Genomic DNA, 139,851 nt, shown 5'->3' on the forward strand with positions numbered 1-139,851 from the left:
CTGGAATAGTCTCAGGAACAATCAGCAAGTGTGTAGGCAGTATTCATACCTAACGCAAACCTGGTGTTCCAAGGTCCATGCTTTCATGATCCCAGTCATACTCCCTTCTGGGTCTGGCCTTGGGGTCTGTAACAAGGCTATTATTCTAAGAAAAACATGATGAAAAAAATGTTTTTCATCGTTGTTGACATATCATCAACACAGTTTCTTGATATATGCTGTTTTTCCAGGTGCTATTTCTATGAAATTTCTCAAGGCTATGAAAGTACATTATTAGAAATTCCCACTGCAAGAGAGTATTTTGGTCAGGCTGGGACCATGTAGCTGATATCCAGAGGAGCCTTGTGGTTGACTAGCTGTGCCATGCCTGAGTAGGTTGGGCACATTAAGGGGTGAAATATCAGAAAACCCACCAAGTTGCATAATGAAGCCTCGTGTTCCAGTCCTGCCTAGTTCCTGTGACTGGTCTTGACCCCAGAAGCGAAACAAAGAGATGCCAATGATTGTTTTTTGTCCAAAGTCACAGTAATAGAATGCCAACTGAAAACTGTCGCTTTCCCTCTGATTCTATAAGAATGAAGTCACTAGCGGGAATTCCATGGTGGTCTAGTGGTTAGGACTTGGTGCTTTTAGTGCGGGAGCCCTGGTTTGATCCCTGGTCGAGGAAGATCCCACAAGCTACATTGTGTCACCAAAAAAAAAGAATAAAGTCACCTGCCACTGCAGTGACTTCAACACACCCTGGAAGGAGTTCAGGATAGCGATCAGGAATGAGGCACTCTGTGCACAGAGAAAAACTTGCAGAACAGGTCTTCCAAGGGTTAGATTTTTCAGGAGATTTTCTGAGTCTAATTTCTGGCATCTTCTCATATTTAGAAAAGCACTAAATTACTAAGAGAAACATCTGCTCCTTGAGACTAACAAAAACCTTCTACCAAAATGTATGCTTTACTGCACTTAACCCCCTTCACTAAAATCATAAATCTACTCACCTCCTCCCCTATTTGAGAGCAATTCCTCAGAGCTGTCTGAGAGACTGTCTCCTGAGCTATAGTCCTCATTTGGTCCCAAACAAAAATTAAACCACAACTCTTACATTGTGCTTCTCTTTTTTTAGTCAACAAGACAACATTTTAGAAGATGATAAGCCAAACTTCTTACAATGATTCTCTGTGGGGTCTAGGATTAGAAATAGATTCACTTTCTGTAATGTTAATGTTATTTACAAGGGACTTCCCTGGCAGTCCAGTGGTTAAAACTGCAATGGTTAAGACTTCCCTGCAGGGTCCACAGGTTCAATCCCTGGTCTGAGAGCTAAGATCCCACATCCCGTGGGGTGGCAAAAAAAAAAAAAAAAAAAATTTACAATATCAGGACAATTTCTGTTTAATCAGAAATGATGTTGTCAAGGCTTGTATGTGTATGTATGTGCTCTGTGTCTCAGGTGTGTACAACTCTTTGCAATCTTATGGACTATAGCCTCCCAGGCTCCTCTGCCCATGGAATTTTCCAGGCAAGAATACTGGAACAGTTTACCATTTCCTACTTTAGCGGAGCTTCCGGACCCGGGGATTGAACCCGAGTCTCTTATGTCTCCTGCACTGATAGTTCCCTGTGCCAACTGGGAAACCCTATCTTCAAGGCTTTTATTTCTTTTAATATTCACTTCTGTACTTGGCTGCTCTTGGTCTTAGTTTTGGCATGCAGGATCTTTAGTTGCAGCATGTGAAATCTAGTTCTCTGACCAGGAATCAAACCCAGGTCCCCTGCATTTGAAAACATGGAGTCTTAGCTACTAGACAACCAGAGAAGTCCCACAAGGCTTATTTTACACTTTTTTAATTGAATTATAGTTGATTTACAGTGTTGTGTTAATTCCCACTCAAAAATTCTATGTTTAAACACAAATAACCATCCATAGGTGAATGGATAACAAATTACTGTCTCTAGTCATATGATGGAATACTACTCAGGAAGAAATGTTTTTTACTTTTTTTTTTTTTTCTGTTTGTTTGTTTTTTAGGGGGCAATTTGTTCATGTTTGGGATTTTGGTGGGGGTTTTTTTGTTTGTTTTTGCCAAACTGCACTGCTTCCTGGATGTTATTTCTCCCACCAGGGATGGAAGCTGGGCCTCCTGTGGTGGAAGCGAGGGTTCCTAATCACCTGATCACCCGGGAATTACTTTGAACAAATTTTTGATCCTTGAAACAAAAAGATCCTGATAAATCTCAAAATTTTTAGGCTGGGTAAAAGGAACAAGACCTCTCCTCCCAAATACACACACACACACACACACACACACACACACACACACACCATATGATTCTATTTCCACAAAATCTTTGGAAAAGCAAAATAATTTCTAGTGACAGAAAGGAGATCAGTGGTTGCCTAGAGGCTGTGCTCTGCAACAAGAGAAGCCAGCCCAATGAGAAGCCCAGGCACCACAACTAGAAAGTACCTCCTGCAAAGCCACAACTAAAGAATGCCTGCATGCAGCAACCAAGACCCAGCACAGCCAAAATTAAACAAATGAATAAATAAAATTTAAAAATAAATAAATAAAAGACAGTTGTTGGAGAATGGAGGGAATGAAAAGCGACCACTGAAATGAGAAGCCATCTTGAGACTGAAAAACAAGGCAAGCAGCTTCATATAGTCAATGGATCAATTTATTAGAGGGTAACTTGCTCATGGGTTTCGCAGGTGGTGCTAGCAGTAAAGAACCTGTCTGCCAATGCAAGAGACATAAGAGATGCAGGTTCAATCCCTAGGTAGGGAAGATCCCCTGGAAAAGGGCAGGGCAACCCACTCCAGTATTTATGCCTGGAAAAACCCCATGGACAGAGGAGCCTGGCAGGTTCTGGTTCATAGGGTCTCAAAGAGTCAGACATGACTGAAGCAACTTAACACACTCACAACGTGCTCACAGGGTAGGATCAGGTGTATGACAACTGAGAAGCATTCATGGCCTCACTCCTCACCCCTGAGGGACCTTTGGACAATTTATAGTTAACCTAGGGTCTGGGGGAAGGTGCTGGGAAACAGAATGTACATTACGAAGTCAAGATTTATAAATGAGTAACTAGTCTCATGGGCACTGGGAATACATCAGCAGTGAAAGTTTTCATCACCATTTGGGGACTATCAGAGCATGGAGGTCAACCAATCCTAATGACTGTTAAACAATGTCTCTTAACTACAAAGCCCTTGATGACAGAGAAGTGGGTTACTGTACAGTACATTTCTGCATGGGGTCAGCAGGACAGGAGGAACTGTAAGGGCCCAAGATAGCATCAGTTATGCTAACAGCCATACTACCAATGTCTCCACGTCTGTCACCTTACTATACATGATTCAAGAAGCTCCAGGTACATTTTGTTTTATTTGTATTTTTTAGTGGAGATGTGAAGTAGAAAAGAGTAGCTTTATTGCTTTGCCAGGCAAAGGGGGCCACAGAGGGCTAATGCCCTTAAAACTGTGTGTCCCGATGTGGAAGGGATAGTGAGGCATTTTTATAGTAATGTTTCAAAGAAGAAGGCATGATCAGCTCATGGATATTCTTCTGACTGGTGGGTGGTGAGGTAACCAGGAGTCAACGTCATCAACTTTCTGGTTCCAACCTTCTGGGGTCTCTGTGCTTATGGAGAGCATGCAGTTACTTTCTCCCACCTGGTGGGGGTTTCATTACAGTAAAGCCCCTACATAGGAACCTTCAAGTTGAGAACTTTTGAAGATCCAAACATACATCTGGTTCCGGCCAGAAACCAGAACCTATGCCATCAATATCATGCGTTAATGGAACTGCAGGTTTCCCTGCATCTCCTATTGCTGATGATCCTTCAGCTCTAACTGTCTTCCACCTCCTCTCCCTCCTCCAGTCAGTAACTCTTCTTGGCTGTTCACTAGATGCCAGCCTCTATTTGCCAGCCACTGTACTGTACTCCTGAATTTTCAGTAAATTTTCTTAAATTGAAAAGAGTAGGGAAAACCACTAGACCATTCAGGTATGACCTCAATCAAATCCCTTATGATTATATAGTGGAAGTGAGAAATAGATTCAAGGGATTAGATCTGAGTGCCTGAAGAACTATGGGTGGAGGTTTGTGACATTGTACAGGAGGCCGTGATCAAGACCGTCCCCAAGAAAAAGAAATGCAAAAAGGCAAAATGGTTGCCTGAGGAGGCCTTACAAATAGCTGAGAAAAGAAGAGAAGCAAAAGGCCAAGGAGAAAAGGAAAGACATACCCATTTGAATGCAGAGGTCCAAAGAATAGCAAGGAGAGTAAGCCTTTCTCAGTGAACAATGCAAAGAAATAGAGGAAAAGAACAGAATGGGAAAGACTAGAGATCTCTTCAAGAAGATAAGAGATACCAAGGGAACATATCATGCAAAGATGGGCACAATAAAGGACAGAAATGGTAGGGACCTAACAGAAGCAGAAGATATTAAGAAGAGGTGGCAAGAATACACAGAAGAACTGTACAAAAAAGATCTTCACAACCCAGATAACCACAATGATGTGACCACTCACCTAGAGCCAGACATCCTGGAATGCAAAGTCAAGTGGGCCTTAGGAAGCATCGCTACGAACAATGCTAGTGGAGGTGATGGAATTCCAGTTGAGCTATTTCAAGTCCTAAAAGATGATGCTTTGAAAGTGCTGCACTCAATATGCCAAGAAATTTGGGAAACTCACCAGTGGCCACAGAACTGGAAAAGGTCAGTTTTCATTCCAATCCCAAAGAAGGACAATGCCAAAGAATGTTCAAACTACAGCACAATTGCAGTCATCTCACATGCTAGCAAAGTAATGCTCAAAATTCTCCAAGTGAGGCTTAAATAGTACACGAACTGTGAACTTCCAGATGTTCAAGCTGGATTTAGAAAGGCAGAGATAAAACTGTCAACATCTGCTGAATCATAGAAAAAGCAAAAGAATTCCAGAAAAACATCTACTTCTGCTTTATTGATTACACCAAAGCCTTTGACTGTGTAGATCACAGCAAACTGTGGAAAATTCTTCAAGAGATGGGAATACCAGAACACGTCACCTGCCTCCTGAGAAATCTGTATGCAGTTCAAGGGGCAACTGTTAGAACTGGACATGAAACAACAGACTGGTTCCAAATTGGGAAAGGAGTACGTCAAGGCTGTATATTGTCACCCTGCTTATTTAACTTATATGCAGAGCACATTATGCAAAATGCTGGGCTGGATGAAGCACAAGCTGGAATCAAGATTGCAGGGAGAAATATCAATAACCTCAGATATGTAGATGACATCACTCTTGTGGCAGAAAGTGAAGAGGAACTAAAAAGCCTCTTGATGAAAGTGAAAGAGGAGACTGAAATAGCTGGTTTAAAACTCAGCATTTGGAAAGCTAAGATCATGGCATCCAGTCTCATCACTTCATGGCAAATAGATGGTGAAACAATGGAAACAGTGGCAGACTTTATTTTCTTGGGCTCCAAAATCACTGCAGATGGTGACTGCAGCCATGAAATTAAAAGACGCTTGTTCCTTGAAAGAAAAGCTATGGCCAACCTAGACAGCATATAAATAGCAGAGACATTACTTTGCCAACAAAGGTCCATCTAGTCAAGGCTATGGTTTTTCCAGTCATCATGTATGGATGTGAGAGTTGGACTATAAAGAAAACTTAGCTCCAAAGAATTGATGCTTTTGAACTGTGGTATTGAAGAAGACTCTTGAGAGTCCCTTGGACTGCAAGGAGATCCAACCAGTCCATCCTAAAGGAGATCAGTCCTGAATATTCATTGGAAGAACTGATGCTGCAGCTTAAGCTCTAATACTTTGGCCACCTGATATGAAGAACTGACTCACTGGAAAAGACCCTGAGGCTGGGAAAGATTGAAGGCAGGAGAAGAAGGGGACAACAGAGAATGAGATGGTTGGATGGTATCATCGACTTGAAGGACATGAATTTGAGCAAGTTCCGGGAGATGGTAAAAGACAGGGAAGCCTGGTGTGCTGCAGTCTGTGGGGTTGCAAAGAGTTGGACATGACTGAGTGACTGAACTGAACTGGACTTTCAAGGTACTGTACTATAAGATTTAAAATGTTTTCCATATTTTTGTGTCTTTTTTATGCATTGTGTGAAAATTATTATCAACCTGTTACAGTATAGTACTATACAGTAATTGTATTACTTGAATACCTAGGCTAACAAATTGGACTTATGAACATGCTCTTAGAACAAAACTCATTCATATGTAGGGACTTATAGTATCTAAAAAACAGCTCAAAGATAATGTTATTGCTTGAGGGGAGAACCAGAACTCCTGCCCCAAGGCTTCTCTATGGTCCAGGTACATTTTATTTATATATTTTTGGTTGTGCCGGGTCTTTGTTGCTGCATTCGGGCTTTCTCTAGCTGTGATGATGAGGGGCTACTCTTTGTTGGGGTGCATGGGCTCCTCATTGTCATGGCTTCTCTTGCTCTGGAGCACAGGCTCTAGGCATGCAGGCCTCAGTAGTTGCAGGGCGCAGGCTCAGTAGTTGTGGTGCACAGGTGTAGTTGCTCCATGGCAAGAGGAATCCTCCCGGACCAGGGATCGAACCTGTGTCCCCTGCATTGGCAGGTGGATTCTTATCCACTATGCCACCCAGGAAGCCCCAGATACATTTTAAAACAGAGGACAGCCTCAATCCCCAGCTCCTTATCTAGGAAAAGGCACTGGTTAAAGATGGGGAGATCCCAAGTGGGGAGGAGCTCTTTCTGATGTCCCACAACTCCACCAACCTTCAGAGCTAAACTCGAGGAAGGCACCACTAAGATAGAATGAGTCCCCCACCAGGTGAGCCGGGGAAAAAAAAACACCTCTAACTAGTGGCGTGCTGCAGCCAGTTCATGCCAGTGTAGGGGAGGTGATTGCTAAATTTTCATGAATTTCTTGAGCCAAGTTGTTAAACTGTTGGTATCTTGAAACCAGCCATGGTAGAGAGTTTTACACCACAAAAATCTGCAGGTGCTACAACCACTGCGAATGAGGACTTCCTCCACCACCACCTGCTGACACCAGCCAGTAAACATTTCTGGGCACACCACTGCCTCCAACTCCGTATCTGTTGCTCCATTCCCACTGGAAAAGTAGGAAAGGAGCTGTTCCAGGTTGAATGTCAGTAGGAAACGGCAACACACTCCAGTATTCTTGCCTGGGAAATCCCTCGAACAGAGGAGCCTGGCAGGCTCCAGTTCATGGGGTTGCAGAGTCAGACACGACTTAGTGATTAAACAACAACACTCCATCTCCAGGGAGACCAGCAGAGGCCAGGACAGGGCTTCTGTTGATCTCTCCATCACACCCCCTCTCCCAACAGTATATTCCAGATCTCCAAACACCCTCTACCAAGGTGACAGATCCCTTGGTCATTTCCCTTCCTGAGATGTTCCCAGGGCCCATGCCCCAGCCTGAATCAACCTGGTCCCCTAGATGCCTTGGGCAGGAGCTGCTAGATTTGGTCCCGGTGTGGGACAAGTAGACCCTAACTATGGCCACATCAGGGGAGCAGTCACACCCTGGTCTACATGTGGTCAGATGGGAAGGAATTTTCATTGGCTGCCCCAGCGGGAAAAGAATAAAACATCTGGTTCCTCTCTGATAGGTGAACTTGTAAAAAAGAACCAAGGGTCCCCAGCTCAACCCCCTTTCCTCTCTCCTGGCTCTGCCCACCACAGAGCAGGCACACTGAACTGGCAGGCAGGTGGTGAGCCTGCAAAGCCACACACACCCTCCTAACCCAGCTCCAATCAGAAGTAACACTCATGGATAAACAACACAGTCCTAGGGGCCCACCAGCCTCCTCTGTCCATGGGATTCTCCAGGCAAGAATACTGGAGTGGGTTGCCATGCCCTCCTCCGCAGGATCTTCCCGACCCAGGGATCAAACCCATGTCTCTTATGTCTCTTGGATTGGCAGGTAGATTCTTTACCACTGAGCCACCTGGAAGTCCACTATATTCAATATTCTGGGATAAACCATCATGGAAAAACATATATCAAAGAATATATAGGGATTCCCCTGGTGGTCCAGTGGTTAAGACACCCTGCTTCTGAGTTAAAGCTTACCGCCCTTTAAAAAGGAGTTGAATACTCTTGCTCATGCTTGCCTTAAGCCTTGTGCAACAATGTATCTTGCCTGAGAACTGGCCTTTCTTTAGGTCTGGAACTAATGGCTACACAATGTCTTACTTATGGAAATACTTTTCTTAGACTCTATGAATGATTATAATTGTAACAAATCTTGCCTGGGAACCTGTTTCTCAAGACTTGTAGCCCTGATGACACAGCAACAGCATATCTCGACCAGAGACATTGACGGGGATCATTCCCCCTGGCTAATCTGTGCCAAAGTTATAACATGATGTATGCCTTGGGAAAGGGTATGGTGGAACTTTTACAAACCTTCAGGTATTATTTTTATTTAACTAGCTAGCAGAAGAGTATATATGCCCGGCCCAAACTAGCAAGCCAGGTATTCTCCTGCCCCCTTCTGATGTCTATATCAGAAGCTTTCTCTGTCACTTTCACTTCAAATAAAAATCTACACAAAGCTCTGAGTGACTGAAACTGTCTTTGGAGTTAAATCTTCTCCTTTGGGGACCACAAATCCGGCAACAACATTCACTGTAAGCTTCTTTCACTTCCACTGCAGGGGGCACAGGTTTGATCCCTGGTTGGGAAAATAAGATCACACATGCTGTGTTGTTTAAAAAAACAAAAACAAAAAATGATATGCATATATATATATATATATATATATATATATATATATATATGTATGTATGTATGTATAACCAAGTCATGAGTCACTTTGCTCTATGGCAGAAATGAACACATCGTAAATCAACTCTACTTCAAAAAAAAAACCACCTCATTTCAAGGGTAGGCACTTAGTATCGCTATCTGTCTGCCACCTGTATCTTTCAAGTGGTTCAGACTCAAAAGACAGGAAAACGAATTGCTACTTACTGAACCCCTAAAACCAAAGCCACCTGTGAGGCTCTTCCAACGTCTCCCCATCATGTCTGATTTCACTATTGTTCACCCCTTGTTCCCTTGGCCATTTGGACCTTCTTCCCATCCTCAGAAAATGCCAAGTTCATTATTTCCATCTTAGGTCTTTGCTTTTCTGTTTTTCCTAGGGCTCCCCAGGGCTGGTTCCTCATTGCCTCCCAGGTTTCCCCTCAGAGAAGCCCACCCTGCCCACCCAACCAAACACACGTGCGTCCATCACGTGGCCCTAGTTTATTGGCTCAGAGTCTCTAAAACTATTCCATGCATATGTTCACCTGTTGATCACCCTGCCTTCTTCCTTGTGTGTGTTTCATTCATTGCTGTGGTCCCAGTGCCTAGAATAGTTCCTGCAAAATAGCTTGAGACACATTTGTTGAATAAATAAACCAAACGCTTTAAAAAAAAATTATTTGTCTTTAATAGCAAAATTACACTATGGAAAATTGGGAAAATCCAGAATACAAAATACAGAAAGGACAGCTTCGGATCTTTATTAACATTCTGATCATCAAGCATGAACTGTATCTGCCCTCCTTTCCGTGTCTCCCATGTGCATGTAAGTCTGTCAGTGGCGTGTCAGTGTTATCAGTGGTGTGTCTGCGTGTCAATGACATGTTAGTGTGCAGGTGTGCATGCATAGATAGCCTTTCTAGGCTTCCTAAGGGGTCTCGGCCCCTCAGGTCTCCCTAAGTCCTAATCTGCCCTTCCGCATCGTCCTGTTCCTGAGAACAGCTCTTCATGGAGGACCTTTGGTGGGCCCGGAGGTGGTAAACATTAAGGCTCTGTAACGTAACCATGAGGTAGCTGTGGTCTTCTTCATCTCCAGATGTGAGGATAGGGCCTCCGAGGGGCTGGCTCATGTCACAGAGGCCATACAGCTGGTGAACCACGATTCCAATGACCTGAAGACGCCAAGGCCTGGGTTCTCTATACCTGTGGCCTTCAGGCCTCTCCAACCTGATTACCTGCCTACTGGCAAGGTGCTGCTCAGAGGGTCCAGATCTCATTAATAAAAGCTAAGAGGGGGATCCCTGGGTCAGGGGTACGGGATGCAGTCACATCCACCAGTCCATGGACTCTTTGGGCAAGGCCCTGACAATGACCATACAGTGGGGTAGCCCCTTAGACAGGATCCTCTCCGCCTCCTGACCTTCCCAGCCCAGCCCCTGCAGCTCAAGGACCCTGAGCTTGGGCATGGTGAGGCAGGAGGCGAGGATCTCCTGCGGAGAAGGCATTTCCGGGGTGACAAGTGGCCCCAGCAGGCACAGACTCTCCAGGGCTGGCATGCCCTCCAGGACAGAGAGGCCAGGGGCCGAGAGGCCCCGAACAGTCAGCCGTATCTTCCGCACGTCTCGGAGGTGGCGGCTGATGGCCAGGAGGGTGCTGTCGGCTGAGAGGGTACAGCCCAGCACCTCCAGCCTCTGCAGGTAGTTCAGCTCCTGCAGGCCCATATCCAGCCCGGTCTCAGTCACCCGGTAGGTGCCGCCCAGCACTAGCGAGCGCAGGGCACGGAAACGTGTGAGGCCCTGCAGGTGCTCGTCACGGAAGGCGGGGACGCGGTCCAGCACGATGCACTCGAGCAGGGGCAGCACCGTGGGGTCCTGCTCTTTATGGAGCCAGGCCATGGAGATCTCACAGCTATGCAGCTCCAGGGTCCTCAGGGTGCAGGGCAGGCTGGTGATGGGCACCATGCTCAGGTTGGCCACATGCAGGCAGAGGCGCTTGAGGTTGGGGCACTTCTGACCCAGGGCCCTCATCAGGGCAGGGGACAGCTGGGGAGCCTGGGAGCCTGAGAACAGGTAGCCACCCATCCGCAGGGAATGGAGCCTGGATGCCATGTACCGGCGGAGGAGGTGCCACATGACTTTGGGCCGCATCTGTAAGAGCCAGAGATGGGAGGGTGTCTGGACCAGAGATACGGGGCATCTTCCAGGGACCCCACCCGCCTGGAGACAGAAAAGCCCCGGCTGGGGTTCTGAGGCTTCCTGGGAATTCTGTCCTTCCCTCACCAGCCTCACTCAACCAGATACCTTTCCAGGAGTAACAGGAGGGTTTAACCCCACCATTTTGACCTCTAAGTTTGAACAAAAGCATTGGTGGATAAGAGACCATCATAACATATCTGTCTCTACCAGGACAGTGAGTCTCATTACCTTCTGGAATAAGTAAGTGAAACAACAACAACAAAAAGCCTGTTTCTAAACCTTTCAATTCCTTGCATAATGAAAGTCACTGTGATCTGTATATATATCCTAGGAAAATGTTACTGCTGTCTAATTTATGAAATAATACTACTGATTCCAGGTTTAATAAAACTTTATATTTTTTAAGATTTTTAAAAAAGTGAATCCACCCAGCAATATTTTTATCTCTTTCTTTTTCTTTTTTTGGCCATCCCATGTGGTATGTGGGATCTTAGTTCGCCAACCAGGGCTCAAACCCTCGCTTCCTGCAGTGGAAGCCTGGAGTCTTAACCAGTGAACCACCAAGGAAGTGCCTATCCCATTCTTAATGACCACCTCCTCATAGAAATGAGCAACACAAAATAAAAACTGAAAAAGGTTAAAACTGCCCAGGCCAAATTAGATCTAGGTTAAAAATCATAGCTTAATAATAGTGAAAGCTGCAAAATTTAATCCTGGGAAGTTAGACTTGTAGAAAACCAACTATATACTAACTAGTATTTCATGTATTTTATTATATGTACAGTTTACCTTAAAAAAAAAAAAAGGCAGAAAAAAGAAACTGCATACCATAGAATTTGTTGACTTTTTTTTGGTAAGTATGACTTTTTTATTAGCAAAATCCATGACCAGGCAAGACAATATTCTGCTGTCCCTCAGCTATTCCTTTTCTGTTGGGTTCTTGGTATCCCCAATACTTTTATTCCTAAATTCATGTTTTTCACACTGTCATTGAAATATAGTTGATTTACTGTGTGTTACAATGTTATTAGTTTTGGTGCAGAGCAAAGTGATTCAGTGATTGCTATTTTGGTGTACATATATATATATAAAAGAGTTAATCACTCAGTCACGTCTGACTCTTTGTGACTCCATGGACTGTCACCCACCGGGCTCCTCTGTCCATGGAGTTCTTTAGGTAAGAATACTAGAGTGGGTAGTCATTCCCTTCTCCAGGAGACCTTTCTGACCCAGGGATCAAACCCAGGCCTTCTGAATTTCAGGCAGATTCTTTACCATCTGAGCCACCAGAGAAGCCCATATGTGTATACATATGGATGAATATATATATATATATGCTGGATCTATATATATTTTTTATATTCTGTTCCATTTTAGGTTATTACAAGATATTAGTATTGCTCCTACTGTGCTATACAGTAAGTCCTTGTTGGTTACCTATTTTATATATAGTAGTATGTATATTTTAATCTCAAACTCCTAATTTATCCCTCTCCACTGTTAACTACTCTTGATAGAGGAATCAAATCTTCCTGATCCAATTTAGACCTGCAAATTTGGGCTGAGGAAAGGGACTCACTAGAAACACTTACCACTAAAAGGTAACTCACAAGAGTGGAAGCCACTGTTGGTAAAATATCAAATGGCCACAAAGCCAGAAGTTGAATCATTTTTACTTGTAAAAAGACAAATGAGAAAATCCTTTAAGTTTCATGATATCAAACACTAGCCAGGATGTGGAGAAGCAGTTCTTGGGTCCTGCTGGTGGGACTTGGTCTGGCTACTTTGAAATGCAATCTGATTTTTAGTGAAATTTAAAATATGAACACCCACTGGCACCTGTTTTGTTTTTAAAAATACGGGAACAGCTACTGCCTTTTTGGGAAAGAACAAGGTGACTTGGGTGACAGAAGCAGGGAGAGACCTTAATTTCCAATGTTTATAATTTTGTATATTTTCAATCCTGTGCATTTATCTTTGGCCCCTCCCCCACTTATGTTTTTTAAACAAATTCTTTAGTTGGTTTAAATGAACACACTGCCTAACCTAGTAATACCTGTTTTGTGGAATTTACCTTACAGAAACGTTGGTTTCTGACATCGTGGTTTTAACAGCAAAAATGTCCAGTGATAACAGCCATGTAGATAGCAACTAAGAACAAAGAGGATTCAGAGATTCAAACATGGGTAACTCCTCAAGACATGCAGGAAGGAGTGGCAAAATGATACCTTCAAGGTTAAAGAAAAAAGAAACAATACTATGTACTTTTGTTGTTTAGCTGCTAAGTCATGTCTGACTCTTTTGTGACCCCATAGACTGTAGCCCAACAGGCTCCTCAGTCCAAAGGATTCTCCAGGCAGGAATGGCAGAGTAGGTTGCCATTTCCTTCTCCAGGGGATCTTCCTGACCCAGGGATTGAACTGGCATCTCTTATGTCTCCTGCACTGGCAGGCAGATTCTTTACCACTAGCCCCACCTGGGAAGACTATTATATATATATATTATAATTTATATGGGTACAATTATTTCAATCATAATGGTTAACTTGTATTGAGTAACTATTGTTTGCTGGATGCAGCGCTGAGCATTGAACTAGAACGCTCACACAGTACCTGGCTGCAAAGCAGGTCTCCGTCCCCACCCCCACACCCCCACCTGGAAAAATGCATTGGCCGAATCTTGCTGCAAGAGTACAACTATGATTCAACACAGCCTGACCCCAAAGGCCAATCCTGCTCTTGTAACCACTGCCCTTTCCTTCCCTATAAAGCCCTAAGGGTCCAAAAGCATAGAAAATGCTATAGAAGGAAATTCCACACATAATAGTGGTTATTCTGGGGAAGGGTAGAGATACCAGGGGATGACTGTCAAAGGCTCTTGCTTCATTTGTGACAATATTTCAATGTTTTTTTGGCTTGGTTTGGTTTTAATTTAGATATAATTAACATATAACACTATATGAGTTTCAGGCATACATGCGACATAATGAACCAATGCTTGTATGTATTATGACACGATCATCACAATAAGTCTAGTTAATATCTGTCACCATACATAGGTATACTACTTCCACATTTTTGTAAGAATTATTCATGATGTGTGATTTTAAAAAATAAAACCTCAAAAAGAGAAATGTAAAACAAATGTCCTAGTTAATCTCTATTATGGGTACTAAAGTGTTTTAGAAGTGGACTCATCTGCAACTGATTTTGAAGCATACTTAAAAAATAAAATGGGAAAACAAAATAAACATTTGAAAAATAAAATAAAAGCTTGATGGAAAGAGGGATGGATGGATGAAGAGATGATAAAACAAATGTATTAAGTATTAGTGGTGGGCAACTCTATGTTCTCTGTACTGTTCTTTTAACTACTATATACGTTTGAAAGTTTTCGTAATAAAATAGTCTGGTGGCTTGGAGATAAAGAATCCGCCTGTCAATGCACTAGGTCGGGAAGATCCCCCAGAGGAGGAAATGGCAACCCACTCCAGTATTCTTGCCTAGGAAATCCCATGGACAGAGGAGCCTGGCGGGCTATAATCCATGGGGTTGCAAAAAGTTGGACACGACTGAGTGACCAACACCAACCTAACACCAACAGGTGATTCATATGCACAATAAAGTTTGAGACAGTCTTATAAAGCTGTTTGTGATAGTAGAAAGTTGGAAATAATCTAACCATCTGTCAACAGGAAAAAAGAGAAACAAACTGTAGTATATTCATTTAACAGCAATTAAAAGGAATGAATTAGATTTACAAGTACTAATTAGAGTAAATCTCAAAAGTGATGTGTGAATAAAGTTGCTAATGGGTGGATATATTAATATAAGTAAAATAGCATTTAATTATCTAAAGAGTAGTTTTATCTCAATTTTAGAAACACATTAACAATACTGTATATTGCTGATAAGCACATACATAGGCAGTAAATGAAAACATGAAGGGATACAAATCCACTTTATAGTCATGGTTGTCTCTGAGGAGGGTTTCAAAAGTGCAAGAAACATATGTGCAAATGTTGTATGCATATGTTTGAATAGAAACATTTGTATGTGTATTTCACAAGATCTGCAGTGAATAAAGCCAAAGGTTTAAAAAGATTAAATCTAGGTGGTGAGTACATAGTTTCAGATATTATCCTCTATACATTTCTATATCTATCTGAAATAGTTCATAATAAAAAGAAAAATGCAAAGGGTCAACTCATTGGAAAAGGCCTGATGCTGGGAAAGATTGAAGGCAAAAGGAGAAGGGGCAGCAGAGGATGAGGCGGTTAGAGAGCATCACTAACTCAGTGGACTCCGGGAAACAGTGAAGGACAGGGGAGCCTGGTGTGCTGTAGTTCATAGGGTTGCAAAGAGTTGGGCAAAGGGTTGCAAAGAGTTGGGCAACTTAGCGACTGAACAACAACAAAGAAAAATAAATAAAGCACAAATGGGAGAAAGTTCAAATGATTTGGTTGACTACTCAGGAGATTAATTCTAGAACTAAGTCGACTATAGAAAATTTCTCCATGAAAACTCATCAATAAGCTCTTTTCCTGCAAGACCTTAGTTATACCCATTTTGGAGATGGGGAAGCTGAGGCCTGGAAGTCACTGCAGAGCAAGTAAGGGACGCGGGCGGGACGCACCCGGGAGAGCCTCGCTCGAAACACAGGGTTGGAGGCGTGGTCCTCGAAGTCTGACCAACCCGACCTCGGCCCAGGCCTGCCCGGCCAGACCCGCATACCGTGTAGAGCGTCAGGTCGACGTGTCGCCACAGCCACCGGTCGTCCACCAGCTTCTTCCAGTGGTGACAGACCCTGGGGGAGGGGACCCGCCGTTAGAACGACCCCGGCCCCGCGAGGATCAGATGTGCGTCTCCTAGTGCGCCCCCCGCCTGGCCCTTCCCTCCCGCAGGGGGCGGCCGCACCTGGAGATTCGGATCCGATCCCGGACCTGGAGGTAAGAGAAGATCTCCAGCAGGACGGAGTCGGGCAAGTCGGCAAAAGTCGCCATGATCCCGTTGACACGCACTTCCGCTTCCGACTAAAGGAACTCGGGGACTCGCCCTGTGGGGGCCCTAAGAAGCGGGGGAAAGAGAGGGTGCGGACAGGGAGGTGGTCGGAGTTTCCGGTAGCTGGCGGAGTTTCGGCTTTGCTCTTGAGGGGACGTGGCTGGACCTGGCAGCCAGACCAGCACGGTATCAGAACTCCGCACAGGGGATGGGGCTAGGGACTGGGACCAAGCCCGGAAGGCGTGGCTAAGGCGATTACGAAGTCAAGGGCGGGGTTAAGGTGGGAACACGACCCGGGGGCGGGGCCGGAGAGGAGGGCCAAACAAAAAAGGCGTGGCTCGGGCGACATGGAGGCCTGGGGCGGGGCTAAGGGCGAGAACGAGACTGGGGGCGTGGCTGGGGGTTAGGACCGAGCTCCTAATACCGATGCCGAGCCCTAAAGGGCGGGATTGAGGGCGGGACCAAAAGCGGAGCTCTAGGCAGAGAGGGAAGTCCCTATTTTTTTACTTAATAGTGCTTTTTTGTCCATGAGAATAAATTTGTAGAAGTGAAATAGCTTGTTAAAAGACACTGAATTTTTTACTTTCACTGATGGCGCCAAATTGTTCTCCACAGAGCCTGAATTGACACTTCCTCCACATATATAACACTCATTTTTAAAGTTGCCAAGTCATCAGGGCAGTGAAATTTATTGAAACACTCCTGTATTGATGAGCATTCAGGTTGCTTCCAGGTAAGCTAAACAATACTGGAGCTAAACATTCTTTTATATACATATATTAGTTCAGTTCAGTTCAGTCGTGTCTGATTCTTTGGGAATCCATGGACGGCAGCACACCAGGCTTTCCTGTTCACCAACTCCCAGAGTTTGCTCAAACTCATGTACATCGAGTTGGTGATGCCATCTAACCATCTCATCCCTCTGTCGTCCCTTTCTCCTCCTGCCTTCAATCTTTCCTAGCATAAGGTCTTTTCCAATGAGTCAGTTCTTTGCATCAGGTGGCCAAAGTATATATACATATATATGTAACATACACTAATATCCCACAAGCTGTACAGCACGGCAAGACAAACAAAATCCCCAACAAACAAAAAACCATGTATTGCCATTATAGGCTCTTGAAAGTGTGATTTGGCAAAAGCTATTCAAAATTATAAGCAGAACACTCTCGTTGAATTTTTGTCATACTTTTTGAGAAAAGAACTACATAATTGGAGAATAAGACCTGCACTGTAATAACTGTTTATCTGATGACTTTCCAATTAATTCATTTAAAAAACATTCAGTTCAGTTCAGTTCAGTCGCTCAGTCGTGTCCGACTCTTTGCGACCCCATGAATTGCAGCACACCAGGCCTCCTTGTCCATCACCAATGCCCGGAGTTCACCCAAACTCATGTGCATTGAGTCGGTGTTGCCATCCAGCCATCTCATCCTCTGTCGTCCCTTTCTCCTCCCGCCCCTAATCCCTCCCAGCATCAGGGTCTTTTCCAATGAGTCAACTCTTCGCATGAGGCATGTCCTTTGACACATCAATCCAATTCCTGGTTTATCATATAGAAATAGATTGTATTTATAATAGAATCATAGAAAGTATATATTACATATATATGTGTATATATATATATATTATATATATAATAGCTTTTACTTAATCACACTCCCAAGAGCCTATAATGGAAATACATGGTTTTTGTTTGTTTGTTGGGGGCTTTGTTGTTTCGCCATGCTATGCAGCTTGTGGGATCTTAGTTCCCTAAGCAGGGACTGAAGCCAGACCACTGCAGCAAAAGCACTGAGTCCTAACCACTGGACCACCAGGGAATCCCCTGGCAAAATATGTTTTTAATACATGCACACACAGAAGGAATTGTGTATGAAATGCAAAACTGGGACTTCCCTGGTCGTCCAATGGTTGACGTGGTGGTCCACTGGACTCTGGTAGTCCAGGGGTTTCTGGTTTCCTCATCTTAATAGGTGACTACCACAGTGTTTTACTTTTTATGTATTTATTTATGGATAAGTGAAAGCAATATAGGTTTTTTAAGCTTTATTCAGATATAGTTGATACACAGTTGCAGAAATTTAACACATTCATCTAAAAGAGTTTGCTTTTAAAAATTTTCTTTTGGCCAGCTGTAGAGTGCACGTGGGATCTTAATTCCCCCACCAGGGATCGTGCAAACATCATGTTGCTTGCTAGGGCCTCAAGCCCAGATTTTTCTGATGCCAGAATATGGGCCTCTATCTCAGTGCTCTCTGGCTGCGATTCTCTCTAGAAAGTCCATGGCATCATGAAGGGGCAATGCCTCTGTCAGTTACACAGGTTTCCTAAGAACAATCTCCTCCCCATCAAGCGAACAGGAGTGGAAGGATGGGCACCCCCACGCAGAAGCTCTTTCCTCTGGGTCAGAAATTTAGGTAATAAGGGGCAGAGGGGCCCTGCCCAGCTTGCACCTTGAGTTGTGACTCAGAACTCTCCTTCCTGGGAAGCACCTAGCTCCTCCCAGTAGCAGATGACAGCAGATCCTTTTGAGGCCCAGATGGGAGATTGGGGCTGTCCTGGCCCCCAGTGGGCAGGTACTGACTCTCTTCATGAGAATTTCTGAATGACATTTATCAGGAAATAGAGAGAAGTCTCTAATGTGAGTCTGGAGAAGGCAATGGCACCCCACTCCAGTACTCTTGCCTGGAAAATCCCATGGACGGAGGAGCCTGGTAGGCTGCAGTCCATGGGGTCGCTAAGAGTTGGACACGACTGAGTGAATTCACTTTCACTTTTCACTTTCATGCATTGGAGAAGGAAATGGCAACCGACTCCATTGTTCTTGCCTGGAGAATCCCAGGGACAGGGGAGCCTGGTGGGCTGCCGTCTATGGGGTTGCACGAAGCGGGACACGACTGAAGTGACTTAGCAGCAACAGCAGCTCTAATGTGAATTGTCCAGCCTCCTGAGGCCTCTCCATACCCCACCCAGCTCTGGAGGAGAGAGTCCTTGCAGCAGTGGCAGCCTAGTCCTGGGACTTCCCATGGCCCATTCCCTCCACTTCCTCAGGATGCCTTAGCCCAGCTGGGACTAGCAGACCCCCATTAGCTCCCCAAGCTCCCAACAATCCCAGGCTTTATTTCCCTCCCCTTTCAGCAGCACTCTTCACCTCTTTTCAATCTCTCCCAGCCCATAAGCTCAGCAACACAATCCTGTGTTTTAGCTATCTCTTTTTTAATTAAAAGAATTTTTTTTAATTTGTGGGGTTTCTTTTGAGGAAAGGGTTGGTTTTTTTTTTTTTCCTGTGTTGCATGGCTTTCAGGATCTTAGTTCTGCAGCCAAGGACAAAACCCAGGCCCTAGGAAGTCAGAGTAGAGTCCTAACCACTGGACCACCAGGGAATTGCCTAGCTACCTTTGAATCAAACATAAAAAATGAGTGAGAACTTCTTCTTCTTTTTTTTTTTTTAATAACACTTACTTCCCTGGTGGTCCAATAGTTAAGACTTCATGCTTCTACTGCATCGGGCATGGGTTCAGTCCCTGGTCAGGATGCTAAGAATGCTGTTTGGTAAGGCAAAAAAAAAACCCAAAATTTCTTTTGGGACTTCCCTGGAGGTCTAGTGGTTAAGAACCTGCCTTGCAATGCAGGGGATGAGGGTTCAATCCCTGGTTGGGGAACAAAGATCCCACATATGGCAACTAGGACCCAATGCAGCCAAATCAACCAATAAATATTTTTTTTAAATTTATTTTCCCCCTCATTATAAGAGTAACATATGTTCATTGTAGATAACTGGGAAAACACCAAAAGCACCAAAAAGAGGAATATGGACTCAGCAATTCCGCTGTCTAGTGGTCAACACCATCAACACCTGGTGTGACTTAGTTTTTCTATGTGAATGCAAAGATGTGCTCTTTCTAAACTTCCCCAGGCACATGAGTCCCTTCAAGCTTACCGCTTACCTTCCATCTCCCTTCTTGCCCCATCTATTCTTCTGGATGAGGAAAAGGAGAATCAGAGAGGGGAAGTGTTGAAATCATGTGTGTGCGTGCTAAGTTGCTTCAGTCATGTCTGACTCTTTGCAACTCCATGGACTGTAGCCCACCAGGCTCCTCTGTCCATGGGATTCTCCAAGCAAGAATACTGGAGTGGGGACATGGTTCAATCCCTGGTCAGGGAACCAGATCCCACATGCCACAACTAAGGGTTTGCATGACACGTGCTGCCAAGTAAATAACTAAAAATAAATATTAATTAAAACAATTTTTTTAAGAAAGTTTACAGAAATACACTGAAAAAGGCTTCACCTCAGGAGAGAGAATGAGGCCAGGAGTGTGGTCTTACTTTTGGCTTGTACTTTTCCTTCTCCAGGGGATCTTCCCGACCCAGGCAGGTGGGTTCTTTACCACTAGCGCCATCTGGAAGCCCGTTGAGACCATGCAGCTTCATATTAAGGACTGAGACTGAGGTTTTGATTCATCATCTGGATCTGTGTCTCCAATCTGAATAAACTTTCCATTAAGATTCCCTGCCCTCTGAAGCCCACTTAGTGGGATTCTGCAGAGGTTGGAGAAATAACAAATTTCTGCCCTGAGGCAGAAAAAAAGAAAAAGTCCTGAGGCAGGAAGGCCCCTGAGACTAGTGTTTGAGATAGCACTTCTTGAGCCAGTTCCTTAAGTCAGGGCAGCCCCAACAGGGTCGCAGAGTATCCATCCTTTCCCCAGGAAGGTATCTCAGGTCTTCTGCCTAATCTCACACCCTATTTTGAGAAGGTGGATTGGGTGAATCAGAAGTTGCCGGCCCCTTTTCAGAGTGAATCGTTTTACGCTCGTCAAACTAGGAGAATTCTGTCTGCTGAGAAGAAACTGTTCAATAGTGAGTTCTACAGGCAGGTTGGATTTAGGAAGGGGTGTTCCCTGTCCCACCAGCTCTGGGGAACCATATCAGTCCCGGGGCTGCTCTGGGGCTGAAAAGCAAGGTTGGGATCTGGTACACAGCGCCCTCTGTAGGGCAGGAGCGACCTTCCTTGAAGTCAAAGACCCGGGAACTCTTGCACGTGTGCTGGTTTCCAGCTTCCTCATCAGTGCTGCATTCTGGTAAGTGCTGAACTTCATTCTGGAGTGCTGGTAAGTGCTGGTACCCAGGCCAGAATCAGAAGACTCCTTCACTTACGGATTGTAGCCAGCAACCCAGATATCCCTGGGGACAGGCGAGATAGCCAGAGGGGAGGGATTAGCAAAACGCTTCCGGGGTCCAGCCCTGAATGAAGGCAGGGGGACGGATAGCACAACTGCAGGACTTGATCCAGGCTCCCCGTAGCCCTGAAGCTTCTGTTAGAGGCTTCGTTGGGCTCAGGAACAGGAGGTCAACCCTGTTCTCTCGGGATGTGCCTGGGCGTCCCTACCAGATGCTACACTAGAGGGTGTCTCGGCACAACGAAGGGCCTTCAACCAAGGGCCTCCAAAAGGCTGGGCGCCGGTCCAAGACCTCTGACACTCCACTCCTCTCCCCAGCCGGGACCTTCACTCGGCCCAACGCTCCGTCCACAGGTGTCCCCCTGCCCAGGCTTGGAAGCCCAAAACCGCTCCTGGGAACTGCAAACCCACATCCTAACCTGGGATAAGCACTCCGCGGCGTGTTGACAGGCACCGGGGGGAGGGGTGGAGCTTCCGGCTGCGCACTTCCGCTTCCTGTTTTAGCGTAGGTTCTTAGTGTCTTCTCTGGCCTAGGCTTAGCAGTCGTGCGAGGAGGTTGTGGCGTCTGCTGCTTCCAGGCGATTTGAGGTGAGGGGGCCAGGTAGAGGAGTCCGGAGTCCGGGAAAGGTGAGGGGACCCGGCCTTCGAGGATCCGCCGGCCTGCGAGAGGCTCGGCTCGGTCTTCAGGCTACCTGGAGTGGGTCGGGGCCTGGGCGGGTTACTGGAGGGGAGGAGCGCGGCTGCCCGGCGTCCGCGGTAGCCCTGGGGTCCGAAGTCCTGGGACACGGAACTTGGAGCCTGGAGAGACTCCGATCTGGGGGAGTGATGGGGACGGGGAGTGATGGGGACGTGAACGTTAAGTCTCAGTAACCGGGGGTCTTGCGATCTAGGGGACCCCTGAAGTCCCGACTCAGTTGCCTCCCAGTCCCCGCCTTGTGTTGCCCCAGCCAGGATGATCGAGGTTGTTTGCAACGACCGTCTGGGGAAGAAAGTGCGCGTGAAGTGCAAGTATCCACTGGCGACCAAGTGGCTGTGGCTTCCGGGGGGTGCTTGGCATGAGGCAGGCAAGTCAGTCTTTGTTTTATAGTGATTGTAGTTAAACCCGGGGGTTGGGGCGGGAATGGGGAGAGTCCCCTTTCCATTTTCCTTAACTCCTTTGCGTCCAGTACGGATGACACCATCGGGGACCTGAAGAAGCTGATCGCAGCCCAAACTGGCACCCGTTGGAACAAGATCGTATTGAAGAAGTGGTGAGTACAGGGGTAGAACTAGGGGCTGGACAGGAGCAGGCCAGAAAGGTTTGGTTGGGGGAGGGCTGCAGCCAGCCCTTTGTTTAGGCAGAACTTTTTTAGCTGGTCTCGGGGGTGAAGAGCCTCCTTAGACTTTTTTCTAAAAAGTTTTTATCCCACAGGTACACGATTTTTAAGGACCACGTGTCTCTTGGGGACTGTATCCTTTTTTGACTTTTTGAGGAAGGATCTACATACCCAGACTTGGTTCTCTGTGTTCAATACTCAGGTCTGTATGAGGTTATGCACATAAGCTATTTAACTTAGAATGTGGCACATAGTAAGTATTTAGAGTGGGAGCCATCTAATTATTTTGTTGGGGGAGGAGGGTGGTTGGTGAAATATTTTGACTTGGCTTGTAAGACTTTGACACTTTCTGGTCAAAATATTTATTACTAAGCTCCACCTGAGTGGGGACAGGAGACCAGGGTGGAACGAGATTCCAGGATGTCTGTTGTGCAGAAGGAACATGAACTTTTTACAAAGTTTGGCTTCTTTCCAAATCAAAATGATCCAGTCCCAAATGTGCAGTCGTGAGAGATGGGGATGGGGATGGAGCCCACCATAAGGATTCCTTAACACCTTCACTTCAGATGAAATCCACGATGGGATGAACCTGGAGCTTTATTACCAATAGAGCAGAATTCCTTCTTCCTGCCCTTCCCCCTCCTCCCACCCTCACTCCCCACACTAATATGGATGCTTGTTTTTGGAAACTCTCGTTAATAAAAACTTAGAGGCTGCTTTGTTGTCATCTTTGAGTGAGAGTTATCTCTTGAGGGGAGGGTTGGTATCTGGTTGTCACTGTATTCTCAGTACCCACTCAGCTACTCAGTAAGACTTCAAGATTGGATCAAGGAGGGAGCCAGTAGACTGGGAACCTGAGTGAAAGACCAGAGCTCTGGGGCTAGCCATGTGTCCCTGGGCCTCCCTGGTGGCTCAGACAGTAAAGAATCCGCCTGCTGTGCGGGAGACCTGGGTTTGATCCCCTGGAGAAGAGAATGGCAATCCACTCCTGTATTCTTGCCTGGAGAATTCCATGAACAGAGGAGCCGGGCAGGCTACAGTCCATGGGGTCACAAAGAGTTGGACACAACTGAGTGACTAACACTTTTCTGAAGGTCAAAAGATCCTGGGATTATTGTCATCAATAGACCAAGGATCCTCTGGGCAAGGACCTTAGTAGAATTAATAATTAGGAATACAGGTTTAGATTCAGACAGACTAGGGGTGGAACCCTAGCCCTACCACCAACTGTGACCCTGGGTAGTTACTTAATCTCCCTTAACCTTCATTTCCTTATCCAATCTGGAACTGATTGTGTTTACTTCATTGGTATGTTGTGAAGTAGAGATGAGATAAGCATGATTAAGCAGCCATAGTTCTTGACACCTATGAAATGCTAGTGGACAGAGTAAAACAGTGTGACCTAGGCTATTCAGCCCTTGCTGATCCTCCGTTTCTTCCGCTAAAAAGGGGCACCATGATGACACTCATATCTCCATGAGATAATAAGATAATGCAGTTAAAACAGCAGGATGCCTCGTGCTATATCCATCCCTGGCCTTCTTCCTTCAGGTATGAGTAGACAGGACATCAAAGACTCCATTTCTATTCCCTTGGCCACAGCTCCTGAGGTCAGCCTTGACCTCGTCCTTACCCAGAGCCACATTCTGGAGCTGCTTTTGAGAGTTTCACCTAGAACCTTGCACCAACCCTTCTCTCTCTGTGTATTGACCTGGTAGGTCCTTCTCAGGACATGACCATGTTCAAGTCCACTGCTCCTCCTCTTCCCCCCCAGCCTTATGCTTTCTTTTTGCCATCAAGCTTCTTGGCACGAAGTCTTGCAGACTGCCTGGGATGCTGGCCTATAGTCCACTAAAGCTGGTCTCTCCTTGGTCTCTGCTGGCCTACTTTTTACCTGCCCCCTTGGCTTCCCTACTGTCCTAGGATTCCCTTTCTTGCTGACAAATCAGAAATATCTGTCTTCTGGTACCCCTGCTCTTTTAGCTCAGTCTCCTCCTTATCTGTCTGCTTAGAAAATAAACCCCCTCCCCCCATTCTTTTTTAAATTTCATGACAGCCTTGACATGCTAAAGTCCTTGTTTTCAAATCAGCATAGAAAGTACAAGCTAAAAGTAAGACCATACTCCTGGCCCCATTCTCTCTCCTGAGGTGAAGCCTTTTTCAGTGTATTTCTGTAAACTTCCATTAAAAAAATTGTTTTAATTAATATTTATTTTTAGTTATTTACTTGGCAGCACGTGTCATGCAAACCCTTAGTTGTGGCATGTGGGATCTGGTTCCCTGATCAGGGGTTGAACCAGGTCCCCATGCATTGGAAGCATGGAGTCTTAGCCACTGGACCCCCAGGAAGTCCGCAATTTAATTTTTTAAAAAATTACTATGCTAATATCTGCTTGTAAAAAAAAATCCGCACGTTTTGCGAAAAATTAAGTTTCTTACTTTTATAACACCCCTACTGACAGTGGCAATAATTAACATTCGAGTGAATCCAGAAATTTTCTGAAATACAATTGGAAAAATTACACATTCTGTAATATTTGTATACCATTCAGTAGTTTTTTTTTATGCTTTTCATTTTTCTATATTAATGATTTTTTGGTCTCATTCTTTTTAATTGGCATTTTTATTGAAATTTTTTTTTTTGGCCTTTTTTTACATAAAAGGGCAATATGGAGGAGGGATTTTTGTGGTGATGGAATTGCCACTTCTGGAATTATGGTGATGGATGCAGGACTCTGCATTTGTCAACCAGGATATAGAAAGATCAAATGCAGCCAGTCAAACAGATCCATATGTATAAGTGAATTACAAGACCTCACTGAAGGAGGTGGGGGAGAAAGGAGCTGATCTAAATAATTTTCTAAAACGTATTTTGATGTGATATTATAAGGCTAAAGACAAAAAGAATTACACACAAACATTGTACTGTAGCTGGTAAGTATGTTCCTCACAGCAGAATGATTTTGCAGTTTCGAAACCAGTCTTACTAATATACATCTGTACACAGAGTTGGATACGTATATTGCAGATAATTATAGCCAGGTGTCTTGCTGCTGGAGAAAGAAGTTACTGTGAAAGAGGGTGAATAGAAGCCCATGGGACTGATTAGAGTTGGAGGCATCAATATGAACTCATGATTTTCATTTAAAGCATTTACAAACATACATAGAAATACAGATATGTGCATATGTACATACATTTCCTTGTTTATCCATTTAGAGGGACCAGAAGCAGTGATACCCCAGTATCAATAGTTCCAGATCTTGGTTTCTTTATATATATAATTTTACTTTTCATTTATTTTGGCTGTGCTGGGTCTTCATTGCTGCTCAGGCTTTTCTCTAGTTGTGGTGGGGGGCTACTTTTCATTGCAGTGCACGGGTTTCTCATTGCAGTGGTTTCTCTTGTTGCAGAGCACAGGCTCTAGGACACAGGCTTCAGTAGTTGCAGCTTGAGGGCTCAGTAGTTGCAGCTCCTGAGATCTAGACACAGGCTCAGTAGTTGAGGTGCACAGGCTTAGTTGCTCCACGGCATGTGGGATCTTACTGGGCCAGGGGTCAAGCCCATGTCTTCTGCTTTGGCAGGTGGATTCTATACCACTGGACCTTCAAGGAAGCCCCAGATCTTGGTTTCTAAACAATATTCTCCAATAAAAGGAACCAGGGTTTCTGGGAGAAGTGATTGATTCCTGAGCTGGAGCAGGGAAAATGCAAGCTCAGGGTGGAGCATCTTGAGGTAAGAAGTACTCAAAAAAGATGGAAGCATGTTGAAAGAGCACAGAGACCAACCTGTGAAAAAGCTCTCAGTGGCCAAATGTAGAAAAACTTGAGCAACAAAAGAATAACATTGGACTATAACCCGAAGAATAAAATAAATATACTCAAGCCCATGTTCATAGAAATAAATAGCTAAAAGTGTAAATGAGTGGGGAAGAAGGGACAACCCTTCATTACAAGTAGATTTCAATTAATTGTAGAAGGAAAGAAGAAAATAAGAACTCACCAATGCTTTTTCAAAAAAAATCACCAATCTTTGCATCACCATAGTAATAATTGCTGTAGGCAAGATGCTCTAATAGATGTTAAAATTGGGGGGTGAAAGTTTAAGTAGAAGGATATTTGCACAGACTCAAAAGTATCTTCCAAAAGTATTTACTTATTACAAAAGGGAAAATAGTTCAGATACTGTCTTAACCAAGTGATGAAAAATACCACAAGTGTGGGAGGTGATCTCTAAGATGGCCCCTAATGAGCTGGGACCACACTTATACTACTGTGTAATCCCCTCCTCTTAGGCCAGACCTGACTTCTAACAATATAGCAAAAATGATGGGATATCCTTTCTCAGATTAGGTTGTGAAACGTTCCATCTTGCCCTGCTCATTGATGAAAGCCAGGCAGATACCATGTTGTGAGCTGCCTTGTTGACCCCCAGCCAATAGCCAGTGAGGAACTGTGGTCCTCAATTCCATATTCTGTTAGCAACTAAATCCTACCAGCAACCAAATGAGGGTGCTTGGAAGCAGATCCTGCCCAGTCAAGTTTTGGGATAAGACTATAGCCGCTCCTGCTGACACCAGCTAAACTACTCCATTCCTGACCCATGGAAACTGAGATGGCAAATGTTAATTCACTAGATTGTAGGCTAACATGTCAAACAGCAATAGACACCCTAATACAACCACTAATACACTGCAGCGTCATTAATTGCCTGGCACAATGCACTGAGAAGGGCATATCATCTTTGTGGTGTCCTTTCCAATGATGTATGTGTTAGTGGTGCTTAGTTGCTCAGTTGTGTCTGACTCTTTGTGATCCCATGGACTGTAGCCAACCAAGCACCTCTGTCCATGGGGATTCTCCAGGCAAGAATACTGGAATGGGTTGCCATGCCCTCTGCCAGGGGATCTTCCCAACCCAGGGATCAAACCCAGGTCTCCCACGTTGCAGGTGGATTCTTTACCATTTCAGCTACCAGGGAAGTCCAAACCTCAATAAATCATGAGAAAATATTGGACAGACATCATCATGTCCAAACATCAGAATGAAAGCCATTGTACTTTTCAAAAGTATCGAGATCATGAAAGACAGGGAAAGACCTAGAAATGGTCACATCCTGGAGGAGGATATTACTAGGGAAACAGGAAATTCTTTTATTTAAAATATAGTTTAGTTAATTGTATTGGACCAATATTGATTTCTTAGTTTTCATCATCATTCTGTGGCAGAAATTCTCAGTTTTAGCACTGTTAACATTTGGGGGAATAATTATTTGTTGTGGAGGCTGTACATTGCAGGATGTTCAGTAACATCCTCAGCCTCCACCCACTAAATGCAAGTAGCATCTCTCTCCTTTTGTGACAACCAAAAATGTCTTAAACTTGCCATATGTCCCCTGGGGAACAATATCACCCCTGGTTGACAACCTCTATTCTGTTATGTAAAATGCTAATATAAGGGATGGTTGGGTAAAGGACTTTGAGAACTATACTACTTTTGCAGTCCAGCCCTAAATCTAAAATTATCTTTAAAAAAAGATTATGGTTATTATTATGCTAATACATGCTTGTTAAAAAAGTCAGAATGTTATAACTTAAGTTCCTCATTTCTTCCTTCACCTGCATCACCAACCAGTATGTCATTAACATATTTGGATAAATCCAGAAATTTTCAGTGATACACAACTATTTTTATACAGTTTGAGTTAATTATAATACTCTAATAATATACAAAGTTAATTTTTGTTGATCTTTTTGGTTTTATTATACTTTCTTTTTTTTAATATATATTGATTTGGCTGCACTGGGTCTTTGTTGCTGTATGTAGGATCTAGTTCCCTGACCAGGGATTGAACCTAGGCCTCCTACTTAGGGAATACAAAGGCTTAGCCACTGGACCACCAGGGAAGTCTCTTATTATGCTTTCATACATACTATAATTGCTATGCTGTACTATGTTTTGTTTTGTTTTTTTTTCACCCAGCAATACCTACCCTTGCTATGGACCAGACACTGTTTTTGAATGCTTGCTATAGATGAACTCATTTAATCTTTACATCAAGGATATTCATGAGACATGTTTTTTCCTTACTCTCATTTTGCAGATGGAGAAGCTGAAGTAGAGAGGTTAAGTAATTTGTTAAGGTCACAGCAAGTGGTAGAGCCAGGCTTTGAACTCAAAGCAATCTGGTTCCTGAGTGCTTTTAACTTTCAGCTGCATCCTGCCTCTAATTTGTCCTAGACATGTTTCCCTGTGTTTCATGTCACTGCGCCTCATTCTTTTTAACAGTTACATAAGGTTGTATGCTATATTGTTCAGTTGTTAAGTTGTGTCCAACTCTTTGCAATCCCATGGACTGCAGCACACCAGGGTTCCCTGTCCTTCACCATCTCCTGGAGTTTGTTTAAACTCATGTCCATGGAGCCAGTGATGCCATCCCACCATCTCATCTTCTGTCACCTTCTTCTTCTGCCCTCAATCTTTCCCACCATCAGGGTCTCTCCCAGTGAGTTGGCTCTTCACATCAGGTGGTCAAAGTGATGGCATCAGGTGGAACTTCACTTCAGCATCAGTCCTTCCAATGAATATTCAGGACTGATTTCCTTTAGGATGGACTGGTTGGATCTCCTTGCAATCCAAGGGACTCTTGAGTGTTCCCCAGAACCACAATTCAAAAGCATCAGTTCTTTGGCGCTCAGCCTTCCTTATTGTCCAACTCTCAACATCCATACATGACTACTGGAGAAACTGTAGCTTTGACTATACAGACCTTTGTTGGCTTAGTGATGTCTCTACCCTGTCTAGGTTTGTCATAGCTTTCCTTTCAAGGAGCAAGTGTCTTTTAATTTCATCACTGCACTCACCATTCACAGTGATTTTGGAGCCCTGGAAAATAAAATCTGTCACCGTTTCCACTTTCCCCTTATCTATTTGCCATGAAGTGATGGGGCCAGATGCCATGATCTTAGTTTTTTTAATGTTGCATTTTAAACTAGCTTTTTCACTCTCCTCCTCCTATAGATGAACTTTAGTTGAACTCTTCCCTGTTGGTGTCCCGATTCCCACGTAAATCTACAGCCCTAGGTCTCCAACCACCTCTTCAATGTCCGTTTAGTGCCACAGCCTTCATTTTAAATTGACTTATTCAACTGATATTTCAATAAAAAATAAATTTAAAAAGCAACTTGATTCAAGCTGAGCTATTATCCTCCCACCCGCGCTTCCACCCACTAATTTCCACCCACAAAGCCACCGTGTCCTCATCTGAATGGCAATGCCAACACCCACGAGTCACCCAGGACAGAGGCAGAAGCCAAACTGGGAGGGAATTAGTTAAGTAAAGTAGATTTCAAAGGAAATGGAAGGTGTTTGGGTCAGTAAAATAGGGAAAGAATTTTGCACAAAAAATTAAAAGGAGGTGGGCTAGTTTTGGACATCTTGGGGAAACAAGTGGAACGAGGGAGAACGGAGGAGCCAAATATAGGCTTCTGGATTCTTAGCTGCTCATCACCAAGGTAACTGCGTTGCGATGGCAACAGCAAAGGCAGCACCGCCTTTTTCAAGAACTTCCTTCGCTGCGGTTACCTCCACACAGGCCAGACACTTCCGCATGGGCGGCTTCAGCCCGCGGGCTATGGTTTAGGAAGGCGGGAATTGCTGCAGTAGTAGCCAATCGGATGGGCTCTGTGGCGAAGGACGCAAAGGAGGGGTCGGAACTTTTGGAAGCTCAGCAGAGGGCGTTGATAAGGCGAGTTCGCGTCCCTTTCCCACCATTTAGCGGCCGAGGAAAGGAAGAGGGCGGGACCTGGGAGAGGCCGACCGGGGGCGGGGCCCAGATTAAAGGTGGGAGGCTCCGCCCACCCCCGCTTTTGCTCAATAGGAAGCCAGAGAGTCAGTCCGGACAGTTAGGGTGCCCAATGAGTGCTGTCGCCAGGACCCCGTGCGGGGCGGGCTCAGCCAATCGGCAGCAGCAATGGGCGGACGCGGGCGGCAGAGGCGGTGCGGCGGAGGCGGAGCGGCCTCTGCGGCAGGAGGGAAGATGGCGGACGAGGAGAAGCTGCCGCCCGGCTGGGAGAAGCGTATGAGCCGCAGCTCAGGTGCCGCGGGGGTCGGGGCTGGGACGGGGCCGCGAGGGCCCGCAGAAGCAGGGCTCGAGCTTGTCCCTCGAGCGCGGCAGCGCCGCTCGGTTCCCGTGGGGTCCTGGCTCCTTCGCGTCGTCCCCGGGTAACGGCCCCGGCCCACCCTGTTGGGGCTGCGAGCCTGAGGAGAGGGGAATCCCGAGGAAACTGAGGCAAGGGGCGTGGCCGGGGAGTTCCAGGGTGCTCCCGGGGTGGCAGGGGGATGGTGATCCCGCGGCACTCCCTCAGGCGATGGCCCTGGCCCTGCCGATCTGACTGACATTTTCGTTCGGCCTAATGCACCAGAAGTCCTGAGGGAACGTCTGTGCAACCCGCAGGTCCCAGGGTGGGGACCCCTTGGGGAGGACACCCCAACATCATGCTCAGGGCGGGGCCCTAGGGTGGTGTTCGGCCTCGGATATACAACCTCCTTCTGCTAATACGCTCGCTACCATCCACACCATATTCTGAGTTTGCGATATCCGGCCGGTGGTATTCTGCCTGAGAACTGCCCTTGTGCTCCGGAACCCGACTTAAGACTTTTCCCCAATAATAATGTCAAGAATAGGGAACGTTTATCTCAGGACCAAGCATAGTTCCAAGCATTTTGGGTGTTTGCTTTCTCTAAATGGCCATAATTTTGGGAGAGAGGTAATTGTTACCCCCGTTTTGCAGATCAGGAAACTCGAGGCCAGAAAACGCAAGGAACCCGCCCAAGGTCATTGATTTCAGGGGGTGGGGGTTGGGTTCGGACCCAGTCATTCTGACTCCAGAGCCCCCTACCCTTCTTGCTGCAAACTACCAAGATGCAGGTTCCAGTATTTCACACTTCTTTCTCCATAGAGCCTAGCAGTCATTGTCGCAGTAATAATTTGATTTTTTGAACATCAGGAGCACTTTGCATACAGCACCATCCACTCTCCACATTAACCCTGTGGAGGTTTGATGTCCTTATTCTCTCACCCCCACTTTTCAAATGAGAAAACTGAGGTTCAGGGAGATGGAACCCATTGCCAGTGTTTTTGAGGCAGTCAGTGGCTCAGCTCTCACCAGCCCCCCACCCCACCCTGCAGCCTTGACCCATGGATGTGACCTACAATGTAAAGCCAATGCTCTGCCCAATTTGGGGCTCCCACTCCAGCCATTTCTACCCAGTTCAGTCCTGACAGTGTTCCCTGAGGGTGACATCCAGCCCTTCACGGTGTTCGGACAAGTCCTCCGTGTAACCCCGGGCAGACTCTGCTCCAGGAATGACACCCTATCTCTACTGGGTCCTACTTCAAGCTTCTTGTTGGCAGCCCTCACTCCATGCTCTTTAGTATCTGGATAACATCTGACCCCAGTAATGCTGGACCCCACTTCTGTAACTGGGTAGGGGAAAAGGACAAAGCTTTTGTGTGTGACACACGTGGGTACAGTTTATGCAGCAGAATAAACACCCCTTGCTTTGTTTTGGAGGTACTAGTAGCTGACCAGATGCCTCACAGTAACATGTGCATGCTCCAGTCGTGTCCTACTCTTTGTGACCCCATGGACTATCCCACCAGGCTCCTCTGTCCATGGGATTTCCCAGGCAAGAATACTGGAGTGAGTTGCCATTTCCTCTTCCAGAGTATCTTCCAACCCAGGGATCAAACCCAAGATTTTTTTGCTTCCTGCATTAGCAGGCAGATTCTTTACCTCTGTGCCACCTGGGAAGCCCATGGTTTGACCAGAGATGTATTAGTATGTCTTTTGTTACCCAAATGTTACTGACTGGAGTGTCTCAACATTCATTTATAATCGCCAGCCACAGGCGTTAGTTTTTGCAAAAATCCCCCAGTCGATAATGTGTTAATATATGTCAAGTGCTATCCTAAACTCGTTACAGATGTGAACTCATACAGTCCTTCCAAAAACCATTCAGGCAAGTACTGTTATTTCCATTTTACAAGTGAGAAAACTGAGGCCCGGAGAAGGGAGTCATACAGGGAGTGTGTGGCAGATTTGAACAGGGAGTCTGGCTGCTGAGTGCATGCTTTGAACCTCTCTTCCTCATCTTGGATTATTTTCCCCCCTTGAAGTTATTAATGACCAAAGTTATTATGTGGTCGTACTTGCTTGTTTATTGTCTGTCTGCCTCTCACCTAGAGGGTTAGCTCCCTAAGTCCTGGTGACACTGGTGGACAGCAGTGGGCTGGCTGAATGAAGGCATCTTGTTGGCCAGTTCCATATCATGGCTTGATGGTGGTATGCACTGAGCAGGTCCCAGCTGAATTCTGTACCCCACCCCCCCTTCTAGGCCGGGTGTACTACTTCAATCACATCACTAATGCCAGCCAGTGGGAGCGGCCAAGTGGCAACAGCAGTGGCAGCAGCAAAAATGGACAAGGGGAGCCCACCAGGGTCCGCTGCTCACACCTGCTGGTCAAGCACAGCCAGTCACGGCGACCCTCATCCTGGCGGCAGGAGAAGATCACCCGAACCAAGGAGGAGGCCCTGGAGCTGATCAATGGTGAGCTGGGGTTGGAGACCAGGCCTGGGGGAAGGGGGCAGTCCCTCTCCCCAAGGGCAGTGCAAGCTTTACAGAAATCACATGAGATGCTCCACCCCAGCCAGCTTAGCTGTCAGCTGTGGCCTTGGCCGACCTATAAGTGCCTGTTGGTGGCATGAGCCTGGCTTCCATGGCTGCCTCTCATTTTCCTCCCCAGCTGGTGTGTGAGAGTGGGCCAAGGTTGGTGGAGAGGACCCAGCCTTGTGGCTGCCAGACCTGGGTTCACATGGTCACTATGCCCCTAGGAGCTCCTTGACCCTGAGAGATTCACGTCACTTCCTTGAGACTTGGTTTTCACCTCTGTCAAATGGACGTCGTCATCTCCTTGCCTTCATGGGCCATTGTGAAAGCTCAGTGAGATGAAATGGTGTAATGGATGGCACACAGTTGTGTGTGGGTCGTCATTCAGTGGGAGCTATCCTGGAGAGTAGTGTTATCAAGCAGGGTCCTGGGGCACGTATGTGGATGGGTCAGGAGGGAGGTTGGAAAGGTAGCAGTGTTAGAACTAGACAACAGAGTCAGTGAATTAATTTGGCTCTGAGCAGGCTGTTCGACGCTAAGTTCTGTGTTTGCTCCACAGTCTAGAGCAGCAGTTGGTAGGCAGACTTTTTCTTAAAAGGCCAGATGGTAAATAGTTTAGGTTTTGTGGGCTATACAGTCTCTGTCAGTTCTGCTTGGCAACTCCGTAGCAGCTGCAGGTGATGTGTAAACAAATGGGCGTGGTCATGTGTCAATAAAACTTTATTTACAGAAACAGCAGGATTTGACCCCAGGGCTGTAGTCCTCAGCATCCTGGTCTAGAGCTATCTAGTGTGGCCACTTCTATCTACATGTGGTTATTTTCATGTAAATTAGTTCAGTTTAAGTCATATTAAAGATTGGTTCCTCAGTCACACCAGCTACACTCTTCAGTAGTCCCACTTGGTTATAGGCTGCCATTTTGGACAGCACAACTGGAGAATATTTCCATCCTTGCAGGAAGTTCTGTTGGACAGTGCTGGTCTGGATCACAAGTGTGGTTTCATCATCCACTTAGCCTCTCTCACCAGAGATCCCAGACACCTCCCAGGCCCTCCAACCCCACAGAACCAGTGCCTCACTCCTGCCCAAACAGCCTGAGTGCCTATCCAGTTCTACCAGGTCCTGGCTGTGTGACCTTGAGCAAGCTACTTAACATCTCAGCCTCAGTCTTTTAACTTACAAAGTTAGTGTTAAGATAATAGGACCCACCACATAGGGTGAAGAGAAAAAATCGTTAGTCGCTCAGTTGTGTCCGACTCTTTGTGACCCCGTGGTCTGTAGCCCACCAGGCTCCTCTGTCCATGGATTTCTCCAGGCAGTAATACTGGAGTGGGTTGCCGTTTCCTTCTCCAGGGGATCTTCCTGACCCAGGGATCGAACCCAGGTCTCGTGCATTGCAGGCAGATTCTTTATCTGCTGGTCTCCAGGGAAGCCCTAGTGCAGCAAAGCACGAGTAACAGCCCTTGGCATCTAGTAAGTGTTCTGTAATCGCTGGTGGCCATTATGATGGTGGTTATTAGCACAGGCCTGGCATGGTTAGTCCGTATTAGCTGTTGTTTTGTGCCACATAACTGGCCTGTGGGATTTTACTGACACACACCTACACCCATACCTGTTCACTCCATACAGTCCCCAGCATGATAAGTGGCACCTGTTAGCCACCCACCTCTCAGCCTTGTAGAGTGGAGCCAAGTTTTTGCACAGAATCTTGAAGGCAGATTTAAAGAGCTTCCTTGGACTTCCTTGATGGTCCAGTGGTTAAGAATTCACCTTCTAGTGCGGGAGAGGTGAGTTCCAACCCTGGTCAGGGAATTTAGATCCTATATGCCTTGAGGCAACTTAATCTGCATGCCACAACTAGAGAAGCCTGCATGCTTCAATCCACCACAGCCAAAAAAAAAAAAAAGGAAAAAAAAAAAATAGCTTGCCTCCCGAGCTCCCTAGGACGGGGGCTGGGTCTTTCTCTTTTCCCACTGCACACTGGACACAAAGCCTGGCCCACAGTAGCGCCCACATCTGGGTCTCCTGAACCCAGAGGAAGCAAGAAGGGATCCTGGCAGAGGAAGCGGCGGAAATGAAGGCCTGGGGCTGGGCTGTAGGCAGGACTCAGGGGAAGACTGCAGGGGACTGAAGAGAGATGAAACTTATCTGGGCAGGCCCCAGCCAGGTGGAGAAGGGCCCAAGCTGAGGCCAAAAGTTTGGGTCCTTTTCCAGAGGCTGCAGGAAACACATGGCCACGTGATGCTGGGAGAAGGGCCCTACAGTCTGGCTTTTCAGTAAGAGCTGTGGCTGGAGGGTGACAGGCCAGGAAAGCCGGAAGGCCCAGGCCCAGGCTGGATGGGCCAGCAATGAGCAGTAAGTGTTGAGTGGGGTCTGGCTGCCACTCAGGGGAAGAGGATGTGGCGGGATGCTTAGAAGAAACCACGAGATGACCTCTTGGATGCTTTTAGCTCAAGTGGTCCCAGTTCTGAGGCTTCTGGACCACGTGAGAGTGCACAGGACGTGATGGGCACTTGGAGAGTGAGTGGCAGGAGATGTCGTCACTGGCTGAGGGGACTTGGGAAGAGGCGCAATCTGGGGAGAGTCTCACTAAGTCTGAGGGCTGGAGGAAGGAACTTTGGCGAGGCAACCATGAGAGCATCTGGGTTGAGCAGATAGCAGGCCAGAGACAGAAGCCTGGGGGACAGTCCCAGCCAGAGGTGGCAGGTAGACATGGGGACATCTGAGCATCACTTGAAAGAATAGCTGTTGGGCTGTAGGGCCTGCCTGGGAGTGGTGCCGCCTGTCCCATCTCCGAGGGACAACGACATGTCTAGTGGGGCTGGCAACTGCAGTGGGAGCCCGGGGGTACTGAGGTCAGCTTGGGTCTGGGGAAGGGGTATCCATGGGCCCTGGGGCCTCACCTTAAATCAGTGTACACTCGGAAGTGTTAGCAGGAGTCAAACATGCCTCCCTGTGCCAGGGGCCCTGGTGGAGGCCGTGGGAGGAACTGCAGCTAGAAACAGTGTGACTTGAACTTGGAGTGGGTAGGAGGCAGGGGGAGTAGATTCTAGAGAGCTTGAGTGGGCGGAATCAGGAGGACTGGGTGATAGATGAGAGGGGCAGGGAGCAGGTAAGGTCAGAGGTAGTGTGACCCACCCTGGACTGGCCCATAGGTGGATCTCAGTGCCAGCTGTGTGAAAGTTGCTCAGTTGTGCCCAACTCTTTGTGACCCCATGGACTGTAGTCTGTGGAATTCTCCAGGCCGGCATACTGGAGTGGGTAGCCATTCCGTTCTCCAGGGAATCTTCCCAACCCAGGGATTAAACTCAGGTCTCCCACATTGCAGGCGGATTCTTTACCAGCTGAGCAATCAGGGAAGCCCAAGAATATTGAAATGGGTAGCCTATCCTTTCTCTAGCAGATCTTCCCAACCCAGGAATCAAACCGGGGTCTCCTGCATTGCAGGTGGATTCTTTACCAGCTGAGCCACCAGGGAAGCCAGCTGTGTAGCTTCAAGCAAGTGTCTTCATTCTCAGAGCTTCAGCTGGCCTCATCTGTAGAATGGGCACAGGGTGGCCTGAAGATCCAGGGGCCAGCCGACCGCTGAACGCTTAGCAGAGCAGTGGGCTCAGTGTCATGCTGTCTGCGTGGTAGAGCCTTAACCCCAGTAATGTAGTTGTGTGTGGTGGGGACCAGGGTCAGGACAAGGCCTTTGCCTACCGCAGCCTCTCCTGCTTGCTAATGGTCCATGGGTGGAGCTCTGGGGCAGAACATGGGAGGCCTGGTGGGCTCAGCATGCAGACCCTCCACTGACATTGGCATATGGTCTTAGTGTCCTGAGATGGGCCCCCTCAGGGGTCATTATGAGGGTGCAGTAAGATGGCGCAGACTTTGGTACACTTGGTTACCAGACACCCATGTGCCAGGTCAGCAAGCTCTGGGCACCGGGGCCTGGTTTCCTCTTTCATGAAGAAGGTTGTTTCTCCCCCGTCCCCTCTTCTCATGGGCTTGTTCCAGGTGATGACGAGATCAGCCTTTCGGTGGCGCAGTCTGCCACTGGCAGCCTGGGTCCCTCCGTACCCATTTAGAACCTGTGCTCCTCAGTTGCCTTGAAAACCAGTGTGTTCACATTTTCTGCTGAGGCTTCTTTCTCAGGGCCAGCTCCTCTGCAGCTCTTGGGCTGTGGCCGGAGGCTTGTCAGGGATCTGGGGACTGGCTGCCTGTCGTTGCCTGTGTCCTTGTGTAAGGAAGCCAGGCCACAGAGAAGCCCTCCCTGCCTGTTCCTCCATCCCTACGTGCCCAAGGTCGCAGAGAGGCCCCAGTGTGAGTCCCATCCCCGTACCCCATGCCCAGGGTCTGGAGGGTTAGTGAGCGCCTTCCACCCAGTGTCCCCACTCATGGTGGGCGGCTCCCTTCCAGGCTCCTGGTTTCAGGCTGGGGTCTCTGGTCTCTAGACAGCCCCTCCTGGAATTTGGATTTTTTTAAATATTTAATATTTACTTGGCTGTGCTTGGTCTTAGTTGCAGCATGCGGGATCCTTAGTTACAGCATGCAGACTCTTAGTTGCAGAATGTGGGGTCTGCTTCCACAACCAGGGATCGAATCTGGCCCCCTGCATTGGTAGCACAGCATCCTAGTCACTGGACCACCAGGGTAATCCCTGGAATTTGGGTCTTGAGGAAGGCAGACTTAATTCCATCACCTTTTTCCCTGTCCAGACCCTTTCCCTAGTTTGTCTCTAAACCTCTTTAGAGTCAGAGACCACTCCACTTGTTCACTCACTGTCCCTGGAATCATGGTGTGACTCTGGCCGCTACAACAGAATACTGCAGGCTGGGTGGCTTAGCCACAGACGTTTATTTTTCACAGTTCTAGAGGCTGGAAGTCTAAGATCATAGTGTTGATTGGTTTGGTTTCTTCTGAGGCCTCTCTCCTTGGCTTGCAGATTGCCACCTTCTTTGTGCTCACCCAGCCTTACCTCAGTGCATGTGATGGAGAAAGAGCGAGCTTTTGGGGGACCTTTTTTTTTAATACGTAGTTTTATTTATTCGGTTGCACTGGGTCTCAGTAGTTATAGCAGGCAGGCATGTGGGATCTTTAGCAGTAGCATGTGGGATCTAGTTCCCTGACCAGGGTTTGAACCCAGGGCCCCTGCACTGGGAGCGTGGAATCTTAGCCACTGGACCACCAGGGAAGTCCCTAGCTTTTCACCTTGACTTGTGGCCAGACTCCCAAAGGTCAGTTTTAGAAAGGAGAGCTCAGAAAGGAAGTCTTGTTTCTTTTTAAAAAATCATTTCAGGGACTTGCCCTGTGGTTCAGTGGTTAAGACCCCATGCTTCCAATGCAGGGGACGCAGGTTTGATCCCTGGTCATGAAACTAAGATCCCACATGCCGTGGGGCGTGGCCAAAAAGTAAGAAAAAAAATCAGGGTCCCATCCAAGCAGAATATTTTCTTTCTTTTAAAAAACAAAATGTATTTATGTATTTGGCTGCATCAGGTCATAGTTAAGGCACGTGGGCTCTTCATTGGGTCATATGGGATCTGTCACTGCAGCATGAAGACTCTCTAATTGCAGCTTATGGGCTTAGTTGCTCGGAGGCATGTGGGATCTTAGTTCCCCAACTAAGGATTGAACACATGTCCCCTGCTTTGCAAGGCGGGTTTTTAACCACTGGACCACCAGGGAAGTCCTGTAGCAGAATATATTCTGAGAACTGCTGATCACAGGAAAACGTGAGTGCTATGAATGATGGGGAGAAAAGCTTGGCTTTTATTCAGTTCCTAGGCTGCTGTTGCTTGCGTGCACACACACTGTGTGTCCTTGCCAGGCTGCCTAGTTTCAGGGATCCCTGCAGCTGTGCCCCCAGCCCCAGTGGCTGGAGGATGCTGCAAGGGGTGCTTGAACAAGACTCAGGACTGGGGCTGACTCCCCAAATGCTGGGCCCATGCAGCAGTGCTCCCACGAAGTACCTGGGTGCAGGCAGGTACACTGGGGGGTGCTGCACTCAGGATTCCCTGGCTGGGTTTACTGGAGTCCAGACAGGAGGCGGGGGTGGGGGGGCTGGGGGTAGGGAGTTGGGAAACGTATCTCAGTGTTGCTCAGGTGAGCCTGAGGACATAACCAGAATCCAGGGAGAGGAAGAGATGGAGGGGAATCCTTGTGCCATCCAGTTCAGATCGAGTCACCCGTGGATGTGTCAGGCACAGGGGGTCCACTTGGCAGCCACGGGGGTTATTGGGAGCCCACCCGGCTTTTCGCAGCAGGAGGCACTGCAGGGACTGCCCTGGCGGTTCAGTGCGTAGGACTCCAGGCTTTCACTGCTGAGGGCCTGGCTTTGATCCCTAGTCAGGGAACTAAGATCCCACAAGCTGCAGGGTGCAGCCTCCCCCCACCAACTCCCCCTCCAAAAAGAGCCACCGCAGCATGCAGGCCACAGGGAGCGGGGCTGTGTCACATCTGAGAGCCTGTCTGACCAGGTAGCACAGCGCAGTGACAGCGCCGACCACGAGGTGCAGACGGGCACGCAGGTCAGAAAGAAGCAGGGCAGTCCGAGTGGCAGGGCCCCGCAGAAGGGAGGACAGCATGCTGACAGCGGGTGCCACTTGTCCGGGTGTCTCTCAGTACCTGGCACTGTGCCTCGTGTCCCTGTGACCGGCTGGCAAATGACCGATGGTCGAGGCTCAGAGGCGCAGGGACACAGGGCAGGCAGGGGTCACGGGAACAGCTGTGGAAGCAGCCAAGCAGATCAGATGCCAGGACACGAGTTACTGCCGTGGCCTGTAGTGAGATGGGGGAGTGGGGTGACAGGTGTGCTGCCATAGCGTCCTGGACGGACGGATGGATGACAATGACAGGCTAGACTGGAGCCGGAGATCCGTGGGCCAAGGTGAAGTTCCCACCAGCTCAGCGACAGGCAGATGGTCTGGCTGGGTGTGTGGGTCTCTGAGCACCAAGTGGATTAATCGGCAGCGTCCATGTGGTGCTCAGAAAGGTGCCAGGCGTGTCACAGCCTCATTTAGGTCAGACGGGAGCCATGGGTGGAAGTGTCTCCGTGGTGTTGCCCTCTGCTGGGAGCCCTTTCCCTCAGTCCTCTTCCTTCCCTCCCATCTGCCCGGTCTCCCTGTCCCCCCAGGGAGAATCGGTATCTAGTTTGGGCTGCACAGAGGGTGAATCTGGTGCGCTGCCAACTCACCCCATCAGGGCAGCTGGGAGAAGAGCCGTGTCAGCTGCCCCGGGGGCGCAGTCTGCCGCCTGTCCCTTGCTGAGTCCCGGTCAGGCCGCCTCCAGGGTTCTTCATGACACCCCAGGAAGTGGCCCTGGCCTTCCTCACACTTTGGACAGACAGGACAACCGAGGCCCTCGCGCTGAGGGCTCAGCCATCTCCTGTGGCAGAGCTGGGCTAGTGCTATGGCCTCCTGCCTTTGTCCTAGAAGCCTCTAGAAAATTTTCCTTTTACTGCCCTGGGGCGTCCCAGTGTCCCTTATTTTTATTTTCTTTGCTGTGCTTCTGTGGGATCTTAATTCCCAACCGGGGTCAAACCTGTGCCCCATACGTTGGAAGCCCCGAGTCTTAACTACTGGACCGCAGGGAAGTCCCCCAGTGCTGCTTTGTAACGTCCGTCCTGCCTTCTGTCCTCCCCAGCAGAGCCTGGAGGTAGACTTTCTCTCAGTGTGTGGGGGTAGGTAGAGGCCATGCCATGTTCATTATGTGTTCCTGTGTGAGTAGGGAGGGGGGGTTACAGAGAAGGGGTTGTAGGACTGGGTAGGAGACCAGCTGCTCTTGAGGTCACCACAGGGTCATGGGGTGCATGCCTGTCATGGGTGTGTATGGCTCCGGCTGTGGTTGTACATGCACGCTCATGCACACACGATTGGCAGGGGTTGCGGGCTCCTTTCTGAGTGAAGTGCTGCCCTGCCCAGAACCCTCCGCCCACCCGCCCTGACGAGGACGCCTCCCTTTGTGTCCCCCTTGCAGGCTACATCCAGAAGATTAAGTCTGGAGAGGAGGACTTTGAATCTCTGGCCTCACAGTTCAGCGACTGCAGCTCCGCCAAGGCCAGGGGAGACCTGGGTGCCTTCAGCAGAGGTGCGCAAAAAATGGGCACCTCTGAACCCCAGCAAGACCCTCTGACCCACTGGCACCTGCACCCCACCTAGAGGGATGGCCCGTGTCGCACTGTCCCCTGGGGTCCACCAGGTGGCAGCAGAGTCCCGTCCTCAGGCTGCAGAGTCTTCTCCCCGGTGGTGGCATTTCTCTCCGGGTGGGGCATCCATCTTTGTGTCTCTCTGCTCAGTTGTCCCCATCACAGACCCACCAGGGTGGGTGTTTGCTGCCATTTCCCTCTCTTCCTGTTGAGGTGCAAAGCTGGGGCCCCTAAGAGTCCCAGAGCACATCCCCCAGAATCCTCTGCCCGCCCTCCTGGGTGGAGAAACCAGGAGTGAGGGGAGGAGGGGGTCAGATCAGCAACCCTGCCAAGTTCAGGCCTCTCCACCTGGGACTGTAGGAAGGGAGGAGCAGAGGGAACCAGGCCGCTGCCGCCTCCCCCCTTCATCCTGGGGTCTCTAGAGCATCAAGGAAGGGCCCAAAATAGGCTGAGGGGTGTTTGGGATCCAGCAAGGGGCTGTGGGCCAGGGAGACCAGCTCCTCGGTAAAGCTTCTCTCAGTGCACAGAGGAGACAGCCACTCTGCCTCCTTCTTCATGCTGTCCTCAGCTTCCTGGGGCCTCCCTAATAGCCTTGCCGCCCCCAGCTGCGCCCAGCTCAGGCGCCGTGACAGGGCCGGAAAGTGCATGACGGATGAGTCAGAATGAGGGCCCTGGGGGCGCAGTGGGAGCCCCGTCTGCCCAGTCCCACCTGCAGGTCTGGACCCCACCCGCCATCTCTCCTGCTTCCTCCCCCAGGTCAGATGCAGAAGCCATTTGAAGACGCCTCCTTCGCGCTGCGGACAGGGGAGATGAGCGGGCCCGTGTTCACAGATTCGGGCATCCACATCATCCTTCGCACGGAGTGAGGGGTGTGGATGGCCCAGGCCTGGCCCCCTGGGGGAGACGGGTGGGACGGGGTGGCTGGGCCCGCAGACTCCGCTCCCTGCTGCCGGCCAACCAGTGGGGACCCCTCCCTTCTCCTGTCACACAGTATTTATTGATCCCAGAATGGCTGGGAGGGGGCCCTTCACCACCGGGTGCTCCCTGTCCGCTCCCATTGGGGCTGTCCCTGCTAGACCCCCCTCCCCTTTAGGAATCGACTTCAGAAGGGCACAGGGTGGAGAGGCTCCCTGGGCTCCCAGAGCCAGGGTTGGGGGTGACCTGTCCCAAAGAGAAGGCCTAATTAGCTGAGCTGCCCCTGTGCCACCCCAGGTCCAGGATGGGGTCAGGTGGGCCTTGAGTTGTTGCTGGTTGGGCCGTGTTCCTCTGTTCAGTTGTAAAAAGCAGACGCTCCGCGTGGGGCCCAGGCTGCTGGCTGCTATGGGGCCTCTAAGCAGCCATGCAGCGCCTTCCCCACCCTTGATTAAACCTGGAACCACTGTTCTGCTGTCTGGCATGTCATTACCCACCCCCAGGGCAGCGATCATCTCCCACCACCCCTGGTGTCAGGTGTCCAGGCCATGTTCCCTCCCTGGGAAGCTGCTCCTTTCCCTGGGCCTGGGGTGCTTCATAGCAGCAGCAGACTCAGGGAAGTGGAACAACCGCGGTCCTCAAACTTGGGTGTTCAGGAATGTTCCAGAATGCAAGGGCCCTGACCGCACAGCTCTGGGTTCAGCAGGTCAGGTGGAACAGGAAAATCCTCAGGGAACCAGAGTGAAGTCCCCATTCACCCTTGGTGCTCTCGGTGCCGTGCCCCCCCCAAACACACTCCACTTCAGTTGGAACAAAATACTCCCAACACTCCGATGCCTACTTCCCTGTCACCGTAAGCATTCTGCCAGGACCCAGGCACCTCTGCAGATGCTAATACCATGGCAACGGGGGCCAGTGAGCAGGGCCACTGCCAGATGTCTCTGAGAGCAGGGGTCCTGCCTAGCCTTCCGGTGGCAGGTGGGGGGAGTTCTGTGCTGGAACATGGTAAGGGGAGGGTCACTGAGCAGAAGGAATCCCTGCAGCAGGTGTGGGAGGGGGCAGGACTCTTCAGGTGGAGGCTGGGGGCGTGGCCCATCTGTTCTGCATGACTCCTCACAGCTGCCCCTGGATCCGGGCCTGGGCAGGAGGCTCAGAGGTCAGTCAAGGGGTTCATGGGTGTGTTGGAGAAGGGGTTATGTCCGTTCTGCACCCTACACACACACTTAATGGGGACCAGCCTGGATCTTGGAGTGGTGGGCTAGCAGGGCTTGGGAATCCAATAAAATAAGCCCTGCCTGGCCTGACCCCAAGGAAGAATCCCCCTACCCCCAGAGCTGAGTCTCTTAACACAGGCCTGAGTTGCTCATAAATAGTCACCTGGGCCGACTCCCATCTGGCCAGTTTCTGGAGCAGTTGCTCTCTGCCTGCCAGCACACTTGTCATTAAGAAGGTTTAATGAGCCTCCTCTCAGCTCTGGCTGCTTGGCTGCCCCTCCAGACAGACCCTTCTGCCACCATCTGTGGGGGCCACGAAGCAGGCAGAGGCCCCACTGCCGTTCTCTGGGGCTTGGGGAGTCTTCGCCCCCCTCTCCTGGTCCAGTGGAGCCTCTGGGAAGGATTGGAAATGAGCACTTCGGGGCAGAAAGGTTTGCAGGGTCCTCCTCCAAAGTACCACCTGAGAAGTGGGCCTGTGCCCCTTAACACCAAACGCCCAAGGAAGGTCTCCCTGAGCTCCCAGGCACCTGAGGTGCTGTTGGGGAAGGGAGAGGGTGGGGGTGCACTTTTCTGTGTGGGGCTGGCAGGGAATTTTTTTTATTTTTTGCCTTGCCACCTGGCTTACGGGATCTTAGTTTCCTGAAGCAGGGATGCAACATGTGCCCCCTGTTGTCCTTAGGTGTGTGTCCTGTGTGACCCTGGGGGTCCCCACCTGCCTCCATGGACCTCCCTCTTCCTTGGTCTAGCAGCAGCCAAACCCCAAACACAAAAGAAAGTTGCTCTTAGACAAAGATGCCCTGGAGCCCTCTCAGCATCCATAATGCAGAAGCTGGGGCTTCTGTCACCTGCTCCACACTCCCACCCACCTGCTCCTGCCCAGAATCCAGGCCCTGGATCCCAGGCCCTCAGGATGATGAGAGTATAGCCTACGCCACTGGTCTGGCGCCTCCCCGCTCAAACTACCTTAGGGGCAGTGTGGTCACTTCAGTTCGGGGTGACGTGGGTACTGCCACTGGATGGTCTGCAAAGCTTCCCCTATGAAGCCAGTCACGTCCATCATAGGGGAAGTTGCGATCAGCAGGCAACCTTGGACACAGGCGGATGACATGTGACCCAGGCCGGGGTCAAGGGATGGGGGGTTATTTCTCATATTTTGTTGTTCAGTCGCTCAGTTGTGTCCAACTGTTGGCGACCCCGTGGACCACAGAGCGCCAGGCTTCCCTGTCCTCCACTGTCTCCTGGAGTTTGCTCAAACTCATGTCCACCCATCTCATCCTCTGTTGCCCCCTTTTCCTCTTGCTCTCCATCCTTCCCAGCATCAAGGTGTTTTCCAGTGAGCTGGCTCTTCACATCAGATGGCCAAAGTACTGGAGCTTCAGCTTCAGCATCAGTCCTTCCAATGAATGTTCAGGGTTGTTAGAACAAAAGCCACCAATGCAAAAGTATCAGAGGGTGGGGCCTGCCCCTGTGTTGTGTGTATGAGAGAAGGAGCCGTTCTGATGCCAGGCACCTGTGGGCATCAGATGCCCAATATGATTGGAGGGATGGGGTACAGGTGTTGTAAGGTGGGTGTTTTTGGTGTGTTTTTGTGTTGTTTTTTTTAAAGCAGGTACAGAGCAAAGTGCCTCTCAAAGTGCTTGTCCAGGAAGTGATTCTTTTCATGTCAAACTTGCTAATTTAAATGGAAATTAATTGCTTTTCTTGACGATTTCTTTAAAAATTGGTTTTAAATGCATGCATCAGGCAGTCATATTTATTATTCATTGGTTTCGTTGGCAATACAGCCCCAGTGTCCCGCGTTCTGGGAGATGCCAGCACAGAGCAGAGATGATTTAATCAAGAGAGGCCATTAATTAGAGATGGGGAGACAGGGAGGGAGGCTTCCTCCCACAGGAGCAGGTTTGGCCACCTCTGGCCTCAGCAGGGGGCGGTGGGGTTGGAGGGAGGGGGAGCCTGAGTGGGTGGGGCTGTTCGCATGATGTTTCTGCTAGAGATTTCAGTGGGGTGGGGGCCATGCGTTGGGGCGAAGGTGGGGGTACGGGGTACACTATCTTTGTTTCTGGCCACAGCTCCAGAGGTGACTGTCCTTCCCCCTCACCTTACTGTCGCCTAGGCCACCAATGATCTGGCTAAAATAAAGCCTTCATTGTGTCCTTCCCATTCTGTGACCCCCTTCCATCCCACCTCGGTCACATCAACAAGGCTTCTGAGGACCTGGACTCTGCTGACTTCTTTAATTTCTTCCCAACTTGTTCAACACACCCTTCCTGTCTCTGAGACTTGCTAGCTTTGCCCTTTTCTTTCCCTCCAGGAGCCCCGATCTCCACGTTGGTCCCCGTTGAGGACTATCCCTGCCCAAGCCAGGGCATCAGGTGTGGGTGTGTCCAGTGGGAGACCCCCAGGCACTTTCAGACTGTTGCTACCTTTTTGTTAATAGCGCACTCAGAACTGGTGCAAGTTACACAAAATGGTTTTGAAATTAAAAAGCCAAAAGGGAAAATTCTTTTGTGCCCCACTCTCTCACGGTGGTGTTGGTGTTCAGTCACCCAGTCGTGTCTGACTCTGTGGCCCCATGGCCTGCAGCACGCCAGGCTGCCCTGTCCTCCACTGTCTCCTGGAGTTTGCTCAAACTCATGTCCATCGAGTCGGTGATGCCGCCTAACCATCTCATCCTCTGCTCCACCCCTTTCTCCTTTTGCCTTCAATCCTTCCCAGCACCAGGTTCTTTTCCAGTGAGTCAGTCTTCAGAGCTTCCACTTCAGGAACAGTCTTTCCAATGAATATTCAGGGTTGATTTCCTTTAGGATTGACTGGTTTGATATTCTCTTTTGGCCATACCACGAGGCATGAGAGATCTTAGTTCCCCCACCAAATGACCAGGGATCGAACCCACAGCCCCTGCAGTGGAAAAAGTGGAGTTTTAACCACTGGACCACCAGGGAAGTCCCATCATACCTATATTCTTAAAAGCAGCCAAACTGTTAAAAAAAAAAAAAACATGTTAAAAGTTGCCAGATGGTCACCAGTGATGCACCAGTGTGATCAGTGAGTGAAAGAAAAAAAAAAAAACTGGCAATGGGATTTCCCTGGCAATCCAGTGATTAAGACTTTACCTTCCAGTTCAGGAGGGCAGGTCGGTTCAGGCAGCTAAGATCCCACATACCTCCTGGCCAAAAACCAAAAACATAGAAGCAATACTTGTAACAAATTCAATAAAGACTTTAAAAATGGTCCACATCAAAAAAAAGTCTTAAACTGACAATATTCACGTGAGGCCAGTCTTCTGTATCATGATAGAATTTGCGGTTGTTTGGATCCTGGTGTTTGGATCAACTGAAACAGCTTTGGATTGGGTCTCCTCACCTGGCTTCCCAAAGGGCTAACCCTACCATGACCCCTGCCCTCATCCCTCCCACCCCACCCTCTACCCCCCAACCCCCCCTTCACCCCCACCCTCAGGCTGGGCTTGTGCGTGCATGCATGCCAAGTCCCTTCGGTCATGTCCAACTCTTTGCGACTCTGTGGACTGTAGCGCCCGCCAGGCTCCTCTGTCCATGGGATTCTCCAGGCAAGACTATTGGAGTGAGTTGCCATGCCCTCCTCCAGGGGATCTTCCAGACCCAGGGATCAAACCTGCGTCTCTTAAGTCCCCCGCCTTGGCAGGCAGGTTCTTTACCACTAGCATCACCTGGGAAGCCCCAGACTTGTGCTTACCTGCCCCTATTCACAAAGCTCGTGTCCTTGGACAAGGGAACCCAGCTGGGATGGGCCTCCAGGCTCACCCTCCACTTCACCTCCTCTGCCTCTTCTAGACACACAGAGCAATTAAAGCATCAAATGTCAAAGATCCCATTTATTCCGGCAACCCGGAAAGAAAAAGTGTAAATTAAAAAAAAGAAACAGATCCATGCACTCAACTCCTTGGGTTGGGAGGAAGGGATGTGGGGAGAGGAGAAGAGGGTCTGGGTGGGATGCAAAAAGGGAAGGGAGGGAGGGAAGATAGAGATACATAAGCAGAGAGAGAGAAAGAGACCTGGAGGGTCAGATCAAATGAAAGAGACAGAGGCATCAAAAAAAGAAGAAAGATGTATCAAAATCAGATCATAAAGAAGAGACAATACAGAGAAAACGCACCAGTAGAAATACAGAGGCAGAGAATGAAAGCTGGGTGCAAAGGTGAAGAGAGAAAAAACAGTACCCGGAGGAAGAGAGGGAGGGAAAGAGGGCAGGACAGAGACAGATAAACTCGGAGGGACACAGCGGAGTGGAAAGGGCCCCCGTGGCCCTCGTGTGGCAGCGCGAGGCAGCGCGAGCGACGTCAGCCCCTAGGGGTCCCCGGCGGTGCTGATGACATGGAAGAGGGTGACGTTGTAGAGCACCTGGTGGCCGTTGTTCCAGGTGTAGAGGGCCCGCTCCCGGGGGTTGTAATCCAGCATGGAGATGTGGGAATACTGGTTGTGGAAGGGCACGTCCGTGTACTCATAACTGGACGTGTTGGTGAAGTAGGCAAAGTAGACCTTGGCCCCGGCCAGGTGGGAGTTGGTCACATAGAGCACGCCGCAGATCATGAAGGCCTCGCCGGCACTGCGCTTGGGGTAGCCAGTGTCCCACGAGCGCACGACCTCCAGGGTGTGCGGGTCCAGCCGGCTGACCACGATGTTGCCTGCATTCTGGTTGGTGGTGTACACGGCCCAGAGCCCGCTCTCGTCCACCATGAAGTCCATGTCCGAGAAGCCACCCCAGGAGTAGGGGAAGGTGTTGTTGTAGCCTGCCCCGGGGAGGCTCCGCTGCACCAGCACGGAGCGAGAGCGGAAGTGGTACTTGACCACCACGTTGCTCTGGTACTTGTTGTAGAACAGAGAGCCGTTGTACACCACATGGCCGGTGCCGGCCCACGGCTGGGGCAGCAGGTGCTGGATAAAGTTCTGACCCTTGATGAAGTCTCCCAGAGTGCGGAACTCCAGGACACGCCGGCCCTTGTAATAGCCATCCATGTACCAGACCTGCGAGAGAGCTGTTGGTCACTGGTGGGCCACTGCCGATGACCAGGGGTCTCGACAGGCACACATCAATCACACAGTCATGAGGGGTCAACAGTCTCTTAGTGGTCATTACTCAATCACGGGATGTCTGGTGACCCTCCGGGACCAGGCAACATCCCGGTGACTGGGGTCACTGGGCCAGTGCCATTGGTCTCAGACACTCAGAGGACAGGGCTTGATCCCCAAGAATCAGGGTGACTGCAGTCCCTGGAGACTCGCTGGGCCTAGGAATTGACTGGTCACTGGATATGGGACGGTTAGCAGTCATGACACTGCCCTGGGATGGCAAGAGGTCACTTGAATCTACTGCCTGTGGGTAATCCCAGTAACGATAGGTGACTACCATGTCACCATCATCCTCTCCGTCAACATCACTCACTGTCACCATGGTAACTAGCAATTATGAGTGCTCTTACTAGTGCTGGTTATTGGGCTAAATATCTTAAAAACTGTAAGACTGACGGTATAACCATTTTGAAAATAAGGGAACTCAGGCTCAGCGACATTAAGGAACTTGCCCGAGATTCCCTAGCTAAGAACTGGTGAAAGTGAAGTCGCTCAGTCGTGTCCAACTCTTTGTGACCTTCTGCAGGGGATCTTCCCAATCCAGGGATCAAACCCAGGTCTCCCGCATTGAGGGCAGACGCTTTAACCTCTGAGCCACCAGGGAAGTGGGATACTAATCCAAGTCTGATTCCCAAACCTAAGTTCTTTTTGTTTGTTTGTTTTGCTGTTGATTTTGGTGGTTGTTTTTTGGTTTCAACCACACTTGTGTGGCTTGCTGGATCTTAGTTCCCTGACCAGGGGTCAAAATTGGGCCCCGGCAGTGAAATCACCAAGTCCTAACCACTGGGCAGCCAGGGAATTCCCCTCAAACCCAGGCTCTTAACCTCTTGGTTAAACCACCATGATGCCTCAGGAGCTCAATGATCACGGTGGGGAAGTGGCTGTTACGGGCTTCCCAGGTGGCTCAATGGTAAAGAATGCCAATGCAGGAAACACAGGTTCGATCCTTGGGTGGGGAAGTTCCCCTGGAGAACAAAATGACAACCTACTCCAATATTCTTGCCTGGAAAATCTCATGGAAAGAGGAGCCTGGTGAGCTACAGTCCACGGGATTGCAAAAGAATCAGACACAACTAACTGACTTAACGATCTATGATGGTGGCTGCCCGGTGACCAATATCTGTCACTAGGATAGTCACTGAGCAGTTAATGGATGGTTCCTATGGGCCAGAGGTGACAGGCAATTGTGACCATGGGGGTCGCTGGAAGTTCAAAGGTCATTGAGTGGTGCTCAGAGGTCCTAGTCCTTGGGAAGGCACTGGTCACTGGTGGTTATCTTGAGATCAGTGCTCACTGGGAGCTAGCTGGTCAGTGGTACTAGAAACCATTAGTCTCTATATAGTCACTAGACGTCAGCAGACTTGCAAATTCACAGAGTTGGAAAGTTCTTGGTCACTTGGTGGTCACTAGACAGTCAGGGGGAGGTCAAGGGCCCTGGAGAACCTAGGACAAGATGATCATTGATGTGGAGGCACTGGGCACCTATGGAGCACCACGGGCTACGTCTCCCTGACCCCGGGTTCTGACCCCCGGCGTGAGCACACTCACCCGGCTGTCCGCGCTGGGGGCCATCGTGTCCGTCATCCAGGAGCCAAAGCGGGACCCCATGGCCCGAATGGTGATGGGGTTACTGACCCCGGTCAGCTTCCCACAGCCTGGGAGGCAGCAACAGGGGGAATGAGGGTGGAGGATGGGAAGAGTCCGAGGGACACAGGGCAAGGCTGAGGGGGTGATCAAACTGAAGCGCTGGGACCAGGGGTGAGGGAAGATCCAGAGATCTGGTCCCAAGGTGGAGTTAGCTTGGGGGTGAGTAGGGGTAGGGTCAGGGCCGTTTCCAGTTTGGAGGGTCTATTTTTGGCCTTGGGTAAGAAAGTCAAGGATCAACGTTTGGAAGTTAGAGGTCAAAACCGTGTTCTGAACACACAGAGGGTATTGGGGTTGGAGGTGGAGCGCAGGGGTCAAGGTGAAGCATCAAGGCATACCCAGCTTCTGGGCGCAGGCGTGGAGCCGGGCCTCCAGGGCCATCACTCGCTGCTGCAGGTCCTCATAGCCGTAGGCACCCATCTCCTCCTGGATGCTGGCAAGGCTGCCGGAGAGATTCCTCACCTCCTCTCGCAGGCGCACGATGGTCCGTGTGTCTGCCTTGTACTGCTCCAGGACCGAGCTCAGCGGCAACAGCTCTGTCATCCTGTCCTTCAGCTCCTGCCCCCAAGAGGGAACCCGTGGTGATCCCGACCCCTGACCGGTGACTCAGACCTGGCTCCAACCTTCAACCCACAACTTCACCCATTTTGGGGGGGTATTATTTTTATGGGAATGTAATCACTTTACCATGTTGTGTTAGTGTCTGCCGTACAACAAAGTGAATCAGTCAAATGTACACACATATCCCCTCCCTCTTGAGCCTCCCTCCCACCCACCCCCAATTGCTATTGTCCAGTCGCTCAGTCATGTCCAGCTCTTTGCGACCCCATGGACCGCAGCATGCCAGGCTTCCCTGTCCTTCACTATCTCCCAGAGTTTGCTCAAACTCACGTCCATGGAGTTGGTGCCAGTGATACCACCCCTTATCTTTGATGCACACCTGACTCTTGACATTCAGCCCAATTAGGACCGCAGATCCCAGTCAACCCTCTGTCCTTCCTGGAAGTAATCGGCACCAATCCCAGTTCTTCCTTTGACCTCTGACATGAACCCTGAAGGACGCACCTGGAAGCTCTTGGCTGAGAGGGACCCGTCGGCTGCCCGGAGCCGTGCATCCAGGCTCCGCATGAGGGTCTCCATGCTGCGCACATACTGGAGGTCCCGATACGTCCGCAACTCAAGAACCTCCATAGACTGGGAGACGTTCTGAACCTAGGAAGTAGGAGGGTTAGGGCGAGCCAGACTCCTGTCCCTATCCCCAGGGATGCCACAGACAAGATCTGGTTGGGCCAGAGGCTAAACACCCAACCAACCTTCTTCTCCCGACATCAGCAACCTCCCAAAGGCACGCCCAATCTATCCATCTGGTCTGGCCTCCACCACCTCCCACCTCTCCCTGCCTCCCTGCTCTCCTCGCCTCCACCCTCATTCACAGCAGTCAAGTTGCCACAGCAGCCACACTGAGAAGCATGTGGGATCTTAGTTCCCCAGCCAGGGGGCGAACCCATGCCCCCTACAGTGGGAGCGCAGAGTCTTAACTCTGGACCCATGGGAAAGTCTGGAGAGGGAGTTTTTCAAAAGGAAGATTGAGTCACCTTCTCCTGCAGACCCTGCGAGCTGGTTCTGCCCCTTCGCCTGCCTCCTCTTCATGTTCATCTACTCCAACCACCAGCCCAACTTCACTCTCATAGGCTCAAAGCTCCTTCCCTTCTCAGGGCCTTTGTTGTTGTTCAGTTGCTAAGTCTTTGCGGCCCCATGAACTGTAGCACCCCAGGCTCCTCTATCCGCCGATATCTCCCAGAGTTTGCTCAAACTCATGTCCATTGAGTCGGTCATGCCATCCAATCATCTCATCCTCTGTCACCCCCTTCTCCTCCTGCCTTCAATCTTCCCCAGCATCAGGGTCTTTTCCAGTGAGTTGGCTCTTTGCATCAGGTGGCCAAAGTATTAGAGCTTCAGCTTCAGCATCAGTTCTTCCAATGAATATTCAGGACTGATTTCCATTAGGATGGACTGGTTGGATCTCCTTGCAGTCCAAGGGACTCTCAAGTCTTCTTCAACACCACAGTTCAAAAGCATCAATTCTTCAGCGCTCAGCTTTCTTTATAGTCCAACTCTCACATCTGTCCACGACTGCTGGGCCTTTGCACTTGCTGATCCCTCTATCTGGAGAGCTGTTCCTCTCATCTTCCCACAGCTGGCTCCTCTTCATCCTTCATGTCTCAGCTCCAGCATCACCTCCTCAGAGTCGCCTTCCCCGATCACCCTCCCTCAAGGGGCCACTCACTCTCTCTCCCTTATGTGGCTATTTTTTTCCAGTTGTGACTACTACTGGAACATTCTTATTCATCTGCCTCCTTCAGGTGGGGTCCTCAGAGGCAGACCTGGTGTTTGGTTTGTCCACAGCTGAATTCTCAATAATACTAGATGCTCAGTAAATACGGGTACATGATGGAATGAAACCTCCCTTGCCCTGACCTCTCTGAATCAGCCCGAGGGCCCCCTAGGTCCCACCTCCACCTGGCTAAGGTGAGCTCCTCCCAGTCAAGGTGAACTCAGAGACAACGCTGGATGCTTGTTGAAATACGCAGACATTCTTGAACCATTGTTCATGTGACACTTGGAAGTTCTGAGGAAGCCAACAAACAGCCTGATACCCATCCTGGACATCACAGAACATTTTAATAGTCATTGTCAACAATCAGGGGACACCCCCTGTATGTGTTTAGTGTCTCCTGGTTTACAGTCTACGGGAACTTGAATACAATTTGTATTTTGCTGTTGTGTGAAAACTGTATGAATCTTGTGTGTGTGTGTGTGTGTGTGAAAATCATTCAGTCATGTCTGACTCTTCTGCAACCCCATGAACTGTAACCCACCAGGCTCCTAAGTGTATGGGATTCTCCAGGCAAGAATACTGGAGATTGCCTTCTTCAGGGGATCTTCCCAATCCAAGGATCAAACCTGGGTCTCCTGCATTGCAGGAGATTCTTTACCATCTGAGCCACCAGGGAAGCCCTGTATAAATCTTAATTATGTTAAATTGATTCATAGTGCTTTTCAGGTCTATTATATCCTTCCACTTTTTGTCTATTCATTCTATTTATTTTTGAGACTTTGATATTAAAACTCAAACTAAAAAATTTGTCTGCTTTAAAAAGTTGTAATATATAGTGGAACTATATGTTACTTTGTTCTGTATTTTCCACGTCTCCTGTAAATGTTTTATCATACTTTCAAAACTTAAAAAATAAAAAAGAAAGGAAAAAAAAAACAATCAGGGGACACTACATGGTCATCTTGAACTGTTCTGGTGTCGCAGGCAGACAAGACTTTGGTGCCAACAAGGGTCTCTGTCCTCAGCTTCCTCCTCTACAGGAGGACAGTGGGAGGTGGCTAGTCCCTCTCAACACTGACATCAGAACTGACTCATAAGCAGTTCATCTGGGTAGTGGCAAAAAGCAGCAATCAGCCTGTAAAGGGCACCCAAATATCCTTGGATTGAATTGCTGTTGTTTACTTACTAAGTCGTGTCTGACTCTTTCTGACCCCATGAACTGTAGCCTGCCAGGCTCCTCTGTCTCTGGAATTCTCCAGGCAAGAATACTGGAGTGGGTTGCCATTCCCTTCTCCAGGGGATCTCCCCAAACCAAAGATCGAACTTGAGTCTCCTACATTGGCAAGTGGATTCTTTACCACTGAGCCACCTGGGAAGCCCTTGGATTGAATGGGGACCAGTTTATATCAGTCACAATCAGAAGGGGAAGGAATCTTCACGTATCTTGGGATGGAGGGCGAGACCCTTCTTAGCAGCTGAGTCCTGAGGCTGAGTACACACTGCAGCTGGGGTTCACACACCAGAGATGCAGATGCTGCCACTGGGGTTCACCTTCCCTGTGCCCACACTGTGCTCAGCTTCTCCTCCAAAGAAGCAGCAGAGAGATTTTGACTAAAACACCCGCCCGGAGGGCAGCCAGGTTATCCACCAGCTTTGCAAAATCATGGCTTAGATCCAGTCCCGGCTGACCTGGTGGGAAGCAGAGGAGAGGGTGGGGAAGTGAGAGATTTTCACAGGGGAACCTGGACGGTTCTTACCTTCTCCATCAGCTGCCGCAGCTCCCGGCTCCGGCCGTCTCGGGAGCAGGTGCTTTGCGCAGGGATCACAGCCGTGCAGATGCATTTTCCGTCGGGGGCCTGGGCTGAGGTGTACAGCTGCCAGCCTTCCTCTGGGCTTTGGAAGAGGGTCTGCAGGGAGGTCAGGGTCAGAGAGCGGGAACCCCAAGGGGGATTTGCCCCCTCACCCCCTGGGAGAAAAAGAGGATCCCAGGGAGATGACAGATGCCCTTCCCTGGATGCTTGGAATGTCCCAGACCATGTGCTCTGCGTGCCAGGGTGTGTGATCTAAATCCTTCCTCAGGGAAAGCCCCATTTTACAGGTGACAAGATTGAGGTACGAGGGGTGAAGGAACACAGCAAGGAACTGTGGGATACGAGCCCTTCCACAAGATGAGAATTCATTCTCTCAACACATATTTGCACACGCACACACCACTGTCTCCATAACCACCATTAGAACATAGACCAGGGGACTTCCCTGATGGTCCCGTGGTTAAGAATCCGCCTTTGCAATGCAGGGACTTCGGCTTCAATCCCTGGTTGGGGAACTAAGATCCCACATGCTGCAGAGCAACTAGGCCTATGTGCCATAACTACAGTCTGTATATCAAAATGAAAAGCAACTAAGACCCAAGGCAGCCAAAAAAATGCCCCCCAAACAAAAACCCCTCCACCTGTCATTCCGCCTTCCCCAGCTCCTGCTCCCTAGAAGCCCAAGCAAGGTAATGGCCAAAGGGTGACACAGTCCTCACCAAGACCTTCAAGTCTTTGCCTGGAAGGCATCATTCTCAGACTCCTACACTAAATTTCAAGTTAGATGATGCCACTTAGATAATCCAATTATCAATTATGGCTGTTTCCCAAACCTGGCTTTTTGGAACCCTGGCAAGCTTATCAGGCATGCGAGGAAAAGGGGTGCTCTGTGGTCAAATATGTTTGTGTAAGGCTGAGTGAAATGAGGTTTGTTTTTTTTTTAACGCAGGACTTATCAGAGCCTTTGAAATGCTCATGTGCATCAGGGAACTCAGCCATAATTTCCCAAACTTACTAGAAAATATCTAGTGAGTGCCTACTGTATGCCAGGCGTGGGTCTGCGATAGGGACTAGGAAGAGAGGAGAGATGAAGAAAATGTATCTATTGCTCCCCACGGATGTGGAGGAGGCAGACTTCAAGTATGAAATCCCACTGATGCTTCCAGAACTATGTGCATACACGGTAAGTTGCTTCAGTCATATCTGTTCTTTGCCACCCCATGGATTATAGCCTGCCAGGCTCTTTTGTCCATGGAATTTCCCAGTCAAGAAAATGGCAGTGGTTTGCCACACCCTCCTCCAGGGGGTCTTCCCAACCCAGGGATCAAACCTTGGTTTCCTGAATAGCGGGTGAATTCTTTACTGTCTGAGCCACCAGGGAAGCCCTCTAGAACGATATGCTGCAGTGGATGCTACGAAGAAAGTGCAGAGTGTAACAAGGGGTGTCCCCAGGCTGAGAGTCTCAGAGGAGGTATACCAGGGACGGGACATATAACCTGAACTGGAGGAATGAGTGAGCCAGTAGAAGGGCAGAGAGGAAGAGACATTTTGGGCACCCAAATTCTGACCAATGGGACATCCCTGGTGGTCCAGTGGTTAAGATTTTGCGCTTCCATTGCAAGGGCCTCAGGTTGGATCTCTGGTCAGGAACTAAGATGCCACATGCTGCACCACACAGCACAGCCCACCCTTCCAATTCTAATCAACCTATGGAGGAGTTGGAGAAACATTGCTCAAAAAGCATCAAAGCCTCACTGGATGGAGCATACATCATGCCGCCTTGAGCTTCCCCAGAACATACTTCCAGCCAGTCACAAGTCCCAATCTTTTTTATTTTAATGACAATGGTGTTTTTGCTTAGTTGCTGAGCAACTAAGAGTTGTGTGACTCTTGCGACCCCATGGACTGTAGCCCACCAGGCTCCTCTGTCCATGGAATTTTCCAGGCAAGAATACTGGATTGAGTGGCTTGCCATTTCCATCTCCAGGGGATCTTCCTTATCCAGGGATTGAACCCCCTGTCTCCTGCTTTGGCAGGAGGATTCTTTACCACTGAGTCACCTAGGAAGCCTGCAATTTTAGGGGCCCTAAGAAGGCCTTCATGAGAAGGTGTCATTTAAATAAAGACGTGAAGGATGTGAGGGAGAAGCCTTGGTGATATCAAGGGAAAGACGGTCCAAGCCAATAAAACAGCAAGTGCAAAGGCTCTGAGGCAGGACCAAGCCTGGTGTGTTTGGGAAACGGAGAAGGCTATAGCTAAAACAGAGGGAACAAGGGGAAAAGTGGGAGGGGAAAGATGAGGACAGGGATGGGACAGGACAGCCTGTGCAGTGCTTATGTGCCATGGGGAGGGACACTGATTTTTGGTCTGAGGGAAGTGGGAGCCACGGTGGGTTCTGATCACAGGATAGACAGGACCTGACTCAGGTGCTCACAGGTGCACCCTGGCTGCTGGGGGGCGGGGGAACAGACTGGGGGTGTCAGGGTGGGAGACCAGGGCAGATGGGTGGAAACTGAAGAGATGGGAAGAAACTAGAAGATTCCAGTCCTATTCATAATGCATCCCTACAGACAGGAAGGAAAGTCTAATAAAACCCCAAGTGTTTTACAGAGAAACAAAGCCCCACTACCATGGACTATTTGCACAGCCGCTGCTTATCACCCAGGAGAGGCTGTTTCCATGAGCTGTAGCAGAGATAAAAGCCAGACTATGAATTATGAGCAATCCTAGAGATTCCAGCTATTAGCCCACCTATTTTCTCTCCCACTCAATAGAGTCTTTTTTTTTTAAGCTAATTGGAATGTGAGCAAGTGGTATCATTGTACAGATGAGCTTGACTCCTCCACTAATTTATAAGAAAAGCAAACCATTTATAAATGCCAACTGAAACTATTGTTTAGTCATTCCTTGCACCTTATATACACATTTTGGAGGTTGAGGGAACCCCCACTGTACGAGGTGCTGTGAGAAGACTTTTGAAGAGTCCACTGGACAGTCAATCCTAAAGGAAATCAACACTGAATATTCACTGGAAGGACTGATGCTGAAGCTGAAGCTCCAATACTTTGGCCACCTGATGCAAAGAGCCGGCTCATTGGAAAAGACATTGATGAAAGATTGAGGGCAGGAGGAGAAGGGGGCAACAGAGGATGAGATGGTTGGATGGCATCACTGACTCAATGGACATGCGTTCGAGCAAACTCTGGGAGATGGTGAAGGACAGGGAAGCCAGGCATGCTGCAGTCCATGGGGTCGCAAAGAGTTGGACATGAGTGAGCGACTGAACAACAACAACCACCTCTGTGAGAGTCCATGTCTCCCCCAAGAAGGAATAAAGTCACTTACCTTCCCAGCCTCCCTTTCGAGCAGAAATGGTCCAGGTGGTTTGCAGCCAATTAAGCCGACTGTGCTCTTTTCCCCATGGGGGCCCAGCATGCAAGGGCTGCAAACAGCAGCCCCCTCAGTAGTGTAGATGGCCTGTTGTCTGTACAGGTTGCCCTAAGGGATCTTGGAGACAGTCCTTTCCAGTGGACATTCATGACTGGCATGCTGTCTGCAATCTAGGCTCCAGACAGGTATGCACGGTGCCTTTGGAAAGCCCCAAGGAACAGTGGCCAGGGTCCACACTGGCCAGGTCATAATGTCCATCTGCACCGAGCTGCAGAACAAGAAGTGTGTGACTGAAGCCCTCTGCAGGGCCAAGTTCAAGTTCCCTGGCTGCCAGAAGAGCCACATCCCCAAGAAGTAAGGATTTACTAAGTTTAATGTGGATAAATTTGACATCATGGTGACAAAAACGGGCTCATCCTGGATGGCTGTGGGGTCAAAGACATCCCTAATTGTGGCCCCCTGGACAAATGCTGGGCTCTGCACTCATGAGAGCCTGGGCACTGTCCCCTCCTTACTTATGTGTGGGTGCTAACTTGCTTCAGTCATGTCCAACTCTTTGCAACCCCATGGACTGTAGCCCGCCATGGGATTCTTCAAGCAAGAATACTGGAGTGGGTTGCCATGCCCTTCTCCAGGGAATCTTCCCAGTCCAGGGACTGAACCCAGTACTCCTGCATTGCAGGCAGATTCTTTACCATCTGAGCCACCAGGGAAGCCCACCTGGTCTAAAACAAGAAGGATGGCCCATGGGACTTCCCTGGTGGTCCAGAGGTGTTAAGATTCTGGGCTTCCAATGCAGGGTGTATGGGTTCAATCCCTGGTTGGGGTACTAAGATCCCACATGCTGCATGGGCAATAAGTAAATAAATAAAACAACAACCAAAAAAAAAAAAACAATTTTTTTTTTTTTTAAAGGAGGATTGCTCAACGTTAGAAGAGTGACCCCAGGGCAGAGATAAATTAGGAGGCTGGGATTAACATACACACACTATTATACAAACTGCTGCTGCTGCTGGTACTATATATAAAATAGATAGTCAACAAGGACCTACTATATAGCACAGGGAACTCTACTCAATATTCTGCAATAGCCTATATTGGAGAAGAATCTGAAAAAGAATAGATTATATGTATACGTGGGGTTTCCCAGGTGGCACTAATGGTAAAGACTCTGCCTGCCAATGCAGGAGACACAAGAGACAGGGGTTTGATCCCTGGGTCGGGAAGACCCTCTGGAGTAGGAAATGGCACCCCACTCCAGTATTCTCGCCTGGGAAATTCGATGGACAGAGAAGGCTGGCGAGCTACAGACCATGTTGTCCCGAGGAGCTGGACACGACTGAGTGACTAAGCATGCGCACACATACGTATATGTATAACTGAATCATTTTGCTGAAATTTATACAACATTGTAAATGAACTATACTCCAATATAACATAAAAATTTTAAAAAGAAGAGTGACCCAGGAATGCCTTCCCCCTTGGATCTAAGAGAACGTAGAGCTAGTTTCACCTTTTTTCATGGCAGATATAGTTCTTAACAAAAAAAAAACAGAATCATGAATGTGAGTTCAAACACCTCCATCTGTGCTCCCCTGGCCCTGGTTCCCAAGCAATTTGGACGGAATCCCCTGAAGATTTTTGTTTATGCAGAGACAAAGCAGCCTGGTTCAACATAATTAACATCCCTTTCTTACATTCTGTAGCGTGTCCTTTGAAGCAAACAAGCCATTTTCTCTCAACATATGAAATATTGAATTGTAAAAGAGAAGCAAGATTTAAGTGGCACGGAGAGAAGGCCTTCATGGCTTGCCTAAAGTAATTGTCTGCGTTGGATGTACCTTGCCTGGGGTATTCTCTGCAGCAGCGCAATTAAATGCCTGGGGTTTGGCTGCCAAATCTCTGCATGGCAGAGATTCTGAGTTTCACCCGTGGGGTTCAAGTTCAAAAACACAGTCAAGTTCAGGTCACAGGGAATTGCTGAAATGTCCCGGAAGGCTCAGTATCTGAGTGTCTAAATACCAGTTCCCCAGACTGGGTTGAGGTTGGAACCAAAGTTACAAATTCTTGGAGGTCATAGTCCTAGGAATAGAGAACACCTATAAGTAATGGAAGGGGCTTCCCACGTGGCACTAGTGGTAAAGAACCCGCCTCCCAATGCAGGAGACTTAAGAGATGAGGGTTCAATCCCTAGGTCAAGAAGATCCTCCGGAGTGGGTAGTGGCAACTTACTCCAGTATTCTTGCCTGCAAAATTCCATGGACAGGGGAGCCTGGCAGGGCTGCAGTCCATGGGGCTGCAAAGAGTCAGACACGACTGAGCACATCACTAACAGAAATGTTTGCATCACCAGGTGTGAGAGCCCTCCTGGTACAGACACTTCTGGTCTGGTAGCCCGTCTCACCTCTAACGTGGCAAACGTACTGGAGGAAGCCAGCCACTCTGTCAGTTGAGCGGTTGGTTCCAAGTTTAATATTCTTGCTAATGGGCTCTAAGAGCGTAAGCCAGGCATTCAGCTAGCTCTTCCTCAAATTGTCTTTTCTGCCCAGAATTTTTCAAATGCTTTCACCCAGGCTACTGCCCTAATTAAACAGCTGTCTTGGTAACCAGTCCAGGACTGAGTAAAGACAAGACACGCAGGGAAAGTTTTTCTAGCTGTCAGGTCCAGGATCATCAGCTCGGCCTACAGCTCCATCACCTACATCTTGGTTCAGAAAACAATTCCTGGTTCTTTGGGGAGTAGAGGGATTGCCACAGAATCCTGCGGGGAGGGGCCGCCAACCATTAAGTGCTGGCTATCAGGGGTTTAGCCAACAGGAACAGAGCAAGTGGCTGCCTCTTAATGAGTCAAAGATATTATTGCGTGTGAGGCTGCATAATTTAACCAGGAAGCAGAAATGTCTTGGGGCTCATATATTTATTTGTTCCCCGCCTTGTTCCGGAGAGGACCGCAAGTGGTTTACAAAGATATGTAAAATACCGCACGATAGCTCCAATTAAAGAGGAGAGCAGGAATTAGATATTTCTGGAGGGCAGGCTGTCAATCCAGAGCCAAACCCTTCAGGCTTCTGCATTTTGTATTTAACCCAGTCAATCCCACTCTAAGAATGTAGCCCAGGGAAATGGTGTGGACGAGCACTCGATGGCTATAAGAATGCTCATTAAAATGCCGTCTAAAATTGGACAGGTGGAATTTTTTCCCTCTCCAGCCTTTTGCCAACAGGGAGGCTGATTTAAAAACTCTACAGCGGAACTTCCCTGGTGATCCAGTGGTTAAGAATCCCACTGCCAAGGCAGGGGACACTGGCTCGATGCCTGGTCTGGGAAGATTCCACATGCGGTGGGGCAACTAAGTCCATGTGCTGCAGTTACCGACGCCCTCATGCCTAGAGCCTGTGTTCTGCAACAAGAGATGCCACCACAATGAGAAGCCCGAGCACTGCAGCTAGGGAGTAGCCCCCACTCGCCACAGCTAGAGGAGGCCCATATGCAGCAATGAAGACCCAGTGCACCGAAACTAAGTGAAACAAACTAAGAACTCTACAGGGAGGAATACTGTGTGTGTGTGTGTGTTAGTTGCTCAGTTGTGTCCGACTCTTTGCAACCCTATGGACTATAGCCCACCAGGCTCCTCTGTCTATGAAATTTTTCAGGCAAGAATACTGGAGTGCGTAGCCATTGCCCTCTCCAGGGGATCTTTCCAACCCAGGGATCAAACCTGGGTCTCCTGCATTGCAGGAAGATTCTTTTACCACATGAGCCACCAGGGAAGCCCAGGGGAAATACTATGCACCCATTAAAATTAAGAACAAGCAGGGATTTTTATCACCATCTTTAAATGTATCTTGAAGCAAAAGTTCTCTACAATAAACACGGACTGTTCTCGTGAAGAATTTCTTTTCAGTCCCTTAAAGTTTTGTCTTTGCAAGGGAGAAAGGAAAGAAAGAGAAAAAGTAGAGACACTAGAGCTCGAAGGAAAGCTAAGAAAAACCCAGCCCTTAAAAACCTGAACAACCAGCATATGGTCAGGCCATAAATTTGGCTCCCAGCTCCTTAGCAGCCAACTCAAAAAAGGGAAAGCTGGTCATTTATGCGGCTCCCAGTGTCCTGAAACAAAAGCACGCCAGATGCTCAGGAGAAAACTTAACTATTTTTAGTACCAAGAACAGGCAAGGCTCTCTCCCACGGTCCTCCCCAAAAAAGGAGCCCATGTGATGTCACCAGGATCTTTCCAGACAACATCCTTACGGTAGAAATGAGTCGTTTTCTCTGGACGTTCCTTCTCCCTGCTCAGATGGTGGAAAGGTCAGATGGTCCGAGGGTCAGACTGCCTGGGTTTATGTACTGGCTTGGCCTCTCCCCTGTGGTATGAGTGGGGTCACCTTTATAAGCCTCCATATCCTCATCTGTAAAATGGACATAACTGTACCTACCTCACAGAGTTTCCAGGAAGCTTGAATGAATCAAGACTACATGTGTGAGCAAGGAGAAGAGTCATCAGCATGTATTGACAGTAAGGATTTGCTTTTGTTATTATTATAATCCTCATGACAATCTAATGCCAATCTGGTGACTTCCTAAAGTCAAAATTGTTTGAGCTTGATGTAGGCATGAAACTGAGATAATCGGGAAGAATTGGTGCTGGGACTTCCTTGGTGGTCCTTCCTTGGATTAAGACTTTGCCTTCCAAAGCCGGGGGTGCAGGTTCTATTCCTGGTCAGTGAGCTAAGATCCCATGTCACTCGGCCCAAACAACAAACAAACAAACATAAAACAGAAGCAATATTGTAAAAAATTCAATAAAGACTTTTTTAAAATGGCCCACTTTAAAAAAATCTAAAAGAAAAGCAGGGGAACTTCTCTGGTGGTACAGTGGATAGGAATCTACCTGCCCATGCAGGGGACACTGGTTCAATCCCTGGTGCAGGAAGATCCCACGTGACTAGGAGCAACTAAGCCCATGCACCACAACTACTGAGCCTGAGTGTTGCAACTACTGAAGCTGGAGCGCCTGGAGCCCGTGTGCCACAGTAAGAGAAGCTACCACAATGAGAAGCCTGAGCATCTCAACTATAGAGTAGCCCCTGCTCACCGCAACTACAGGAAGCCCTCTTATAGCAACAAAGACCTAGTGCAGAAAAAAAAGAGTCACTGAAAGTCCATTTGATTTGGGACTGAGAATGCAAGATGAGGAAGACTCACAGACAGCCGGATGGCAGAGAGAGAAAGAAAGAGAGAGCATCAAGTCCTGCCAAAGAGGGACAGAGTTGCTGCTCCGTCTTACTTGCCACGTGACTTGGCTGGCTTCTGGTTCCAGACCATCTCCTTGACATAACTTGGTGGAGAGGAGTCCTGCTTCAGAGTAACAGGCAATCAACAAGGCTCGCAGGACCCTGTTCTCTGTGGCTCATCTTCTAGCCAGTGGTCCCCAACCTTTTTGGTTTCATGGAAGACAATTTTTCCACGGACCAGGCAGAGTGGGAGGGATGGTTTCAGGATGATTCAAATGCACTTCACTTACTAGGCACTTTATTTCTATCATTACATCAGCTCCATCTCAGGTCATCAGGCATTAGATCTCGGAGGTTGGAGACCCCTGCCAGTCATCTTACTCTTCCTGAAACACATCACGCTTTTTCCTCACAACCCATCCACTGGCTGGACCCTCTGCCATCAAAACTCTTGCCCGAGTCATACAGCAAATTCCTATTGGCTATCTATTTTATATATGGTAATGTAAGTTTCCATGTTACCCTTTCCATACATCCTGCTTCAAACCGCAGCTCTGTAACAACCTAGAGGGGTGGGATGGGGAGGGAGGTGGGAGGGAGGTTCAAGAGGGAGGGAATCATACCCTATGGCTGATTCATGTTGATATTTGGCAGAAACCAACACAATTCTGCAAGGCAATTACCCTTCAATTAAAAAATAAATTTAAATTTCTTTTAAAAAAGAACTCTTGCCAGGGAGATCCCTGGCACTCCAGTGGTTAGGACTCTGAGCTTTCACTGCAGGAGGTATGGGTTGGACCACTGGTGGGGGAACTTAGAACCCACATGACACGCAGCACGGCCAAGAAATTGAAAAAGAAAAAAACGATTTTTAATCTTGCCCTATCTCATGGCTAGGCTAACCCTTCCCCATTAGGGCTCAGGCATAAATGTCTCTTCCAAAAGCAGCCTCCACTGTCCCTTCCCCATCCTACCCAACTCTCAGGCATCCTGTGCCTTTTTTTCCCCTAATACTTCTATTTCTTCTTAGTGTATGTCAAGCACTGTTCTAAGCACTCTGCATGCTTTAAGTGATGGAGTTCTCACCACGACACTTAGACAGGACTGTCATTATTCACCTTTGATGAGTTGAGATTCGAACACGACCATCTGTCTCCACAGTCCTCATCACCACACTGCGACTCCCCTGTCCTCCTTCAAGCCCAGATCACAACGGCCACTGGGGGGAACTTCCCTCGTGGTCCAGAGGTTAAGAATCCATCTTGCAATGTGGGGAACTTGGTTTCAATCCCTGGTTAGGGAACTAAGATCCCACATACCACAGGGGAACTAAGACTCAATGAGGCCAAACAAATAAATATAGCGGGGAAAAAAGAAAAACAAAGGAATTAGGGGCTTCCCTGGTGGCTCAGTGGCAAAGAATCCACCTGCCAATGCAGGAAACACAGATTCCATCCCTGATTAGGGATCTTATCACACATGCCACGGAGCAACTAAACTCCTGTGCCACAACTACTGAGCCTGTGCTCTAGAGCCAAGGAGCTGCAATGACTGAAGCTGCTCCGCAACAAGAGAAGTCACTGCAGTGAGAAGCTGCAACTAGAGCTGGCCCAAGCAGCAACGAAGACCCAGCACAGCAAAAAATAAATAAAATCATATCCTTTCAAAATAAAATAATAATTTTTTTAAAAAAAGCAATGGCTATTGGGACCTCTTGGGTGTGACCACTGGCTCAAAGCCTACCTCTGTTCTCAGACAGAAAATATCATGGAGATAGGGAGCTCTGTCTGCTTTGGTCATTGCTGAATCCCCCAGCCCTGGCGTGATCAATACTGAGTAACTAGACGCTGATGGGCTGGTGAGTCAGAGAGCAAACGTCCTCACAGACCCACCATGCATTTCCCCTCTGACACCAAATAGGTTTCCATCTCTTCCAAGGAGGGACTGGCTGAGATCAAACGGCAGATCGGCTGAGGCAGGCACGGAGGCGGCCGTGGCTCCCCTCTGACTCTGGGGATGGCAGCAGGGCCATGATGAATGATCAGGGACATGCTTGTCTGCCTCCTCTCAGCCGTGACGGGTCCTGAGTCCCTCTGGAGGGCTTGAGATAATAGCAGGCTGCCCCTGTCAAACCTAGCGGTATTGGGCAAATCCCCCCTGAGTGATAAGCTTGACAGGCTTTAAAGAAGACATCAGCTCACCCGTGCTGAGATGGAGAACCAGGATCTCCCTCAGTCTGAGCAGCTGGGGCCTGGCTGGTGAGAGCCTGTGGCCGGGGGAGGGGCTGGGATGGCATGTGGGGAGGGGGGCAGCTGTAAATCCATTCATTCATTCTTTTTTTTTTTTTTGCCGCACCACTTAGCTTTCGGGACCTTAGTTCCCCCATCAGGGATGGAATCTTGGCCCTTGACGGTGAAAGTGCCATGTCTCAACCACTGGACCAGCAGGAACTCCCAAATCATTTATTCTTTTTTTAAAATATAATCTTATTTATTTATTTTTGGCTGTGCTGGGTCTTCACTGCTGTGTGGGCTTTTCTATAACTGCAGCAAACAGGGGCTGCTCTCCGTCCGAGGTGCGCGGGCGGCCCTCCGTCTGAGGTGCGCGGGCGGCCCTCCGTCTGAGGTGCGCGGGCGGCTGGCCCTCCGTCTGAGGTGCGCGGGCGGCCCTCCGTCTGAGGTGTGCGGGCGCTCTCTGAGGTGCGCGGGCGGCTGGCTCTCCGTCTGAGGTGCGCGGGCGGCCCTCCGTCTGAGGTGCGCGGGCGGCTGGCCCTCCGTCTGAGGTGCGCGGGCGGCTGGCCCTCCGTCTGAGGTGCGCGGGCGGCTGGCTCTCCGTCTGAGGTGCGCGGGCGGCCGGCTCTCCGTCTGAGGTGCGCGGGCGGCCCTCCGTCTGAGGTGCGCGGGCGGCCCTCCGTCTGAGGTGCGCGGGCGGCTGGCCCTCCGTCTGAGGTGCGCGGGCGGCTGGCTCTCCGTCTGAGGTGCGCGGGCGGCTGGCTCTCCGTCTGAGGTGTGCGGGCGGCTGGCTCTCCGTCTGAGGTGCGCGGGCGGCTGGCTCTCCGTCTGAGGTGTGCGGGCGGCTGGCTCTCCGTCTGAGGTGCGCGGACGGCTGGCTCTCCGTCTGAGGTGTGCGGGCGGCTGGCTCTCCGTCTGAGGTGCGCGGGTGGCTCTCCGTCTGAGGTGTGCGGACGGCTGGCTGTCTGTCTGAGGTGTGCGGACGGCCGGCTCTCTGTCTGAGGTGTGCGGACGGCTGGCTCTTCGTCTGAGATGCGCGGGCGGCCCTCCGTCTGAGGTGTGCGGGCTCCTCGTTGTGGAGGCTTCTCTTCTTGGAAAGCACGGGCTCTAGGGCATGCAGCCTTCAGTGGTTGTGGCTCCCAGGATCTAGAGCACAGGCTCAGTCGTTGTGGCACGCAGACTTCCTTGCTCCAAGGCATGTAGGATCTTCCCAGATCAGGGATCGAACCTGCATCTCCCATACTGGCAGGCGGATTCTTTACCACTGAGCCACCAGGGAAGCCCCTGATTCATTTACTCTTTCATATCCTTCCAATGCAGACTACCCATCTTGCCCTGAGAGGCTATTCAGGCTGGCACACACAACCTCTTCCCCTCTGAAGCCACCCAAGCCATGGCAGAAGACGGCCCCCAGTGCCCCCTGGGCCGCAGTCTACACACATATTCCTGGATCCTAGGCTCTGCCATTACAGTGCCAATGGGGGCCAATAATGAATGGAACAGACTTTCTTGGGAGAGATGAGAAGAGACACAGGTCTCTGACTTTGACTGACTGCCCTCCTTGGGGTCCAGGGAAGGTGTGGAGAGGGCTTGCCTTATGCAAAATTTTACAAACACAGTCCATTCTCTTGGAGTGTGGCCCAGACTATTGGAATCACCTCAAATCCCCATGGATAGCCCCAAGAGTAGGATTTATGGGCAGAGCTCTGCATCCAGGCTACCATACAAGGGCCACTCCAGTCCTCATACCAGCTTGCTTCGATGAGGACAAGTTTTTCTGTCTCCAGCCCTCATGAATACCCCATTTGAGAAGACCCCTCTGGGAGGAAACAGACTTTCACTTGAGTCTCCGGAGTCTTACCATCTTCCTTTCAGATCCCCAGCGCCTCCTGAGCTCTTTATCACCCCAGGGCCTTTGAACATGCTGCTTACCCCAAAGTCATTCTGGTGTGAGGGTTTGCCCCAGGGCAGATGGAATGGAGACAGAAAATAGGCAGATTCTGGTGTTTTACACAAGTCACAGCCTGTGACTTCCCTGGTGGCCCAGTGGTTGAGATTCTGAGCTTCCACTAAAGCGGGCACAGGGTTGATCCCTGGTCTGAGAACCAAGATCCTGCATGCTGCTCGGCAAAGCCAAAAAAATAAAAAATAAAGACAGAGTCCACAGGACTCTGACCACCTCCACGTGGAAACGCCAAGTTAGGTAGTTGGGATGAGGAAGAGAGGGGGTTTGGCTGGAGATACATATTTGCATGTTCTTGGCAGAGATGGGATGGAAAGAGACATCCCTGGTGGTCTAGTGGTTAAGACTCCAAGCTTCCAATGCAGGGGACACAGGTTCAATCCCTAGTCAGGGAACTAAGATCCTGTATGCCAAGCAGCCAAAAAATAAACAAATAAAACTAAACCAATTGCTTGAATTAAGACCCCTGACAGCCCTAAAAGAGTTCTGTTTCTCTTACCAGCCTCTAAGATACCTTAGCTGCTCACTAAATACCTGTGCATGAACAGGCAACTATAGAATTCATCAGTACAGGCTGCTTCAGCCCCAATTCTGATCCACTCCTTCCTGTGTGACCTTGGGCAAGTAACTTAACCTCTCTGTGCCTTCCTTCATCCCTCTGCTTCCTCATCTAAAAGTTGGGATCATAATGGCCAGGCTTCTCAAAATTCTTGTCAAAATGATGAATTGGTACATGTCAAGAGTTAGTCACAGTGTGTGGTACATTGTGAATGTCCAGTCAGTGGGAGTTTTTATATCAGTTCATGGAAAAGACTCTGATGCTGGGAAAGGCTGAGGGCAGGAGGAGAAGGGGGCAACAGAGGATGAGATGGTTGGATGGCATCATTGACCCAATGGACATGAGTTTGAGCAAACTCCGGGAGTGATCAACAGAGAAGCCTGGTGTGCTGCAGTCCATGCTGGGGCTGAAAAGAGTCGCACACGACTGAGGACTGAAAAACAACAAATGAAAACAGCACTGTTCTAGAACTGTCTTATGTCCCCTGCTGACTGTTTAACTTTTTATATATTATTTTATTCAGGCTTCTCAGGTGGCACAAGTGGTTAAAGAACCCACCTGCCAGTGCAGGAGATGTGAGAGATATGGGTTCGAAGCCTGGGTTGGGAAGATCCCCTGGAGGAGGGAATGGCAACCCACTCCAGTATTCTTGCCTGGAGAATTCCTTGGACAGAGGAGCCTGGCAGGCTACAGTTCATGGGGTTGCAGAGTCAGACACAACTGAAGTGATTTAGCACACACTCACGCTGTGAGGCATGTGGACTCCTAGTTCCGTGACCAGAGATCAAACCTTTGCCCTCTGCATTGGAAGAGTGGAGTCTTAACCACTGGATCACCGGGGAAGTCCTTCCTGCTGACTTTTTAAAAATAAACCTTTTATATTGGAAGGATTTTAGATTTACAAAAAAGTTGTAAAGAGAGGGCTTACATACACCCCTCACCCAATTTCCCTTGTTGCTAACCTATAACATATTCATGGGATACTTGTCACAACTAAGAAATCAGTTCAGGTGCATCACTCATTAAACTCCAGACTTTACTAGATTTCTTCAGTTTTTCCAGGGGTACCCTGGTGGCTCAGACAACAAAGAATCTGCCTACGATGCAGGAGACCCAGGTTTGATCCCTGGGTCACGAAGATCCCCTGGAGAAGGAAGCGGCAACCCACTCCAGTATTCTTACCTGGAGAATCCCATGGACAGAGGAGCCTGGCGAGCTACAGTCCACGGGGTCACAAAGAGTGGGACACGACTGAGCACACACACACCAGTTTTTCCACTCATGTCCCTTTTCTGGTCCAGACTCCCATCCAGGATCCCACATTGCATTTAGTTATAGCACTCCCGTAATCTCTGGTCTGTCATAATTTCTCCATCTTTCCTCGATTTTCATGACCTTGGCAGTTTTGACGACTACTGATCAGAGATCCTGTAGCAGGTCCCATTGGCTTTGAAGGGGCAGGAACCAGGTTCTAATTTCTCCCTGAGGCTTCCCTGGCTCCCAGCCTGATGCCTAGAACGCAGTAGCTGCTGCACAGACACTGCCTGAATGAATGAACACATGAATGACAGTCATTTATTTCTTTATCTTCCGCACTCTATGTTCCACAGGCATTCCTGCCAGAGGCTAGATCTAGAAAAGTTCACAGAGAAATAAAAGCTCTTCTCCTTTCAGAAAGGTTCGTTTCTGATCCTTTCTTTGTAGACATCAAGGATTCATTTCTTTAATATTCAGGGGCTTTTGTACCAAAGGGAAGTGACTACGTCTGCATCAGATGTCTCATTTTTAAAGGCAAGTGAGAGAGATCTTTCTAGCAAGACGGGGGTTTCTTCCTTGCCAGTGCTATCATTTGATTTCTCTATTTCTCCCTCCCCAGCCTTCAGGCAGGGGCGGAGTGGAGGGGTGAGGGAACTATGGAATTATCCACATTTTGATGTCCTCTCTGTCATAGCCCAGGGGAGCTTAATTAGAAGAACCTTGCAAAGTTTACCGAGGCTGAAGCAGCCTCAGGACCTGGTGCAAAAAGTGGCATGGCTGGTGATGGAGATCAATTGTTATTGTTGTTTAGTCGCTAAATTGTGTCTAACTCTATTTTGGCCCCATGGACTGCAACCTGCCAGCCTCCTCTGTCCATGGGATTTCCCAGGCAAGAATTCTCGACTGGGTTGTCATTTCCTTCTCCAGGGGATCTTCCTAACCCAGGGATTGAACCTGTCTCCTCCATTGGCAGGTAGATTCTTTACCACCGAGCCACCTGGGAAACCCAGAAATGAATTAGAAGTTTTATTTCCCATCCCTCTGAATGGCCCAATATTTGCCACGGGGACCAAGAGACCTGCCTTTGGGTACACACAGCATGCCCCTTTTTAGTTAGTCAGAAATGGGAATGCCCTTTAGCCAGGCAGGCATTGGGAGTCTGGCTGTTTTTTTATTCCTCAGCTCTGGGAGGCCAAGATGAAGCCAGGGAATGGAAGAAAAATGTACACGTCGAGGTCATCTTGCTCCCCCCAACCAACCCCGCAACCATGGTCCCTGCAGATGAAAGACACTGAGCCAGGTTTAATCTCTTGCCCGAAGTTTGTCAGAAGTAAAAATGAGCCTGGGTGAGCTTTTCCGACACTTCTCCTGACTTACAGGAATTCAATTTCTGGCCTGGGCATAAATTTGCTGCCAACAGCCCCCGCTGTGGGGGATGGGCCCATTGGCTGAGGTTGGATTCCTGAAATCAATGCGGCGGTGCATGGAAAAGGTCGTCATGGGGGAAATTGATCTTCCGTGGCTGGCTCAGGAATTTCACGCTAGGAGCCAGGGACGCCCTGGCACAAAATGAAGGCATTCGCTATGAGGCTCCTGGGCAAGGGATGAAGGGAGGGAGGCCTTGAAGGCTGGACAGTGCAGTCAGGAGGTGACGATCTGCTGGCTAATAACTCACAGGGACAGCCAAGCATCAGCACTGTCTGAAACTGACTTTCAGAGGCTCCATGGGCGCCTCTGGGGGTGGCAAGTTAATTTGGGGTCCAAAGCTTTGATCATTTGGTTACACCTTGGATACATATTCCAGGGTTTCAAAGATGGGCATTGAATTCCCCAGGCCAAGGTGAGGCAACAGAGCATGGTCATTTAGGGTGCCAACTCTGCAGCCAGGTTGCCTGAGTTCCACTCTCAGCTCTGCTATGTGACTTTGGGCAAATGACTTAACCACTCTGGGCCTCCATTTCCCCACTTGTACTACAGCACTAAGAATAGTACTGATGTGGGACTTCCTTGGTGGTCCAGGGATTAAGAATCTACCTGCCAATGCAGGGGACACAGGTTCAATCCCTGGTCCAGGAAGGTTTCACATGCCAAGGGGCAATTACTGAGCCTGCGCTCCACAACAAGAGAAGTCACCACAATGAGAATCCTGAGCACTGCAACTAGAGAAAGCCATCAGGCACAAAGATCCAGCACAGCCACAAACAAAACAAATATATGAATCTGTTTGCCGTGAGGGAGGAGGGGGAGAACTGTTCAGCCCATGACCACGTGTGAGCAGGGAAAAGGTCTGGCCAGGAAGATCGTTGAGGGTGGATCAGCCAGAGTGAGACAGAGAGGCAGAAAAAATCCACCAGCAAGATTCAACTGAGCACATCAGGGGGCTGACTCAGCCCCTGCTTTGGAGTTTTCCAGAGCTTTCAAAGAAATAGATCTCAGAGAAAACAGCCCCAGCCACGAGGCACATCCTCCGCTCAGAAAGGGGAAGAGGCAGTGCTGGCCACCAGGGTCACTGGAGCCCTTTGTTAGCAAGAACGGGCCACTTGAAGGGAAATCGATCCTGGCTAAGCACGAAGCAGCTGCTCCCAGCCAAAGCTGCTATAGAGAGGCCCCTTGCACCCTCTCCTCCAGGGCTGGGACAGGAGCCAGCAGGAGCCCGGGGATTGTTCTGCCAGGTGGCGGGTCTCAGAAGGGCCTTCAATCAGCATGCATTGTGGCCGCTGGCTCCTACATCCGTCCAAAGTGAAGTTTCAGCATCACCTGCACTCACCAGAGATCCGGCCTCATATGGAATGGTTAACATTATCATCAGCCTTGCCAAGTGCCATCCATGTGCATGCATGCATGCTAAGTCGCTTCAGTTGTGTCCACCTCTTTTTGACCATATGGACTGTAGCCTGCCAGGCTCCTCTGGTCATGAGATTCTCCAGGCAAGAATACTGGAGTGGGTGGCCATTTCCTTCCCCATAGCATCTTCCCAACCCAAAATTGAACCCGAGTCTCTTGCATCTCCTCCATTGGCAGGCAGATTCTTTACCACTAGAGTCACCTGGGAGGCATTATGCATGCACATCTATGCCTGAGGAAATTCCCAGAGTCACCTCTTAGCCACGTGACCTTCAGCAAGCAACGTGAACCTCACTGTGCCTCAGTTTCCCATCTTTAAAACAGGGCCAACAGCAGCACCCACTTCTTAGGATTGTAGTGGAGGTGAGTGGCACACAGAGCTTCAAACCATGAGTGATTAGAACTGTGAAAGGAGACTTCCCTGGTGGTCCAGTGGTTAAGAATCTGCATTGCAATGAGGGGGACATGGGTTTGATCCCTGATCTCAGAACTAAGAGCAATTGAGCCCATGCAATTACTGAGTGCACGCATCACAACTAGAGAGTCCATGTGCTACAATGCAAGATCCTGCAACCCAGTGCAGCCAAATTAATTAATTTTAAAAAGACGGGGGCCTCCCCAGGTGGTGAAGTGGTAAAGAATCCACCTGTCAGTGTAGGAGACGCAAGAGACTTGGGTTCGATCCCTTGGTAGGGAAGATCCCCTGAAGTAGGAAATAGCAACCCACTCCAGTATTCTTTCCTGGAAAATTCCCTGGATAGAGGAGCCTGGTGGGCTACAGTCCTTGGGATTGCAAAGAGTCAGACACAACTAAGCATACACATACAAATCCCTTGCCATAAATTAAAGATAATCCTAAAAGTAATCACAGCAAAAACAAAACAATATTAAAAGAAAAACCAGAACTATGGAAGGTCACCCCCTGATAGGGTTGTCCCCTTTCATCTCACAACAGTTGTGGGATGTAGGGGGTGTCCTAAGTCAAAGGTCAGGGAAGAAAGTAGCAGAACCTGACATGCCATCAGTCTGTTGGGAGACAGTAGCCACGCTAGACGGGTCCATGGAGAAAATTTAATATGGGGAATATGGTGCCAAGGACCCAGAAGGCCTGGATGAGGGAAGTGGGGAAGGTAAAGTAATCAGAAGAATAGCGATTGTAATAAGCTGCACGATTAGTAGGGCAAAGGGGGTTACTAGAGCTGGACCCAAGGAGGGGACATGAGATCACTGCCTGCAGCTAAGAAACAGGGACAGTAATCCTCTGATTTCTCTTTTCCTCCCACCTACAACTCCTACCACAGCTTCCCATTGGCCAAACCTAACAGGAAGCCACTGAGCAAGGGAACCTGGGAAATGTAGTTTTCAGGGGTCAATTTCCCTCAGATACCAAGAGCAAGGTAAGGGTACTTAACTCAGGGCCCAGGCTGCCTCTCTCTAAATTCTGCTCTGGTCAACTGTCCCATTTTATGCCTCACAATATAACAAGTCTTTGAAGGAACAGTGATTCTTCTTTAAGGGAGGTAATCAAGAAAGGCTTCCTTGAGGAGGTGACTTTTTAAATTTTTTTATTTTTCTTGTTGAATTTTCCTTTTATTTTATTGGCCGCACCATGCAGCATGTGGGCTCTTAATTCCCCAACCAGGGATCAAATCCACGTCCTTGGCAATGAAAGTACGGAGTCTTAACCACTGGGCCACTGGGAAATTTCCCAAGGAGGTGACTTTTAAACTTAGGTGAATCTTTTTTCTTCAAACTTTAAATTTTTTATTGTGTATTGGGGTATAACTGATTAACAATGTTGTGGTAGTTTCAGGTGAACAGTGAAGGGACTCAGCATATATATACATGTATCCATTCTTCCCTAAACCTCCCATCCAGGCTGGCACATAACACTGAGCAGAGTTCCATGTACTATACAATTGGGTCCTTGTTGGTTATCCATTTTGAATATAGCAGTGGTACATAACCTTCCCAGACTCCCTGACTAGCCAATTCCCCCAGCAACCGTATGTTCATTTTTTTAAGTCTGTGAGTCTCTTTCTGTTTTGTAAGTAAGTTCATTTGTACCATTTCTTTTCAGATTCCACATATAAGAGATGTCACGATATTTCTCCTTTGTCTGAGTTACTTCACTTAGTATGATACTCTCTAGGTCCATCCGTGTTGCTGCAAATGGCATTATTTTATTTTTTTAATGGCTGAGTAATATTCTCTCTATATATATATATACACACACACACACAGACACACCGCCCACACCTTCTTTATCCATTCTGTCCATGGACATTTAGGTTGCTTCTATGTCTTGGCTATTGTAAACAGCTAATGCAGTGAATACTGGGATACATGTATCCTTTCAGATCATGTTTTTCTCTGGAATATGTGCAGGAATGGGATTGCAGGGTCACTGGTAGCTCTATTTTCAGTTTTATAAGGAACCTCCATACTGTTCTCCATAGTGGCTGTACCAATTTACATTCCCACCAACAGGGAAGGAGGGTTCCCCTCTCTCCACACCCTCTCCAGCATTTGTTCTTTATGGATTTTTTTTTGATGATAGCCATTCTGGCTGGTGCGAGGTGATATCTCGTTGTGGTTTTGATTTGCATTTCTCGAATAACCAGCAATGTTGAACATATTGTCATGTGCCGGTTGGCCATCTGCATGTTCTCTTTGGAGAAATGTCTATTCAGATCCTCTGCCCATTTTTTGAGTGGGCTGTTTGTTTTGACGCTGTTAAGCATCATAAGCTGTTTGTAAATTTTGGAGACTAGTCCCTTATCAGCCACGTTAAACCTAGGTGACTCTTAACTATGAGGGAGACCTTCTCAGTCCCCAACTCTGCCTGGCACTTGTCACAGAAGATATCAAACTGTATTTGTTGGCTGGCGTAGTGTATGACCCACTAGGGAAGAAGTGTACAAATACAAGGGCCTTATGTCTTGGTCACTACCATGCTCCCAGTGCCTAGAATAGCACTTGGCACATAGTAGGTACTCAATAACTCTCATAGCTCCGTTCATAAAGAATCTGCCTGCAATGCAGGAGACCCTGGTTTGATTTCTGGGTTGGGAAGATCCCCTAGAGAAGGGATAGGCTACCCACTCCAGTATTCTCGGGCTTCCCTGGTGGCAATCAGCTGGTAAAGAACCCACCTGCAATGCGGGAGACCTGGGTTCGATCCCTGGCTTGGGAAGATCCCCTGCAGATGGAAACGGGCTACCCACTCCAGTATTCTGGCCTGGAGAATTCTTTTTTTTTTCTTATTTCATTATTTTTTATTGAAATATAAATATATATACTTACAATATTACACTCATTTCAAATATACAACATAATGATTAGATGTTTTTATATGTTGTGAAATGACCATCATGATAAACCTGGTTACCATCTGTGCCCATGCAAAGTTATTATAATATTATTGACTATAATGTATTTTACATTCCCATGAAGGAGAATTCCATTGACTGTATAGTCTATGGGGTCACAAAGAGTCAGACACGACTGAGCAACTTTCACTTCACAGGTGCTCAATAAACGTTTGTACAATAATTTTTAAGACCTTGAAGTGGCGCTGCTTGCTCTGTAAATTAAGTAGAAGAGCTGGAATTACAAACCAAATCCTATGGCGCTCTAGAGAGCCTGGTGCTTCTACTCTGCCATCTACCCGCTACCCTAAGACTGTCCAAACTCTCTGCATCCTTCAGGGTTCAGAGTAAACACGCTGGTTGTTTAGACTCAGTCATGTCTGACTTTTTCAGCCCCATGGACTGTAGCCTGCCAGGCTCCTCTGTTCATGGGATTTCCCAGGCAAGAATGCTGGAGTGGTTGCTGTTTCCTTCTCCAGGGGATCTTCCTGACTCAGGGATCGACCCACATCCCCTGCATTGGCAAGCAGATTCTTTACCACCTGGGAAGGCCATCTCTGAAACATTACCGCCCCCCAAAAGCCTCCCCATCTCTGCAGACAGATCAAGGTCCCCTCTGTGTGTGTCTCCAAAGTCCCCACCCCTCCCTTCTTACAAGGTTCTTATATCTCATAGTTTTTCTTGCCCGGGTGAGTGTCTGCATGCCCTTTCACGCTGTGAGCTCTAAAAGGGCAGAACTAGGTGCTCTTTCCCGCTGTGGCCCCTATTCCAGCACATGCTGGACAGATAGACAGGCATCATCAGGACATGAACAAATGAATGCCTCCTACCTACTCTGAGTCCTCCAGGTGACCTCCTCTCTCACCCTCCATACACTGTTCTATTCTCTCAGGGATTTCCTCCCTTCTTCCCATCCCTTCTCAAGTGAAGGCAGGGGTTTCAGGTTTCAAAGGGGTCATGGGGTCTAAGGGCTTCCCAGGTGGTGCTAGTGGTAAAGAACCCACCTGCCAATGCAGGAGATGCCAAAGACACGAGTTCTATCCCTGGGTCAGGAAGATCCCCTGGAGAAGGAAATGGCAACCCACTTCAGTATTCTTGTCTGGATAATCCTATGGACAGAGGAACCTGGCGGGCTACAGTCCTTGGGATTGCAAAGAGTCAGACACGACTGAAGCAACTTAGCACACAGCACACGCACATGGGGTCTAAGGTGGGCTTCCCTGTGGCTCAGATAGTAAAGAATCTGCCTGCAGTGCAAGAAACCTGGGTTCGATCCCACGGTCAGGAAGATCCCCTGGAGAAGGGGATGGCAATCCACTCCAGTATTCCTGCCTGGAGACTGAGCGACTAACACACATGGGGTCTAAGGCAGTTGAATGTGTCTCAGAAGCACAAAGATCCCAGACCATGAAGACCTGAGTTCAGATCCTGGCTCCTCCAGTTTCTAACTATGTGACCTTGGCAAGTGATTCGACTTCTCTGTGCAACCGTTTCTGCATCTGCCAAATGGGCACAATGGCAGTGCCTTCCTCTAGGACCATGGGAGAATGAGGTGAACTATTCAGAACTGCTTCCGGGCTGTATCTCTTCCTCACAGCTCCCTTCTGCAATTCCTAGGCAAGTCTGGGAAGTGGAGGGCTGAGCCTCTGGCAGTTAATGAATCCAGAAAGGATCTCAGCTGTGTCAGGGGAGCCCCAGTGCCAAGTTGGCCTGATTTTCATCCCAAAAGAGCTGAGAACGGGTTCTGGTGTCAGACATCTGCGCTGTGATTGGCATAAATGCCTGGTGTTCCCGTGACCCTCTTTGTTAGAGCCTGGGGGTGTAGATGTTCTTGGGGCTCTGCCCAGATCTCCTTATAATGGGGCACACCCACCCCACAAATGCTGAGAGTGGAAGCTCAGAGCTAGCACTGCTGACCTTCTCTGGAGACCTGCCCTTGGCTTTCGGGAGCTACCACATGCCTGAGATGCCTCAGAGGCTTCCTCCACCCCTAGGTGCAGCCAATGGTTAATTGATGCCAAAGCCCACCCCTCGGCAATGTAATTTACATTCCAGAGCTTCCCCCATCCTTGTGGATCAGGCCAGTGTACCTGAGTCCCCTTTCCTGGTCCCACTTCTCTTTACCCCTCCCCCTACTCACAATTCGTCATGTGCTCCAAATCCCCGTCTTGGGTTCTGCTTCTCACAAACCCAACCTGAGATGGGGAGAAACAATGAGCATTCAACAGGAGAGGGCATTTATGCGAGTGTCCCTTCAAAGCTCATCTTCACACCCAGGCACCAGGTTCTGTCATTTCCACCTACACAGGCCATCCATCAGCTAATCCCGAGAACAGCTCTTGCTTCAAAATGTATCCCCAATTCTGCCCAGTCCACCCAGCCTACAATGTGCAGTCCTTATCACTTTCTAAGGCTTGCTCTGCTGCATTTTATTGCATAAAATGTACTGCCCCTTGACCCTACATTAAAATTTATCTTGTTTCTTGTCTGTCTCCCCTGTGATGCTGTCAGCGTTCCAAGGACAGCATCCAAAAGATGCTTATTGCTTTGTGTGTTGCTGTATCTGCAAGCCAGAACAGGGCCTGGCACCCAGTAGGTGCTCAATAAACATTTCTGGAATTAAAGAATGAATCCTTTAAACGCATTCATTTAGAAACAACTTTAAATGTCTCTCTCTTGCATGTGTGTGTGCTAAGTCGCTTCAGTCATGTCTGACTCTGCGCAACCCTATGGACTGTAGCCCTCCAGGCTCCTCTGTCCATGGGATGCTCCAGGCAAGAATACTGCAGTGGGTTCTCATGCCCTCCTCCAGGGGATCTTCCCAACCCAGGGATCAAACCCACATCTCTGGCATCTCCTACATCGGCAGGCAGGTTCTTTATCACTGGCGCCACCTGGGAAACCCATCTTTTTCTTTTATCTCTCTACACTCAGAATCTATCCGCCTTTTGCTCTCTGGATGGACATCTTAGCGCAGTCACCTCTGCCCTTGTCCCCTGGATCCCACTCTCGCCACCCACAGTGTGTTCCCCGCTGCAGCAGCTAGAGGCCACCTATAGGCATAAGTCAGATCATATTCTCCCTCTGACCAGAAGCCTCTATGACTCCCACCCTCACTTGTAAATAGCAAAGTTCTCCCCCAGCCCACAAGGCCTTGCATAATCTGCCCCTGTCACCCCTCTGCCCTCACCTCCTCTATGCTCCCCTTCATTCACTGTTTCAGCCTCACAGGCCTCCTCACTGTTCCTACGACACCCCAGGCACACTTCTTCTACATCAAGTTTTGCACCCACTAGTCCCCCTGCCTGGAAAATGTCCTTCCATTTCCTTCATTTAACGTCATTTTTTCAAGAGGCCTCCTTGACAGCCCCCCCACCTCGCCCCTGTCAAAACAACGAATGTTTCAGCACCACCCATTTCCTTCTTTGCTTTATCAGCTTCCAACACACTACATCATTTATGCATTAATTTTGTGTGTTATCTTTCTTCTTTTCTGGAATGTCAGGCAGCGGTCTTCACCTGTTTTTGTTCACTGCTGTATCACCAGTGCCTAGAATAGTACCTTGCATACCACAAGTATTCATTGGTTACTTTTAAAAATGTGGATATTTGCAGCCAATTAATCCAACTGTCCTCTTTTCCCCATGGGGGCCTAGTGTTCAATGGCTGCAAACAGCAGCCCCCTTGGTAGTGTAGGCAGCCTGTTGTCTGTACAGATTGCCCTAAGGGACCTTGGAGACAGTCCTCTCCAGTGGACATTCATGAATGGAATGCTAGTCCCAGTCTAGCCTCCAGACAGGTGTGTGAATTGCCCTTGAAAGCCCCAGGGCGCAGTGGCCAGAGTCCACACTGGGCAGGTCAAAATGTCCATCCGAGCCGACCTGCAGAACAAGGAGTGTTTGACTGAGGCCCTCCGCAGGGCCAAGTTCAAGTTCCCTGGCCACCAGAAGATCGACATCTCCAAGAAGTGAGGATTTACTAAGTTTAACATGGATGAACTTGGAAACATGGTGGCAGAAAAGCGGCTCATTCCAGATGGCTGCAGGTCAAATCCACCCTTAATCACGGGCCCCCTGGACAAATGGTGGGCCCTGTGCTCACGAGAGCCTGGGTGCTGTCCCCACCTTACTCATGCGTGTGTGCTAAGTCGCTTCAGTCATGTCCAACTCTTTGCGACCCTATGCCTGTCAGGTTCCTCTGTCCATGGGATTCTCCAGGCAAGAATACTGGAGGAGGTTGCCATGCCCTCCTCCAGGGGATCTTCCTAGCCCAGGGATTGAACCCTCATCTCTTGCGTCTCCTACATTGTAGGCAGATTCTTTACCGCTGAGCCACTGGGGAAGCCCCACTGGTAGCATTAATGCCTTCTTTTTCCACCCACTGCCGGAGGCAGGTCAGGGAGAGGGGACTAAGCAGGGTCAGCCTCATCTCAGGCTGGAACCCAGGTCTCCTGCATTGCAGGTGGATTCTTTACCACTGAGCCACCTACTCATGCCCACCAATAAATCATACTTTCCTATCAAAAAAAAAAAAAATTGCATAGCAGGACTTCTCTGGAGGTCCAGTGGTTAAGACTCTGTGATTCCAATGGAGGGAGCACGGGTTTGATCCCTGCTCAGGGAACTAAGATCCCACATGCCACATGGGACGGCCAAAAAAAAAATTTTGCTCAACACCCTGTGAGGCAGGGACTCTCAGCATCCCCCCAGAGAGATGAGGACACTGAGACACGCCAAGGGATGTGCCATGCTTGGTGGGTCCAAGAGTGGTCCACAGGCATCTCTTTGGGTGTGTGTGTGACTGTATGGGATTCTGAGTTTTGCCTGCTGGTCTGAGCCCAAATGCCTGGATCTGTCTGGACGCCAACACCAGAGGAGGCTGCCTGGACATGTTCAGGCAAATTTTGCATGCGAGTGTCTGTGTGTGGAAGGGAGGCAGCAGACCAGCTCCCAGACAGGTGGGAATGTGTGTGTGCTCAGCTGTGTGGGAAAGTGTGTGTGTGACAGCGCACAGGACGACGAGGATTCATGCATCCACAGCCAAGCTCCGTGTGTGTGCGTGTGTGTGTGTGTGTGTGTGTGTGTGTGTGTGTGAAGGGGGGAGGGACAGCTCTGGGAGGCTTGGATGGGGCTGGAGCTGAAGTCAAAGGAATGTGGTGGGTGAGGGAAGAGCCCCGCCAGTCACAGGCCTGTTATTTATAGACGGATCCTGGTTCATAAATTCCAAATGTTTTTTTTTTTTTTTAATCTCCCTCACTGCCAGGCCCTTATAAATATTCATGAGTTTCCTGCCTCGGAATATTCAGAGGAGGAGTGGGGTGGGCCGTGAGAGGGGAAAGAGAGGGTCCTGGTGGCAACGAGAGGACGCGCAGGTGGAGAGGACTGGGCTCTCTCTGGAACTGCCTTCTCCCCTCAGGGCTCCTCTTCCAATGTAGCCGCTGAGATGAGGAAGGTTCTCGGCCAATACAGAGATCTCTCAATGCCTATTACTATTCTTCCCCAGTGTCTGTGGAAAAATACCGCCCACTTTGGGGGCAGAGAAGGCATGTGTGCTGTTTTCTCAGCTCTGACGATAGCTCCGGCTTGGAAACTTGTTACCCTGGGACCCCCCGGCTCTGAAGGGGGTGGGACACCCCTCAGACATACGATGAGACGAAGGAGCTCTAGAGGCAAACCCCTCCTGTCCCGTCCCATGGAGGGGACTGGGTCCCAAAGACTAGTCTGTAAGGGAAGAAATAAAGTGTGTGTGTGTGTGTGTGAGAGTGTGAGAGAGAGAGACTGTGTGTGTGTGTGTGTGTGTACCTGCATCTGTGAGTATCTCTTCAAATGTGAAACAGACTGCGGCAGCTGGTAGAAGTGTTCACAAATTTTCCAGTTCTCTCTTGGGCTCAGGATAAGACTCTACTTCCCCAGTATGGCCCTGGGACTTCCTTTAGCCGTGTGGGTGGAAGTGACCTCCGGGGAAGAGCTCTAACAGCCAGTGCGTGATCTGCCACATTCTTGCCTCAGTAACTGTGGAAGAGCGTGTGGATGAGAAGCCTCCAGCAGTTGGCCACATGAAGCAGAGACCCCTGCCAACCGGCAAGTAGCATGAGCAACTGCTCATTTGGTTGTGCTAAACCACTGAGATTTGGGGACTGTGTGTTAGGCAGTACAGCCTTGCCTGCGCTGACTGGCACAGAGCCTGAGTGTGTGAGATGGATGAGCAGCACATCTGTGTCCATGTGGCCAAGAACACACGTGAGTGTGTAGCCAAGTCCAGGCCTAAGTGTGCAAGCATCAGCAAGTGTATGGAACTATACACATGAGTGTACAAAACAGGGACTGAGTAAGAGTGTGCAAGGCTCTGTAGGTGGGTAAAAAAAAAACGTGAACATGAATGGCCAGGCACTACACTGCACTGCACAACTCCAGAGGGCACTGTTCTCCGAGAACACATCCCCTAGAGTCGGGGCATTGCTGTAAACATGAAAGTATCATAGGGTGGGAGGCTGGGTCTGAATGCGCTGCCTTGGCTGGCTGGCAGTGTGTTTGTGATTCATTCTGTGCCCGTGTGTGTGTGTGCAAGGATTTATATACGGCTGCTGTATCAATGTGCATATATGTGCAAAGCGTGTGGCTGTGGGTTTGAGGAACATGTATGGGTTTGGATGCTGTGTGTCTGTGTGCTGCTGTGTGAACTGACCCCCTGTGTGATGAGTCTGTGTGAAGTGAAAGCACCGCTCTAGTCTCCATCAGAGCGGTCACAGCCAACACGGAGGGAGGCACGGCCACCTTGGGCATTCCCAAGCTGTCAGCTCTGCTGAACATGTTTCTGGGCTCAAGGGCCTGAGCTGGCTTCAACTTACGCCCTAGGATGACCTGGCACTGGAAAATAAAATTCACGTCCCCTCATTAGTCCTGGGACATGCTATGTCATTTACAGTGGACATTAATCAGCAGTACTCAACTGTTTGAGCAAAGTGGTCCTCAACTTCCCCAAAAGAAGCACATTTTCTTTTTCTATCCTCATAACCTCTTCTCTGGTCTCAGGATATGGGGTCAGCACTGGTCCATCTCAGGGAAGTGAAAGAAGTTAAAGTGTTAAGTTGCTCAGTCGTGTCTGACTCTTTACAACCCCATGGACTGTAGCCTGCTAGGCTCCGCTGTCCATGGGATTCTCCAGGCAAGAGTAGTGGAGTGGGTTGCCATTTCCTTCTCCAGGGGATCTTCCTGACCCAAGGATCAAGCCGGGTCTCCTACATTACAGGAAGATTCTTTACCATCTGAGCCACCAGGGAAGCCCTTGGTCCATCTCAGGACTTAGGTTCAACTCTGGTCCATCTGAGGACCTGGACTTGACCTTGCCTACTATCTCAAGCTTGAACTGTAGCCTCAATTCATCCAGGACTTGGGTTCATTCCTGGGCTCCTAGGTCTCCTAGGACCAGGTTTATCCTTGGTCTATCCCTAGACTGAAGTTCAGTCTTTGCTGATCCAGGGCTTGGGCTTGACCCTAGACTGTCTCAGAGTCAACCGTGGAGTATCTTAAGACCTCATGGATATATCTCTGCAGGGCTTGAATTACTCTCCAGTCTCAGAACCTGAGTTAAGTCTGTTTTGACTCAGAACCCAGCTTTCCCCAGATCTATCTCAGGATCTGAGCCCCCCTTACCCAAGCTCAACTTTCAACAATCGGTGGTAAACCCACAGCTGACATTTCCTCTTTCTGAGCATCTCCTTACTCATGGATCACTTCCCTCAACAAGTGCTTAGGCTTCTTGAATGAATGTCCACTTCAAATGATTGGTGTGTCCCATGATTAATGAGGGTAGGGGGATTTTATCTCTCCAATGCCATTATCTAAAATTCACCAGCATGGATTTTATGGGTCTTTCAAGGATTATTGCAGGGATTTCTTGATAAGCTATTACAAGCAGCATTAATCTTCAAGAGTTGGGGAGTTTACGAGAATCCATCATGAGTCTTAACTCATAAACACTGGAGTTGGACACCCCCTCCCCATCTGATCTCTCTCTAGGCTCAGAGGCCCAATCTGAGGCCAGGAGCTCAGTAGCAGACTTTGAAGAGGGCCTTCTTCATGGGTGTGTACAATGGGAACGAATGCCTACACACTGTCATGGGGCAACTTGAGCTAAACTGGGAGGCTCAAACTATTCTCCATTTTCCTCCAATGTTCCCTGATCTTCCAGGGAAAATAATAGCCATAAAGTGGACCCCCTCTTCTCCCCTGACATATTTCACAAACATCTGCTCCATTCTGGCCCCTCCCTCCTGTTACAATAGAGGAGTTGCCCTTCATTTCAAAGACCATGCAGCTCTTCTTGCTTTGGTCCTCTTCTGCCTTCTTATGTTGCTGTTGCCCAGTCACTAAGTTGTGTCTGACTCTTTGCAGCCCCATGGACTGCAGCATGCCAGGCTTCCCTGTCCTCCACTATCTCCCAGAGTTTCCTCAAACTCATGTCCATTGAATCGGTGAACCAGCTCATCCTCTGTCGTCCCCTTCTCCTCCTGCCCTCAATCTTTCCCAGCAGCAGGGTCTTTTCCAATGAGTCAGCTTTTTGCATCAGATGGCCAAAGTATTGGAGCTTCAGCTTTAGCATCAGTCCTTCCAATGAACATTCAGGGTTGATTTCCCTTAGGATTGACTAGTTTGATCTCTTTGCTGTCCAAGGGACTCTCAAGAGTCTTCTGCCTTCTTGTACGATCTCTTTTATCTGTATTTATCTATTTATCTTATTCAATTTAAACTTTTTATTTTGTACTGGAGTATAGCTGATTAACAATATTATGATGGTCTCAGGTAAACAGCGAAGGGACGCAGCCATACATATACATGCATCCATTCTCCCCAAGCCCCCCTCCCATCCAGGCTGCCACAAAACACTGAGCAGAGTTCCCTGTGCTCTACAGTAGGTCCCTCTTGGTTATCCATTTTAAATATAGCAGTGTGTACATGTCGATCCCTGACTCCCTAACTATCTCTTCCTCCCATTCTTCCCCCCCACCCCCCCGGCAACCATAAGTTCGTTCTCTAAGTCTGTGGATCCGTTTCTGTTTTGTAAGTAAAGAACTTTCTCATTGGTTTTTAAATAAACTCAAGTCTCTCCTATGAAAAAACAAAACGCCTTACTTGACTCCTCCTTCCATCTGTCTTCAGCTCCCCTCCTCCTCTGTTCAGTTGCCTACACTAACTGCCTCCGTTTCCTCACTTCCTGAACTAGCACCTCCACTGCTCCTGTCTAGTTTCTGACCCCATCATACCACCGACACAGATTTTGCCAAGTCCACCCACGGCTTCCATGTTTCTAAACACAGTGGCCATTTTTCAGCCTGCCGTCTCTCTTGACCTCTCATCAGGGTTCAACTCTGTTGACTTTTCTCTCTTTCTTGATATATTTCCTTCCCTGGCTGCCTTCGCACATGTTTGCATGGCTCCTTTCCACCCTAGTGCATCTCCTTTGCAGACTCATCTTCCTCCACCTGGTCATTAAATGGTACTCAAGATCAGGATAAGTCAACCTGGGCATGACAGATATTGTGGCCAGATAACAATTCTGTGCATTGTAGGATGTTCAGCAGTACGTCTGGCTTCTACCCACTAGACACCAGTCGTATCCCCTTTCAGCTGTGACAACATGTCCCCAGACAATGCCAAATATCTCCCTGGGTGCAGAATCACCTCCAAGTTGAGAACTAGTGCTCCAGACTCAGTCTTAGGCTCTCTCGTTCCCTCGATCTTTCTCTGAGGGTGTTTACTCTTACCAAATCTCCTGTTATCACTTGCATGCATGTACATCCTCAGAACTCCAAATACGTATATATATCTGACTCCTTGATGCCCTCACCCTCACCCAAGACCCTTGGACATCTCAAAAGCATCTCAGTCCCAAAAATGCTCAAAATGAAATGCAATCTTCTCTCCTGAACCTAGTTCAGATCCAGATTCCTATGTTAACTTCTCCATCCCCTTCTCTACCCCCAGGCAGTGGTTCAGATGCCCAGGCATTATCCCCACCCCCATTTCTACTCTCTCACTTGGTCTAGTTGACTTTAACTCCTAGATACTTTTACAGCTCATGCAGAGTTCTCCACGCTGTATCATCACTCAATGGTCCAAGCCACCCTCACAATTCAGAAAGTCTGTCTGATCTGTCTTGATCTACCCTTTCTCTTACCAGTGCACTCCACACATGGGAGCCTCAGGAACCTTTTTTTATATATATATTCCTTACTCCATTATGGTTTATTACAGAACACTGAATATAGTTTTCCTGCCCTATACAGTAGGACCTTGTTGTTTATCCCTTCTGTATAAAATAGCTTGCATCTGCTAATCCCAAACTCCCAGTCCATCCTTTTCCGTGCCCCTCCCCTTTGGCAACCACAAGTCTCTTCTCTGTATCTGTGAGTCTGTTTTTGTTTTGAAGATAAATTCATTTGTGTCATATTTTTAGATTCCACATATAAGTGATATCATATGGTATTTGTCTTTCTCTTTATGACTGACTTCACTTACTATGATAATCTCTAGGTCCATCCACATGGCTGCAAATGGCATTATTTCATTCCTTTTTATGGCTGAATAATATTCCATTGCATATATGGACCACATCTTCTTTATGCATTCATCTGTCAGTTAATATTGAGGTTGTTTCCATGTCTTGGCTACTGTATATAGTGCTGCTATGAACACAGAGGTGCATGTATCTTTTTGAATTATAGTTTTGTCTGGATATATGCCCAGGAGTGAGGTTGCTGGATCATATGCTAACTCTATTTTTAGTTTTTTGAGGAACCTCCATACTGTTTTCCACAGTGGCTGTACCAACTGACATTCTCACCAACAGTGTAGGAGGGGAGGGAACTTTTATAATGCATACTGATGATATCATTTTTCCAACCAAAACCTCAGTGGCAGATTTCTTTTATTCTTAGGATACAGATAAAACCCCTTAACACAGTCACGAGGCCCTGCCGGCCTGACCTGTATTTACTTCTCTGCTTTCATGCTACGTTGTCTCTCCCTTCCAAGGCCATCTTTGGTCTGCCATATAGTCTGCCTCATCCCAGAGCCTTTGCATAAGCAGTTCTCTCTGCCTAGAATACCCTTTGCTCTCTGCTTCAGATCTCAGCTCTTACTTCCTCTGACTTTCCAAATTAGATCAAATCCCGTTATTAGACGCTCTTTTGACACCAAGAATCTTTCTTCAAGCTGTTATCACAGCTGCCATTTATATTTATTTGTGAAATTTGGTCATCACCTGTCTTTCTGTTTTGAAGGAGGCTCCATGCACTGCTTGGCTCACCATCTTATCCCCCAAGAAGGGCACATAGTCAGCCCTCAATGGTTATTTGTCGAATAAATTAATGATTGGATAAACGGCCACACTGCTTTCAGGATCAAGTTAGAGTGATGTGCTCTGGCATTTGAGAATCTCCATGACCTCGAGGACTGAGCTCTCAGTCCCGGTAAAGGTCAGAACAGAGACCAAAAGGCACAAGACACAAAGTGGAGAATAATAATTCCGTAGAAGTGGGAAGTCAGAGGCAGGGATGACCAAGAAAAAACAGGCCCTCCAAGGAGCATGGGGGGTAAATCTTGGGGAATGAAATGCCCTTCACAGAACTTAGAAGGGAAATTCAGGCCATTATATCTACTTGATTATTAATGGGCAGGGTGACCCAGCTGGTATTTGGTCTGCTCTATTCACCACCCTCCACACCCCAACCTTTAGAAATGGTTCCTAGGTCTTTGGTTCTCTCCAAACATCACCCCATTTCTCTGTTCCTCACTTTCTCCTCCCCGACGTCAGTTGGATCCATCAGCAAGTCCTGATGGCTCTCCCCTAAGAAACGTGCCAATCTGCCCACTGTTCACTTTTCCAGATGCTTCTTTCCAGCCCAGCCACCTCTGGCTTTTTCTTGGACCATTGCAGTCACCTCCTCCCTGATCTCCCTGCTTCCACGCTCACTCACTGGTATCCTTTCCCCATCACAGAAGTTAGAGGGATCTTTAAGCAATGTGAATCAGATCATGGCTCCCCTCTCCACTGCAACTTATCCAGCAATTTCTCATTGCATTTAGAATAGGAAACTCACTTTGGCCCATGAGGCCCTGCATTAAATGTCCCTTACCAACCTGTAAGACCTTAGTCCTCTCCTCCTCTTGAGTAACCCAGCCCTCTTTCCAGAAGGCATGAAACTCATTCCCATGTCAGAACATTTGCACTGTGGTTCCCCCTCCTAGAATGCTCTTCTCCCGGAATGCTCTTCCCTCTCCCAGAATGCTCCTCTCCCAGTTCCTTCCCTCTCCCAGAATGCTCCTCTCCCAGTTCTCTCCTCTCAGAATGCTCTTCTCCCAGTTCTTCCCCTTTCTCAGAACACTCTTTTGCCAGAATGCTCTTCCTTTTCCAAGAATGGTTTTCCCTTTCTCAGTACTTTCCATGGCTGGCTCCTTCTCGTCTATCAGGTCTCTGTTGACATGTCACCTCTTCAAACTTCTAAGATGAATGAATTCTGAGGATCTAATGTACAGCATGGTGATAATAGTTACCAACACTGTATTATATACTTGAAAGTTGCTAAGAGAGAAATCTTAAATGTTCTCACCTCACACACACAAAAATGGTAATGATGTGAGGTGATAGAGGTGTTAACTAACTGGTGAATATCATTTTGTAAATACACGTGTGTATCAAATCATCTTCTTGTACACCTTAAAGTTACACAATGTTATATGTCCATTATATCTCAATAAAACTGGCAAAGAGTCACCTCCCCAGAGAGCTCTATACTGGTGTCTTGACAAAATGAAGTTCTCTGGTCACTTTCACTTGTTAGTTTCATTACAGTATGTATCTCTCCAACACAAACTTGTTTATATATCTGCTTAGATGGTTGTTGCATCTCCATGTAATATACACATCACAAGACTGAGGTAGACCCATCATATTCACAGTTGCATCTCAGCCCCTACAACAGTGCCTGAGACTCTAGGCATTCAATCAGAGTTTGTAAAGTGAATGCATTCATGAGTGAATGAGTGATGATGTCCAGCACTGCCTCCCTTCCCAGTGACCCTTCCAAGAGAAAACTCCTACTTGTAAATCCCAACTGAGTGGAAGACCTCCAAACCACATATTCCCAGGCACCCAGGGTGTCTGACAAATTGGACAACAAGTGGATTCCTGATACAAGTTGAAAGAGACAAATTCTCTAGTCCAGGGAGATGGAAGTGGAACATGAAGGTCATGGCGATTAAAAGGTATGGGGGCCAGTGAGGCCCTGGAGCTGGAGATGCATGGCGGATCAGGGGCTGCAGAAACCAGAGCCACGACAGGCTGGAGTGAGGAGTGCAGAAATGAAGACTCTTCAGAGTAGAGGGTGGACAGAGAAGAGGGTTTCCTCCTGAATCCATAGGAGCCCCACCTCCGCCACATCCTTCACCCTAGTTTACATCTGCACAGTGCTGTTACCGGCTGATAATCTCTCATTTATTACCAGTCTCTTTTCTTACGTATAATTTTATTTATTTACTTATTTTTATTTTTGGTTGTGCTGGGTCTTCGCTGCTGCACATGCTTTTCTCTAATGACAGCAAGTGGGGGACTACTTTCTAATTGTGGTGCTCAGGCTTCTCACTGTGGTGGTTTCTCTTGTTGCCAAGCACAGACTCTGGGGCACGCAGGCTTCATTAGTCGTGGCTCCCGGGCTCTAGAGCACAGGCTCAACAGTTGTGATGCATGGACTTAGTGGCTAAATGGCATGTGGGATCTTCCTGGACCAGGGATCAAACCCATGTCCCCTGCCTGCATTGGCAGGCAGATTCTTTACCACTGAGTCACCACGGAAGCCCTGTTACTGGTCTCTTTCCACTAAAATATCAGCTCCATGAGAGCAAACACCCTGTTTTTCTTGTCCACCTGGCGCCTAGTAGGTGGAGAATAAATATATGCCAACTGAATTGCTAAATGAGTGAGTGAATGACAGCTTCCCGAGTCCCTGAAGTCCCTGTTATTGGGTTTTCTGAGACTCCCTGTACTCTTTATCAAAAACTCTTACTTCACTGGGCCATATTATGGTTTTTTTTTTAATTCCAAATAGATGCTCCGACATCCCCAGGCAGACAGACAGGAACTGTGATGTTTGGAGGCAAATAAGAATGAAGAGAGATGTCAGGGAAGAGTGCACAGTGGGAGAGGAAACCGTGGCTTTAAAGGACTGACTCTCAGAGCAGGAGAGAAACAGATGAAGCTGGAAGGCTACTGGGACACTATGATGATAATGCCAGGACTGAAATGCAGTGGATAAAGAATCTCTTTGCATTTCAAAAATATTCATAATAGGGGACTTCCCTGGTGGTCCAGTGGCTAAGACTCTGTGCTCCCAATGCAGGGGGCCTGAGTTCCATTCCTGGTCAGGGAACTAGACCCCACATGCCACAACTAAGAGTTGGCATGCTGCAGCTAAAGACCCCTTGTGCTGCCACTAAGACCTGGTACAGCTAAATAAATACATAAATAATTTTTTTAAAAGAATATTCATAATGATGATTCTATTCAGTGTTAGAGATAGTCCCTAACACACACTGAGCTCCACCTGTGCTGGGTGCCACTTTAAGCCATACCTGAGCATGGGTGGCCATAACTGGCCCTGATGGGAGAGGGGTGTCAAACAGGGGAGAATCTCAGCTAAGACAGCCTGAGTGAGGCTGACTCGGGGCTCTGTATTTGCACTTGTGTAACTTGGGTCTTCTCCTCCATGGTTCTCTAAAAAGGGTCTGAAAAGGTCACTCATGCTGGCTTTGAGATCTCATTTTGCCAGGAACCCTGGAGAATTTGGGGGGGGGGGTGGTGTCGGTCATTTGCATCCCAAATAGTGACATGTGGGTACTGGGGTACACAGGGGGCTCTGTGACTGTGGACATCAGTGTTCATCCACAGGCTCCTGTGAGCATCTGCATTCTGGACATACATGGAACATTTGGACACATCTGTGACGAGTCATGTTCATGGCTGCATATGAGCATACATCGAGGGGAATGCTGGTGTGCATCACTGGGCCAGTGCAAATATACATGCCTCTTGCACTGTTGTCCATAGCTGTGAACATTCCCTTTGTTTAGACGTGTTCACAAGAGTCTATTCCCATATGCAATTTGTGAGCCCACAAGTCAGTCTGCATAAGGACTCTTAAATATATATATACATATTATACACACATATGTACATACACATACATATATATGTATATATGGGCTTTCCAGGTGGCTCACTGCTAAAGAATCCACCTGCCAATGCAGGAAGACTCGGGTTCAATCCTTGGGTCGGGAAGATCCCCTGGAGAAGGAAATGGTAACCCACTCCAATATTCTTGCCTGGAGGATCCCATGGACAGAGGAGCCTAGCAGGCTTCAGCCGATGGGGTCACAAAAGAGGTGCCATGACTTAGCAACTAAACAACACAACATATCTTTATATATATCAGGTGTACACTACATACATGTGTATTTATATACCTCTCTCCTTGAGTCCTCAAGTCCATGTTAGCCACGTACATAAATGCACACTGCTTAATCCAGAAACTGCACTGCCACAGTGCCCATCACAGAAGGGAATGCCCCCTTATAAATACCCATGACCCTCTGTGTGCTCATCTGCACAGCCAGGTACGTATCTGTATGTCTAATCAGGAGCCACAAGCATGTTACACATTTGTGTCCATTCAAGAAGATCCCTGCCCTTCCATGTATTCATATAACTCTCCGTGTGCATTTGTGTCCATCTGCCTGTAACAGCGAGTATTTCCACATTCCTCTCAGCAGGAACTGACATCTGTATATGTTCTGTCAGTTGCCCTCTTAGGTCTCCTCAACCAATTCATTAGCATGGCAGTCAGTCCTGAAATATTCCTGCAGAATTTATGCTTTACTAATAAGCCTGGTGTCCTGCTGAGGTCACATGGCACTTTACAAGGGCTAATGGAGCCAGCTTCGGCCAGCAGGGCTGGGGATTCCTGGTCTCCTAGAATAGCCAGAGAATGCGCTCACTGGAATGAGCACATTTCTCTTCCTTCTCACTGCACCAAATGCCCCAGCCAACGCCTGTCTGCAGAACGGAAGTCACATTTCAAGGTATGTTTATCACCCAAATGCTACCCTGGCATCACATTAAGGGGGGCATCATCGTCTTTGTCATTATACTGAAGGCTGCATCGCTGGTGGACGCTATGCTGAGGGCTGCCTCAACAAACTGTGTGCAGTGGGAAGGGACAGGCAGAGGTAAGAAGTAATCCCAAGGGACCTGGTGGGACTAGAGCAATGGAAGAAATGAGGACCCTGGCGCTATGTCCTGGGGGAAGGAAGCTACAGAGGAGCAAACAGGGCATCAAGACTTGGCACTCAGGGACTTCCCTGGTGGTCCAGTGGCTAAGACTCCACGCTCCCAATGCAGGGGCCTTGGGTTTGATCCCTGGTCAGGGAACTAGATCTCACATGCTGCAACTAAGACCCAGTGCAGCTCTGGGGGGACCAGCAGGTCTCCAGCCTCTGCCTGAGTCTATGCACCCGAGGCCACCTTGCTCTTCTGGATGGATGGATAGGGCAGCGGGGAGAAGGCTGTTATAAATTAAACATTGAGACACCATCTGAGCACCAGACTGCCGTCACCTCATTGGCTGGTTCTCTCCCAGGAGGCTGCGGGACCGCAGGGTGGGGGAGAGGGCAGGGGAAGTGGCTCGCTTAATTAATTAGTCCTAATTGAGATATCTTTGTAAATACCCCTTTATGGAAGGACACGATCCCATCATTTCCTGGGAATTTGCCATCTCTATTTGTCCGCAGCCCCTGAGCATCGCAGAAATGACAACAAAAGAAAGAGCAGTCCAAAAGACTGCTGGAGATTTATCCGTGCTTCTGATGATGACAGCAGCACCGAGGGGTTGGGGGAGGAGGCTCAGAGATACACAGAGACCCAGGCGGAGCAGCAGGCAAGGAGAGATGGGGAACTGAAATACTGGGCAGGAGGCGGCAACAAGCAATAGGGAGACCAAGCGACACAGGCAGAGTCAAGAAATCCAGGCTCTGGAATACAGGAAGAGGGAGAGACAGCCAGAGATGGGCGGAGAAACTTCACACCAGGGAAGACCAGAAGTGGGGACAGATGGACCACGGCTGGGCCAACAGACCTTCCTCTGCCTTTTCCCGCCTCGCCCGGTCTCCCCATCTCTCAGGCAAACTACCCACTGCAGCAGCGGCAACCATCAAGCCTGATTCCTCTTTGGCCCTTGCTCCCCTCCCCTTCGCTCTCTCTCCCTCAATCACTCCTGCAATCATCTTCCTTGTTCAAAATGAGCTTCCGCAGCTGTAGCCCAGACAGCTGTTCCATCTTGGAGCCAATGCTGGGTCCTGGTGGCTGGGTCCTAGAGGGACACCCTCCTGGGCAGCAGAGTGGGTGGGGGAGGGTGGTGGAGGGTTCAGGCTCGCCAAGAGCTTGGGCACCCACTCACCCTTCACCCCAGACTCCCATTGAAGTGTGCCTCCCATCCCCAGCATCACCAGGGGTACAGACACTCCCCGCTTGTCCTTCTAGGGCCTTCAAGGGCTGATGCTGGCCTGGCCCATCCCATCCCATTCACTGAATCCTGCCCAACACAGGTTCCAGCTCTGTCCTGTCTCAGGAGCCCTCTCAGGTCTGAGAATTTGAGCCTCAACCCTACCACCTGTCAGGGTCCTGGACTGTGATACAGCAACTATGGCAATAATGGAAACAGAATCCTAGAGAGAGACACAGATAGACAGAGGCTGAGAGACAGATGTGGCTTCCCACGTGGCACAGCAGTGAAGAATCCACCTGCCAATGCAGGAGATGCAAGAAACGAGGGCTCAATCCCTGGGTTGGGAAGATCCCCTGGAGAAAGGAAAGGCCACCCACTCCAGTATTCTTGCCTGGAGAATTTCATGGACAGAGGAGCCTGGTGGGCTAGAGTCCATGGGGCCGCAAAGAGTGGGACACGACTGAGCACACACACATGGCATGGCACAGGAGATAGACATGGAAGAGATATAGTGACAGACACATCAAGAGGCAGAGATGACAGAACAGAGCCAAAGAGACACATACAGACAGAGACACAGAGGAAGGAGGAAGGAGACTCACAGACAGAGAGAGGCGAGAGAGAGATGGAGAGAAGACAGTGGGACAGAGACAAAGAGAGGCAGACATGAGACACAGGCAGACAAACAGATAACCACCAATATCCACTCAACACACACTTTTTGAGGGGACTTCCCTGGTGGCCTAGTGGCTATTATTCCACACTCCCAATGCGAAGGGGCCTGGGCTCGATCGCTGGCCAGGGAACTAGATCCCACACGCTGCAACTAAGAGTTCACAGCTGGCAACTATTAATAAAAGATCCTGCATGCTGCAACTAAGACTCAGTGCAACCAAATAAATACAAATAATAAACAAAGGGAAAAAGCCTCCATTTATTGAATGCCTATTATGTGATGAATCTGCCTGCAATGCAGAAGACCTGGGTTCGATCCCTGGGTTGGGAAGATCCCCTGGAGAAGGGATAGGCTATCCACTCCAGTATTCTGACCTGGAGAATTCCATGGCCTGTACAGTCCATGGGGTTGCAAAGAGTCGGTCACGACTGAGCAACTTTCACTTTTTCACTTTCTATTATGTGATGGCGATACACAGTGAAGACAAAGAGAGAGGAATAAAGTAGCTAATGAGACAAAGATATGAGAGACAGAGAGAGAGACACAGAGAGAGACTTAAAAGACAATGTTTAAAAATAGAGACGCATCAAGGCTGAGACAAGAGAGGACTGAGAACCAGCCTGGTCCCTCAGATCTCTCAGTGGCAACTTCTTCACTCCCACACACAAAGACACCCAACCCCACATCAAACTCTCTCCAAGCGCCTGAACCTCCCCCGGAAGGCTGCTTTTCTTCCTCGCCCAGCTTCGCGGCTGCTCCTCTCTGGAGGTTCACAAAGAGGCGTTAGCCACCCAGGGCCAGAGGTGAGAAGGATGCTGGGGGGAATGCAGACACCAAGAGGCAAAAACCAGAGCTTCCCTCTGGAAGAGAAGGAAGCCTGTTTTAACTGCACTCAAACAGCCCCAAGGTTCAGGCTACCCTCCCTTGGTAGCTGTCCATGGTGCTGTTAGTGGTGCCAATTGGATGGGCAAAAGCAGCATTTCAAGCCATTTCTACGTGTTGCATCAAGCTCGGGTGGTAGTCAGCAGCACCCAACGGCTTGGTCCCTGCCTATCTCACCAGATCATCAAACAGAACACCTGCCATTCCAGCCCAACACCTTTACATCCCCTGTTCTCTTGGCCTCTCTCCCTCCAAGTTACCAGCTCCGTCTTTACCCAGCTCTTACTCATCCTTCATGTCTCAGGGCAAACATCACCTCCTCAGGGAAGGTGACTAGTCCCTCCCAACTTCCTGTCCTCATAGTTCCACATCTTCTCCTTCACAGCCCCCACTAATTTTTAATAATCTAGAAGTGTGCAAATGGCTATTTGCACAATTCCAGGTTAACTGTCTCCCTACGAAGCTTTGTGAGGAAAGAGACCAAGTCTTTCCTGTTCACTGCTGTATCCCCAGCCCCCAGCACAGGACTTGGCACGGAAGAGCTCAGAGATCGCTAGTCGGGGATGATTGCTTTCTGGTTGCAAGATCACTTCATAACTTTTATGTGGGCTGCTGGCAACGTGCCCGTTTGTTGGACATCCATTCAAACAGAGAAGAGTTGAGAAACAAAGACACAAAGGGAAAAAAGGTTTAAGAAACAAATGTTTCTGAGGAATTCTCTAGCAGTCCAGTGGTGAGGACTCTGCACAATCACTGCTGAGGGTGAGGGGTCAATCCCCCATTGGAGAACTAAGATCCTACAAGCCACAGTGCCAAATTAATTAATTAATTAAATAGAAAAGAGAAAGAAACAGGCACTTCTGAGCCACGAGAGAAGATTGAGTTGTTGTTATTCAGTTGCTAAGTCATGTCTGACTCTTTACAACCCCATGGACTCCAGAGTGTCAGGCTTCCCTGTCCTTCACTATCTCCTGGAGTTTGCTCAAACTCATATAGTCACAGAAATACTCAATCAAGGCTCAGAAGTTTCACACAGCAGAAAGAAGGGGCAGTAGTGTCATGGGGCAGAACTGAGACCATTCAAGAAATACCTACTGCCCCAAATGAGACAGTTTCAGTAACAAACAAGAGGGACAAAAGTTTTTGCTTACTATTCTGTTGGTAGAAGACAGTTACCAACATGATTTCAGATCAGGATGAGTACTGGGAAAATAACAGAACAGGCTCAAATAATAAAGTGGGGGCATTTTAGCTGGGGAGGCCAGGGGAGCTCTCTCTGAGGAGATAATGTTTGAGCCTGAATCAGAGGGGTGAGAAGGAGCTGGCTAGAGGAAGGATGTTCCCAGAAGATGGGAACAAGTTCCAGAGGCAGGAACAAGCATGGGATAGCAAAGTGGTCCTTCCTAGATCTGAAACACAGGCAGGTATGGATTTGCGATGATTATAATCGCTAACCTTCACAGGCTCCTTCCATATGCCGGGCACACTGCTAAACACCAACAATATATATATATTGTTGTCCCCATTTTATGGATGAAGAAACTGAGGTTTACTGAATTGGGCCAAGTAAGGAGTTTAGATCTGGTGCAAGTGAGATGGGGAAATTTTTAAATGAGACAAATTTCACACTCCTAGTCTAGAAGGCTATGCTAACAATTAGGCCTCTAGAAAAATGCATTCCTGCTCCGAAGTCCTCCAGGTCCCCCATTCTTTGACACTCAGAACGAGGTAAAGGCAGACTTCCCTGGTGGTGCACGGGGTAAGAATCCGCCTGCCAATGCAGAGGACATGGGTTTGATCCCTGGTCTGGGAGGATTCCACGTGCCACGGAGCAACTAAGCCTATGCACCACAAGAATTGAGTTTTACCTCTAAAGCCCACAAGCCACAACTACTGAGCCCACAAGCTGCATCTGCTGACGCCCATAAGCCTAGAGCCTGTGGTCCCCAAGAGGAGCCCTCACAATGAGAAGCCCTCACATGGCAACATAGAGTAGCCCCCACTCAACACCACTAGCAAAAGCCCTCACCAGCAAGGAAGACCCATGCAACCAAAAATGAAAATAAATACATAAATAAAATTTTTAAAGAATGAAGTATAGGCACCTCAGGGCAAATCCCATCATGACATGGTCCCCCCTGGCCACTTAGGCCACTTTCACACCCTTCCCATCCTGGTACATATTGGTGTTTAATAAATAGCTGTTAAGTGAATAAATGGGATGCCAGGGAGGGTGCTGAGCACAAGAGGGATGGTGACTCAGGTGTTCAGTTTTTCTGAATTGCTTGCATCTCTCTGTCCTCAACAGGATGCTCCTCACCTCCGAGCCTTTGTCCCTGCTGTTCCTCCTGCCTGGAGCCCCCCTGCTCTGCTTTCACCTGGCCAATTCCTTCTCCACTTTAAGACTCAGTTGGACATTACCACCTCCAGGAAAGCTCCATCACACCCCGGCTGATTTCAATGCCCCTCTCCTGTGTCCCCGCAACACTCTAGAAATATCCCTGTCTCCAGGCATACCATGACGTGTCACAAGTACTGTGGATGAGACAGTGATCTGATTGAAGTCAGGGCTTTATTCATCTCTACATTCCACAGTCCAGGACCCTTCCCAGTACAAAACAGGTACTCAAATATTTCCTGACATATTGAGGTGTTTGAACAGAAGCCGTAGTCCACAATTAGGAGCAAGTGAACAGGCAGGTGTGGGTGAAATCCACAATACTTCACCTCCTTGGTTCCTGCCCTGGTCCAGTCCCCGTCATCACTCACCTGGACCAGGGCTGCGGCCTCTTCCCCACAGGGCTCCTGCCCTTACCTCCCACAGTCCATCCATCCTACAGGGGCCAGAGAAAAACTGTGAACACCTAAGTCACCATCCCTCTATGCTCAGCATCCCCCTGGCATCTCATTTATTCATTTAAAAACTGTTCCTTGAACACCAACTGTGTGCCAGCCCCAGTGCTAAGGCACAGGGGCTACAACAGTCAACCAAAATGGATTAAAAAAAAATCTCTGCCCTCAGGGAGCTAGCGTTTCAAGGGGGAGGATCAGACAACAAAATAAATAAATCAACTACACTGTGAGCAACAGAAGGTTAAAAGCGCAATGCTGAGGGCTTCCCAGGTGGTCTAGTGGTTAAGAATCTGCCTGCCAATTCAGGGGACAAGGGTTCGATCCCTGGTCCAGGAAGATCCCACATGCAGTGGAGCAACGAAGCCTCTGTGCTGCAACTACTGAAGCCTGTGTGCCTTGAGCCCGTGCACCACAACAAGAGAAACCACCACAATAAGAATTCCGAGCACTGCAACAAACAGCAGCCCCCTCTTGCTGCAACTAGAGAAAGCCCAAGTGCAGCAATGGAGACCCAGGCACAGCCAAAATTAAATAAATAGTTTTTTTTTTTTAAGTGAAATGCGGAAAAGGAAAGCATGAAAGGAGGACAGATAATGTGCAATAAGTTGCAAGTTAAATATAAAATCCTTGCAAGTCTCTCTCCCACAAACATGAGGTGGCTCCCACCACCTCCCTACCCTCATTTCTTCTTGCTTTCCCCTTCACTCACTCCGCTTCAGCCACACTGGTTTCCTCACCGTCGCTCCAAAACTTCTGACATATTCCCACCTCAGGGCCTTTGCATTTGCTGTTACCTCCACTTACTTCCTTCAGATCTCTGTTCAAATGTCACCTCCTAAGAGACATCTACTCAATCTAAAATACTCTCCCCAAGACTCTCCACTCCCCTTATACTGCTCTATGGTTCTTCACAGCACATTTATCACTCTGTGTGTGTGTGGGGGCGGGGGGGGGTGGTGGTGGTGTGAGCTCAGTCGTTTTAGTTGTGTCCAACTCTTTTTGACCCCACAGACTGTAGCCCACCAGGCTCTTCTCTCCATGATGTTCTCCAGGCAAGAATATGGTTGCCATGCCCTCCTCCAGGAGATCTTCCCAACCCAGGGATTGAACCCTGCATCTCCTGCATTGCAGGCAGATTCTTTACCACTGATTACGGGGGAAGCCCTGTATCACCATGTATATATTATCGATTTATCTGTGCACTTATCTATTTGTCCCCCTTCCTGCCCTAGAATGTCAGTTCCCCCAGGACAAGATATCTGTCTGTTTTGTTCATGGTCATATCCTTGCCACTTGGAAGAGTGCCTGGCACATAATAGGTGCTCAATAAATATTCGTTGAATGAATTAATGAATGGAGAGAATCTCCAAGAGAATTCTTGTTATAGAATAAGAGGAGGAGGGATCAGTAGTATACAGCCAGGTTTAGGGTTGTTCATAAATATTTGGCCACGTCTCTCTGTTCCAGGTCATAGTAGGGCCCCCTGTCTCACCCTCTTTGGGGTTAAGCATGCCATGTGACTTGTGCTGGCCAATGAAATGTGAGCAGAAGTAACATGGGGTTTCCAGGGGAAAGCTTTAGGAGGCAGTGAGTGGGGCTATGCTGTGCCTTGCTCTCCCTGTTTCAGCGATCATGTCACCATAGAGCCTCCTTCATTCCAGGTCCCTGACTACCACCGACAGAGCTCACCAGCCAACACGGATGCATAGTGCAAGCACAAAATAAACCAGTGCAGTGTTAAATCACTGAGTTGTGAGGCCATTTGCTACAGTCCTTCCTTGCCCCAACTGACTGCGTATTAGGGTCCTTTCCCCACTCAAAACCATCGAGAAAAGGATTCCGAACTTTGGTTCTTACTGGGAAGTCCTCAAAAAGCCTCTTGCTGATAGCTGCCAGACGGTCCTTGTTTCTCCCAGGAGGAAAATGGTTCTCCCCTAACAGAATATTCCTCCTTCATCTCTCCTTCCTTCCCTCCATCCCTCAAGCAGGAGGGGATGGACAAGGGCATAACATATAAGATGCAGGTAACTCACTTCAGGCCCTGTAATGATGGCAGCCGCTGGCAATGGGGCTGACAATGCTCAGTCTGGCTCTGAATTTATGACCCCCAGGTGAGACACCATTCCGCTGAAGGCTCCCATCCCACAGGGATGGTTTATGGCTGGGAGTTGGCCAAAGGTAGTAGCAGAGGCAGTTCCCCCTCCCCCTCTCTTCCAGGGACAGTTTGTAACAGCATCTTTCAGTATCTCTTAGAATGCTAAGCTGTTTCTCTGGATCAGATCAGGGAGGTGAAGAATGGCCAGAGGATCCGGGCTCATTCCATCCTCAAAGAGACCCATTTTAAAGGGCCTGCTTCGGGACCGGGAATTCTCACTACCCGGGTTCCTGAACCCCTCAGCTTAACCATGTTGCTACTATGTACCTTCCCACAACTCTTCCCTATTAAACACCTACTCTGCGCCTTCCATTTGTTCCTCAATCCTTATGAAAGTGGATTACTGATTTAGACACTTGACAAATATTTATTCCACGTCTATTATGTGCTTGGCTGTAATGGCAAACAGAGAAGCCTCTCCTTACTGAACCTAGCCATTTGTTTTTATTTGAAGGTGGAATCCTTATGAAGATGCAATTGTTGATTCAGCCACTTGACAAATACTTATTGAAGGCTCACTATACATCAGGTCTTAGGTTTCAATAATGAGTAAAACACAGATGTCCTCATGGATCCTGTGGTTTAGTGGGGACCCTCCTTGACGAATGAGGATATTGGAGCTTAGAGAGATTAAATAATTTTCCCCAAGGTCATAAGACTGGTAACTTGGAGGACCAGAATTCAAACCCAGATTCCTCTGACTCAGAGTCCTGCTGCTGAGCATCTCCTGTGTCAGGCACTGAACTGGGATTTTCAGGCATACACACACTTGACATAAAGAAAGTACTCAACAATTTTACTGAATAAACAAAAGAGTTGGATGGATAGAGAGATGGATGGATGGAAGGATGGATGCATGGAAGAACTGATTAAGAGACAGATAATGAATAATAGGTGAATGGAAAGATAGATGGATGGAGAGGTGGATGGAGAAACAAGTGGAAGGATGAAGAGATGAATGGGTGGGAGGATGGTTGACTGGATGAATGAATGGATGGAGAGGTGAGTGGATAGATGTTTGGGTAGATGAAACAATGAGTATAAAGATAGTTGGATGGATAGATAGATGAAAGGATGAATGGATGAGGACCTGGATGACAGCCCTCTTACCCACAACAGTTCTGTGAGGTAGAAATCATCATTCCCATTTTATAGATGAGGAAACTTCTGCCTACAGTGGTCATGTTGCTGGCCCGGAGTGCAAGTCATAGAGCAAGTTGGGGGAAAGTCTGCATTTCAACCTATGTCTACAGATTCTCAAGACCCTTTCTAGAGCACCCTCATGTCACAGTCTCCTTCTAGGTGCTACCCTGAGTTCTCTGGCATCTCACCCCATAGAGCTCTTCTAGCAAGGCTGAGTGAGACTGAGGGATGGGGATGGGGATCAAGGATGGGAGAACTACCAGCTTTTAGTAGGTAACTTCATGGAAGCATTGGATCAAGGTCCTGTCAGCTACAGATAGGCTGGAGTGGAGACCACGTCAGACCACACACCCCCTCACACTTACAGAAAAATTGACACACACAGGAATCCTCCCACACATAAAACTAGGCACACACACCACTCATAGATAAACACTTGAACATATATGCATGCACTTCTAAAGACAGACACGTCCACATTTATATGCACACGAACATATCTGCAAAGACATATTTACACACACAAAGTCATAATTCAGACATGATGTTACACACTTATGTACACATTCCCCAAACATTACCCATATGCTGTACATGATACGAGCACACATTTACACTGACTCACACTTTTTAGATGGTAAGGGAGTGGAATAATCTGGCTTCTGATTTCAATGAGACGCCATCTCTCCCCGCCCCCAAAAGGCAACAGTAAGAAGTCTGTCTCAGAGTCATGTAGACAGATATATGCACACATGCAATTACATACATGCAAACCCACAGTCAGGGACATACAACTGCAGATACACACTTAGACACATCCACACCCAGACACAGTGAGTACCCAGGGACACACCCACTCAGTCTGGAATGCACCCTTACATACAGGCCGACACATCTATGCCCTCATGCCAGCAAAGCACATGAACTTTCTCAAAACCTCCACTCACACACGCCCCCATACACACACCAAAACCCACACATAGACAGATACACCAGGACATTGCTTGATGTGACTGACACACAGAAAGACATTGTTTCACACACTGACTTCAATTCTGAGAATTCAGAGTGAAAGCCCTCACCTGGGCCAAACCCAGTGACAATTCCTTCCAGGGGCTGATGAAGCCTGAGCACAGGACACAGCACCCCTGCCTCTACTTGCCCACAACCCTTGGGAGCAAAGACCTCTTTCCTTTCAGGGTGGTGGCCACTGGAGGCTCAAGAGGGGAGCTGATGAAGCTGGGGGACCGTCAAGCAGGAGAGGGAGACCCCATGAATTCCAGATCCAGATAATGGGAGGAGTCCCAAAAGCAGACTGAAAAGGGGAAGGGATGAGGGGTATGGGGCATACCTAGAGGAGCCTGAGGGAAATTTGTCCAGGAGCATGTCTCCCCAGGACACCAAGACCACCATCATTAACCCTGAAGGAGCACCCCCACCCCCCGCCCCGACACACACACATCCTGCCCTCTCTCATTGTGCCCCCTCACCCCCAGCCAAATTCCATGACTTGGGAAGCTTGGGAAGGTGATAGAAGAGGATAGGATGGTATGGGGAAGGCAGCAAACCTGGAGTTTCTGGGGGCAGCACAGAGCCCCAGGCCCTGCTCTCTGCAACCCCTCCCGCGGAGTCTGAGACCCCATCTGCCTCCTAGGGTTTCAGCACATGGTGAGACAGGTAATTAGAAGGGAGATGCTGGGGGGTGGGGCGGGGTTGCACAGGGGAGAGGAAAGGAGAGACAGAAAAAAAGAAACACTAAGTCAGAGACAGCTCGACAGAGACTCACAGAGAGGGGAAACAGAGAAACAAACCGGAGGAAAAAGAAATCAAGAAGACAGAGCGAGACAGACAGGGAAACCCACAGAGAGAGACAAAGCTAGAAGAGAGGGAGAGAGACAGACAGACCGATAGGCATACGGGACTACTCAGAGACATCAAGACACAAGCAGGCAGAGACTGTGACAGTGGAGACGCTCTGAGACCCGAGATTTCCCCATTCAGAGGCTGGGTTCCTCCCAGACCCCCGAATCTACCCTCCCTCTTCGCCCCGTTCAGCCCGGACCAGGCTCAATTCCGCAGCCCTTGCTGCCTGCGCCCCGGGGCCGGAGCGAGCCTAGTACCTTGTTGCCACTCGGACACTGCACATTAAGCCTAAGAAACAATCATAACAATAATAAAGGCGCCGCGGAGGTGGTCGGGGGTCCCAGGGCGCCTCCGCCTCGGCGTCCAGCCCCCAGCCCAGGGAGGGCGCCCCTGGGACCGGGCGCGCGGGGAAAGCAGGGGGGCGGGGGCCCCCGGGGGCTGCGGCGGCGGCTCGGGCACCACGCCCCCCCTCGGGAGCGCCCCCTGCGCGGCGGCCACTCACGATTTTCTCGGAGGCGCCCGCGCGGGACACGGTGCCGTTGAGCCCCACGAGCGAGGGCAGCGTCTGCGACATCCAGTTAGTGACCATGGCCATGGTGCTGAGCACGGCCCCGATCTTCAGCAGCGGTACCGACATCGCGCCCCCGCCTCATGCCCCGCGGCCGCCCGCCGCCTGGCGCTCCGTCCCTCGCCGCCCAGTCGCCCCAGGGGACGCGAGCGCGAGCTGGGGGCCGGGCCGGGGCCAGGCCGGCCGGGGGGCTCCGGGACGCGGGCTGCGGCTCTGCGCGCCCGGCGGGGCTCCGCTTATAAAGCGCCGCCTCGGCCCCCCCCGCACCCCCTCCCGCGCCTCCGCGCCGGGCACTTCCAGCCGCCGTGACGTCACGGCTCCGGCCCGGAGCCCGGCAGGGGGCGGGGGGCGCCGGACTACACCCCCCCGGGCCTGGCCACCCCGCTCTGCGCGGGACCCACCCATCCCGCGAGGGGCCCCCCTCCGGCGGCCTCCCCCACCTGCCCCACCCCCACCGCCGCGGCATCCCGGCCCCGCCCCCATTGGTGTCCCCGCCCCCAGCTACCCCCCAACACCCCCAACCCCGGTGAGGTATTCCCGGGCCACTCTCCACGCACAGCCCCTCTCTTAGACCCCCGGGTGCTTGGCCAGCGTCTAAATGGGCACCCGCCCCACCCCGACCATCCAAAGCTGGCAGGGGGCGGGGGAGGGGCGGCCGAAGTCACAAGTCCCTATCCACCTACTGCTAGGACACCGACGCCGGCTCCCTAAAAACTGGGAGACCAGGCATGGGGTGGGTGCACCCTGGCGCGCTCCCTTGAATGGGAAGGCCAAGGGCCTCCTTTTCCTTGGGGAAGGGGCACCCCGGTACCAGGACCATTCTGGAGACCACTTGGTCGTTTTCGGACGAGGGAAGCCTAGAGTGGCGCGTCCGAGACCAATAGATGTGATTACTCGGATGAAGGTGCGGGAATGGGGTCACTTTTGCAGTAGGAGGACCCGCCCCCCAAATGACTCCAAGGGGCGGCATGGCCACCCCCGACGGCTGAGACAGGAACTAGCCTTTTGCAGACAAGACCCAGGCGGGTCTCCACTCACAACTTGAACTTAGGGTGAGGGCGGGGAACTGATGCTTTGGACCCTCCTCCAGACCCCAGGGACCAGCTCCCCGGCCCGCCCCTTCGAAGGAGGGGGGCGTGCAGTGGCCCCCTACTTTCCACCCACGCGCCAGCCGGCGGCGGGGGCGGCCAGGCCGCCAGGAGGAGAGCCCGGCCGGTTTTAATTTCCTCTGTTTTCCCTGCACTCACGCCCCCTCCTGGCGTCCCCGCATCACCTCGCGTGGCCGCCGCCACCGTCGCCTTCAGCCCGCGGCCGCCGCCGTCTGGAGGCGGCGATGACTCAGGCCTTTCCTGGGTAGTGGCCGCTCACCGCCCTCGGGAGTAGCGCTGGGCATGGGGGGTACAGATGGTGGGGGTCTTGAACAATCCTTTTTTTCTGAGCTTAACGATCCGGAGAGGCAGGTTCCGCCCTTATGTGACCTCAAGCAATGACCTCTCTCTGCCTCAGTTTCCTCATCTGCAAAGTGGATGGTTTTAAGGATCCGCAGACCTAACACCTGTAGATGGCTCCCGTGTCCTGACAATCAAGTAAAAGATTTATTGAGCATCTACTGTGTCCCAAGCACCGTGAACAACAGATTTAAAAAGCCCTGCCTTGGTGGAGCTGAACATTCTATAGCCAACAAAGGTCCTTCTAGTCAAAGCTATGTTTTTTTCAGTAGACATGCACACATGTGAGAGCTGGAACATAAAGAAGGCTGAGCGCCAAAGAACTAATGCCTTCGAACTGTGGTGTTGGAGAAGATTCTTGAGAGTCCCTTGGACTGCAAGGAGAGCAAACCAGTCAATTCTAAAGGAAACCAACCCTGAATATTCATTGGAAGGACTGATGTTGAAGCTGAAGCTCCCATACTTTTGGCCACCTGATGTGAAGAGTTGACTCATTGGAAAACACCCTGATGCTGGGAAAGACTGAAGGTAGGAGGAGAAAGGGACAACAGAGGATGAGATGGTCGGATGGCATCACCGACTCAATGGACATGAGTTTGAGCAAGCTCCGGGAGTTGGTGACGGACAGGGAAGCCTGGTGTGCTGCAGTCCATGGGGTCACAAGCAGCCGGACAAGACTGAGCGACTGAACAACAATAGGATCAGAAGACAACACATGGGGATGGAGAGGGAGGGGCATATGGACTAACTAGGGGAGTCAAACTTTAATCGAGGTGGTTGGGAAAAGTGACATTTGAGCAGAGACCTGAAGAAAGTGGAGGGAGCCATTTGGATATCTGAAGGAAGAGCTCCAGGCAGGAAGCATAGCAAGTGCAAAGGCCCTGAGACAGAAGCAAGTGTTCAAGGAACAGGAAAGACGCCAGTGTGCAGGTCGCAGCAGATTAAGCTGGGGAGAGATGGTGCTTGTAAAGCACTTTGCTGCTTGTCTGGGACATCGTGTTTCATAAATAGCTGACATTGTTATTATCTGCAACTGATAATGAGCTTTAGAAAAATGAGATGTCTCTTTGCCTACTTGTACTACAGCTTGCATTTAGGAGTGCTGAACACTTTACAAATACAGTTGCTGTGTACTGGGTGAAATCCCCTGTGAAAAGGACAGCACCTTTCCTATTTACAAGAGAGGAAACCACTCAGAGAGGAGCCAGGAGATAAATTCGAGCCCAGGATTTGAACCTAGGTGGGTGTGATTTCAGATCCCCAAGCCACTGGGCTCCAAGCCCTCCCAGTTTAGAGAATTTGAAACAGGATGATACTCTCACTCACTCACTGTTGGTGATGCAGGAAACTGCACTAGCTCCTTCCAGCCAAACTCCTTCAAAGAGTGGTCTACACTCACAACTATACTTGCCGTCTCTGCTCCCTCACCTCCCATTTCCTGTATGCTTCCCACGGTCCTCTCACTAAAGGACCAGTGGCCCTACAATTTGTTCATCCCACAGGCTTATTTAGTCACTCTCACAGGTAAGCCCTTGTGGATCATTCCCTTCTTGAAAGTCATTTGTCCTTTGAATTCAATGCTGCACCATCACTGTCTCCTGCCTTCTTCCTCAATGTCTCCTGGGGCTTTGTCCTAGGTTCCCAGCCCCTGTCATTCTGCATTCTGTGCCTGAACCATCCAGCACACTCACTCCTAGGGTTAGGGTTGCATTCAGCACACTCCCACCTCAGGACCTTTGCGCTTGCTGTCTTTACTATTAACATAGATATACACGTTGTTTGTTCATTTTTAAATTTTTCACTGTATTTATTTATTTCGGCTGTACCATGATATGTGAAAGCTTCCCTGTTGGCTCAGATGGTAAAGAGTCCGCCTGCAATGTTAAAGACCCAGGTTCGATCCCTGGGTTGGGAAGATCCCCTGAAGAAGGAAATGGCAACCCACTCCAGTATTCTTGCCTGGGAAATCACCATGAACAGAGGTGCCTGGCAGGCTACAGCCCATGGGGTTACAATGAGTTGGACACGACTGAACTACTAACACAGTGGGACAAATGGCATGTGGGACCTTAGTTCCCCAACCAAGGATTGAACCCAGGCTCAATACATTGGAAAACAGAGTTTTATCACCACTGGACCGCCAGGGACGTCCCTAACTTTATTTATTTATTTGGCCATGTCACCGGGCATGAGGGATCTTAGTTTCCTGACCAGTGATTGAATCTACACCCTCTACCATGGAAGCGCAGAGTCATAACCACTGGATGGCCAAGGAAGTCTCTGTGGTTTATTCCTTTATTTCACTTATATTTCTGGGCTATCATTATGTAGGTCAGAGCCATACTCTACCTTTCTCCAGAAAACTACATTTCCCAGGTTCTCTGGCACCCTGGCTTCCTGTTAGTCCCACCCAATGAGAGGCCCTGGAGGGAGACTGGAGAGTGAGGAGGAAGGGAGAGGGCCAGGGTATTTCTTCTTTCTCTCTCTGCTAGGGTGGCAGTGTGTATTCTGACAGTGGCCACACCTTCTCTATGATCCCATGATCCCAGCTCCCACAGCCTCTTCCTCATCACACCCTTCCTTTTGCCTTGTCCCTCCAGTAGCTTTGTGCTGTGGCTTATTCCTGGATTCCCTGATCATTCCATCAGTTTGGCTTCTCAACTCTTCCATTCCGTGACAAACTAATTCTCTATATTATTAATACACTTCCTCTCGCTGAAACACCTAGAGTGGTTTGTTTCCCTGCCTGGACTCTGAGTGATCTGACCACTGTATCCTGAAGACCTCCCCTGCACCGCCCCCCCATCTCCATCAGCACCACCAACACCACTACCACCTCTCCATCCCTTATCCTGCTCGACTTTTCTTTGAACAATATCTATCACCATGTGACATTGTATTGTACTTTTGTTTCTGGTCTGTCTCTTCCACTAGACTTTCAGCTTCACAAGGGCTCCTTCGTGCCTGTGTTCTCCACAGCTGCATTCTTACAGCTTAGGATAGTGCTTGGCATATAACAGTAAGTGCTCAAGGGGCTTCCTGGGTGGCTCAGTAGATAAAGAATCTGCCTGCAATGCAGGAGACACGAGTTCAATCCCTGGGTCAGGAAGATCCCCTGGAGGAAGGGACGGCAACCCACTCCAGTATTCTTGCCTGGGAAATCCCATGGACAGAGGAGCCTGGTGGGCTACAATCCAAACGGTCACAAAAAGTTGGACACAACTGAAGCGATTGAGCACACACGCACGCATGCACAGGCGCTCAAGAAATTACTGAATTGGCTGAATCTACAACCGAGACTCCCAAAGGTATTTCTACAGGCCATATCTCCACCTAGAGCTCAAATTCCTATGCCCATCTCCTCCCTGCACATCTCCACCTGTGTCTTTCACAGGACTAATCACATATGACATCCACCAGGCAAACCTCAATCAAAAAGACAGGCAGAAGCAGGTGCTGGTGATGATGTGAAGAGCCCAAAACCTCTTGCTAGTGGAAATATAAAATGTTGCAGACTTCTCTGAGGGTCCAGTGGGTAAGAATCCACCTGCCAATGCAGCGAACATGGGTTCGATCCCTGATCCGGGAAGATCCTATATGCCGCAGAGCAACTAAACCCATACACCACAACTTGAACCTGCACTCTAGAGTCCCTGCTCCTCAACAAGAGAAGCCACCACAGTGAGAAGCCCCTGTACCACAACGAAGAATAGCTTCTGCTCACTGCAACTAGAGAAAACCCATGCGGAGCAAGGAAGACCCAGTGCAGCGAGCCAAAAATTAATTTAAAAAGTAAAATAAACTGTTGCAACTACTTTGAGAAACAGTTTAGCAGCTTCTTAAAATGTTAAACAGAAATTGACCATAAGACTCAACAATTCCATCCACTCAAGAGAAATGAAAGTATATGTCCATGGAAAGACTTGCACATGAATATTCAAAACAGCATTGTTCACAATGAAACAATTCAAACGCTCATCAACTGGTGAAATGATACACTATGTGGTACTTCCATACACCGTGGTACTTCCATACACCGTGGTACATCCATACAACTGGTGAACACATCCATACCACTGTGGCTCAGTGGTCAAGAATCTGCCTGCCAATGCAAGAGATGTGGCTTCGATCCTTTGATCCAGGAAGTTCCCACGTGTGGCAGAGCGATTCAGGCCGTGCGTCACGACTCCTGCACCTGTGCTCTAGAGCCTCGACTACTGGGCCCACAGGCCCTGAGCACCCTAGAGTCAGCGCTGCACAACAGGAGAAGCCGCTGCAGTGAGAGCCTGAGCAACAAAGGGTAGCCCCCGTTCAATGCAGCTAGAGAAAAGACCTCACAGCACAACCAAAAATAAATAAATGAAATTTAAAAAAGAATAATCAGGAACAAACAACTGATATATGCTTCAACATGGGTGAACCTTACACATATTTTGCTAAGTGAAAGAACCTATATATGGGTGAACCTTAAACATATTTTGCTAAGTGAAAGAAATCAGATACAAAAGGCCACATTTTGTATGATTTCTATTTACACAAAATGTCCAGAAAAGGCGAATACAAAGACAAAGAAATTAGAGCAGTGGTTGTCTGAAATGGGATGGGGTGGGAATGAACTGCAAACAGGCGTGACGGATCTTTTGCACGTGATATAAATGTCCTCAAACTAGATTGGGATGATGTTTGCACAATTCTGAAAATTTACTCAGTCACTGAGTTGCACAGTTAGGTGGATTTAATGGTATACAAAGTGAAAATGAAAGTCGCTCAATCATGTCAGACTCTGCAACCCCATGGACTGTAACCCGCTGGGCTCCTCTGTCCATGGGATTCTCCAGGCAAGAACAGTGGAGTGGGTTGCCATTTCCTTCTCCAGGGGATCTTCCCAACCCAGGGATCGAACCCAGGTCTCCTGCATTGCAGGTGGATTCTTTACTGTCCGAGCCCAGAGAAGACCAATGATATATAAATTATACCTCAAAAAAACTGTTTAAAACGGGGACCATGCCTAAACTTTCCCTGAAAGCTCCCTCCCCCAAGGAACCCTGTACTGACATGAGAATGCAGCTGCTGCTGCTAAGTCACTTCAGTCGTGTCCGACTCTGCGTGACCCCATAGACAGCAGCCCACCAGGCTCCCCCGTCCCTGGGATTCTCCAGGCAAGAACACTGGAGTGGGTTGCCATTGCTTTCTCCAATGCATGAAAGTGAAAAGTGAAAGGGCAGTCACTCAGTTGTGTCTGACTCTTCAAAACCCCATGGACTGCAGCCTACCAGGCTCCTCCGTCCATGGGATTCTCCAGGCAAGAGTACTGGAGTGGGGTGCCATTGCCTTCTCCAGACATGGGAATGAGTTCTTCCTTAATTTTTCTTTTTTTGCAGCATGTGGGGTCTTAGTTCCCCGACCAGGAATTGAACCCACAACCCCTGCAGTAGAAGCATGGAGTCTTACACTGGGCCACCAAGGAAGTCCCTTCCTTAAATTCTACATTCTATATTTCTTGCTTGCCCTACCCTGGTCCTGGCCCAGATGTACCCACAGTTAGAAACTATCGATTATGCCCCTCTTGTGTTCTTTCTCTGTCCTACTCCTCCATTCACATTATCACCAATGCTAGCTGAAATTAATGTAGAAATATCTCCAGAAAGTGTCCCTTTTTCACTGTCACCATCACCACTCTAAACATCGTGTTGGGGAGTGCTACAGATTGAATGTCAGTATCCCCCTACTCCTTCTAAATTCACATGCTGAAAGCTAACCTTCAATGTGATAGTGTCTGGAGGTGAAGCCTTTGGGAGGTGACTAGGTTCTGAGGGTGGAATCCTCATGTACAGGATTAGTGCCCTAATACAGAGACCCCCAGAGAGCTCCCTCTCCTTCCATGTGAGGACACAGTGAGAAGACACCGAGAAGCTGGTCCTCACCAGACACCAAACCTACCAGCACTTTCACTCTGATCCGGGGCTTCCCCAACTCCAGAACTGAATAGAATTCTGTTGTTTATAAGCCACCTGGTCTATGTTATTCTATTACAGCAACCTGAACACACCAGGAGCCATGAGAAATCTTTTTCCCCTGACCTGAAAATTATCAGGAGGAAAAAAGTTTGTAACAGTCAGAAACAGTAACAATAATTGCTAACGTTTATTGAGTACTTATTATGAGAAGGCAGTGGCACCCCACTCCAGTACTGTTGCCTGGAAAATCCCATGGACAGAGAAGCCTGGTAGGCTGCAGTCCATGGGGTTGCGAAGAGTCAGACACAACTGAGTGACTTCATTTTCACTTTTCACTTTCATGCATTGGAGAAGGAAATGGCAACCCACTCCAGTGTTCTTGCCTGGAGGATCCCAGGGACGGGGGAGCCCAGTGGGCTGCCGTCTATGAGGTCGCACAGAGTCAGACACGACTGAAGCGACTTAGCAGCAGCAGCAGCAGAAGCAGAAGCTTTCTTTGGAAGGAAAGCTATGAAAAACCTAGACAGTGTATTAAAAAGCAGAGACATTTTGCCAACAAAGGTTCATACAGTCAAAGCTATGGTTTTTCCAGTAGTCATGTACGTATGTGAGAGTTGGACCGTAAAGGAGGCTGAGCACTGAAGCACTGATGCTTTCGAATTGTGGTGCTGGAGAAAACTTGTGAGAGTCCTTTGGACAGCAAGGAGATCAAATCACTTGTTCCTAAAGGAAATCAACTCTGGATATTCATTGGAAGGACTAATGCTGAACCTCCAGTACTTTGGCCACCTGATGCGAATAGTCAACTCATTGGAAAAGACTCTGATGCTGGGGAAGATTGAAAGCAAAAGGAGATAGGGACAGAAGAAGCTAAGATGGTTAGATAGCATCACCAACCAATGGACATGAATTTGAGCAAACTCTGGGAGATAGTGAAGGACAGGGAAGCCTGGCATGCTGCAGTCCATGGAGGTGCAAAGAGCTGGACACAACTTAGCAAGTGAACAACACCAACATGAGCTAGGCACCATTTGTAGCAATGTACATGTAATCACTCATTTACCCTCAGAAGACCAATATGGAGTAGATAATTTCAATTTTTAAAATGAGGAAATAGTGGCACAAAGATGCTAAGAAATTTTTCCAAGATCCCCTGGAATCTAGCCCAGACTCTGGAGCTAGATTCCTGGATCATTCGGCCCTATTCAAAGGGGAAAGAATAAATGTTGATCTGTACCTCACGTCATATACAAAAACCAATTCCAGGTAGATTTTACATCTAAATGTGAGAGGTAAACAACGTGTATTTTAAGTAAATATAGAAGAACATCTTCATTACTGTGGGGGGGGGGCAAAGATTTCTAAAACAGGACACTAACAAGCACTAACCTTGAAGGAAAAACATTATTATGTAAACTACATTCAGGGACTTCCCTGGTTAGTCCAGTGGTTGAGCATTATCCTTCCAAAGCATGGGATGTGGGTTTGATCCTTCGCAAAGGAACTAAGATCCCACATGCTGTGGGGCAACTAAGCCTGCAAGCTGCAACTAGAGAAGCGGCACAACGAAGACCCAGCCCAGCACAGCCCAAGATAATTAAAGTTCATTTGTTAAAAAAAAAAAAAAAAACCATAGTTAAAAATAAACTACATTCAAATTAAATTCTATTTATCAAAGACATTAAGAGAATGAAAAGACAAGCCACATAGTGGAAGATACTTGCAATCCTATGTCCAACAAAGAACTGATATCCTAATCTTAATTTATATGAGAAACAGAAATACAGATCCAAAATTTGCATGTCTACAAAACACATATTCTTACAGATTAATAAGAAAAAGGCAGACAGCCTAATAGCCAAATGGGCGAAAGACTTGAAAAGGCATTTCACAAAAGGGAATACTCAGGTGGTCAATAAACATGTGAAAAGGTATTTAAATATTATTAGTCATCATGAAATGTAAATTAAACCCAAAATGTGATGCCACTATACACCCATCAGAATGTCTAAAGTGAAACAAAGACAACACCAAGTGCTGGTGATGATGTAGAGCAACTGAAGGCTCGGACGCCACTAGTGGGACAGTAAACTGGTAAATTCTTTGAAGAGTCTTTGAAACTTTCAAAGACTGTTTGGCACTTACCTCCTCAAGTTCAACATATTCCTCCCCTGTGTATGCGTTCAGTTACTAAGTCATATCTGACTCTTTGTGATCCCAGGGACTGTAGACCACCAGGCTCTTCTGTCCATGGAATTCTCCAGGCAAAAATACTGGAGTAGGTTGCCATTTCCTATTCCAGGGATCTTACTGAGATCAAACTAGTGTCTCCTGCATCTCCTGTATTGGCAGGCAGCTTCTTTACCACTGAGCCACCTGGGAAGCCCATATTCCTCCCCTATGACTCAGCAGTCCTTCTAGGTATATATACTTGAGTCTCACTATTTGCGGGTTCCGTGTTGTCAGACTCACCTACTCACTACAATTTATTTGTGACCCCAAAATCAATCCTCCTGGAGCTTTTGTGGTGATCCATGGATGTTCACAGGGTAGCAAAAATACTGAGTCACTGACACACAGGTTCCCAATGGATAGCCAATGCAGCCATGGCCTCTTGTTTCAGTTCTCATCACTGCAAACAACTTTCTTTCTCACAGTCTACTTGATGCTGAAATTTTCACATTCTCATGCACTTTATTGGTGATCTCGCTGTTTTAAGGGACCACGTGCACAGTGCTAAGTTCTGTCTAGTGTCCTAGGCAAAAGAAGGTTGTAAAGTGTCTTCTAGAGAAAATAGGACTCATTGATAAGCTTTGCTCAAGAGTGTCTTTGGGGGACTCAGTTGGTGGTCCAGTGGTTAAGAATTTGCCTTACAATGCAGGGGACGCAGGTTGGAGCCCTGGTTAGGGGAACTAAGATCCCATATGCAGAGGAGTAACTAAGCCTGAGTGTTGCCTGCATGCTCTGGAGCCTGTGCGCCACAACTAGAGAGGCCCCTTGACGCAACGACTGAACCCTAGAGACACAACTAGAGAAAGTCCCTGCACCGCAAGGAAACATCCCGCAAGACACAAGATCCCGCGAGCCACAGCTAAGACCTGATGTAACCAAGTAAATTAATTTAACTAAGGTTTAAAAAAAGAATGCCTTCGGCCATGAGTTTGATGCCAATGAATCAGCAACATATATTAAATAAAGTATTTTTAAACACAAACATTCATAAAAGGGGTTTGCGTATCGTTTCGTAAACAAAAATGGGACCAGAGCCTTGCAGGAATCTAATGCCATGATGACTCAGTATTCACAGCATACAGTCTTCACCTCACTAATTCTTTGTAGAACATAATCCCTTCGAAAAAAGAGAATCTACTGTATATATACACCCAACAGAAATGCAAACAAGCATCACTAAAGGCAGGTATCAGGGTGTTTATTTAAGAATGTTTGTGTCAGCCACAAACTTCACCAACCCAAGTGCCAAGAAACAGTAGAATGGATATATCACACTCGATATATTCACACAATGGAACACCACAAAGCAACAGAAACAAGCAGTCCACCTCAAAACAATAATATGGAGGAATCTGACAAGCACTATGCTCCGCAAAACAAACTAGGCACCCAAAACAATATATTTAGTGACTTCATTAAGCTGAAAAGCAGGTCAAACCAGTGATAGTGAGACTATGCACTGAGTGGATGGGGAAGGTGAAAGCGCAGATGGGAACTAGAAGAGGCACCAGGGGGCTCCGGATTCTTACAAAGTTCTGTTTCTCAACCCAGTACTGGTCCCATTATGTCACTTTAAGACAATTTCTAAAGAGCACTGTTATGATTTGCATACCTCTTTGTAGATATGTTTTATGTCAAAAAGGAAGTTCACTCAAAAATATGAACCAAGATACCAAGCATAAAGAGACTTCCCAGGTTGCTCAGTGGTAGAGAATCTGCCTGCCAATGCGGGAGAGCCGGGTTCAATCCCTGATCTGGCAAGATCCCCTGGAGAAAGAAAAGACAACCCACTCCAGGATTCTTGCCCGGGGAATCCCACGGACGGAGGAGCCTGGCAGGCTACAGGCCAGAGTCCTAAAAGAGTCGGTGATGACTTAGCAACTTAACAACAACAACCAAGTATAAAATGTAAGTGTCATTTCTGTTTGATGTGCAGCAGGTAAAAATGCTAGAATGTCCAGTGGAAAAGCTAGCAAACATAAACCAAGCAAAACTCAGTGTCCTTTGCAAGAAGCCAAGTGGCCTCTGTCAAAGGGACCATGTTGGCTCCCATGATATTTCATTCACACAGAGGAAAGGCATGAATTTCTGTCCACACATACAGAGCTTTGCATCCCTCAGAACACACAAACACACATGGTATTAATCTTCTAGCCTGTGCCTGCCTTGAGCTTTTTTTTTTTTTTTTTTTTTGCTTGATTACAACAGGTGTTTAGAAATGGTGTTGAAACATCTTCTCCCAGGAATTCTCTGTCTTGCCATCTCTGCTTTCCTGCCTGGTTCAGAATTCCAAGAGGAAACTCCAAAGGAGACAGCAGGCCTGGCTGAGGACTTTGGCCACTATGCAATGAGACGCACATTCCCCCTGCCCCCTAAATGTTGGTCCTGCTCTACCCACGGCTGCTGCCAACTTGCCTCTGGTTTTGTTAGCTCTTGTAATAATTCTGTTTTCATACCTTTATTCTCCCTATGCCGGCCTGTCTTCCAAGTTACAACCAGAGGATCTCTCCCTCTTACAAATCCAACCATGTCTCATTCCTGGCTTTAAAACCTTGTATTTAAACAACAAAAAAGCAGACATCCCAATTTTGAAAATGGACAAAGGTCTTGACTAGACATTTCTCCAAAGAAGATATACAGATGGCAAACAACAACAACAACAACAACAACAACAAATAACACATGAAAAAATGCTCAACATCATTAGCTCTTCTTTTTCCAACATCACTTAATGAAACGCAAATTGAGGCCACAATGAAGAACCGCCTTACACACCTTCAGATGAGAGCCCAGGAGCCACAACTATTGAGCTGATGTGCCGGAAGTACTGACGCCCGAGCGCCCTAGAGCCTGGTGTTCTACAACAAGAGAAGCCACTGCAATGAGAAGCCTGCACACCGCAACTCGAGAGGAGCCCCCGTTCATCACAACTATATAAAAGCCTACAAGCAACAAAGACCCAGCACAGCCAAAAATAAATTAATTAATTAAAAATAAATAAAATTTCTTTTTTAAATAGTAACACTTATTTTTTTTTTTAAGAGTAAACCAGCACTGAGAACCTACTGGATTTCCCAGAAGCAACACAAGTCAGTTTCTCTGCACAGACTTCATGGAACTAATTCTGACTCCTCTCTGCTCCTTCTGGTTTCTTCTTGATTTGTGGCTGAGCTCTGAATGGATGAGGGCTTCCCTGGTGGCTCAGATGGTAAAGAATCTGCCTGCAAAGCAAGGGACTTGGGTTTGGTCCAGGGATCAGCAAGATCCCCTGGAGAAGGGAATGGTTACCCATTCCAGTATTCTTGCCTGGGAAATCCCAGAGATAGAGCTACAGTCCCTGGGGTCACAAAGAGTTGAACACAACTGAGCAACTAACACTCTGAATGGATGGGATTGTGAGACAGACCAGGCTTCTGTTCTGGAAGTGAAGATAAGTCAATGTTCTCAGACATGAGTTCCTGGAAAAACGTGAACAAAGTCTCCTGCCCCTGCCACAAAGCCCTTCTCCCCAACACAGCCAGGCTCAACTTGAAAGAAGTTAAATCTTCATCTCACTCCTTGAGAGCTCAGTCACCCAGCCTCGGTGTCTGGTATAAGGCTCGAAACACAGAAGACTCACAATGGATGCTTTCTAAATGAATACATGAATGCATGAATAAATGAAAACAGCCAGTCACTGCTTCCCAGGCACTGGCCACCAAATTCTGAGGACAGAGTCATTGCTTACACCAGCTGCTGAGATCATAAGAAATCTACACATGTCCATGTGGTCAACTTGTATGGACACAGAATCACTGTGCCTATACACCCATAGTGGTGATATGGCACACGTGTGTCCCGGTGCCCAGTTTGACCAATGCCAAGTACATGGCTCCTAAACATACACACATATGCGCATGGACACTATAGACACACTACTGTTGGGGCAGGGTTAGAGTGAAGTGAGTCATACACAAGCAGAGTTTGATCCTGCCTTTATTTAAAACTTTGTTATTTTGTTCATCATGGATTTTTTTTTGCATTGATTTTGATTTTCTTAAAATATTGCATAAAAATATTTATCTTGGGGGCTTCCCAGGTATCCCAGTGGTTAAGAATCTGCCTTGCAATGCAAGGGACACTGGTTCGATCCCTGGTCCAAGATCCCACATGCCACGGAGAGCGTGGACCACAACTACTGAGCCTGTGCTCTGGAGCCCTTGAGCCACAACTACTGAACCCACAGGCTTCAGTTACTGAACCCCGAGCACCCTCGAGCCTGTGCTCCATAACAAGAGAAGCCACCACGATGAGAAGCCCGAGCACCCCAAAGAAGAGTAGACCCCCTCTCGCCTCAGCTAGAGAAAGCCTGCATGTAGCAGTGAAGACCGATCACAGCCAAAAAGTAAAAATAAACCTTTTAAAAAAAATATTGGTTTCTGAAGCTATTGGCACCTCCTTCAATTCTGCACCCAAGGCGAGTGCCTCACCTGCCTCACACCCTGGCCAGGACTGTGATTGACACACACCCCCGCCAAGGGCATCTGCCTGCACCTCCTCACCAGAGTCAACGGGACACACACACAGTCTCTGCACAAACCTCATTCTACCACTAGATGTCGCCCCAGCTCCTTCAGCTTGAGCTCAGCAGCAACCCCTTAGGAAGAAAACGTCCAATTCACTTAATTATCTGGGAGTCCTCGAGATTTCCTTTTACTTCCCTCCACCCGAAACATTTACATTCTCTAATGGAGCCCTGGGGGAACAGCGTCTTAATCCTAAATAGTGGTGCCCTGGAGTGCTAGAATTTTTAGGCACAGATGAAGACGGGTTTTCCTACTGCCTGCGATCCAGGAGCGATGGTTGACTTGAAATTGGTGTGGGATAACCTAAGGGGAGGGTTGTTCCCCTGACCTTCCCTTGGCACAAGAGTCCCACTGTTTGAGAAAGAAAGAGACTCTGTGGGGGGGAGGAGGAGGAGGGACTGATCCATTCATTCGACAGATATTTTCTGAGAGCCTACTGCGTGCCAGGCTCTGCTGTAAACACTGATACAACAGATCACCGGACCCCGATAAGTTGCCCCTCTAGGGGGAGAGAGACAATAATTTGTTGTTTTGTTGTTGTTTAGTCTCTGAGTCATGGCCGACTCTTGTGACCTCATGGACCGTAGCCCGACAGGCTCCTCTGCCCAGGCTCCTCTGCTCCTCTGCCTGGGATTCCCCAAGCAAGAACACTGGAGTGGGTTGCCATTTCCTTCTCCAGGGGATCCTCCCGACCCAGGGACTGAACCCATGTCTTCTGCATGGCAGGCAGATTCTTTACCACGGAGCCACCCAGGAAGCCCAGTAAGTGAATAAACAAATCCTGGAAACGTAGTGACAAAGGCTATCAAGAAAAACAGCACAGAGGCAGAGCTCTCAGAGGAGGTGACATTTAAGCAGAAGGGGAGGGAGGAAGTTGAGTAGCTACCTAGGGGAACAGTGTCCCAGGCAGAGGGAATGACACGTGCCAAGGCCCTGAGGCATGCAGTATGAACTGAGCTATCCCTCCTGTCCCATCCCGCGAGGACCCCAGGAAAGAGGGGACCCCAAAGTCACACAGTACCAGAGATGTAGCTAGATCTTTTCTCTTTTTCTGACTGCTGAGTCTTCATTCCTTCGCTCGGGCTTTCTCTAGTTGCTACAAGTGGAGACTACTCTCTGGTTTTGGTGTAATGGCTGCTCATTACAGTGGCGTCCTTGTTGTAGAGTACAGGCTCTGGGGCACACAGGCTCAGTAGCTGCGGTGCACTGAGGCTTAGCAGCCCTCCATGGCATGTGGCATCTTCCCAGACCAGGGATTGGACCAGTGTCCCCTGCACTGGCAGGTACATTCTTAACCACTAGAATACCTGGGAAGTCCCAACGTAGCTAGATCTGAAACAGGACTTCGCAGTGGTCAGGAAGGGAGCATCTTTCCAACAGGAAAGATGGTGAGCCTTGAAGCTATCAAGCTCTCTGGTAGCTCTAGACCCTGGGATGGATGGACAGCTCCTCTGACATGTATTACTTTCCTGTTCTCAGGGTAAAATCAAGCTCCTATCCACAGCCCACAAGTTTCTACTTGGTCTGGTCCTTTTTTGGCTTCCCTGGCCTCATCTTCCCCTCGGCTCTTCCTTCCCGCACTCCTCTCTAGCCACACCAGCCTTCTTGCTGCTCCTCAAACACTCCAAGCTTGTTCCTACCTCAGGGCCTTTGCACTTGCTGTTCCTGCTTTGAAAGCTTTCCCCCTGGGACACAGAAGGCATCTCTCTCACTTCTCAGGGAGCCTCAAATACCACCTCCTTAGAGACATAGTCTCTATCACACCTGCTAAAACAGCTCCCCACCCCACCCACCACCTCCTTTGTTGTTTAGCCACTAAGTGGTGTCTGACTCTTTTGTGACCCTATGGACTGCAGCCTGTCAGGCTCCTCTGTCCATGGGGTTTTCCAGGCAAGAATACTGGAGTGGGTTGCCATTTCCTTCTCCAGATCTTCCCCACCCGGGGATAGAACCTGCATCTCCTGCTTGGCAGGTGGATTCTTTACCACTAAGCCGCAAGGGAAGCCCTTAACCTCCTTTACCCTGTTTAATCACTCTTCATGCCACTTGTGCTGTATTATATATTGATTTAGTTGTTCACACTGTATTATATATTTATTCGGTTTTTGTCTGTCTCTCCTACTACAAGGTCAACCCCAGGAGGGCAGGGACTTGGTGACTTGGTTCAAGGCTGTATCTCCAGTGCTTCATCATATCCGTTGATTGAATGGACAAAGGCATAATTTCCAGAAAGGACCCCTGGTGGAGCCCAGGGCCCATCAATGAGGGGGAAGGAGGCTCTGGGAAACAATGGAGGAGACTCGGGAGGGGACAGAGTGTCCATTTTCCAGACCTCTCTCTTCGCTGGGGCGCTAGGCTGGGTGGACAAGCTGGGACACACAACACAGAAGCGCCCACTGTAGCTAGTGGTAGGACCCGACCAGCATCACCCCAACTGCTTACCCCCAGCTCTAAGTTCTGCCCCATCCACCGTTTAGCCCCGCCTCCACGGACTCAGTTTAGTCCCGCCCCCGAACAGCCTCATTTAGCTCCTCCCCCATGAATCGTCATGTGAGTCCCGCCCCCAAGCCTCTCCCACCCTTCTCTGGGGTCACCCAACAGCACCTCTCACTGCACTCTCCCGCACCCCTAGACAATCTTGGCCACAGGACAGGAAATCTAGAGTTTCCAAAAGGTTAGCAGGGGTGAGGGAAGAGTCCCCAGATGGTGGTTCCAAGGATCCTTCTTGGAAATGCAATTCAACTTCCCTCCTGGTGCATTTTTATCCACCGTTCTCTTGAGTGTACGCATCTTTTGGTTTCTTGTCTCTCACTCAGCTGACTTTCTTTACTTCTTTGGGATTCAGGTACCAATCGAGCACCTGTAGTGTGCAGCCTGATGCCTGGCACTAAGCACACTCCCCATCCCAGTCAGTACTTGGATACTGTGATGGGAGAACAGAGTGAGGGAGGGGACCTCTTGAGGTCTTCTGTGGCCTGGAAATCCTTCTACCTAGAGTCTGATCTCCATCCCTCCCAATGTCCCCAGACCGCCAGGGTGGGCACAAGGGTCTGATTTCTTTCTTCTCTCTCTCTCTCTTTTTTGCCACACCACGCATCTTGTGGGATCTTAGTTCCCTGAACAGGGATTGAACCTGGGCCCTCAGTAGTGACAGTACAGAGTGCTAACTGCTGGACTGTCAGGGAAGGCCCTTTTTCTTCTCTTGACCACAAAAGAGAAGGTACCAGGACTGTTCTTCCTCTGAGTTTCTACCTAGAAACCCTTCTAGTGTGTACACAGGCACTGTCCACACCCATAGAGTAGATTATTTAACAAGACAGTAAATGTGTGGGTTCAGGAGCCTTGGTTCAGTCCTAGCTCTGCCACACCCTAGCTGTCTGAGCTTAAGCAAGTGACCTAACTTTCCAGTGCCTTGGTTTCCCCATCTGTAAAGTGAAGGTAACATGAGCACCCGTTAATTACTGATTAAATGCCTTAGTTCATTCTGCGTGCTTGAAACAGTGCCCGGCACATAATAAGCATTTAATAAGTGTTAGCTGTTATCATAATTATTATTTTATTATGTTGGATTCCAGCTTCCTTCTGAGCTTCTAAGATGAGAACTTAGGGGGCTCCCACCCCCAAGATGGAGGAGGAAAGAGGTTTCCCAATAGCATTAGAAAGCTGGGACCACCCTTCCTTTTGCAAAGCCTACTCAAGAGGTGAGGTAGCATGGAGAGGGAGACACGCTTCTGTGAAAGCATGGAGTGTGCAGTGCACACACACACGGATATACACGTTTGCACACACAGTCCTTGCCCCACACACCCCCTTTTAGAATGACTTGGGCACAAATGACACACAATTACCCGAAGCTCCCACATAGCCACACACCTGGTCGCACACATTTTGTACAACACCCAGGCAGATGGACCGAGTCATGGAGACACTGACACACACAGTCCTTTACACACAGTCACAGCTGCCCAAATGCCACTGGGATTAACACAGACCTCACTTGCTGCCACTCTGCCAGTCACACACACATACACAACTCCGGGTCGCAGACTCACAAGCCTCCCACTGTCACAACAGCCCTTCAAGTCACAGCTTCCAGCTGTGACACTCAGACTCTGCCTCACGTACACACACCCTCTCCCAATCCCGCCCCAACTCAGGCACAGCCGGCCCCACACCTGCACAGCCACACACACAAACTCTCAGTCACATCCAACCGTGACACAAAGGCCCCCACGTTTACCCAGCACCCCTCCAGCACCTCATACACATCCCCATCAGTCACACACATGTGAGTCCCACCCCCTGCCCACACTAGGGGGTGCTGGCGAGGAGTGGGGGGCTGTGATGGGGGGAGTGAGGGACAAGTAATGCCCAAACCCCCCTGAAGTCCCCTCCCACAACCCCACTAAGCTCGAGCGAGATGGCGGGTGTGGGCTCCGGGTCACCAAGAGGTTGATAACCCCGAAGCTGGAGTCAGGTGGTCCCCCAAACCTAGGATGCTTTGAAGCTGAATTTAAAGCTGCCCTTCTTATTCCCAAAGCCAGGGTGGACGGCCCAGCCCCTCCCCCGCTGCGACCCCCCTTCCCTCACCGCCCCGGGGGGGAAGCCATGGAGCCCCCAGTCCCGTTTCTGCGGGACCTCCTGAGCCCCCTCCCCTCCTGGAGCCCTCCGCGCCCGCACCTGCCCGCCGGGCCCCTACCTGTCCGGCGAGGCCTGAACACAGTAGCAGCAGCAGCAGCGGCGGCGGCGGCGGCGGCGGGACCGCGAGCGGCCACATGACGTGCCCCCGGCCCGGCGTCCCGTCCCCCGCCCGCCCTAGCGGCGCCTCGGCCCGGGGACCGCCACCAGGCGCGACCCCGCCCGCCCGCCGGCCAGGGCGACCCTCCGCCGCCGCCTCCCCCGCCTCGCCGGCGGCTGGGATCCCGCCCCACCCCCGCCCCCCGCGCTCGCTCAGAGTCTTTGTTGCGGGCTCCGCCCCCCAGCCCAACCCCCAGCTCGTTTTCGGGAGCGGATCTTACTGGGTCTGGGGGTGGGGAAGAGGGGGAAGGAAGATGGAAGGAAGAAGCGGAGGGTAGCTGGGGACGCGACCCAGAACCCCAAGGCCATGGGGGGGGTGGTCATTGAGATGGGGGGGAGGGAGTGAGGTTCCATCACGTGGTTGTCAATTTCCCCCTCCCTGGACATTTCCTACGTTGTCGTGAGGGGTGGGAGGGGGATCAAGGGACGGGATTAGTAGGAGGAAGGCCTGGTAGCAAAGAAGAGACATTGAGAGGCCTCATGTTTAAAGAAGTCAGGAGTGAACAGAGAAACTGAGGCAAAGTGTGTGAAACTCTTCTTTGCAGGAAGGGGCCACGGCCATGACATGGGGGGCGAGGGGTGGAGTGAAAGAAGGAGACAAAAAGGAAGACAGATGCAGCGGGCGGGAGATCGTTAGACTAGGCCGAAAGGGGTGACCAGCTGGTGGGCACCTTGTTTTCACCTCTTCCCCTTCTCCAGGGGTCCTCGGGCTGCCTCCCTTCCTCCACCACCCCTGCGACAGTCTCTCCCTCTCATTTCAACGGCCCAAGACTGGAGACCAGAATCCTAAGAGAATCCGTACTAACGCCACCTCCACATGAAGCTGTTTGCAGATGAGGAGCGTCCTTGTCTTGTCTCCATCCTTTCTCTGCCTCCCCGCTCCTTCTCGGCTTCGCCAACCGTCTTCTCTCCAAAGTCCTTCTGTGGCTTTTTTGACTGGGAGGGGTAGTAAGGGAGCAGGCCAGTCAGGTTATAGAGGAATTGATCATAAATATTGGGAATAGGGAAGCATGGAATTTTGCTGACCCTATTGTGTGGGATAGATAACAAGTTATGGGTGTTTTTGTCAAGGCAAGAAGAAAGAGCTTATAGGATAAGACCTGGGCTCCACCCTGCTCTGTCCCTTCTTGGCCATGCAATGCCAGGCAAAGAGCTTTCCATCTCTTGGGAGAACTGTTTCCTCTTGAGTTGTTTGGGGACTTTGTGACTCACGCATAAAGAGAGCACCTCGCCAGCGCTCAATTCCCAGAGGGCATCACTACAATGAAGGATATATTAAAATTATGATCAGGTCATACTACGGTCAGGGTCATACTCGGTGTCCTGATTGTACGCTGTCAGTTTGGACATCAGCGCCATTGGGAGTCCTCACCATGGTTCATTCAGCTCCTGCCAGGTGGCCGTTTCCCTGGTAACCTGCTCCTCCCTCTGCTGCTTCAGCCCTTGGAGGTGGTAGCTTGCTACTCTTGAGTAGATTCACTTTCTCGTACTTACTTTTAAAGCTTAACTGCCATCTCTGTGACTAAATCCCCATATAAAATTCTTGCTGTTGAACTATCTGGTGTGAGCTCTGTTTTTCTGACTGGACCCTGGCCAATACATTCAACAGCTGTGGTCGGCCAATTTCAGTGCCCTGATCATGCTGTAGTCAGTGTCCTGTTAAACTATGACCTGTGCTGGCATCAGCACCCTGGTCCTACTGGGGTCAGCCCTGCAGTCAGTACTCTGGTCTCTACTGCTCTTAACTGTGCTGTGGTCAGTGTGGTGCCAGCTTCCTGGCTGTGTTGTGCTCAGAGTCACAGTCACTGTCCTGGTCATGCTGTGGTCAGGGTTCTGACCTAGCTTCGGACGGTGCCCTGGCCATGCTACCATCAAAATCATGATCAGGCTTTACCGTGCTCAATGTCATGCTCACTGTCCTGGTTGTACAGTTGTCAGCTCTGAGACCAGCATCACGGTCAATGCTATGATGAGCATGGTGTCTGCCTTCCTCTGCGGTTAGTGACGTGGTCAGAACTGAGCCCCAGCATTGAAAAGAGATCGGCTTCTCAAGGACCTTATACAACAAAACTGTTGGGCCAGGTGGCTTGGGGTCTGGCACTGGCAGTTGGCTCTCCACAGTGTGCAGAGATAGGGTAGAAGGGCCATGGATCCCTGCCAACTCTCATCAGGTGTCATTGGGTTTTCTTAATTGGTGCTTGGGTATCCATTGGCTTTACTCACCTATGACCCCTCTATGTGTCCAGCTAGAGGAAAAAACAGTCCAGGGCTTTGTTTTCCTTTACTCTTCACAGAGCCTGACATGGAGAAGATGATCAAGAACAATTTAACGAGTAAGTCAACCTAAGCCATGCATGTCTACCCATGCCTTTGCTCTTGCTAATCCCACCATATATTATTCAGTGCTCCTTTGATAGCAAGTAGCAGAAAGACAACTTGAATTGTCTTAAACAGTAAAGACTATCTATTATCTCACAAAACTGAAAAAAAAAAAAAAACAGAGGTAATGGAATTCAGGCATGGCTGGATCCAGGGATTCTCTTATATCATCAGAATTCTGTCTCTCCCCATTTATCATCTCTACTATTCTCTATGTTGTTGATGTTGTTCAGTCACTCAGTCATGTCTGACTCTTTGTGATTCCCTGGACTGCAGCACGTCAGGCCCCCCTGTCCTTCACTATCTCTCGGAGTTTGCTCAAACTCCTGTCCGCTGAGCCAGTGATGTCATCCAACCATCTCATCCTCTGTTGCTCCTTCTCCTTCTGCCCTCAAGCTTTCTCATCATCAGGGTCTTTTCCAATTAGTTGGCTCTTTGCATCAGATGGCCAAAGTATTGAAACTTCAGCTTCAGCATCAGTCCTTCCAATGAATATTCAGAGCTGATTTCCTTTCAGATTTACTGGTTGGATATCTTTGCTGTCCAAGGGACTCTGAAGAGCCTCCTCCAGTACCACTATTTGAAAGCATCAATTCTTTGGCACTCAGCTTTCTTCACAGTCTAACTCTCACATCCATACATGACTACTAGAAAAACCATAGCTTTGACTAGACAGACCTTTGTCAGCAAAGTGATGTCTCTGCTTTTTAATCCCTATTCTCTATAAGGGATCTCTTTTAGCCAGGAGATGACATAGTTACTTCCCAGAAGCTTTCATCTTCCAAGCTCAGCAGCTTTAGCAAAAAGAGAGCTTGCAAAATAATGAATCTCATTGGCCTGTCTCAAGTTATGTGCCTATGTCTGAGCCAATCGTATTTCAGAGGACTTGACTGTGTAGCTTGGTCAGGCCTGGTTCATATATCACCCCTCTGGAGCCAGAAGGAGGAGTTAGCCTCATTTAAACTATATTGAATAGAAAACAAGGGGGTAGGGGTGGAGGATATGAAACTTTTACCATTGAAAGAGGGAAAAAATTCTGTGTATCAAAACCAAGAGACAATGAACTGTCTCAACACCATCCCAAGCCCCTAGTGTGCCTTCCTGTACTACAGAAGCTGCAAAGCTAAAAACTATGTTCGCCAGACTCCCTTGCAGCTAGATTTCTATATGGCAATGAGATTCCATCAATTAGAAGCATGAGATGTGGGTGGGGGAAGTGAGTGAAGGTGGGTGGAGGTCATCTTTCTATTGTGTTACAGTGATGTCTAGCAAGCACAATTGTAGAGACACTAGGTTTTCCTGCAGAAATGCTACTGTCTACAGTCACCAGTGTCACTCACTTTTGTTGAGAGGCAGTTGCAAGTGACAATGATGGAAGCTTCCAAATCTCTAAGTTAAAACCAGGGAGAAATATATATGTATTATATATATATATACATATATATTTAGGTTTTATTGAGATATAATTCACATACCATATAATTTGCTCTTTAAAATGTACAATTCAGTGGGGTTTGGTATATTGCAGTATTAATTTTTTTAAGTTGTAAAATACATGTATCATAGAATTTGCCATTTAAACCATTTTTAAGGGTACAATTCAGTGGTATTAACTACCTCTGTGGTGTTGTGAAACATCAACACTATTTTTTTCAATTTTTAGTTTTTATTTATTTATTTTTAATTCATTTTATTGGAGTATAGTTGACTTACAATGTTGTATTAGTTTCAGGTGTACTGTACAGTGAATCAATTATACATATACACATATCCACTCTTTTTTATATTCTATCCCCATATCGGTCATTGCAGAGTACTAAGTAGTTCCCTGTGCTATACAGTAGGTCCTTATTAGTTATCTATTTTATATATAGTAGTGTGTATATGTTAATCCCAATCTCCCAATTTATCCCTCCCCCATGAAACTGTTTTCAGAACTTTTTCATCTTCTCAAAATTTTAGATATTCTATATAAGTAGAATCATACAGCATTTGTCCTTTTTTGTCTGGCCTCTTCACTGAGCATAATGTTTTCGAGGTTCACCCATGGTATAGCATGTGTGAGAACTTTATTCCTTTTTATGGTTAAATAATATTCCATCATGGGCTCCCCAGATGGCGATAGTGGTAAAGAACCTGCCTGTCAATGCAGGAGACAAAGAGATGCAGGTTCGATCCCTTGGTGGGGAAGATCCCCTGGGGGAAGGCATGGCAACCCACTCCAGTATTCTTGCCTGGAGAAGCCCCATGGACAGAGGAGCCTGGAGGGCTACGGTCCATAGGGTCGCAAAGAGTTGGACACAACCGAAGCAACTTAGCACACAATATCCCAATGTATGGCTGTACCAGATTTTATGTACGCATTATGGTGCATTCTTGAAGTCAGTGGTTCCCAGTGTGTTATTCCCCACCTTCCTGTGAATAATAGAGGTAGAAGTTCCCGGAAGCACAAAGTTCCCTGATTTTGGTCCTTATTTCCTACAGCTAATCCCTGATTGACATGTGCTTGGAACATGCATTCCTCTTCTTTGTATGGAGAAAACCTCATCATTCACGAAGCCCTAATACCCCGGACTATGTGAGACTACCCACTCAGGCCTACATCTCTTCTAAAAAATTTTTTTTTGGCCGTGTCTCACAGTTTGTGGGCCCCTAACAGGGGCCAACCCCATGTCCCCTGCTGTGAAAGTGTGGAGTTTTAACCACTGAACCAGCAGGGAATTTCCTACCTCTCTTTAATCACAACCATCCCACTCATCGAGCTCCCACTTAGGACTCAACACCAGGTGAAGTCTTCCATTGCTTCTTTGAATTCCTCCAACAACCCTTGAGGTAGAAATTAGTATCCCCATTTTAAGATTGAAAAGTCTGAGGCTCAGAGAGGCTAGGTAACTTGGCCAAGACCGCCCAGCTATGAATATCAGGCACAGGATTCAAAGCTAGTTCTGTCTGACACAAAGTCAACTTATTGACCTCCGTAGTATTGTATTGGGTTATTTGTTCTGCATCTTTCCTTTCCTATCAATTCCGATTAGACAACTGAGGGTCAGTCCTCCTGGAGACCCCTGGGAGAGTGTGTAGATGCTGGCTGCCCTTCATAATTGTCCCACAGGAGGGTGAGGGAGGTGGGTTTTTATTCTCCAAGTCCCACGTGTCACTGGGGGAGGGCTGCTCCCAGAAGTGTCAGCTCCTCAGCATTTCTGGTCTGGCCAGCATGTGAGCTGAGACATCCCTGAGGCTGAAATGTGCACAGGAACCCATGAGGGCAAGGGGTATACAGGCAGGGAACTGACATCATCTGCCTTGGTCCCATTTTTCAGATGGAGAAATTGAGGCTCAGAGAACTTAAGACACTTGAGCAAGGCCACAGAGGGTGTATAGCAGAGCTTAAGACCGTAATTTGATTCATGTGCAATTCCAGACACAACGTACTTTATTTTCTTTATTTATTTAGTTTTAGCTGCACTGGGTCTTCATTGCTGCGTGCAGTCTTTCTCTAATTTTGGAGACCGTGGGCCACCCTTCATTGCAGTGGCTTCTCTTGCTGCAGAGCACAGGCTCTAGGGTGTGTGGGCTCAATAGTTGTGGCACATGAGTTTAGTTGCCCTGCAACACATGGGATCTTCCCAGACCAGGGATGGAACCCGTGTGTCCTTCATTGGCAGGAGGATTCTTAACCACTAGACCACCAGAGAAGTCCACAAGGCTCTTAATGCTGTGGTTGCCAGGGATATCTGGGCCAGCTCCTCCAGTGTCACATGGCTTCCAAACACCTGGTCTATCCCAGGTGAGCTGAGCATCATCCCTTCCCCTCCCCAGCCTCCGCATCTCCATTGCAATCATTCCAGGGCCCTTCCAGTCCAGGGCTCCCAATCCTGCCCCTCCCACTGCTCACCCAGAATGGAGCCCAACTCTCTTTCCATGTCCTGGAAAAGGCTCCAAGGTTGAGCCCTTGAGCTTGAGGTTCCCCACAGACTGTCCCCACCGTCCAACCCCATTCTTTCCTTCTTGTGAGGCTTTCTCAGCGTGGGACTGTAGCCACCCAGGAAATCCCTCCTCTCCAGGTATCACACACACACACATACACATACACACTGAATGACCACATGAAAATAGGAATTTGTCCTCCAGTTGCATAAGACTGGCCTCAAGTCAACTGATGCACAAGCACACAACACGAGCGTATGGTCACCCAGGGACACTACACACCCATAAGTGGTCCAGGCACAACACCATGCTCAGACCGAACAGTGTCACCCAGAACCGGTACACACAACCACAATCGACATACAGCCAGATACGTGTTCCAGGCACAAGGGCCCACAGAAACCACCCTACCACCGCCGACACACACACACACACCCATCAAAGGGAGGAAGAACATCAGAGGTGAACCAGCCAGTTACCCAGGAACCAGTACTCACACAATTGACCCAACGCACACACAGACCCCCAACACAAAAAATACACAAACCCCACAGTTCCGGCACCCAGCTCACGCACACAGATTCACACACATAGAGATCTGTAAAACAGATTGTTACTACATTAACATGCGGGACTTCCTTGGTGGTCCGGCAGCTAAGACTGCACTCCCAATGCAAGGGGCCCAGGTTTGGTCCCTAGTCAGGGAACTAGATCCCATATGCTGCAACTATAAGTTTGCATGCCACAACTAAGCCAAATAAATAAATAAACATTTTTTAAAAATACAGTAACATGCACAAACCCACAAGACAATCACACAAAACAGGACAGATAGACTACATGCAACACAATTCAGACACAGTCACACGCACAAACAGTACAGGCAGACAGCTCAGACACACATACAGACCCACAGGGACCCATGACATGACAACAGACATCCTGGACACGCGAACCCCAGGCCAGGGCAGCGTGGGAATGAGGCTGTGAGAAGCTGGGAGAGGGGAGGTGGACCAGATGACTCAGGAGGCCTCTCTGGGGGAGGAGGTGGAGGAGGGCAGGCGGATGGGTGGGCAGGCATCCAGTGCATATGGTTCCCATTAAAGGCTTGGGAATTGAGGGTTGAGTTGGCGGGACAAGGAGACCCAGCACTGCTCTCCAGCCCTGCCAAGCCAGGAAGGAGTGAAGCCCTAGTCCAAGGTTGTGGGGCTGGAACTTGGCTCTGAACCACAGAAGCTCCTACCAAGAGTGGTCTATCCTGAGCCAGGTCCGGCTGGGGCTCATTTGAACCCCTGCAACAGCCCTGGGAAGGGTTTCACAGAAGAGGAGCGTGAGGGGCTCAGAGGGGTTAAGACACTTGCCTGAGGTCACACAGCCAGGAAGCAGTGGAACTGGGATTGGAGCCCAGGTGTCTCTGCAGCTGCTGCCCCAGCCCCAAGACAGATGCAAGGACTCCTCCATTTAGCCAGCAGCAGAGACTGGGAGCTCAATCTGGGCCCAGCCTGATTTGAAGCAACCCTATTTTCAAATAATTGAAAGTTAAGAGTGGGGCAGGGTTTGCTGACTGGGGGTGTCAGCATCAGAGAGTGACACCAGAGTTATAACCTGAAGGTTGAGTAAGAGCTGACAGGGTGTGTTGGGCAGAAACAAGTGCAGGTGCAAAGGACCTGAGGCCATGGGGTGCAGGAGGCTATGTCTTCTGGTGAGTTATGGTGACAAGCGAGACCAGAGACGCAGGTAGAAGAACTTGGACTTTGTCTCAGGGCCAACAGGGAGCCTCAGGAGGGCTGTGAGCTGAAAGATACACAGTGAAGTTTGGACAACCAGCATGAAGATCATACTCAGGATAGATGAACATGTACTTTCTCCCTGACCCAGAATTTCCTGTTATATTATATATTTATACACTCTAGAAGGGGAAGATCCCTTGGAGGAGGGCATGGCAACCCTACTCCAGTATTCATTCTTGTCTGGAGAATCCCATGGATGGAAAAGCCTGGCTGGCTACGGTCCATAGAGTTGCAAAGAGTCAGACACGACTGAAGCGACTTAGCATGCACGCCCTGGATACACTTAGCCATGTGCACACATGCCTGGATGTTTGCAGAGGAACAAAATGGGAAACACCTAAAAGTTTATGAGTAAGAAAACAGCTAACTCTGTTGAGGTAAACCTTTTCAAAGCAATTAAAAAGACAAGATTAGAAATACTTGTGTCTACATGGAGAAGTTGGGGAAAAAAATCTCTGGCTGAGCTAACAAAGCCAGTCGCAAAAGAGCATGTTCAATATTGTACCCATGTGAGACAGTTCAGAAACTTGCCAAATCATGTTGTGCATCACCCCTGGATACAACTTCCTGTATGAGGTAAACATGGAGAAATAATGAGGTCAAAAATTCCCACAACCTAGGGAAAGGAAAAAATAGGGAGTTAGGGTTTTATGGGGACAGAGTTTCAGCTGGGGAAGATGAAAAAGTTCTGAAAGCGAATGGTGGAGATGATGGCTCAACAATGCGGCACAGAACCAGACATTTAAAATGGGTAAATGGTTTAAATTTTATAGTATGTGCTTTCAACCACAATTAAACCCAGGTTTTTCACTGAAATTCATCTACACTTGGTGGCGAAGGAAGAGAAATGCCATGGCGGAAATATACTCTTGTGTGCAATGCGTACTAAGTCATGTCTAATTCTTTGCTACCCTATGGACTGTATCCCACCAGGCTCCTCTGTCCATAGGATTCTCCAGGCAAGAATACTGGAGTGGGATGCCATGCCCTGCTCCTTCCCAACCCACGGATCTCAATCGTGGTTGTGATGCTTTATTCTTAGGTTGGGTGGTAGGCATATGTGTGTTCATTATAAAATTTCTCTCTTTTTCTCTCTCCATATGTGGATGTATATGTTGCATTTAAGTGTTGCATATATATGCATATTTTTATATATGCAACACTTACATACAACATTTGTATAGCATTTACCTCATGGCAGACATTGCTCTAAGTGTGTGATCTCTTTTAACTAATTCAACCCTCACACAAATCTGATGCTGTAGGTGCTATTATTCACCCCATTTTACAGCTCTGGAGACTGAGACTCGGTGTGGTGAAGATTACATCTGTTATAGCAAAGGAGCTGACCCTTGCACCATGTGACTTGGCTCTAAACATTATGCCACACAGCCTCTGCACAACTTCCGTGTTTCATTCATAGGTTTTGTCACACGTGGAATGGATCTGAGAAGAGGGTGTGTCTGGGGGCTCATGGGAAAGGATGTGAGGAATTTTCTGGGTGCTGGAAACAGTCTACGTCTTGTTTAGGGTGTGTAGACAATTGTCAAAATTCCTCCACAAGAACACTTAAGATCAATGCATTTCATTGTACATAATGTGTGTCTGAATGAAAACAACTTCTAAAAAGAAATAATACCCCATCCAGCAATTCCACTTCTGCGTATAGATCCAAAAGAATCAAAAGCAGGGTCTCAAAGAGATACTTGCACTTTTTTATTTATAGCACCATTATTTACAGAAGCCAAGATCTGGAAGCAATGCAAGTGTCCATCAACAGATGAATGGATAAACAAAATGTGGGCCAACCATCCATTGGATTATTACTCATCCTGAAAAAGCAAGGAAATTCTGACACATGCTATAACACAGATAAACCTTGAGGATGTTATGCTAAGTGAAATAAGCCAGTCACAAAAAGACAGATATTGCATGATTCTACTTATATGAGGTCCCTGCTGCTGCTGCTAAGTCGCTTCAGTCATGTCTGACTCTGTGTGACCCCATAGATGGCAGCCCACCAGGCTCCCCCGTCCCTGGGATTCTCCTGGCAAGAACACTGGGGTGGGTTGCCATTTCCTGCTCCAATGCATGAAAGTGAAAAGTGAAAGGGAAGTCACTCAGTTGTGTCCGACTCTTCACGACCCCATGGACTGCAGCCTACCAGGCTCCTTCGTCCACGGGATTTGCCAGGCAAGAGTGCTGGAGTGGGGTGCCATCAAGGAGTCAAATTCCTAGGGACAGGACTTTCTAGGTAACCCAGTGCTTAAGAATTCACCTGCCAATGCAGAGGACATGGGTTCATTCGCTAATCCAGGAAGATTTCACATGCCATGGAGCAACTTAGCCCGTGTGCCACAACCGCTGAGCCCAGGCATCCTAGGGCCTGTGCTCCACAACAAAAGAAGCCACTGAAATGAGAAGCCCTCGCACCACAACTCAAGAGTAGCCCCTCATCGCTGCAACTAGAGAAAGCCCGTGCACAGCAACCAAGACCCAGCACAGCCACAAACAAACAAACAAAAAATTACAGGTGAGCACCAGGGTTTGATGGGGGGGAATGAAGAGTTGTTTAATGAGTATAGGTTTTCGGCTTTGCAACATGAAAAAGTAGTTGCCCAGCGGTGTGAACATACTTAACACTACTGATCTGTACAGTTAAAAATGGTAAATGGTAAATTTGATGTTATGTAGTTTTTCAACACAAAAATACTGTAAAATAAATATAGCAAGGGAGGAAAAGCGTATATAAGGGAGATGAGACCAGCATCACGGAGGGACAAGACAATCCCTTGATGTCAATCTGGTCTTTCGTCTGCTCAGCCTCCCATCTCTCCTGCGCTACACAGTCACCTTCAGGGTCCAGGCCCGTCCTCTGAAAAGGAAGTTCTGATATGTCTGGGACACTAAGCATGGGAGGCCACACGTCTGCTCTTGTGGGGTCGGAACCTCTTTGTGTGACCAGGTGGGGATCGGCATGGTTCTGAGCGGTTCACTGCCTCTGGGCCCGGCTGTGTGAGGTGTTGCTTGGCTCCCTCTCTCTCTCTGTATGAGCCTCCACTTCAAAGATGCCTTCTCCAGGAAGACTTCCCTGACTACCCTGTCTTAAAGAACACCCCTCTAGTCCTCCTCCCTACCTTATTTTCATAGTGCCACCTGACACATCATATATATATATATCTGCTTACTGACTGTCAGCCCCACTAGAGGGTTAACTCCACGAGGGCAGGGAATCTTTGTTCTGTTCACTGCTGGGTCCCTGGAGCCTAACACAGTGCCTGGCACATGATAGGTACTAAATACAGATTTGTTGGGACTTCCCTTGGTGGTCCAGTGGTTAAGAATCCATCTTGCAAGGCAGGGGACAACGTGGATTCAGTCCCTGGTCAGGCAACTAGGATCCCACATGCCACAGGGCAACTAAGCCCGTGCATCACAACTACTGAGTCGCCCATGCCACAACTAGAAACTGTGGGCCCCTGCAATGAAAGACAGAGAAAGCAATGGCACCCCACTCCAGTACTCTTGCCTGGAAAATCCCATGGACAGAGGGGCCTGGTGGGCTGCAGTCCATGGGGTCGCTAAGAGCAACTTCACTTTCACTTTTCACTTTCATGCCTTGGAGAAGGAAATGGCAACCCACTCCAGTGTTCTTGCCTGGAGAATCCCAGGGACAGGGGAGCCTGGTGGGCTGCCGTCTGTGGGGTCACACAGAGTCGGACACGACTGAAGCGACTTAGCAGCAGCAGCAGCAGTGAAAGATCCTGCGTGCTGCAGCTAGGACCCAGTGCAGCCAAATAAATAAATTAAATATTTTTTTAAAAATCGGTGGATTGAGTGAGTGAATGAATGTGTGGGCAGAGCAAGGGTTGTCTCTGAAACAACCATGATGGAGTTTACCTGGACCCACATCTGTGGCTTGTGTGTTGGTGGCACGTCTCTGTGTGTGGGGTTGTGTGTCCGTCTGTGTATCTAGCGTCTGCCAGGATGTGGTACTTCTGTGTGTGACAGTGAGGATCTCCCTCCAGAGGTGGCTCCATCTCTGAGTGTGGGTTTGTGAACACAGTTGTCTGGGGGGCTCTGGGTGTGCATCCAGACACAACTGTGTGTGTGGCCTGCTATGCATGTCACCATTTCTGCATCTGACTAAGGATGTAGGGGTGTATGTGAGGCAGGTCTGCCTCTCTGAGTCTGCTTGCGGGCCCAGACTTGCAGCTGTTGGTGGCAGAGGGGGAGGGGAGGAGGTGACAAGATGCGGGTCTGATTCCACCTGCCCTTGGTCTGTGTATGTCATTGTTTGTATCTCTGACAATGTTGTCAGTGAGTATGTGTAAATCACCCTGCTCCAGCCACCCTCTACAGCCCTGTCTAAAGCCACAGGCAGGCCTCCCCACTGGCCGTCCCATGCCCCCTCCACCACCACCTCGAGAGTAATTGCTCAAGAAGCACTAGCGGTGTGATTAATTATGGCTGCTGAATATGCAAATCAGCTGGGGGTTTCCTAGCAGCCGCCTGGGTGCTGGTGATGATGCTGAGTAAATACACAGAGCAGAGGCGAGCCAGGCCTAGAATTCCCTCCTTACATCTTTGTCAATTACCCTTTAATTTAGCAGGGCAGATTTCTAATTCTTTAATGAGCTTTTACCTAATTAAAGAGTCCTCATTACACTATTAATTGGTCCTCCCCTCCAAAATACCTGTACCAGCATGGGATTGGAGTTGCCAAAGCAGATGCTGGCTGAACTGCACTCAAACCCTGGGGTGTTATTGGGTGTAATTTTTAAGATTATGTTGGAAAGAATCCCCTTTAGGGAGAAGATGGCTTTTTGCTTAGCAAAATCTTTCGCTACGGACTCTGGGCAAGTTTCTCTCTACTTGTTTCTTAGCTCCGTTATCTGCAAAAAGGAGGTAGTAAGAGAACCTAGTGGCTCAGACAGTAAAGAATCTGCCATCCTCTGGAGAAGGGAATGGCTAACCACTCCAGTATTCTTGCCTAGAGAATTCCATGGACAGAGGAGCCCGGCAGGCTACAGTCCACAGGATTGCAAAGAGTCGGACACAACTGGAGTGACTGAGCACAACAGAACCCTCCTCAAAGGTGGTGATGAGAAATAAATAAAAGCATTCAGGAAAGGCATTTGATGAACAGCGTCTGGCATGGAGGCAATCGATGGTCTTTATTAATATTATTAACTGTGAGTTGAACTAATCGTGGATCATGTGGGCATGGGGACAGTGTCTGAACGAAGGGTTGAGGGGATCGCTCTTCATAAGAAAGTGAGATAAATTCGATCTAGCAAGATAAGTTTGATCCAGGGAATTCCCTGGTGCTCCAGTCATTTAGGGGTCTGTGCTTCTGCTCCAGGGGGTGTGGTTTCGATCCCTGGTCAGGGCACTAAGATGTTACAAGCCGCACTGCGTGGCCAAAAATTTAAAAAAAAAAAAAAGAAGAAGAAGAGCAGAAAGACTTAGAGGAAGGGAGTGAAGACTCAGGCAAGGAGAGCTATCAGGGAGGGAAAGATGGTCGGGGGCGGGAGAATGGTAGGAAATCTGGGCTTGGGAAGAGCATACCTCCAGTGACAGATTCACAGTGGTGGACACATTTGAAGATAATGATATTCAATAGCAAACTTTTGGAGAAGGCAATGGCACCCCACTCCAGTACTCTTGCCTGGAAAATCCCATGGACAGAGTGGCCTGGTAGGCTGCAGTCCATGAGGTCGCTAAGAGTTGGACACGACTGATCGACTTCACTTTTATTTTTCACTTTCATGCATTGGAGAAGGAAATGGCAACCCACTCCAGTGTTCTTGCCAGGAGAATCCCAGGGACGGGGGTGCCTGGTGGGCTGCCGTCTACGGGGTCGCACAGAGTCGGACACGACTGAAGCGACTTAGCAGCAGCAGCAGCAGTAAACTTTAGGTTGATTTTCCTGCAATGAGACCTCCTGGTTTGCACACATGCTTACATGCTGATCTTCAGTAAAAGTTGGATTTATTCACTGTGTTAGGATAATTAATGATAGCTGCTGTAACAAGCAACTCTTAAAAATCTCAAGGGCTTAAAACAAGTAATTTCTTAATCATATCTAATGGAGTTCTCCCTGACAGCATTCTTCCAAGTGCAGTTAACCCTTGAACATGAGTTCGAACTCACAGGTTCTTTTATATGTAGATTTTTTTCCAATAAATATATACAGTACCATGGGCTTCCCTTGGTGGCTCAGCGGTAAAGAATCTGCCTGCAAAGCAGGAGCCACAGGAGATGTGGGTTCAATCCCTGGGTCGGGAAGCTCCCCTGGAGGAGGGGATGGCAACCCACTCCAGCATTCTTGCCTGGAGAATCCCATAGACAGAGGAGCCTGGTGGACTACAGTCCATGGGGTCACAAAGAGTTGGACATGATTGAAGCAACTTAGCATGCTCACATAGTACTATAATGACCTGAAGCTGGTTGAACCCATGGATTTGTAATCATGGATGCAGAGGTCTGACTATAAAGTTATGTGCAGATTTTTGACTATGCAGGAGCTGGCTTTCCTAAACCCAGCCTTGGTTCAAGGGTCAGCTGTCATAACTAAGGGAAGCAGTCTTTCTAGTTCCACATCTGATACTCTCATCTGACACACGTGATCTCCAAGATCTTCATGGAGTGGAGAGAAAGAGCAAGGAGGGCTGTGTGGGAGGTTTTATGGCTACACGCATCCTATTGGCTAAGACCCAATTGTCCCCAACCTGACGACCAGGGGAGCTGCGAGATGTGATCTCAATTATGTGTGCCCAGGAAGAGGAAGATAACATACAGCATTGGTGGTGCTATTATACACTCTTCTAGGGGCTGTGATGGGTCTTAACTGCAGCACGCAGGATTTTGGTTGCTACATGTGGAATCTAGTTCCCTGACCAAGGATGGAACCTGAGCCCCCTCCATTAAGAGCTTGGAGTCTTAACCACTGGACCACCGGGGAAGTTCCCACTCTAGGCCTTCTTTTTTTTTCCTTAAAAGATGCATTTACTTATTTATTTTATTTAGCTGTGGTGGGTCTTTGTTGCTGCACGCAGACTTTCTCTAGTTGCAGCAAGCACAGGCTACTCTCTAGTTGCAGTGCGCGCGCTTCTCTGCCGTGTCTTCTCTTGTTGTGGAGCACAGGCCCTAGGTTCGTGGGCGTCAGTAGTTGCAGCTCTCAGGTTCTAGAGCACAGGCTCAGTAATGGTGGCGCATGGGCTTAGTTGCTCTGCAGCATGTGGGATTTTCCTGGACCAGGAATTGAACCTGCATCCCCGACATTGCAAGGCAGATTCTTAACCACTGGACCACCAGGGACGCCCATCATATGCATTCTTGAGTTAAAGATGTTTGAGAGAGGAAATAAAAGAAGGCAGGGCCAAGTCAACATTTGGATTGATAGAAGTCAGGATGAAGAAATCAGCAAAAGCCACACATCCAGAGAAGAGGTGACTGGGAGAAACACCATCCTCTCAAGAGCCCTCAAGGGTATTTGATGCTTTCCGGGTTCTTACACTGTGTGTCAGATGCTTCCTTAAGACTTCACATGATGAGTTCCCTGGTGGCCTAATGGTTAGAATTTGGGGCTTTCACTGCCATGGCCTGGGTTCAATCGCTGATCGTGGAACTGAAATCCCAAAGCCACATGGCCAAAACAACCTCCATATGGCTCTTCTCTCACATCCTTCAGATCTCTGCTAAAACACCGGCTCCTCAGCAAAGCCTCATCTGACCAACCAGTTTCAAACAAGCCATTACTCCATCAGTCTCTATCCATGCAACTTGTTTGATTTTCCTTCACAACAATTGAAAGTGTTAGTGGCTCAGTTGTGTCCAACTCTGTGATCCCATGGACAGAGGAGCCTGGAGGGCTACAGTCCATGGGATTCTCCAGGCAAAAATACAGGAGTGGGTTGCTGTGCCCTTCTCCAGGGGATCTTCCCAGTGGACTCTTTACCATCTGAGCCACCAGGGAAGCCCTTACCACAATCACTACCACCTGAAATCATATTACACAGCTATTTGTATATAATCTGTTTTCCGCGGGAATAAGATCTTAAGGGCAGACACCACATCTTTCTTTTATCCCCAGCATCTGGAAACATGCCTAGTTCTGAGTACATGTGCCACAGAGATAAATGAATGAATGAATAAGTAAATAAATGGATGACCTCTGGGCATCAACATTCTTCATAGAATTTCAACTCTTAGTAACATTTATTGAATGAAGCTAAAGCTGAAACTCCAGTACTTTGGCCACCTCATGCGAAGAGTTGACTCACTGGAAAAGACTCTGATGCTGGGAGGGACTGGGGGCAGGAGGAGAAGGGGACGACAGAGGATGAGATGGCTGGATGGCATCACTGACTCGATGGACATGAGTCTGAGTAAACTCCGGGAGTTGGTGATGGACAGGGAGGCCTGGCGTGCTGCGATTCATGGGGTCACAAAGAGTCGGACACGACTGAGCAACTGAACTGAACTGATTGAATGAATAAATGAATCCAGGTGGCCTTAGAGAGCCTGCTGGCAGAAATAGTAGGGTAAGCCCTGGTTTGGGCTTCCCACGTGGCTCAGTGGTAAAGAACCCACCCGCCAATGCAGGAGACACAGAAGACTCATGTTTGATCCCTGGGTCAGGAAGATCCCCCAGAGAAGGAAATGGCAACCTACTCCAGTATTCTTGCCTGGGAAATCCCATGGACAGAGGAGCCTGGGGGGCTACAGTCCATGGGCTGGCAAAGAGTCAGACATGACTGAGCATGCATGCATGCAAGCCCTAGTTTGGGAGAGGCAACTTACTCCAACCTGTTACTTCTGTCCACCCAATCCCACCTGATCCAACTTAACGCACACCAGCCCTCCCTCACTCCTAACTCAATAATGTCTATCAGCCCGATGAATGGATAAACATAATGCAGTAAATTATTATTCAACAATAAAAAGGAATGAAGTTCTGATACATGCTGCAACTTGAACTGTGAAGTTATGCTAAATGAAAGAAGCCAGACACAGAGGACCACATGTTGTATGATTCCATTTATGGGAAATGTCAAGAATGGGCAAATCCATAGGGACAGGAAGATTAGTGCTTTTCTACCACTCAGAGGTTTGGAGGAGATGATGAGTTGACTGCTAATGGATATGGGATTTCTGTCTGAGGTGAGGAAAATGTTTCAAAATTGATTGTGGTGATGGTTGCACAAGTCTGTGAATACCCTAAAAACCATTTAATTATGTACTTTAAGTGGGTGGATTAGATGGTACGTGAATGACATCTCAATTCAAGCCGGTGGCTTGTGGGATTTTAGTTCCGCCACCAGGGACTGAACCTCGGCCACAGCAGTGAAAGCACAAAGTCCTAACCACTTAATCGCCAGGTAATTCCCAATCAATCTGTTTTTTAAAACCCTCAACCCAGGGACTTCCCTGGTGGCACAGTGGATAAAAATCTGCCCGCTAATGCAGGGGACGTAGGTGCAGTCCCTGGTCTGGGAAGATTCCATGTGCCGCGGAGCCACGAGCCCACACACCACAGCCCGTTCTTGAGCCCATTCTCGAAGGCCTGTGAGGCCCAAATACTGAGCCCACGTGCTGCAAATACCAAAGTCTGAATGCCCTAGGGCCCGACAGCCAGGAATAATGAATACCTGTGCCACAGCTACTGAAGACTGTGTGCCCCAGAGCCTTTGCTCCACAAGAGAAGCCACTGCAAGGAGGAGCCTGCACGCTGCCACTGCAGTAGCCCCTGCTCTCCAAAATGAGAGAAAACCTGCGTGCAGCAACAAACACCCAGCACAGCCCAAAATAGATAAAATAAAGCAGTGTGTCCACGTCAAAACCAAAGTGAAAATCCTCAACCCAACATCTAATCCCCAACACAAGTCATCCCACATCCAACTCATCTTAACTGATCCC

General features: G+C 48.7%; 3 protein-coding genes and 2 non-coding genes across 7 annotated transcripts; 3 read left to right on the top strand and 2 right to left on the bottom strand.

Moving 5' to 3' along the window:
- Nucleotides 1-9,463: 9,463 nt before the first annotated feature.
- FBXL12 (F-box and leucine rich repeat protein 12) lies at nucleotides 9,464-16,173 on the bottom strand. Of its 3 annotated transcripts, XM_052643759.1 has the most exons (4): nucleotides 15,885-15,935; nucleotides 15,702-15,774; nucleotides 13,043-13,119; nucleotides 9,464-10,920 (listed from the first exon to the last, which is right to left on the bottom strand). In XM_052643759.1, the coding sequence occupies exon 4, from the start codon at nucleotides 10,918-10,920 to the stop codon at nucleotides 10,099-10,101; it is 822 nt and encodes a 273-aa protein (XP_052499719.1). In that variant the 5' UTR covers nucleotides 13,043-13,119; nucleotides 15,702-15,774; nucleotides 15,885-15,935; the 3' UTR covers nucleotides 9,464-10,098. The 3 variants fall into 3 exon arrangements, with proteins under 3 accessions (XP_052499719.1, XP_052499717.1, XP_052499720.1); XM_052643757.1 differs by lacking the exon at nucleotides 13,043-13,119 and having other exon boundaries at nucleotides 15,885-16,173; XM_052643760.1 differs by lacking the exons at nucleotides 13,043-13,119; nucleotides 15,702-15,774 and having other exon boundaries at nucleotides 15,885-15,961.
- Nucleotides 16,174-30,438: 14,265 nt separating this feature from the next.
- On the top strand, nucleotides 30,439-42,648 carry PIN1 (peptidylprolyl cis/trans isomerase, NIMA-interacting 1). Its single transcript, XM_052642994.1, has 4 exons — nucleotides 30,439-30,562; nucleotides 32,865-33,077; nucleotides 41,097-41,207; nucleotides 42,022-42,648. The coding sequence occupies exons 1-4, from the start codon at nucleotides 30,439-30,441 to the stop codon at nucleotides 42,129-42,131; spliced, it is 558 nt and encodes a 185-aa protein (XP_052498954.1). The 3' UTR covers nucleotides 42,132-42,648.
- Nucleotides 42,649-47,716: 5,068 nt separating this feature from the next.
- Nucleotides 47,717-102,901, bottom strand: OLFM2 (olfactomedin 2). The gene is made up of 6 exons (XM_052643935.1): nucleotides 102,767-102,901; nucleotides 54,239-54,388; nucleotides 51,209-51,355; nucleotides 50,482-50,701; nucleotides 50,048-50,154; nucleotides 47,717-48,394 (listed from the first exon to the last, which is right to left on the bottom strand). The coding sequence occupies exons 1-6, from the start codon at nucleotides 102,899-102,901 to the stop codon at nucleotides 47,717-47,719; spliced, it is 1,437 nt and encodes a 478-aa protein (XP_052499895.1).
- LOC128051813 (small nucleolar RNA SNORA70) lies at nucleotides 57,678-57,812 on the top strand. Its single transcript, XR_008199745.1, has one exon. It is a non-coding gene; the product is annotated as a small nucleolar RNA SNORA70 (small nucleolar RNA).
- LOC128051812 (small nucleolar RNA SNORA70) lies at nucleotides 78,748-78,882 on the top strand. Its single transcript, XR_008199744.1, has one exon. It is a non-coding gene; the product is annotated as a small nucleolar RNA SNORA70 (small nucleolar RNA).
- Nucleotides 102,902-139,851: the final 36,950 nt, after the last annotated feature.

This window comes from Budorcas taxicolor, chromosome 7 (assembly GCF_023091745.1).
Source record: "Budorcas taxicolor isolate Tak-1 chromosome 7, Takin1.1, whole genome shotgun sequence".
Taxonomy (NCBI): Eukaryota; Metazoa; Chordata; class Mammalia; order Artiodactyla; family Bovidae; genus Budorcas; species Budorcas taxicolor.

Excerpts from the sequence above, each read along its gene's own strand:
- OLFM2 (XM_052643935.1), bottom strand. The coding sequence starts at position 102,901 with ATGTCGGTACCGCTGCTGAAGATCGGGGCCGTGCTCAGCACCATGGCC. Across the intron at positions 51,356-54,238 it reads TGCGGCAGCTGATGGAGAAG|GTTCAGAACGTCTCCCAGTC; the intron begins GTAAGAACCGTC and ends CCTACTTCCTAG. Across the intron at positions 50,155-50,481 it reads CGCCTGCGCCCAGAAGCTGG|GCTGTGGGAAGCTGACCGGG; the intron begins GTATGCCTTGAT and ends GCTGCCTCCCAG.
- PIN1 (XM_052642994.1), top strand. The coding sequence starts at position 30,439 with ATGGGCGGACGCGGGCGGCAGAGGCGGTGCGGCGGAGGCGGAGCGGCC. Across the intron at positions 30,563-32,864 it reads GCGTATGAGCCGCAGCTCAG|GCCGGGTGTACTACTTCAAT; the intron begins GTGCCGCGGGGG and ends CCCCCCTTCTAG. Across the intron at positions 41,208-42,021 it reads CCTGGGTGCCTTCAGCAGAG|GTCAGATGCAGAAGCCATTT; the intron begins GTGCGCAAAAAA and ends TTCCTCCCCCAG.
- FBXL12 (XM_052643757.1), bottom strand. The coding sequence starts at position 15,970 with ATGGCGACTTTTGCCGACTTGCCCGACTCCGTCCTGCTGGAGATCTTC. Across the intron at positions 15,775-15,884 it reads GATCGGATCCGAATCTCCAG|GGTCTGTCACCACTGGAAGA; the intron begins GTGCGGCCGCCC and ends CCCCTCCCCCAG. Across the intron at positions 10,921-15,701 it reads TCGACCTGACGCTCTACACG|ATGCGGCCCAAAGTCATGTG; the intron begins GTATGCGGGTCT and ends TGGCTCTTACAG.